This window comes from Lepidochelys kempii, chromosome 6, assembly GCF_965140285.1.
Source record: "Lepidochelys kempii isolate rLepKem1 chromosome 6, rLepKem1.hap1, whole genome shotgun sequence".
Lineage (NCBI taxonomy): Eukaryota > Metazoa > Chordata > Testudines > Cheloniidae > Lepidochelys > Lepidochelys kempii.
Window position 1 is genome coordinate 106,797,142 of NC_136385.1, and position 121,896 is coordinate 106,919,037.

At 43.1% G+C, this 121,896-nt stretch overlaps 1 protein-coding gene across 3 annotated transcripts; it reads left to right on the top strand.

The window, feature by feature from the left end:
* Positions 1-40,127: 40,127 nt before the first annotated feature.
* On the top strand, positions 40,128-121,620 carry C6H14orf132 (chromosome 6 C14orf132 homolog). Of its 3 annotated transcripts, XR_013635985.1 has the most exons (4): positions 40,128-40,458; positions 60,046-60,108; positions 108,234-108,511; positions 110,120-121,620. XR_013635985.1 is itself a non-coding variant. In XM_073349580.2 (3 exons), the coding sequence occupies exons 1-3, from the start codon at positions 40,138-40,140 to the stop codon at positions 108,456-108,458; spliced, it is 609 nt and encodes a 202-aa protein (XP_073205681.1). In that variant the 5' UTR covers positions 40,128-40,137; the 3' UTR covers positions 108,459-109,042. The 3 variants fall into 3 exon arrangements, 2 of the variants coding, with proteins under 2 accessions (XP_073205681.1, XP_073205682.1); XM_073349580.2 differs by lacking the exon at positions 110,120-121,620 and having other exon boundaries at positions 108,234-109,042; XM_073349581.2 differs by lacking the exons at positions 60,046-60,108; positions 110,120-121,620 and having other exon boundaries at positions 108,234-109,042.
* Positions 121,621-121,896: the final 276 nt, after the last annotated feature.

Consider the following 121,896-nt stretch of genomic DNA (forward strand, 5'->3'; position numbering starts at 1 on the left):
CTGATATTCACAGAGTGGAAGGGTAGTGTTATGACTAAAACACAAGACTAGGACTCAGGAGGTCTGGGTTTCATTCTTGTCTCTATCATAGATTTCCAGTCTAACTGTAGGCAAGTCACCTAGGCCTGCATGCACAAAAGGAGTTATGCACCCAAGTCCCAGTTTCAGAACCACTGATGCACAACTCCTTCTGAAACCCTATAAGCACCTAAATTCACTCAGGGCCTACATTTTTGCAGTAAGTTTCCCAAAGAGTCATTTGAGGGAGGGAGGCAGCGAGCGAGAGAATTCCTTTATAGCCTTCTAGTTACAGCACTCCCACAGGATGTGGGAACCCTGGGATCCAGTCTCCCTGCTTACTGAGCTACTGTACAACAGCTTCAATAGGAGAGATTGAGGAATAACCCACATGAAAATATCCCATAACTCAGGTGGAGGAGAAACTTGAACCGGGGGTTCCCACAGCCCATGTGAGTGCCCTACCACTGGCTTAAAGGGTATGAGGAAAGATCCTCCCCACAGTTTCTTGCTAAAATGGTATACGGCCTTGACTCCAAAGAGGGTTCCCAGCTGTGAATCCTAGGCAGAAGTAGGCACCTTCCTGCAGCTGAGATTTAGGTGCACAACTGAGGGGGGTGCTTAGCACAGCCACTTCTGGTTGGCCTCTCCCATTGGCTGGCTTAGGCAGTTGCCCCCCTAACATGCTGGTATTTGTGAATCACATTCTAAGGTGCCTCTCTCTCCACACTCATTGTATAGGAGCTCAGGTGCCTAACTCAGGTGTTGTGTATCAGTGAATTTCCCAGGTGCCTGTGAGTTAGGCATTGTGACACAGGACCTAACTCCTTTTGTGCATTCAGGCCTTAAACCTTGATGGGCTTTAGTTTCCACCTCTGTATAATGTAGTATACTTGCAGCACCCACCTCATGGGGATGCTTTGAGCCTTTATTCATGAATACTTGAAAAGCACTTAAGGTATGGCTGGGTGAAAATTTTGTGTAAACTTCTTTTGTATGGAAAATTGAGTTTCTGGCTAAATTTTTCCCCAGAAAGTATCTGCTTTCCTCAAAAAAAAAACCCTGATTTTTCCCCACTGGAAAACTATTTTGGTATGTTTCAGCCATTTTTGGTAGTTTTCAGCCAAAGATTTTTTGTTTTCATTTTTTTAATATAAAGTTGAAATCTTCCACAGGAATAAAACTACTTTCTAACCAGCTTGATGCTGAAGTCCTCAGACAGCAGAAGAAATAGAAATGTAAATTAAGTGTCAGACAACAACTTTGTTGTTACACCATAATTTTAAAATGCCTCTACTTCATATGTGTATCCATTAAATTGGAAAATTGCTCTCTTATCTCTAGTCTGTATTTTGCAAGGGGTTACCTTGTTTTAGATCCAATGATCTAATGTATGTCTTTCCTATCTCTAAATATAGCATTAGATCTATCTATGAAAAACCACAAACAGCTGATAAAATGCATCCTACAAAACAATTTCATAATTCATTTAAAGAGAAGTTTGCACTAAGTTATCTCCAGATGTGTCAATGGATATTTTCATTAGGAATGAGTTTGGCCCAATGTTTACCAACGGAACAAATATAAATATATATTTATCTAAATATACACAGGTAACCTTGTTTTAAGAGGCTGCCTAGGACAGAATGTATTCTGCCTTTGCAGCTCCCTGCTGAGGCCCCTACAGTCCTACTAACACCCCACCCCAAAAAGCAACCAGCTGAGAGGAAAAGAGCAGCAAAGATGGGTTCTCCAATCTTGTCTAGAAAGGATTCTCTGGGGTGGCCATTTTGGAAACCACAGACTTCATTCTCCAAGGGCTAGAGGGGTCAGCAACAGCCCGTCAGGGCCCTGCATGCCCTGATAAAAGGAGCTGCATGGCCTTGGCATGTCATTTCCTGGCTGGGATGGGCAGCAGCAGCAGCAAAAGAGATGCTTGAGTGATAAACTGAGTTTGGGTATGGCTGCATGTTGCATAGGTGGCTTTGCAGGGAGAGAGAGGACCCAAGAACCTTAACCCTGAGATAAGGGTGAAACCAGAGGGGCCACACTGGATGAGGCCCAGGGAACAAGCAGCAATGAGCTGAATGGAGCAATATGTGGCAGCTGTGCATAGGGTTGTTGAAGCTGAGAGTAGTGAGCACACACTGGTTCCCCTACCAGTCACTGGTAAAATGGCAAAACCTCAGAAGAGGTTCATTTGGACCCTGATACTTGTCCAGAGGGCCAAGCCACTGAAGTCACCCCTAAAGTCAGCTGGCTGCCTGCAGGAGGTAGCAGAGGCGAGAGAAGGACTGCAATACCACACACAGCTGCATGGAGGTGAGTGCCTCTTCATTCTGTCCCAAAACACCCCAAATGTATTACACCCAGTTCAGCCACATCTTTATTAGGAGACCACTTCCATTAAGCATTGATCTTTGCTGATACCTTGAATGAGTCACTTAAAACAGGTTCCACAAAATTCAGCATGTTCTATGGGCTGAAACCAGTCTTATCCTAATTTCCTTCCTCCATCCTACAGAGCTATGATTGTAATCAAATGCATCCTAGGTCCTTCCAAACCAACCCTAAGTTTGGTTTTGGTTCTGCAAGTTTGCCTATGAACCACATGGGACAAAATGAAAATATTTAAGTTAAACTCCTGTCAGAACACCGGCTCTGATACAGAATAGAGCCAAAATCTTAATCAAAAGCAAAGCACAATCTCTTCTGCCCATCTCTAGGAGAGTTTTAAATTACTTCTTTCACAAATGGCTTTAAATCCATTCACTTTTTCAGCTGCTGCATCTGCTAGTTTCTGTAGCATTGGATTGGCCATTTAGAAATGGCCCTTTCAGACAATGAATAGGAGAACATAAGAGTAGAAAAAACATAGAAGTTGGTCTGAAGATGGCAGATCGTGATGGGTTACATTCTAAGATCCACGGAGAATATTTTCTCACTGCATGTATTTGTTATCTAAAGACATTTTGCAAAGGCAGAATGTTTACATTGTGTATATACTTGACAGTATAACATAACCCACCCAGACAGACATTCACACAGAATTATTACCCATATTGCCCAACACCCATATCAATATTTTTGGGGGTGAAGCATGATCATATTTAATATATTTATAGTTTTTAGGCACATCCTTGAAGAAACATTGTTTAGAAATAAACAAATTGGATTTCATTGTTTCAATAGTCACTGCTAACTTCTTATGCATTAGGGACACCTGCTGGTATAACAGTAATTTTGCACATCCTGCTGGATGTGACAGAAAAGGCATGTGAGTTCAGAATCATGTGAGATGAGCAAAAGGGTGTTCTTGGGAGCTCTTGGTAAAACACTGAAGGGAGGGTTGAGCTGGATTCCTATATCTGATGGAGTCATCCGCCTCTATGGAAGCTGCTAAACTTTACCAACTTATCTCTGGAGTTCATAAAATGAGAGACGCTTGAGTTTGGTGGGTGTTTTGAATGGATCAGACTGCCTCAGATAGCAAACTTTTAGAAAAGTGCAGGGTAAAGTCAGGTTGCTTATGAAGTGGTATTTCCCTAAATCTTTTGATGTGGTTATAGCAATGGTTACATGGGAAAGTAAGGGAACAGATTCTGCAATCCTTCAACTTTCCTCTCAGCAGGCATATGTACACCTGAGGTACCTGAAGTTTATCACAGCTTGAGGGAAAAAGTAGGAACGCTTTGTTAGAATATTTGTTTGCATTATCTCGCCATCTAGAGGCAGTCAAGAGTGGTATCTGTAGCAGAGGCTCTGGTATCTGTCACATAGCCCTGGTCTACACTAGGACTTTAGGTCGAATTTAGCAGCGTTAAATCGATGTAAACCTGCACCCGTCCACACAATGAAGCCCTTTATTTCGACTTAAAGGGCTCTTAAAATCGATTTCCTTACTCCACCCCTGACAAGTGGATTAGCGCTTAAATCGACGTTGCCGGCTCAAATTTGGGGTACTGTGGACACAATTCGATGGTATTGGCCTCTGGGAGCTATCCCAGAGTGCTCCATTATGACCGCTCTGGACAGCACTCTCAACTCAGATGCACTGGCCAGGTAGACAGGAAAAGAACCGTGAACTTTTGAATCTCATTTCCTGTTTGGCCAGCGTGGCAAGCTGCAGGTGACCATGCAGAGCTCATCAGCACAGGTGACCATGATGGAGTCCCAGAATTGCAAAAGAGCTCCAGCATGGACCGAACGGGAGGTACGGGATCTGATCGCTGTTTGGGGAGAGGAATCCGTGCTATCAAAACTCCGTTCCAGTTTTCGAAATGCCAAAACCTTTGTGAAAATCTCCCAGGGCATGAAGGACAGAGGCCATAACAGGGACCCGAAGCAGTGCCGCGTGAAACTGAAGGAGCTGAGGCAAGCCTACCAGAAAACCAGAGAGGCGAACAGCCGCTCTGGGTCAGAGCCCCAAACATGCCGCTTCTATGATGAGCTGTATGCCATTTTAGGGGGTTCAGCCACCACTACCCCAGCCGTGTTTGACTCCTTCAATGGAGATGGAGGCAATACGGAAGCAGGTTTTGGGGACGAAGAAGATAGCTCACAGCAAGCAAGCGGAGAAACCGGTTTTCCCGACAGCCAGGAACTGTTTCTCACCCTAGACCTGGAGCCAGTACCCCCCAAACCCACCCAAGGCTGCCTCCTGGACCCAGCAGGCGGAGAAGGGACCTCCGGTGAGTGTACCTTTTAAAATACTATACATGGTTTAAAAGCAAGCATGTGAAAGGATTACTTTGCCCTGGCATTTGCGGTTCTCCTAGATGTAGTCCTAAAGCCTTTGCAAAAGGTTTCTGGGGAGGGCAGCCTTATTGCGTCCTTCATGGTAGGACACTTTACCACTCCAGGCCAGTAACACGTACTCGGGAATCATTGTAGAACAAAGCATTGCAGTGTATGTTTGCTGGCATTCAAACAACATCCGTTCTTTACCTCTCTGTGTTATCCTCAGGAGAGTGAGATATAATTCATGGTCACCTGGTTGAAATAGAGTGCTTTTCTTCAGGGGACACTCAGAGGAGCCCATTCCTGCTGGGCTGTTTGCCTGTGGCTAAACAGAAATGTTCCCCGCTGTTAGCCACAGGGAGGGGGGAAGGTTGAGGGGGTAGTCACGCGGTGGGAGGAGGCAAAATGCGACCTTGTAACGAAAGCACATGTGCTATGTATGTAATGTTAACAGCAAGGTTTACCCTGAAAGAGTGTAGCCACTGTTTTATAAAATGTGTCTTTTTAAATACCGCTGTCCCTTTTTTTTTCTCCACCAGCTGCATGTGTTTCAATGATCACAGGATCTTCTCCTTCCCAGAGGCTAGTGAAGCTTAGAAAGAAAAAAAAACGCACTCGCGATGAAATGTTCTCCGAACTCATGCTGTCCTCCCACACTGACAGAGCACAGACGAATGCGTGGAGGCAAATAATGTCAGAGTGCAGGAAAGCACAAAATGACCGGGAGGAGAGGTGGCGGGCTGAAGAGAGTAAGTGGCGGGCTGAAGAGAGTAAGTGGTGGGCTGAAGACAGGGCTGAAGCTCAAATGTGGCGGCAGCGTGATGAGAGGAGGCAGGATTCAATGCTGAGGCTGCTACAAGACCAAACCAGTATGCTCCAGTGTATGGTTGAGCTGCAGCAAAGGCAGCTGGAGCATAGACTGCCACTGCAGCCCCTCTGTAACCAACCGCCCTCCTCCCCAAGTTCCATAGCCTCCACACCCAGACGCCCAAGAACACGGTGGGGGGGCCTCCGGCCAACCAGCCACTCCACCACAGAGGATTGCCCAAAAAAAAGAAGGCTGTCATTCAATAAATTTTAAAGTTGTAAACTTTTAAAGTGCTGTGCTTAAAGTGCTGTGTGGCATTTTCCTTCCCTCCTCCACCACCCCTCCTGGGCTACCTTGGTAGTCATCCCCCTATTTGTGTGATGAATGAATAAAGAATGCATGAATGTGAAGCAACAATGACTTTATTGCCTCTGCAAGCGGTGATTGAAGGGAGGAGGGGTGGGTGGTTAGCTTACAGGGAAGTAGAGTGAACCAAGGGGCGGGGGGCTTCATCAAGGAGAAACAAACAGAACTTTCACACCGTAGCCTGGCCAGTCATGAAACTGGTTTTCAAAGCTTCTCTGATGCGTACCGCGCCCTCCTGTGCTCTTCTAACCGCCCTGGTGTCTGGCTGCGCGTAACCAGCAGCCAGGCGATTTGCCTCAACCTCCCACCCCGCCATAAACGTCTCCCCCTTACTCTCACAGATATTGTGGAGCACACAGCAAGCAGTAATAACAGTGGGAATATTGGTTTCGCTGAGGTCTAAGCAAGTCAATAAACTGCGCCAGCGCACCTTTAAACATCCAAATGCACATTCTACCACCATTCTGCACTTGCTCAGCCTGTAGTTGAACAGCTCCTGACTACTGTCCAGGCTGCCTGTGTACGGCTTCATGAGCCATGGCATTAAGGGGTAGGCTGGGTCCCCAAGGATACATATAGGCATTTCAACATCCCCAACAGTTATTTTCTGGTCTGGGAATAAAGTCCCTTCCTGCAGCTTTTGAAACAGACCAGAGTTCCTGAAGATGCGAGCATCATGCACCTTTCCCGGCCATCCCACGTTGATGTTGGTGAAACGTCTCTTGTGATCCACCAGAGCTTGCAGCACTATCGAAAAGTACCCCTTGCGGTTTATGTACTCGGTGGCTTGGTGCTCCGGTGCCAAGATAGGGATATGGGTTCCGTCTATAGCCCCACCACAGTTAGGGAATCCCATTGCAGCAAAGCCATCCACTATGACCTGCACATTTCCCAGGGTCACTACCCTTGATATCAGCAGATCTTTGATTGCGTGGGCTACTTGCATCACAGCAGCCCCCACAGTAGATTTGCCCACTCCAAATTGATTCCCAACTGACCGGTAGCTGTCTGGCGTTGCAAGCTTCCACAGGGCTATCGCCACTCGCTTCTCAACTGTGAGGGCTGCTCTCATCTTGGTATTCATGCGCCTCAGGGCAGGGGAAAGCAAGTCACAAAGTTCCGTGAAAGTGCCCTTACGCATGCGAAAGTTTTGCAGCCACTGGGAATCGTCCCAGACCTGCAACACTATGCGGTCCCACCAGTCTGTGCTTGTTTCCCGAGCCCAGAATCGGCGTTCCACAGCATGAACCTGCCCCATTAGCACCATGATGCATGCATTGGCAGGGCCCATGCTTTCAGAGAAATCTGTGTCCATGTCCTGATCACTCACGTGACCGCGCTGACGTCGCCTCCTCGCCCGGTATCGCTTTGCCAGGTTCTGGTGCTGCATATACTGCTGGATAATGCGTGTGGTGTTTAATGTGCTCCTAATTGCCAAAGTGAGCTGAGCGGCCTCCATGCTTGCCTTGGTATGGCGTCCGCACAGAAAAAAGGCGTGGAACGATTGTCTGCCGTTGCTCTGACGGAGGGAGGGGCGACTGACGACACGGCTTACAGGGTTGGCTTCAGGGAGCTAAAATCAACAAAGGGGGTGTCTTTACATCAAGGAGTATTTCAGGCAGGACTTCACGGAGGGTTCCAATAAGAAATGGTGCACCTAAGTTATCGTTCTTATTGGAACAAGGAGGTTAGCCTGGCCTCTGATTGATACATGGCTAGATTTACCTCGCTGCACCTTCTCTGTGAGTGACTGCAGTGTGACCTAGAGGAATGAGTCCCCTAGACAGGGGAGGAGGCAAATGAGTACAAAACAAATCTGGTCTATTTCTTGTTTTGATCCACTCCATCTATCTTTTACATCTTTGGCTGGCAGCAGACGGTGCAGAAGGACTGCATGCCATCCACATCTCATGGCTGCTTGGCAGAAGATGGTACAGTACGACTGCTAGCCATCCTCATCTCTTGCCTGCCTGGCAGAAGATGGTACAATACGACTACTAGCAATCCTCATCTCTTGCCTGCCTGGCAGAAGATGGTACAGTACGACTGCTAGCAGTCCGTATCGCCTGCCCGCTCACCATAAGATGGTTCAATAGGACTGACTGCAGGACTAAAGAGAGTGACCTGGTCAAGTCACTCCAAATTTAGTCCCTCCACCCATGTCTGCCCAGGCGCTCCCAGCCGACGTGGCCAGGAGCACCTCAGACACCAGAAACACCTCGGACACTAGAATTAACTGCCTACATGGCTTTGGCAGTTAACTGACTAACAAGCACCTCACCCTGATTAAAATGCTACTATCTCTTGGTTAAAGGAGGGTGTTCCTAGAGAGAGGATTCCTAGGGAGAGGAGTTCCCAGAGACATAGGCTCCAGAAGAAGAGCTGTGGAGCTCCTGAGTTTAGGAGGAGGCCTTGGGAACCCAGATCCTGACCCAGGGCCAGAAGACCTCCCTAGTAGGCAGATGGACGTGAGCAGCCAACAGGAGAAGAGGCCTGCTTGAATTAGCACCCCGGCTTCCAGGAGAAGGATGGACTTGAGAGCTAAAAAGCTTGTATTGTGTACCAGAGTTAATAAATAATCCCCACCAAAGGATAATCTAGGTCTAAGCACTTTGGGCTGGGAAAAATTATTGCAAGAGGGTGAGACAGAGCCGGGGGCCCGAAGGGTCTCCTGGTTCCTCAATGGGTCATGCTTGAGGGAGGTGCCCCATCAGACTTGAACACATTAGTTAACCTAGGTTAAAAATATACACTACTTCCTAGTGAAGGCAAAGCCAAAGAGAACAAAACCCCTCAATTTCTAAGGGAGATTATGAAGGGAAAAGAGCTCTGGGATCTTCCCTCTGAGGCCTCAGTCAAGAGAGCATAGGCCAACACTGCCCTCTCCTGCAGGTGTGCCTTATTCAGGGCTGTGGTCAGATCACACATAGGGCAATGCCTAAAGAGATGCAGATTTAAGGGGGAGTGCTAGTGACAGAGCTCAACTGTACCAGGCTCTATACCACCATTGGCAGATAGAGGCAGCACATCACTGAGGCCACAGTTCAGCAAAGCACTTAACTTAAGCATGTGCTTAACTTTAAATACGTGCTTTGAATCAGGGCCTGGATCTGCTTCTTACCATTACAGAGTCTTTTGAGCAAAAGAATTCCTGAACACCTTTTTTTTTGTCACTCTAGTTCCTTTGGTCCAAAATATATTTTTTTTAAAAATGGCATCTTGGAATGTTGCTAATTGCTATGTATAGTATTTTCTGTTTCTTGAAGGCACACTTCTACCTTTCAAAATCTTCATTTATGATATGACTATATGGTAGGCTGCGACAACAGGCAGATTGCTAACAAAGTCCCCAAAGGCCAAAATTTTCAATGTAACTTGTGTGTGCTTAACATTACTGAAAAGTAGCTCACTTCTTTTGGTGCCTAGCATGGCTGGGATTTTCAATGGGACTGTTCCCATGCTTAAAGTTAGGCATGTGCTTTAGCACCTGGTGGAATCACAGACTCCTGTATTGGCGGAGCATGCCAGTGCTTCCAGTGTGACCATCACACCTGTACATTTAAAAAGTCAATTCCCATATGATTTTCAAATTTCCATGAAAATCGTCAACAGTAAATCACCTGGTTGCATGCATATTAGGGGGAAGTGAACTAAAAAGAAATCAGGTGCATGGACAAAACAAGGACATTTTAAAAATTCACGTGGATACTTGGAAAACACTATTATCCCAGGTTTAGCAATAAACCACCAATGGAGGAACTATATTTTCCCTTACTACTCCCTTTAAAATTACAATTGCCAATTAATGGTGTCCACGTAGTAGATGATCCGGTTTTATATTTGATGTAAAATAGAGATGAGCTCAAACAATATGGAACTGGACTTCATGGAAGAGGACTAGCTACACTATGAGCCAGGACTAAGACTGAACCCTTCCTTCCATTCCCCTTCCCCAAGATGACCCCACACCTGAACTTGAGGAAAAATCCATGTCTTGATTTGACTTCATGGCTCATGCCTGTGTATGCTATAAAATAGAGATGGACAAATCTTATTGTGCATGTTTGTATGGGGTTCTTTACAAAACTTTATTTCTCAGGTGTTGGTTTTGCAAGACCAAAAGCAGGGGTGAGTCACAGGGCCAGATCATGTCCCCCAAACTGGGCCTAGAGCTTTCGCATGCATGTAGATTTCCCATTTAGGATTAAGCCCCTTTTTCAGTTTAAACTGATATTTACTGAAAAAATCATGGGCTTTACAAAAAGTATTCAGTTTTTTTCTGATTTTCACCCTACTTTTGTATCATTCAAATATAAAAAAATAACTTGTTTTATTAGGAAAATACAATACATGCCATGAGATATATTATTAGTCTGTGTGTCTGGGGTTCGGAGTGTGTGGGGGGGCTCAGAGGGTTGGGGTGGGGAGAGGGTTCCAGCTGGGGGTGCAGGCTTTGGGGGTGGGGCCAGAGATGAGAGGTTTGGGGTGCAGGAGGGTGCTCCAGCAGGGAGAGAGGGCTCCCCCCAGCTCTCTCCCCACAGCAGGACCTGGGCTGTGAGGGAGAGGCGCCTCTCCCCGCAGTAGCAGCTCTGGGGCTGTGGCCATAGGATAGGCCCCCCCAGCAGATCCGGGCCACGGCTGGGTTCAGGGAGGGGCACCCTGGCTGCAACAGGTCCAGGTCAGGACTGGGTTTGGGGAGGGGTGCCATGCAACAGGTGTTGGCTGGGCCGTTCAGGCTGGGCCGTCCAGGCTGCCCCAGCCTGTTCCAGGCTGTGCCACCCAGGTTCAGGCTGGGGTAGGGGCGCCCTGGCAGGTTGGAGGCTGGGCTAGGTTGGGGTCAGGGGAGGGGTAGCCCTCCCCTGGCTGCGTAAGGTCCCCGGGCGGATTCCCGGAGCGCCTGCACAGTGCTAAATAGGCTGCTGCATGGCCATGCAGTTTACAGGGAACTTAGATCTGAATGTATATGAATCTCATGCCCACCATGTTTCACGTACACATTTGAAGCTGATAGCAGATAATGGTTTAAAGATTTGACACACTAAAATGGGAAGAAAATGAAAATCTGTATCAGGTTAAGTTTTAAAAAAAAACCAAACAGGAGAAAAGGCTGAAATTGAGTGTATGCACTGCAAATGGTGTGGCCCAATTATTAAATGTAAATATTTATAGGTTAATAGTTCTAAGTCTACAACAGTAAACTGTTTATTCAAATGAAAAGTTTTTATTTGGGGATTAGAGATAGTTTTCTTAAATGCAGAGGTGGCATTGTGTTGAGTTCTGTAGCAAACCACATTGATGAACAGAATTCAAAGCATTAATCTACTGAATACTTTTCCCCTTGTCTTTCCCTCCACCAAAATAAATGCTGATATTTACCCAGAAAATTATTTAGTTGTTTGCACTGATTTTCAGCAGTTTTTGTTGTTGTGGTAATAAACACCGATAAATTCCTGGGAAAAACTGAAGACAAAATCCTGAAAACAAAGGGCCCTACTTATGATGCAGTAGGGGGCTTAGCTGCCTCTGGGGCACCAATCCTCCGTCTGCATTCTGGGCTCTGTGCTGGGGAACAGGCTGGGGATAGGATGTAATCCCCACTCTAACACTATGGAAATTTTTTTTAAAATGTTATGCAGCCTGGGGCAGCTGTATTGTCCCATCCATGGACTTCTACCACATCAGGATGTCAGAAGCAGTTATAGTTAGAGGTGGGCCTACAGTTTCAATTGAGCTGTTCTGTCAGGAATCTGTCGTGGCAGCCAGAATAGGTACCGTGGTGCAGAATAACCTTGGCCTCCCACACATCCCCAGGATCCACACAGATCCTTTCGGGGCTTTTTCTGTGAGAAGACAAAGTTCACACTGTGGGTACAATGGATGTCCACAGTGCAATCCTCACCAGAACTTATTCTCTCTGAGATTCCATCCTGCTAATTTTACCATAGCAGGGGACAGCTGGTGACACACCGTTTTATCTGGTTTCAGAGTAACAGCCGTGTTAGTCTGTATTCGCAAAAAGAAAAGGAGGACTTGTGGCACCTTAGAGACTAACCAATTTATTAGAGCATAAGCTTTCGTGAGCTACAGCTCACTTCTTCAGATGCATATCGTGGAAACTGCAGCAGGCTTTATCTGTTTACTGTCAGAAAAACCTTAAAAAAGAAAGTCATAATAGTCACAAGGGGGCAGAAGCAGCTCAGGATAAGTAGTGAGTTCGTCACCTAACAGTGGGTATTGTGACAAAGCTCTCTCCTTGTCTCCGTGGGTCCCAGTTTCCTGGCAGATTTCACTAGCCTCAGAGGCTCACTGTGACCCTCCACGTAACCCTTCTCTCTCTAGAGACAAGGGTCACAGTCTACTGAGCCATTTTCATCATAAGCCAGCAAGGGAGGTGAGGAGAAGCTATCCTCCCTTGCACAGTCTCTGTTGTCTCCCAGTCTCAGTGATTAATCAGGGGGAGCAATGAGGGGAGCCCAGGCCCAGGCCCACCCTCTACTCCAGGCTCCAACCCAGGGACCCTAATAGTATCAGCTATGGTAGCTGACCTTTTAGAAACATGACACGTACAATTCCCTGAACTACTTCCCCACAGCAGTCCCCACTTCCTCAGGCTCCACTTCACCCTTACCTCAGGGCCTCCTTCCTTGTGCCTGATATGGTGTGTACTGCTCAGTTTCTCCAACAGCACAACTTCTTTCCACAGCTCCTGACATCCACTCCCAACTGAGTGGCTGGGAGGCTTTTAATTAGTTTCAGCCAGTCCCTGATTGGCTTCAGGTGTCCCAATCAACCTAGCATTCTCCCTGCCTTCTGGAAAGTTCTTAATTGGCCCCAGGTGTCTTAATTGACCTGGAGCAGCTGCCATTTAACTTATTCTGGTACCAGAGATTTGTTTAGCCTGGCGCTAATATATCTATCTCCCACTACTTTTCTACTTGACTCCCTTGACGCCTTTGAGGAGCAGTGGGCGCTGTCCGGGGTTCTCTGCTCGGTGTCCGCGTCAGGTTCCCTTCGTTTGACCCTTTGACCACACTCCTGTCCCTGTTGTTCATTAGTTGTCCCCCGTAATTATTTGGTTTTCCAGGTCCTGTGGACCCCCCACTTAGGCTGGGCGGGGATCCTTTAGCAGTGGGCAGGCTTTGCCCGCCCACTTCCTGGATCCCAATAAGACTACTTTTCTATAGCCATCTGGCTTTGCCTCGTCACAGTATATGTAGTAAGTTCTCTTACAATAGTTTCTGGTTTTAGGTTCTGATAAAATCCCACCAGAGCAAAAATGTGAGTATAGGATTTCATAAAATGATATATCCCAATTGGGCCATCGTTATTGCCATGTTGAAAAATGTTTGCAAAGAGTGTTGATTAGCAGCCCCTAAAAGTTAAGGCCTAAAGATCAGGCTTCCTGGGAGTGTGGGCTATGGAGTGGGCATTTGGTTGGCTGGTTGGTTGAAGTTCTTGAAAACACTTTCTTTTAAACCTCAACAGAAAGCCTGGTTTTACACCTAGAAAAAGTAATTACAAAACTAACCAATTCAATAACAAATATCTGAGGTCTATACACACACTTTGTATGTATGTGACTTTCTCCCTCTATCCATTGTTGTATGCTCGTCCTTTTAGGCCCAGATCTTGCAAAGATTTTTGCACATGCTTAGCTTTGAACACTGACTCCAGTAGAACTATTCACGGTGTGTAAGGATTTGCAGGCTTAGGGCCTTGCACTGCAAAGATTTTTTTTTATGCAGAGATTTTAGCTACCATTATGGACTTGCCTCTGCAAGCTGCCCCAGGCTCTCAGAGCTTTCACACCCATGGAGAGCCCAACTGATTTTGGGAGTGCTTGTGTTAAACATGCTCTTTCATTTTTAATTTTGCAGCCACGTAATGGCATCCAAAGCAGAGCCGGATCCTAACTGCAGCAGGCAGCCCTCTGTTCTGATCAGCATTCAGAATCCTGAATTGACTAGCAGCTTTGAACTCACCAGCCAAACCCAACAATAGTAACTATTGCGTGCAAACACACCTACCTGCATGGAGCAGCTTGCAGGATCTGGTCCTATATTTGTACAGCACCTAGTAGAATGGGGCTGTGGTTCTTAAGTGGGCCTCTGGCTGGAACTGTGACATAAATATTAAAGACTAATCCTTCAACTTAAAATTCTGAATGGTCTGACTGTTTTGCTTATAAATGAATAACTTAGCTATTGAAATGTACATTATGGACAAAGCTGGTGAGAGCTGCACTGCATGATAAAATCAATACAGCTAACAGGGTAATATACCACGGTTAGAAACAAAATTGTCCATCACTTCATGAGAAAGACAGACCACTCAAAGAATTGGATTATTCACCTACCAAATGGAATACATCACACATTGCATCAAGTCTTTTACCCATTTATCAATATGTATCTGGAGAGAATTTAATCTACTTCATGTGATAATAATGCATCTCAAAAATAAACACAAACATTAAAAATGGCAAACATTTCCTGGAACAAATCTTGCAAAATCTTGCAATACAGGTGCCTGATGTAGCAACTCTTGGTGTGGTAAAAACACCTTTTTCCTTCACTTGTCTGAAAAATCCTTGGAATAGCAACCTGAAAAATAAAGGCTGCAAAGTAAAGAAGGCAAAATTTAGGGCAACATTCTCCTTTCCTCTCAGATTGTACTCCTATGTAAATGCATAGACACCAAAGAATTGGAGATAAATACAAAGTGAGTTGCTTCATACTGTACTAATCAAAAAGGCACATAGGTGCAGTTATCTAATTCTGAGTTTTATTCTTGCTTAGAGATTGGCCCAAAACTAAATCCGAATTCTCTGCAGGTGTCAGAATTTGAACCTTGATCCATCTCCTAACCTATTACTGACAATGTTCCACAAGTTGGCCCTTAATGGGTGTGAGGAATTGGTTCCTATTTAAGGTGAATTTGTATTTGTTCAGCCTTTTTGCTATACTTTCCTAGTTAATTTTTTCTTCTCCTCACATTCATTGAAATAAAGCTGCTGTTGGTGGACTGCCCACCTTCTGCATTTGCACTGTTACATTTTTTATATTTATTGATTTCTTTAGACTATCTACCTTACAGTTTTCCACTGCTGCTCACCTCAGTAGTAACTGAGTGCCTTCCACATAAAAACGATAGGAAAGTCCCTAGTGGACTTCATGAAGTCTCTAGCCCTTCTCCATTTTCAGGTTGAAAACTCTGCATGGGGTAGGGGGTTTGTTTTTGACTGTTTAGATTTTATTCATTTACTCTTTTTTACTTACTCTAAGGACTTGTCTTCACTACTGGGGTAAGTCAACCTAAGTTATGCTACTCCAGCTACGTGAATAATGTAGCTGGAGTCAACGTAGCTCAGGTTGACTTACCCTGGTGTCTTCACTGAACTGAGTTGATGGAAGACCCTCTCTGGTTGATTTCCTTTACTCTTCTCGGACTGCTAGAGTATCGGGGATCAACTGGAGATTGCTCTGCCATCGAGGGGATGGTAGAGATCTGGGGAACTAGGTTGTTTGTTTGGCATTAGGAGTTAAAACCTCCTTGATGAGGGAGAAAGGAGGAAATCTGAGTCTCTTTATTAGGCTCATTATTTGGCTGCACTCAACCTGATAGACCATAGTCATGAAAGCTCTTTGCTTGAGCAGGGTCTGAGGCCGGGCCAAAGGAAGAGTTTAAACTTGACAGTGGAAATGTTTGATTATTTTGGAAGGCCAGATACCTCTGTCAGTTGGACTTTGTGACTTTTTGCTTTTGGTCCAGAGCCCAAATGCAGCTCCCCAAGCTCTCTGCCTATGGTACTACAAGACAGTCATGACTTGTTCAGCGGATTGTCTCTAACGCTAACTCATATAAATAGAACCCCACACAATGGAATAGATCCTGTAACAAAACTCAGAGTAGCAATAAATTGGTTAGTCTGTAAGGTGCCACAAGTACTCCTTTTCTTTTTGTAACAAAACTGTGGCCCATTTGTAACTGCACAATAAAATCGGATGGGGAATGTGAATCAGATGGCTTAGAAATCTTGCTATCAATATGCTGATAGGTTATTCAGAGTCTTGTTTCCAAATGAATTAAAAACATCATTTGGCTAGAACAGCCAAAGATTGTGTATTGTCAGGCTATTACTCAAATTGCTCATGAGGAAAACTCTAAACAATCTCCAAACACCATATCAAATCAGGAACGTGTGCTTCGGTGACACTGAACTCCATTGCAGTGTAGACAGTAGCAATGCAGCTGAAAGTCATCTGATTCTATGTTCTCAAGAAATACAACTTGAACTGGTTGAGCATGTAATTCATTTCAATTTTATGCTACATGATCTTGTTAGGCAAATAAGTTCTAAAACAGCTGCACAATTGCACAACACTGCTTAGTACCCTGGAAACTAAGACCCTTCAAGGTCCAATAATTCCACTTATGGTCCAATAATTAAGGCCCAATAATTCCTATTTTAAATTACAACATGAGGCAATGAACAAGATAATTTATCTGACAAAATATACAAATATTTTATTTGAACACATTAAAGATATTTAAGGCTGAGGGCTCTATTATCATGAGAAAATTGTAATTGCACTCAGTTAATGATCAACTTCATAGAGCAAGAGACAGTGAAACAGGCTTTAGCATACAGTGTATATATCCACAAATCCCCAGATATGCTGCAGAAGCACATTATATTTCTACATTGGCTCCCTTAAAGCAATTTTTGACAACTGATGATGGCTGGGTTGCTCAAGCTGACCGCACCTAAATTGGTACATCCAGGATGTTTTCAGTTGGAGAAGCTGCAACTTTGGGGCTTCCTTCCCCAGCAGAACCAGAGTTTCACAGGTTTATAGTCTGACATCCAGGGCATGTTGAAAAGCAAATCTACTGTGGCTAAGACTAAAAAGTATTCGTAATTCTGGGTATCCACTCTGAGACCTTGTAAAGGGGCCTGATTTTCAAAAGGTGAATGCTCAGCACTTTCTGAAAACCAGGCCCTTAAAGGCATTGCCAACAGTCAGCTGGAAGTTAGGGACCCCAAATGACTCATCACTTTTGAAAATCTTGGCTCTTCCTCCAGGACGTGGGCGATTCTTATCTTTTGGAGGCTGTGTGGGGCATTCTTTTAGTATTGTTTTCACTTTGTCAGTGTAGTTGTGTGTGTGTTTTACTGTAAATGTGTGTAGAGGACTGTTAGACACATTATATCAATTAGAATAAATAGCTATGTCCCCTTAATAGTCAACAATCTAACACTTCACTTATTTTAGTAACATTTAGGGCTAGAGTCACAAAGGGCCTTAGACACCTAACTGCCACTTTGGGTGTTTAAATCCCAGAATCAGGCACCACTAGTATACACACAACTCTTGCGCAGCTGTGGCCAAACTCTGCAGAGGCCTAACTCATTTGGCACTTAAATGTTTCCAGTAAAAGTTCTCCTGACTCCTGTGTTTCTGCCTCCGTTCATGTGCATTGCTGATCCCAGGAATTTGAATGCCTAAGTCCCAGTGCGATGCACAAACTGGGGAAGAAAGGTGTTCCTATGCCTACCTCGCCAGTGGGCCCCGATCCAGAGAGCATACTCAGCTCTCACCTACTGGTTGGAGCCCTACAGGTGAGCTCTCACAAAATGGCAGAGGGAGGAGGACCTCCCTCACAACTTTTAGGCCAGAGGTTAGAGTACTCACTTGGGATGTTGGAGACCCCCTGCTAAATACCCTCCTCCACCACCTGGGGAGAAGGGATTTGAATGTCGGTCTGCCATTTCTTAGGTGAGTGCGCTAGTCACTTGCCTATGGGATAGTCTGATGTGGGAGCCCCTCCAGCATTCCTGTTAAAGCTATTCCATCATTGTGGATAACTAGAGTCAGTAGAGCAGGGGAGTGGATCCTGGGCCTCCCACATCTGTGGTGAGTGCACTACCCACAGGCCTAAAGCGTCATTGTCATGCTTGCACTCATGCTCGCTCTCTCTCTCTCTGGCCCAATAACTCCTTAGTTATTTAGCCACAGTGGACTAGCTTCAACAGGAAAGACAGAGTATCCCACACCAATGTCCCAAGCTCAGTAGTTGGGGTACTCACCTGAGCAGTAGCAGATCCATGTTCAAATCCCTCCCCGCCCCCGACTCCCAGTAGAAAAGGGACTTGAACGGGGCAGGGGTCTCCCATATCCCAGCAAAGTTCCCTAGCCATTGGGCTGAAGATTTTGATCTGAGAATCCCCACTAGAGGGAGGCACCTGCCCTGCAGCCAGAATTTACATGCTAAACTCCCTAAGAAGGGTGGGGCTTAGGACACATCCCTCCCCTTGGCATTTCCCATTGGCTAGCATGCTGGCTTTTGTGAATCCCATTCTTAGGTGCCCATCTCCCTCCATTCATTGTACAGGGAGCCTGAATGTATTACACTCCAGACGTTTTGTTAGTTACCATCCTTATCCTTGTACCTGCTAGTTCAAACAAAACATCCATATCCATTATTCTGTCATCGCCTCCTTGTCTTTACGAGGGGTTGGTGTGTTCTTGTACCATTTCTTAGCAATGTGCTTACTTGCTCTTAGCTAATACTTAGTGTATTTTTGTTCTGTCAAGGCTAGGCCTTTTTGGTTCACAACCTTTGGTTCACACTGCTAGTTATACACAGAGCTCCAGCAAGGCCTACAGTCTCAATGGGAGTTAGGTGTCACAATATATTTGAGGATTTGGGCCTAAGTGACTTTCCCAAGGTGACATAGTGAGTAACAGTCAGAGGCAGGACTGGAAAGCTGTAGCTGACCTGGACAAACTTTGCAGTAAACACCTTATTCAACCAATTTAGCCTCTTTCATTTGTCATAAACAATCAGCAGACAGACTTAAATTTTCACAGAATTGTTTGTTCAAAATTATCCAACAGTTTGTGAGCAGTGTTTAAGCAGGTAGCCCAAATCAAAACCTTGGATATGAATAAACATACCCGAAGGCCAAGGGCTTTGTGAAATTAAGATAATTGTCTGAATTTCAAATGGCCCCTAACTTTAGAGTAGGCTGAACTATAAGCCCAGATCCAAAACATCCTGGAATCTTAGGATGATTGAAATCTGCGGCTGTGTTTCTTGGCCCATCTCAGATTGAAAGGGAAGAACAAAATGTCTGTATCAGAACCTTTGACTTATTAACAGTACTCTATGCAAAATGACAATGCCAAACAAACATGCAAATCATATATGTGCAGCCCACAAATGAGCAGCATACAGCAACCAGGCATCATGCTGTGCTCTCATTATGGTGGCATCAGAGATTGCTGCTTCAGCTCCTACATCCTTCTGTTCCTCAGGACTTTGATATCTCTGCTTCCTGTGCTACTGAATCCCACTTGAACATGAGAGCACAAGTAGGCATTGACTGCTGTTGCTATGCAATGAGAAGCTGAGTGATGCAAAGGGAAGGTAAGTTTATCTTTCTGGTGATTGAACTGCTGTTGATACAGAAAGAGTCAGTAAGCACTAAGGACTGAAGCTTTTTTATTTTAATCTGGGGAGAGAGGAGGAAAAGAGAGAGAGATACTGTCATAAAGTAAAAGACTTAGAACAGAATCCAGCAGCCTGTAAATGCCTCAGACAGTTCTAGACCTAAGGGATGAAAATGGAATGAATCTTTATAGGCTGCAGTTTAATCATTTAAAAAAAAATCTTTGAAATCAAGTTTTGGAAAAGCTGGCCTCCCTTTAATAGTTCATGATGAAGGCCATTGGCTGGTGGTATCACAATGCTGGATGCCTCTTGAGAATGGACCTCTTGAAGCAGATGGACTTTGGTCTGTCAACAGGGGTATGAATTCTATCTTCCAGGAGACTATATTGTAGAGCCACAAGAGTTCTCCATTAGCCTATGGCATGGACACAGCAACCCGGTTTGAGGGAATTGGAGCTATGCTGTGGTCTGAAGACTGCTAGGAAAAACAAAGGGAAAGGGAAAGAATGGCTCAGGATAAGCCACTTCTCAGCACTTGAGGATCATTAAGAGACAATACCAGGACAGGAAGCACATGGGAGATCAAAATAACTGTGGCAGGTTGAAAACGGAACATTCTCTGAAGAGGAAAGGAGTTGTTCAGGGGAACAAGGCAGAGACACACGATGCCCTGCTGGAGGTATCTGAAGAATGAAAACTTTGCATCTAATACAAATCCCACTTCTGTTATAGATTTCCGATATGTACTGAGGGGACACACACTGCATTTTCAAATTAGGATGGAGATGCTGCATGGCCCAGCACAACCTAAATTATTACATGATCTAAACATGCTAAATTACAAAGAATTTTTTTTTTGAGTCAAATACAAATACAGCAAATTTTTCAGGACAGCTAGAAGCTTTGCTTAAGATTACAAAGAAAGGCTAAACCTTAGAGAAGCATGTGACAAATATGGCAATTTCTTGCACTATCCCAGACAAACCATATTGAATTAAGTTTATATATCATTGTGGGCCAGGGATTGTGTGTAATTCCATGGGGGAGGGGGACCACAGCCCTCCAGGAGTTAAGAACTGTGGGGATCAGGCAAATGCATTCAGGTTGTAACACCTCTAAAGAGCTACCATCACCTAGAGAGTGGCTTGTATATACTAGTTTAAACTGAATTCTCCAGGGTCCAACAGACAAACGCTTTTGGTTAAATAGCTTGAGTTAAAACTGACTCAGGGCCTTCTTTCTAGTCCTGTAAATGGACAATTCCTTTGGTCCAAATGTGGCTCAGTCCTTACAAAAGCATCCTTACTGAGGCCCCATAAGACTGAGCATGCATGTTCTGAGCTGAACCTATGATAAACTTTTAACCACAAGAAGATCTCCTGTGTGGGGTTTGAAGGACTAATCACCAGCCAGAGCCCTTGGCAGAGTGCGTAGTCATCTGTGGTAGCCTTATTAGCAGGAATGTGGTTGTTTTATTGTTTGTAATGTTTTCTCTGTAATGCTTTTACCTTAAGAATAAATGTGCTTGCTTAATGACGGGTTTCAGAGTAGCAGCCGTGTTAGTCTGTATCCGCAAAAAGAAAAGGAGGACTTGTAGCACCTTAGAGACTCCTTTTCTTTGTGCTTGCTTAGAGTTTTGTGTGGTAGTTAGACTGCAGGCAGTTACACTGTTTACTATCTCTCTGAAGTGAAACAGGCCTGCTTAGGCAGTCTGACTTTGCTAAGGTGTTCACTGCATAGGAAGAGAGCTATGCAGTCTGTTAATACCCCAGTCGGGAGGGGGAGAAATGCAGGTCTCTCACCAAGAGAAGTGATGGATGAGGAGCCTGGAACCTAGGGTGGATGCCATTGCTGGACCTTAGAGCGGGAATATAGGTGTAGTTGCCCTGAACTGTGATGAAGAACACAAGTTAAATCGGAGTTTTAACTCCGTAGTTAGATACCTTACATCCCTTCAGTGTCTGCTTTGATACGTGATTTGTTTAATTATATAGGCAATGTATCTGATTTGATTAGTTCATGGTGGTTTGACTTGGCAGGTGCTATATATTTGTCAGGAAACAATGGATTGTTTTGTCAGATGGTAATGGTCTTTGGCAGCATGATCAGCTTAGGTTTTACTATGAGATGCATTGTGCACATCAAGTTAATGATGTGCAAGACAATACAGGTTACCCTTTTGGTGTATGTTTTAGTAATTAATTACAATATGTAATCTATCCACATTTTTTCCATAGTGAATCTTTATGGCATCACAAACTTTTCTTGTCAAAGGGATTTGCCTGACAGGGATTGGGGAATAAGGTTTGACTCACTGTAGGAGTCTGGTCCTTTACATCCATCTCTGAAAGTAGTGGAGTTGTGTGTAATGACAGTGTCTTTCTTATGTGTTGTATGTGCACTCTGAGCTTTATGCAAGGAAGTATTTTATTTATCTAAAATATAACTAAATAATATGAACCTATTGTTAATGACTATTAATGACTGCTACAAACTTTCCTAAGGTAGCTTCTAGTCAGTGCTGAAATGTTACATACAGTATTTGTAATCTGTTTGGGGCAGGAACTGTCTTTCACTATATGTTAGTTGATAGCATCTAGTTCCAATCCTTTTGCTTACTGAAATACAAATGATAAATCATCATAATCATCTTGGATATTGCCTGATTTTTTATGCAGAAATCACTGAACCGATTTCTGAAAGTAAAGACTAGGTTATTTAAAGGCCTAGAAGCTCCTTAGAATTGGTTTCTTTACCTAACAATAACTGTTTCTGGGGCTCATGGTGCACTACAGCTTTTCAGATACCACAGTGAAGGACATGGCATAAAAACCTAAGTAGAAGCCTGTGTTTCTTTCTTAATAAAAATAAATAACTAACAAACTAAATGTGAATCCAATACAGAGTTTCATATGTTTTATTCCAGCACGTAATCTTGTACTTAAGACATTCTGGAGGAGTCATTAGGATATTGTCTAGCACTTGAGTGAAAACCAATTAATGTTGGCCTTTTATCTGCAAGGTAGGACTTGTTATATTGTGACTTTTATTGAAAGAAAATGGCAGCCATATAAAAATAAGAAAAGCTTCGTCCTCCAGTGTAAGACATAGTGGATATCATCTGTACATGTATTATTTTTAAAGAAAGAAAAGATTTTAAGGACAAAGTTTGTCTCCTCCCCCCTGAAATCCTCTCAAATTATATAACTGACAAGTGAAATACAGTTTCACAGTTACAGTTAAAATACTCAACACCGATTTTCAGAAACATGATAGGAAACTGCTAAGCTGCTTGCCATAGTGATACATCCTAAAGGGTAACACTGTTAGGTTTTGGTTTTCTACTCAGCATTTCAAACAGCAATCTGGGTTTGAGCTGTTTCGTTCTAAACTGCTCCTCTGCTTAGAAAACAGAAGAATACTGGAGAAATCCTGATGCCTGTGAACTCAATCGCAAAACTACCATTAACTTTAATGGGCCAGGATTTCACCCTCTGACTTCAAAACACAGTTTAAAGTGGCAGTGTACAGACCTTTTAAATGAGGTTACAGTCACAGTGACTATGGGCTTCAGCCAACGCTTGTTGAAGTCGATGGGATTCTCTCCATTTACTTTCACAGACACTGGATCACTGTAAAAATGCCATCTCTTTGCTCACCAGATTTGCTTCCTGTGTACATTTCAAGTCCTGTCTGCTTATTTTTCTGACTAACATAATATTAGTGAGAGAAGGTGGATGAGGTTAGATCTTTTATTGGTCCAGTTTCTGTTGGCTCGTCTCTCTCGCCTTTGAGCTTCCACCAATCTCTCCTTCAGGTCTGGAGAGATCTGTGCAAGCTCAAAAGCTTGTCTCACTCAGCAACAGAAGCTGATCCAATAAAAGATCTTACCTTACGCACCTTGTCTCTCTGCTACCCTGAGACCAACATGGCTAGAATCGCACTGCAAACATACTTGACTGTTTTTACTTCTCTTAGAACTAGAGAGCCAACAGAGTCCTGGGAGACTGAGCTGGATTCTGTTCTGACTCTCAAATTGTCATTGGACTTCTTATGCAGAATCTTTATTAGTGATGATAAATGAGCCCATTTTGAGATTGCAGGACTACTACTTAGAAAAAAACCCTCTCTTTTACTTGTTAACTGAGGAAATTACATATGGAAATTGAGACATAGTAAAGATGGAAATCCATGATAATACTCTCTTCAGGGTATAACCACACTGTAAGAAATACTTCATGTTTTGGAAACCTTAATGCTGTCTTTTTTTGTCCTTCACAGCTGAAATTCAACCCTATATTTACTGTTGCAGAGGGTGGCAATGGTGGTGGCCAAGGATCTATGTTATCCTATGACCCTAGCATACTGTGCAAATGCTATGGAGGGCAGTAACTGTGCAAATCCAGGTCTAGGGCTGAGCGATGAGTCTTATGTATCAGCTACTTACAGTCTGATTACATGCTATAATGCTGGTGTAGTCTGAAATGTAATGAGGACTGGACCATACACCTACATGTAATAACAGAAGAGAATAGGGAAACCCAATGTCCATCAGTGCCCAACTTCTGCCCTCCTCCTGCAATCACCAGAAATTGATCACAAGGGATATATCATCATGGATTCTGAAGGAAAGCAAACATTCCCAGCCCACCCTCTGCAAATAGTACAGAGCTCTTGCAAGCTTGTCTCTCTCACCAACCAAAGTGCGTGGCATGGATCAGCATTCACGTCTCACTTGCAGTCAGTACCCAGCCCAGGCTGGGGAAGCTAATGATCCAACCAACGGACCAAATTTGGTGATGAATCCTGGTCATGTGCCACTCGGGGCACGTTGCACATGTGCTAAGACGACGGCCAACAAAAGTTGGTCCAATAAAAGAGATTACCTCACCCATCTTGTCTCTTTAAAAAATTATAGTTTACAGAAACAACAAATGGTCTGCCAAATCTTATCATTATGTCTTTTAATGTGAATTTGAGGATATTACTCCCTCTATTTTAGTCATATAAGTTCTTGGGGTGGCTTACGGGACACCATGATTAAAAAGTGCCCTAGCCACTAGGCTATTAGCTATTCTCGTGGGGGTGGCGGGTCTGTGTGTGTCTCTCTCTGGTTTAATTAGAAATTCCGTCCTGGACCAGAGAAACCTTCGCAGCAAAAGTTTCATCAAAAATTTTGGTTTCAATGAATCACCGTTTTCCAACGAGCAATTCTGTTGAAAAATTCCTGACAAGCTCTAAGAAACTGTCAATTTTTTCTAAAATCTTAGTCCAGTACTACAAATATTTCCAATGGGCACAGTTCATGAGAATTACAGCCATTGTTTACACCTTCAGTCCTTTTGCAAAAAGAGGCTGCTGAATGAGAAATGAAAGGTTCTACACATGCTTCTGCATCTCAAAGGAATTTATGCTTCAGTAAGGACTCACAGGACACCTTGCACTAAATTACAAAATCTAAGTGGTTATATTTCCTGGCATCAGAGAGTCACTATTCTAACGATCTAGTGCACCATAGCAACAATTGTCAAAAATGGCTAGTTATTTCAGGTGACTGAATTTTGGGTGCCCAAAAAGAGATATCTTAGAGGACAGGTGCTGAGCACTTCCTGAAAATCAAGCCCTTTGAAGATGCCTCAGGTTGGGCACCCAAAATCACTAGTCACTTTTTTGAAAATCTTGGCCAAGGTTCCTTGAAGACTAGGTATAATTTTTTCCTCTGGAGAACACACATGTTCTTGGAGGTATTTAGAGTATGCCTTTCAGTGTGTTGTTATCTCTTGTATTCATTCATCAGCACAGGCTAGTATAGGAAGGGGTGGGGTGGGGGAATCACAGTCTACTAATTTTGGCTTGATGATACATCTCCTCTTGTACCACCATCTGATGAATGTGCACTAACTGGTTATTGGCTGGGGGAATGTGGCAGAGTGAGTTGTGGACAATTCTCTAATTGACCATAAAGTAGCAGAGCTGGCTGGGGTGCCAGGCAAAAGGGGAGCAGTTTTCTTTTTCCTTGTGCTTGGGTTGCTCCCTGTCCCTTAAGAAGTTGCACATCAATGTACAGGATCTATACCAGGATTCTTTGACCACTTTTGCTTCCTCTTCAGCCAGAATGAATACAATAGCAATGGAGTGGCAGCAAGGATAAGACAGAGACAGTGTCTGGTAAGCTCTCTAAAATGCCAATCTCACATCCTCTTAGGGTTGAAGCTTCTGTTAAGCCCTGCAAAGTCAACTCAAAAGAAAAGTAAGCAGAAGCCTTTCCCTCTGTAGCAGAGATGGGAAGATCACTAGCAGGGAGCAAAACTGTCTGTCTTCTTCTGAAGCCTGCAACTGGAAATGATGTGAAAGGTGCTCATTAAACCAGAAACTCCTTTCCAGATTCTCTCCTGCCTACTCTCTGTTCTCTGCTTTAATAAGAATTCTGGAGAATGTGCTGTGAAAATACATTCATTTGTTCTCTCACTTTTCAGGATTAATTACCTACTGTCAGAGAGGCTGGAGGGGAGAGAGTTCCCAAACAATCTCCTTTCTTCAGTTCATTTTTTAGTTGCCACACATCCTCAGGGCTGACACTGCCATTCAGGCTGAAGAGGGGTGCTTAGGGATGTAAAATACTAGGGACAGCAAACAAAGTTTAATGCCTGTTCATTGGATGAGTGACTTTGGGTTCCCAGGAGGTAGGCATGTTGCAGCTTGCTTAAAGTGGAACAAATTATAGGGTCAATGTTGTATATCACCTCAGGATGCCCTGCAGTCCTATAATTTCTCTTTGATTGCATTAAAGTGTTTTAATTAAAAAAGTGAATGAATTTGGCCATGCAAAACACTGCTAACTGAGAGGAAGAAAATTGGCTCCTTCGGTAAATGGAGGCCGTTTGATACTTTTTGGACTAAATAGAACTGAAGTTTCTTGATGGCAAAAAACAGTGGGAAATACTGATGTGACTTAACTGGTTCTTCAGTAAACCAAAGTGTTTGTTGCATTTACATTTATGTTTCAGCTAGACTTTTTTTTTTAATTACAAACACTTCCTGTACTTTTTAGTATTCATTAATGGTTTGGAGCAGGATATCCTCTACCCTGTGACAGCACGAACAGAGGCAGTACAAGATTTCCCCATGCTGCTCCTCCATTGTAGCTCATCCATGACTAGGAGGGATCACCTCTAGCACAGAGGGTCTAGCGTTTTGACACCATATAATGATTTTTCTTTGTGTCCTTTAGGCAGTAGCTCTGCACCCGAGAGATGATCCAATCAGATTCAGGAAGAGAGGACAAATCTTACTGTTGATAGGCACAACTTCTAAAAGGAACTGCCAAACAGCTCTTGCAGCACCAGTAGCTGTTAACTCTGTTGATACATCAAATAAAAAGAACATATTGTGTAAGACCGTCTGTAATAACACCATCGGATCACTTCTATAACAACTTTACAGGGGTGAGGAGATGCTATAGTATTCATTCTTTATTTAGAGCTTGGGCTCTCTACTGAGATTGCCAACTGGTGGTGGATTTTGTGACATGAGAGCCTCTTCGGGTGGTGAGGTTGGGTGGATTGAGACCATCAGACTCCTCTCACATAAAGAGGTGCGGCTCTGAATGTTGTCATTTATTTAAGATATGTGTAGCCGCCTACAATTATTTGACAGTTGCAACCATCACTGAGACAGGAATAAAATGGTGTACACAGCGGAGGAATGGGATGAAACGGAGAAAAGGAAAACTTAGGTTCAATGTCAGGAAAAGCTTCTTGAGACGTACTAGCCTGTAGAATGGTTTTCAAGGGAAGTGCTCTGGTATATATAATACCAGCCTGGACAAAGCCCTAGAGAATGTACAACAAGGAACAATCCTATGCTCTCTGTATCTCAGAAGAGCTGAGTTCTACACAAAGGTATAACAAGATCCTGTGACTGGAAGTTGAAGCTGGATTAATTCAGTCTGGAAATAAGGCATACATTTTTAACAGTGAGTAACTACTGGAACAATTTACCAAGGGTTGTGGTGGATTCTTCATCGCAAGCAATTTTTAAATCAAGATCACATGTCTTTCTAAAAGATCTGCTCTAGTAGAAGCAGGAATTATTTCAGGAAAGTTCTATGGCCTGGGTTATGGAGGAGGGCAGACTGAAAGACTACAGTGATCCCTTCTGGCGGTAGAACCTGGGAATTTATATTCTCAGCTCTGGTGCTGGCCTGCCATGTGACCTTCAGCAAATCACTTCAATGCTCCGTGACTCTTGTTTCCCCATCTTTGAAATGGGGATGATGATAGTGGCCTTCATAAAGTGTTCTGCAACTTACACATGGGCAGCGCTACATAGGCACTACAGTAACACAAATAATAATATATGGGCTAGGAACTATCATTATTACACTGGCAATTGGTTTAGATGTAGCCAGTGAAATACAGCAGGGATGAATTTGACTCTGTAGGTATTTTCATAGGCAGTGAGTAATATGGACCCGTGGTGCCCATGCGCCACCAATATTCAGGAATGTGGGCCCAGCTCCACCAGCGTATGGGCTAGTATTTTCAGAGCTGTCCCACTCTGCCTCTTCCCGCCCCTGCCTACATTCCATCCCTTCTCCCACACCCCTGCCCAGCCTCTTTCCGGCTTCCACCTCCTCCCCCGAGTGACGCCGTGAGCCGGCGGGGCAGGGTGGAACAGGGCAGGCTGGGGCTGGGTTGCTTGCTGCTGCTGGCGCCAGGCCCCCCTGGGCCCCATATCCCCCTGAAGTGTGTGCCCCCCCCCAAAGTACGGGGCACGGGGTGGTTGCCCCCGTCCAGCTGAAGTGGCACCACCAAAAATTATATAAACCTGGCGCCTATGCATGTTTTCCCATCTCTCTTTACTTTTGTTTATATCATGTAATCTAAAGATAGAGGAAGCTGTTTCTTTGATATAGCTTTTTTATCTTTCAGTGTTCGATTTCATTTTCTCCTCATTATTTTCCTTCTATTTGTATTTTTTTTATGTAAAAGCCTCAGACTCGCCCAATGTACACTCCTTTGAAGTTTCCATGTCACTTTTCTATCAACAGTATCCAATTATAGATCCCAGACAAGTTGCATATTAAGGAGGCATTCTTTGATTGCAGAATATCATGCTTCTATGATTTTAAAGTTTTTAATGGGCTTTTGCAAAACACAGTAAAGCTTTGTGTCCAATTCTCTTCTCTTTTATTGTGATTCCCTCCTTTACAATATCCATTAGGTGTCTTTTAAGGAAGGAAACTCTATTCCAATAGAGCGCTGACATATGAAACAGGCTGTTCGTTGTATGGAAAGAGGTCTGCATAAGTTTTGTTCATTGGTAAAGAAAATGGAAGGTTTGGTGATAACCAAATTCAGTTAGTGTCTGAACTCCAAAGGCTAGATCATTTCCCATGTTGGAAAATTAACATGCAGGTAACAGGAAACTCTGTGAGGTTCCCTTTGACTTTCACTAGATAGTTCCCTTGAGGGAGAAAGGAGACAGGACTTCCCCATATGGAATCACCATGGAGTTTGCTCCTGCCAAAAAACCTTGTCAAGCTAAACAATTCCATTCCCCACTATTTTTATATGAATGTGTGGCCTACTGGTTTGAGTCCAACACTAAACCAGAAATTCCTGTGTTCTAATCCTGCTGAGCGAGTTCTGCCACAGACTTGTGATAAGGCCTTGGTAAGTTCCATAACCTCTGTTTCAATTTCCTTGGCTATGAAAACTGGGCTAATAACACTGACCTACCTTTAAGGACTGAATCACTAATGCTGGTACAGTGGTTTAATTATATGAATCATTTTATAAACTCTGAGGGGTATGAATTGTAAAGCACTCCAACACGCCGCATGCTCACTTCATGATCCGTGGAACTGGAGTCAAAGGGCTCATGTTCCCTGAAGGGACTATTATTGAGGTGATACTAGGGAATGCCAGGGAGTTAGAGCAGTCTAAAGGGTTTAAAGTTGCATTTGTTCAACTTAACCTACAAGCATCTCTCTTTGCAAATGAAACGGTGTAGCCAGCTGGCATGCACTAAAAGTTGCCTAGGGCACATTGACATAATACTGTTAAAAAAAGTACTTTTGTTAACATGCACTAGGGAAGGTTTCCTGCACACCAGCAGGGTCTGCATGGACCAGTTAGTGCGCAAGATGTTGGTGCACTTTAGAATTCACACCCCTCCAGTTCATGTTCCCACAGCACGTAAACCAGCCCTAAATATTCCTTTAATATCCAGTTAGGGTTATCTGACCAGACACACAGCCTTCTGTGCTCTCCTTCACTGTGTGGTGTGGACGAGAGGAAATAAAAGTGAAAAGGGACAGTATGCTCCCCTGCTTTTCGAGAGTATGTGGAAGTCCCCTAGAGCCTGCCCTGAGGTAGGCACTCGCCATTGTGCAGCACTCCAGACATATGGTTGCCAGGTGTCTGGTTTTTTAAGCAGAAAACTCGGTTGAAAAGGGCCCCTCTCGACTCCAGTCACTGCTGCTGACTGGGCCATTAAAAGTCCAGTTGGCTGTCTGCAGCGGGACAGGCAGGGTGCCTGCTTGGTTCCACGTGGCTCCTGGGAAGCTGCCAGCATCTCCCTCTGGTTCCTAGGCATAGGGATGGCCATCGGAGGTCCACACGCTGCCCCTACCCCAAGTGCTGGCTCCGCAGCTCCCACTGTCCAGGAACTGCGGCCAATGGGAGCTGTGGGGGTGGCGCCTGCAGGCAGGGGCAGCGCGCGGAGCCACCTGGCCGCACCGCCGCCTAGGAGCCAGAAGGAGATGTTGCTGCTTCTGGGAGCTGCCTGAGGTAAGCACCACCTGGAGCCCACACCCCGAACCTCCTCCCATGCCCCAACCCCCTGCCCGAGCCCAGAGCCCCCTCCCGCACCCTAACCCCTTGCCCAGCCTGGAGCCCCACCCACTCCAAACACCTCGGCCCTAATGCCCAGCCTGGAACCCCCTCCTGCACTCCAAACCCCTCATCTCCAGCCCCACCCCAGAGTCCATACCCCCAGCCAGAGCTCTCACCCCCTCCCACCCCTACACCCTGCCCCAGCCCAGTGAAAATAAGTTACTTCAGTGGAGATCTGCAGAGGATCTCGCCTTGTGTTTTCAAGATAATGCCAGGAAAGAGGATAATGCTTCTGGGTGGGTTGTGATGGCAAGATGGAGGAAGACAGCCAACTGAACAAATAAGTCAGCTTCATTATAGTGGATTATTGGCACCACTATATAGGTCTGCCAACCATGCTTGTCCTTTTGGCTCAAATTCTTAAGGGATTTGGAATAAATGCCAGCCTTGCCAGCAGCTTTTTCCACTGCTATTGGCCATAAGGGCCTTGTTTATTTCTTCTGTAGCATATGGAGATGATAGCGGTGGAGTAGCAGGGCTCTGTCAGATGTTTATAACAAGCTCTTTCTACGCCTTCTATCTAACCAGCTTGTCACTTTTGGTCTTAGAATTATGGAGAAGGTGTGAGGCGATAGCCTTGGCCGACGCTTTCAGCTGACTGCATTATACTGAGTCAGCAGCTCCCAGCTTACAGAGGAGTGCCCAGGCTTTGCACTGGAATGAGTGAAGTCAAGATGAGGGCTAGTAAATGTTTGTAAAAACTTTGAGGCCCTCCTCTGAAAGGTGCTATAGTAGTGAAGGCTAAGAGGTGACTTACAGTTTAATAAGTCCCTCCACAGGGAGAAGATTTCTGATAGTAGAGCATTCTTTAATCTAGCAGGCAGAGCCATAACAAGATCTAATAGCTGGGAAGTGAAGCTAGACAAATTCAGAGTGGAAATAAGGCATACATTTTTAACAGTGAGGGTAATTATCCATTAGAACAACTTCCAAGGGATATGGCAGATTTTCTATCACTTGAAGTCTTTAAATCAAGATTGAATGTCTTTCTAAAAGATACATACTCTAGCTCAAGCACAAGTTACTGGCTTGATTCAGGGAGTATTGGGTAAAATTCTATGGCCTGTGTTATGAAGGAGGTCAGTATAGATTATCATAATGGTACCTACTGGCCTTATAATGCATTAATCTATATATGCAAAGTGTTACCAAACAACATTATTCTCCTTACTAATTAAGCATTCAGTTCCCTGAATGGCACCAAAAAGAATGATAAAGGGAAAACATTTCTAAGTGAATTATCCTTTGGTAATTCAGTCCAATCAGGCTCTGTATTAAAAATTCAGAATCCCTCTGCTTAAATTATGATGTATTGTAACAACAGGGGTCTATCAGAGACAATGCATGCCGTCTCCAGGTAGGGTTTCACACATCACTTTGAATTATTCCTCCTGAAGAGAACTAACACTCAGCTGCAGCTGTGAATGAACCAGACTTGGTACAGTGAAGAGAGTAGGTTAAAACTGACGTTCAGAAGAGAATAGCATTTGTTTAATTATTATCACAAGTTCACCAAAACCTCGGATTCACCTTCTCTCCAACATGGAGAAATATTATCTATGTAAACGTAAAATCTGAGATCAAAGGGAGGCAGAATTGGGAATAGGGTGACCAGATGGTCCAATTTTATAGCGACAGTCCCAATTTTTGGGTCTTTTTCTTATATAGGCTCCTATTACCTCCACCCCGTCCTGATTTTTCACATTTGCTGTCTGGTCACCCTAACTGGGAATGCTACAGCACTGCTTTGGTAGTAAAATACAACATACAGTAAATATGACTGTACAGATACAAGCACTCTTAAAATCCTTTTCAGTAGCAAGACTCAACTGTCAAGTTTTGTAAAGTCTGTTTTGTGAAGCAAAAACATAGCTTATGCATGCATTCAGTGCAACAAAGGATTTCCTACTATGCCCCAGGAAATCTAGCAAACCAAACTATTCTCTAATTGACTTATGTTCCACTGAACTGAAAAATGTGGTCTTTTTAATAAACAGCTCTAAAGCAAATTAAGAAGCACGTTAGGCAATTGTAGCTTGTTTTTGGAATGCAATAACGTTACACCACTGAATTTGCATTTTAAGCTAGATGCTTTTATGCTGTATTTGTCAAAGGCACTAATAAATCATAACTCTATTTCAATGCTCTCAATCTACTTCATGAGACCCATGGTTGGCATGCTAGCTACTGGACCCCTATTCACACCTTCCACCATTATTAATAAAAGACAGAAGCAGCCCATAGATTTATTTTACAGTAGAATTTAAAGAATTTGAAAGATACTATAGAGTAGTTTTTGATGCAAAATTTAGTTTTGCGTAAGGAAAAAAAATGAAGTGTTTATAAATTCTTTTCTAATATATTGTTGGAATGAAAGTAGTTCATTTTTCATGGCATAGTGTTTGCAATTCAAATATTTCCGCATTGTGCTGTTGCAGGAGCCAGGAAGAGAAATTGTTAATGAATAGAAGCGAAAATTGACTAGTCTATATTTCCATCTGGCAAGCAGAATGAAATGCAAAAAGTAAACAAACATCATAAATCATATAAAAAAGATTATCTGTCAAATTTGTTTACTTAAATCATCTAAGGCCTTGTTAGTGAGAGGACATTTTGTTTTTAAAATGTGGAGATTATTACTTCCTTTTAGAATAAAACATAAGCAAATATCATACCTATTATAAACAAAAACAGTAAATTTACCTCTTTCAAAAAAGAATGACATCTGAAACAGTAACCTCCTTTGTGGTGAAGAAGGAAGCTGGAAGTTACGAAGTTCTCTTAGGCAGCTTTTCCCAGGCAAAACTGGCAAATTCTGCCCAGGTGTGATTCCCATAAAACAGACTGCCTAAACTGTGTTGGCAGGGAAAGGGCCCCAGTAGATAAAGTTCCAGCTCTGGTCAAGCCACTCAGGAAGTAATTCTCAATGGTAACCATTGGACTTTACTGCTGCATATAGTTAGATCCCATACTGGAGTACATCTTGCACCTGCAATAATCCATTACTTTATTATTCCTCTACCATCTGCCACTTCAGTCAAACTTCTAGAGTGCTTAGCAAATACAAGATATCATTTACCTGCTGTATATCCAATGAATGGATAACAGCTGTGAAGAATAATACTGGCACCACGTTCCAATGGCACCAGATGTAATGAGACCCTCCTCCTTCTCAGATTGTAGAAGAGCATGTAAGAAATCAAATGTAAGCAAAGTTCTGCGTAACCCAAACTATGGAAGTGAAGAAGAAGAAATGAAGCTAAGCATTTGGGGTTCAGAGTAGGAACAGACTGGGGCTGAGTTGCTGTCTTCTGTGCTAAGCACAGCGATGTTAAAAATTGTTTATATGAAATAGTTTTTCTGCTAAATCCAAACTCGGCTCTCACCTACAAGGGTCTAAATCAGAAGTCATTCCACAAGGCGTATGCACCACAGAAGTGAAAATTTTGAAACTTGAAAATCTTCAACCAGCTCTATTCTCCCTGACCTTAGTTACATAGGTCTGGAGCGGAATTCTGGAGTTGGACACATTTCGTGTGAATCAAGACTACAGTGAATAAGAGAATATTAACAGGTTGATGCTAGAGCCAAATCATGAACTTGGCTCTAATATGCTAGTCCTACAGCCCTGGGGCGGGGGACAACAAAAAAACCAACAACCCCTCAGACCTTAATGAGCAGATTGAACGACTGCCCGTTAACCACCTAAGCATCATTTGATTGTCCAGTAAACCTGCAGGAAATTCACTGCACCATTCCAAAAATCAAAACTGGAGGGAAAACTACAGGTTAAGCTATATTCCTTCCTTCCTGCACATTTCTGCCCATCTTTCAGAGGATTAATGCAAACATCGGCTGAGTGTCAGTGCCAGAGCCATGCCCCTGCAAAGCTCTTAATACACAGATCAAATAATATCCTCCTTTAGGCCCCAATTCTGAAGAGACTTAAGCACATGCCTAACCTTATGCACTGTGAGTAGCTCATTGATTTCAGTGAGATTGCTGAAAGTGCATAAAGGTAAGCAAGTGTGTAAGTAATGGCAGAATCAGGGCCTTTGCTACTTTATTTTCCTACTGAAGTGATACTGCTATAGCTTTTATTGTGGAGGCAGCCAAATGACCCTATTACGCTCACAGGGATGGCTATAAATGCATGCAAAGTTCATCTCTAGACAATTAATTATTGCAACTGCTTAGCTTTGAAATTACCTTATGGCTCGTGATGCATGTATCAATGACCTTTTAAACCTTTTAAGACTTTGGAGGACTTCCCAAAGTGAGACAATTCCATTATTCAGAGAATATAATTTAAAATCTTAAAATGAGAGAGCCTCATTTAGATTCTGTTGGGTTTGTTTGTTTTTTTTTTCCTTCAGTTAATGGGACTCTTGACACGTAGGAGAATGTTTGGCAGGGACACAAACAAAGTCATTCAAGTAACTGAGAATTGATTTTTTTGTTAATACATCATCTTCTTTCCATAGTCACCCTCTGCAAAACTGTACATAATTATCTTGAAAAAATTAGTATAAGATGTGTCTACTGTTTGGGAGTGGGGAAAACACAGTTAAAACCCCAGTGCATAGGATCAGAGAAAAGCTGCCATTACTATGCTCTTACATTCTTATTTGTATCATAGTAGCATCTAGAAGCCATGATCAGGGCCCCATTGTGTTAGTCTCTGTACAAACATGAAGTAGTAAAAACCCAATTCCAGCCCCAAAGAGCTTAAAAGCTTGAAGATGTTGCAACATGGATGAAACAAACAGATGTGTGGCAGGGGCAGGATGAGGTAACAGTAATACAAATACGTCTAGCATAGTGAGCAGTAGTTGCAGCTTTCTATCACAGTTGCCAACTTTTACGTGGTAAATAAGCACCCTGACTTTCACAATAAATCAAGCTAATCCCATTTCAAAACAAGGCCAAAACAAGCGAATCCCTAAGAACCACAACATTCTATGTGACTAGATCCCCCTGGAGTACAATCTGGGATCATGGTGGGCCCGCTGTGCACCCATGACTCTCTTCCCCTACCCCTTGTCCCTCCTTGCCCCTGCTTGTCCCTGCTTGCTGGGAGCTGATTAAAAAAAAAGAAAAAGAAAAAAGAAGCAACAAGCTGCAACAAGCTACAAGCCAAAAACTAGCCAACAAGCAACTCACAAGCCAATTAAGCCAAGACCAAGCCCAATTTCTGCATTTTTTCACGGGTTTGACATGTCTGCTTTCTACCCACCTGACAATGGCCAAGGGGCAAGGTTTTTAAAGGATCTCAACAGAGGTGAGATTCCAGGAGGGATCTGAAAGTGGATAGAATAGCAGCTGTACATATCTTTTGTGGGCGATTTTTCCCATGTGTAAGGGACAGCATGAGAAAAGGTGTCAAGATGTTTGAGGATGAAGCTGCCTATTGAGTGGTAAAGGCTGGTAATGCTGGGGGAGTGAGGGCAGCATTAAATGTCATGATGAATTAGAGTGGTTAGGTAAGGTGGGGCTAAGTCGTGGAAGGGCTTAAAGATGTGATGTGGTGGAGCAGAGGAACCAATGCAGTGATGCAAAGGGAGGGTTTTGTGGCCAGAGTGAGGAGCCAGGAAAATGACTGCAGCAGCATTTTGAATAGACTTGAGAGGGTTTACATAGACGTTTACAGCATTCAAGTACTTCTGTGAACTGGGATGGATTGGTACAATGTAATATAAGGCTCTGTGAATGAAATGCAGGCAAACTGGAAACACCTATTCCTCATTCTGTTAATTGGTCAGGCCCTTGTCTTACTGGGAGTTCTACAGAACCCAGCACTCACCCCCACACTCAGCATCATCATACTGTGTACACACAAGGAGGTTGAATTAAGGTAGCGCAGGCAGGTTTAATTTTTGGCACTTACTAACTTTTGAGTGCATGACTTTGTAACCTTAATGTTCTTGTAATAGCTCTGTGTGTGTGCGTGTGTGTGTAAGTCCCTAGGTTTTTAAAAAAGCAAACTGAAAAAACAAATTCCCCCAGGTGACATCATATTGACACCTACATGGGTACCATAGTTTGAATCTTTAAATCCACCCTGCAGACTGTTGCCACTTGAACCGATAGAGGAACTGATAGCAATAGTAGATTGTCATCCTCTATGTACACCAGCACTAGAAGAGGGGATGAGGCTCCCACTTTTCAGGTGGGATTCTCAGATGTCTGCTGACAGCAGAGGAATGATGCGATTCAGGAATCTTGAATTTATCCAAGGCTCTGGAGGGGAGTGGGCTTTAGCGGACACAATCTCCTGCCTGTTTCCCCAACGTTTGACACCTCCTATCCCATTCCCTCCATCCTGTCCCTGTCCCTTCTCTTCCCCGCTCCTGGCTTCTTGTCCCAGTTCCATTCCCTTTGCCTACCCAGTTACAAACTCTACTCCTCGGGTTTCTTGTCCCTGTTTTCTTACCTAGCCAGACCTTACCCATCTGGGCTCACTGTCCAAGCTCCAGTCCTCCCCTGACCTTGCTTCCAAATCACTCCCCCACCACACACCCCAATCTCAGTCTTCGTGCCCAGCCAGTCCCAGTTCCCCACTCCTGGCTTCCATCTGAAATGTCTCTCCCAACCCCACTAGTTCCCACTCATTCTCCCTTCACACTCCTCCTTCTCTCTTTCCCCTACCTCCTGAATTACCCCAGTTTCTTCAATAGCCAGTCCCACTTCTCTCCCTGCATCCTCGCTCCTTGTTAGTTCTGTCTTTCCTTGTCCCCAACTCCTTCTCCAGCCAGTCCCAGTCTCCTTCCTCCTCCCAGCTCCTCCTCCCGATCTGTGTCCACCTTCAATTGGCTGGCACCCAGTCACCCCCAGTTCCGTTGCCGGTTCCCAGTCCCAGTCTCCTTGTCTAATTAGCTCTTGCCTCCCCTCCCACCCAGCTCCAAGTTCCAGTCTCTCCGCCCAACCAGTTCCAGCCTCTCTTCCACAATTGCCAGTCTCCCCAAAGGTGATTTTGTCTGGTATCGGACAGGAGTCTGTGATTTTTTTTATGAGGCCACGCCAGTGGGGGTGGAATAGCATGTTCTTAAAAATGGCACCCTGTTGCAGTGTGACTTCATACACACCAGCATGACCTTGCATGTATGGTGGGGGTTTATGCCATTCCCACAAGTACTGGAATGTCTTATACCACAGCCAGGAATGTGTGAATGGCCTAGTCCTAGTGCCCAGCCCAATCTACCTGGGTGCAGACACTAACAGGGATAGTTCTTCAGAGAGCCTGTATTCCTGGGCTGAAATATGCTTAATCACTCTATGGGGATAAGGCAGGTGCAGTCCAGTCCCATACAGCATGAGCAGTGAGGGTGGAATCTTCTGAGATTTTAGTTGTTAAGCTCTAGGACGTCTCTACCAAGCATGTGCAAATTGTGATCTTTTTTTTTTTTTTCAAAGGCTTATATCTCAGCCGAATTTGGGTGGATTTTCATGGAGATGAAAATCATCCCTGACACTAAAGTATCCACGTGCCCAATTTCAAGTCCCTGCTCCAAAGCAAGCAGGGTATTAGAGCATTTCAGAGGCAAGGTCTCAATTTTTTAATATGGGCACAACATATTTTTTTTCCTAGCCTCCTTCTTAGAAACAGCTGGACCATTTGGGCTGAAATTTTCCACTAATATTTCAGCCCAAGGCAGAACCCAGCATGGACATTTTTAGTCCAAATAAGTGTGTCAAAGTTATAAGCAACTGAAAACAGTGTCTTATGATGGGAAATGTCAGGCAACCTATGGTCTACCAAACCTGCCTCTAATATCATAACTAATTGTATTAGCATCTCAAACACTTTCAGAGGAGAAGGAAGCTTGACTTGACTTTAGCAAAGCTTTTGATATGGTATCCCACAGTATTGTTGCCAGCAAGCTAAAGAAGTATGGGCTGGATGAATGGACTATAAGGTGGACAGAAAGCTGGCTAGATCGTCGTGCTCAACGGGTAGCGATCCATGGCTCTATGTCTAGTTGGCAGCCGGTATCAAACGGAGTGCCCCAAGGGTCGGTCCCGGGGCTGGTTTTGTTCAATATCTTCATTGATGATCTGAGGATGGCGTGGATTGCACCCTCAGCAAGTTTGCAGATGACACTAAACTGGGAGGAGTGGTAGATATGCTGAAGGGTAGAGATAGGATACAGAGGGACCTAGACAAATCAGAGGATTGGGCCAAAAGAAATCTGATGAGGTTCAACAAGGACAAATGCAGAGTCCTGCACTTAGGACAGAAGAATCCCATGCACTGCTACAGACTAGGGACCAAGTGGCTAGGTAGCAGTTCTGCAGAAAAGGACCTAGGGGTTACAGTGGACGAGCAGCTGGATATGAGTCAACAGTGTGCTCTTGTTGCCAAGAAGGCTAACGGCATTTTGGGCTGTATAAGTAGGGGCACTGACAGCAGATCGAGGGACGTGATTGTTCCCCTCTATTCAGCATTGGTGATGCTTCATCTAGAGTAATGTGTCCAGTTTTGGGCCCCACACTACAAGAAAGATGTGGAAAAATTGGGAAGAGTCCAGTGGAGGGCAACAAAAATGATTAGGGGGCTGGAGCACATGATTTATGAGGAGAAGCTGAAGGAACTTGGATTATTTAGTCTGTGGAAGAGAAGAATGAGGGGGGATTTGATAGCTGCTTTTTACTACCTGAAAGGGGGTTCCGAAGAGGATGGATCTAGACTGTTTTCAGTGGTACGAGATGACAGAACAAGGAGTAATGGGCTCAAGTTGCAGGGAGGGAGGTTTAGGTTGGATATTAGGAAAAACTTTTTCACTAGGAGGGTGGTGAAGAACTGGAATAGGTTACCTAGGGAGGTGGTGGAATCTCCTTCCTTTGAGGTTTTAAGTTCAGGCTTGACAAAGCCCTGGCTGGGATGATTTAGTTGGGGATTGGTCCTGCTTTGAGCAGGGGGTTGGACTAGATACCTCCTGAGGTCCCTTCCAGCCCTGATTGCTATTCTAAGCTTGCACCCTCATAGTTATCGTTACTCTACAGTACAACACAGGGGAGTGATGGGTCGTTTTTAATCAGTGTAGCTTTCAGAGGTTTATTGTTCCTGGATAGGGAAAGAGAGGAATGCCACTTCAAGCAAAGTTGAGGTCTTGGTCTCCCGGAAACCAGGGGGCTTGCCCTTCCCTTCAGGCCTAAGGGTGTTAGGCTTTGCATGCACTAGTAGTCTTCCAGGAGTGGAGTCTTTTTTGGAGGGGGGGAATCCCCTTAGAGGGCAGTACATCCCCATGCCCCAGGTTTGAAGGATTGCGTATGCCTGACACAGTGAACCTGCTTCCCGCTGCCCTGGTAGGAGTAAGTGGGGGGAAGCCAGTGGCAATGCGCTGGTGGCCCAGCGGGGCCAGGGAAGGCGCAATGCCTGCCCAAGGGCGGCAGTGGCTTGGAGCGGGGAAGGCTCCAAGTTGCAGTGGGGGAGGTTTAGATTGGATATTAGGAAAAACTTTTTCACTAAGAGGGTGGTGAAACACTGGAATGCGTTACCTAGGGAGGTGGTAGAATCTCCTTCCTTAGAGGTTTTTAAGGTCAGGCTTGACAAAGCCCTGGCTGGGATGATTTAACTGGGAATTGGTCCTGCTTCGAGCGGGGGGTTGGACTAGATGACCTTCTGGGGTCCCTTCCAACCCTGATATTCTATGATTCTATGATTCTAAGGCCCGGAGAGCAGGCGCCGCCCGCAGCTAACCGCTGTGACAGGCTCAGCCAGGCTTGCACGGCCCCCGCTGCGGCAGCAGCAGACCGGGCTCGTCCCCTGGGCAGGCGAGGGAGAGCCCGGGAAGGGCTGCGGGGCTTTGCCCGAGCAGTAGGCGGGGAGCAGGGAGGGGGAATCATATGACAGCACGGGCTGGCTCGGCGGCTGCTGTGCTGGGAGCTGCCGCTGCCCGCGCCGCTGCCCGCGCAGAGCATGAGCGGAGGCTGCGGGGAGCCGGGCTGCTGCCGGGGCGCCGCGACCGCACTGAGCTGGAATTGCTAACGCGCCCGCGGCTGCTGCTGGGGGAGGACCAGCTCCCTCCTCCTCCTCCTCCTCCGCCGCCGCCTCCTCCGCAGCGCCACAGGGACCTGCCGACCCCGGGCAGCAGCGGCAGCCTCTCCAGCAGCAGCACCGCCACCACCCGCAGCAGCACCATGGACCTTTCCTTCATGGCTGCACAGGTAAGTGGCCAGTCCCGCCAGAGGCACCAGGTTTCAGTGCCTGGTTAACCCCCACCCCTCCCTTCCCCACTGGATCTGAGTCCCCTTCCTCCCCAGAAACTCCACCTCCCCCAGGGGCTGCCCGGCCGTAGCCTCCAGTCCGGGGAGCTTGGCAGGTGCGCGGGGGGATTGACACAGGAAGATGCTGCTTTCTCCCCCCTGCCTCTGCCTGAGGCTCGGGGGTGGCCCGCGCCCGGCAGGGGCTGCGAGAGGACGCGGGGCATGTGGATCAGAGCGGACGCATTGTGATAACTGATCTTCTCCCACTCCCTGCCCAGCAGGGAGGGTCCTTTTCCTAGTGACTGTGAAGCTCTGTTTAGAACAGAGCGAAAGACGAGCACTGACCCAAACAGCTGGCCGTAGGGAGAGTGTTTTGTATACAGTCAATTCTGCTGGGTTGTTTTTTTTTTTAAAGGGCACTTAATGATCATTTAAATTGTACATTGTCATTATTTGGCAAAGGGGAGAAGGGATTCTCCTGGTGCTCCCCGGGGAAAGAAAACCAGCAAGGTTTCAATGCCAGCCAGCACCCTTTCACATAAATAAAAAATTGTATTGACTTGATCACATAAACTGTTAATCACCATCACTTTCATAACAATCATTAATAATACCCAGAACAGTTGCTTTATTTTCTCAAAGACCTTCCAGGAAATCAGTAGGCACCATATTAATAAGAGCTCCTATACACAAATCAGCATACAGCACAACAGCTGTTTACACTGAACAGAGCTGCACTTCTGAAAATGGAGCTGCTGTTCTCCACAAGTAGTTTCACAGTTGCCTCTCTGCTGCTAGGTTTATATTCTTACAGGGGCACAACAGCAGCAAAATCTTATTTTTTAGTTGCCTATTAGTACTCAGCTGGCTGCCAGACCATTCGTTTATATTATGTTACGCTTCAAGTTTATGCCAGGTGATTTCATGTTAAATTGGATTATGTTGTATGAACGGAGGAGCAAGCATGAAATTTTTCCAGTGCTAATGTCTGCTGGGTGCCTCCAAGGCTGAAATATGGTTGTATAAAATCATTGGTCATCTCCTTATGCAGCCCTGCTTTCTATTATATTTATTTTGTTTTCAGGTTCGAGCGAGAACAGTATTTTTCCCACCAGGGCCAGAGATTATTTTATCCCCTGAAATATTAATGGGAGTACAGTGCACAATTTGTTTTTCTCTCTTTACGTGTGTGTTTGTGCATGTCTGTGTATTTATATATATTATTTTCTGGTTCTGAGAACTGTTTCTGTATATGTCATGTGTATTCGCAAACATATGATAAGCTACCAAATAAGTTCTGTGGGGTAGTCCTATAAATATACAAGGAAATAAACATTCACTATGGGGAGAGCAACTCAATGGTTCCAGATATCCTCAAGGCCAAGAAATGTCTGTGACCTGGGTGGTGCTATCATGGTTTTTTTTGTTTGTTTGTTTGTTTTTTTTTGTATTGTTTTGTTTTGAAGAGAGAAGCTGTATCTAAGATATGCTATGAAAACACAGGGTTTTATGCCAAAAGGGCATCTTCAATAGACAGTACTTTTAGGATACTTTAAGGTCATTTTTAGTTGGTTTGTTTTTTGTTTGTTTGGTTTCGTTTTTACAGAGAGGTGGGTATGATCTGCAAAATTTGGAACTTTGCCAAAGGATTCAGCCCATCTCTCTTTAGAAATATACTAAGGGCCAAATTCTGGTCTCACTTTACATCAGTGTAATGGCCTGGACACTGTCTACAATTGCATTTTGTGAGTGTAATAAAGAGCAAAATTTGGTCCCAAGTGTGCTGTATTTCATTAATGGGATGGTAGTGTTCTCTTGTATGCAGTCCTCTCCCTCTCCACAGCCACCTACTTCTTGGTGTGGGTATCGAGCTATGTCTTCCTGAAGGAGGACTGACCCCGTTGCCAAAGGATTCAGCCCATCTCTCTTTAGAAATATACTAAGGGCCAAATTCTGGTCTCACTTCACATCAGTGTAATGGCCTGGACACTGTCTACAATTGCATTTTGTGAGTGTAATAAAGAGCAAAATTTAGTCCCAAGTGTGCTGTATTTCATTAATGGAATGGTAGTGTTCTCTTGTATGCAGTCCTCTCCCTCTCCACAGCCGCCTACTTCTTGGTGTGGGTATCGAGCTATGTCTTCCTGAAGGAGGACTGACCCCGTTGCCCAAAAGTGAAGTAGTCTCTTGTATTTAGTGGGAATGTCCATATTAAGAATATTCTATAAGCAGTGCCATACTGGGGAAAAAAATCAGTGGCTTATCTAATCTGCTCTCGTTCCTTCAACAGAGTCCCGTTCTGGATTATTCAAAGGAAACTGTCATACATGCCAAGTGTCCCTGTTTAAGCGGGAATATACTTCTTTAGTTACAGAGTTTTCTATGGTCCCCATTACCATAGTCCATGGGTACCTCAAAATCACTGATGCCTTTATCTGCATGGCACCACTGTGAGGAAGAGAAATATTATCATCCCTATTTTACAGATGGGGAACCAAGGCAGAGGAAAATTAAGTGATTGACTGAAAGCCACAGAGAATGTCTGTGGCATAATCTGAAATAGAACCAACGTCTCCGGAGGCCAAAAGCTGTGCCTTAAGATCATCTGCATTCCTTTCTTAGCACTATACTTGCTGTTTACTGTTCTCATTCTAAAAATCCTGTTTTCCATCTTCAGTATATTCAAAAAGCTGAAGAGCTGGGCCCTTATTTTCTCCACAAAAGTCCCCTATTAATAATTTTAATATGTACTAAATTATGCAATAGGAGTGTGTGGGTGTGTTTCTTCCTGACCCTCCAACTTTTTCCGTGAAATATGAAGATGAATAGTCTCTTTAAGGTCCTACCTGGTGAAGTTTCAGAATCTATTCTTTATACGAATGTCTGAGTGTTTTTAAAGTCAGTTATTTGTGGTGTTAATATCCTGCTGCAGTGAGTGCTAGAGAGAGAATGAGATCATCCCTCCATGGATCTGTGTATATACAGATCTCCCTCTCTTGTGGTAAGGAGAGGTGGAAGGTCTGCTGCCTCCAGAATGCTATTTCCCTACATCTCTGCCTGGTCCCTCTGAGGAGAGTTGCTGGTGTAGGGTCCACTCGGGGATAGGGTGGAGACTGGGCAAACTAGGGGAGGATTGAGTGGACCGAGGCAGGGACAAATGATTGGACTGTAGGAGGAAAAGGTTAAACTACCTGAAGCTGTATTATCTTTTCCACATGGTGCCCTCCCACCCCGTGGTCCCAGGAATTGCCATGGCCACAGGAGTCCCTGGGAGTGCAACTCCAAAGCCATGCTGCCAGGGGCCAGAGCCAGTGTAGAGGCAGAGTGCCCCTATGGACCTTCTGCACTTTTCCCAGGAGCCAAATGAATTCCAAGGGATCTGCCCATTGGGGGAAATGAGGGAACTCCATGAGAGATCCTTGTGCAGATTTCCCCCCATAAAAACCTGTCACATAGGAGGGGATGATTTGAGGTCTTATGTGTATATTATGTAAATCCATGTTAAGGGTTGCTATGTTTAGTAGAGATGCCCAACTAGCCTTCACTAGACCTTTACCACAGCACCTCTTACTCTGTCTTCGTTCTGAACAAAACAATCCTTTCCCAAGTGGAATTTCATACAGACAGACACACGTCTCTTATTTTTGTTGCCCTTCTTTTTCCGGCCTCCTTTTCCTGCTGTTTTTGTAATTCAAAGCCAAGATGTATGGTCCATTTGACATAACGGCATTATCCTAGGGGTTCCAATGCTCAGTGTTGTCGTCATGTCACCTACTGTATTATGCAACTCTTCATCTTTCAAACTACCCCTTGGCTTTCAATCTGCTCGGTGTGGCTGGAGCCATCTGTGCCCATAGTGTCTGTGGTGAGATGGTGCACTGAGTTGTCCCTGCTTGACAAGGCAAGTGAGGAGTTGGTGGTTAAAGGAGAGGATGTGTGAGGACAGGAGATGAGATAGGGGCAGGAGGAGATCCAGTAAGATTGTGTTTGCCATTTTACGGCTTAAATGCCAGATGCATAAATATTATACCTGATTTTTATGACAAGGTAGGCAGTGCTTATGAGTAAAGAGCATAGCTAGCCACAAAGGCAAGGGTTAAATCTTAACTGAATTTCCTTGCTCTTGTGAGTTCATCAGGCCATTAATATTCCTGTGAGAGAGGCTTTGTATATTGATCTTTAAGTAATGCATTCACACAATACATCAGGGATAGGCAACTTTAAAATAGCAGAGGACCACTAAAACCCTTTGTTTTTAGGCTACATATTGCATAACTCAGAAATGTTTGCTACATATAGCCTGTTGACCATAAAAATAACTATGTACTAACAGTGTAAAACTGAAGTGTTTTTAAATGTAAAAGCCCCTTATAGCTCAACCTTTAATTAAATAAAAAAAAGTTTAAACAAATCTTTTATGAACCTTTTTTTTCAGTGTGCAGAAGAGCAGGGGATTAGGGGTTATCCATTAATTATGTAACACATTAAGGGTGGATCCTTAATTTTCATGTTTGTTTCAGTGTTACAAGAGTGAGAGGAAGGTCTTGAAAAAAATCACTCAAAAAGGTGTTATATAATTTATGAAGAGCCCCTTAGTAAATGAAAATAACAAAAAATAACTATGAAAGATGTTTATGTCTTTGTTGCTTTCAGTCTGCCTCCTCTCTGCTTCCGGTATACGAGATATGTTGGCATGCAAGTGTGGAGCTATATTGTAGTATGTATATTTTACCTTTGCGTGCTGTGTGTTCACCTGGGAGCACATTTGTACTGTAAATAATCTTAGAAATAAAATTGGCTTCTCTTTATTTTACATAGAGATTCAGTCTTTCAAAATAACGGCCCAATTCTGTGAGGTGCTGAACACCATCAGTGCCCAGTGGGAGCTGAGTACATGCAGGACTGAGCCCTGAATTCTGACTACATATCAGAAGGCTGTGCTGGTTAACAAACTGACCTAGTTTAGAGGGGAAGTGAAAGCAGCTATACAAATAAAAAACAAATAGAAGAAAGAGGAAATTGATAATAATGAATATAAATCATAAATTAGAAACTGTAGAAAATTGATAAGGGAAGCAAAAAAACACAAGGCGAACTCTATGGCCAGCAGAGTTAAGAATGATAAGGAGTTTTTAAAATATATTAGGAACAAAAACAACCATGACAGTGGTATTGGTCCATTACTGAATGGAAATGGTAAAATGATCAATAATAATGCAGAAAAGGCAGAAGTATTCAATAAATATTTCTGTTCTGTATTTGGGGGGAAACAGATTATATAGTGTCATCATATAGTGTTGATAACACTCTTTCCTAGTCTAGTATCTCTGGAGGATATTAAACAGAAGCTACTGAAGTTAAACATTTTTAAATCAGCAGGTCCAGATAGCTTGCATCTAAACGTTTTTAAAAGAGCTGGCTGAGGAGCTCACAGGACAGATTAATGTTGATTTTTCAAGAAGTTTTGGAGCACTGGGCAAAGTAAAAAAAGACTGAAAGAAGGTGACTGTGCCAATTTGGGGTAAATGAGATTACATGGGTAGGTCTGTCAACCTAAGATATTGAAGTGGCCATTCTGGGACTTGATTAATACAAAATTAAAGAAGGATAACGTTGTTAATGGAAATCAACATGGGTTTATAGAAAATAGATGTAATACAATCCAATGGCTGGAAGCTAAAGCTAGACAAATTCAGACTGCAAAAAAGGTATCAATTTTTGATTGTGAGGGAATTAACCCCAACAGTTGTGATGGATTCTCCATCACTGACAATTTCAAAATCAAAGTTAGATATTTTTTCCAAAAGGTATTTTCTTGGAATTATTTTAGGGAAGTCTCTGGCCTGTGTTGTATAGAAGATCTGACTAGATTACAATGGTCCCTTCTGGCCTTGGAATCTATCAATTATTTTGTCAGTGACCACAACCCAGTACCAGGCAAAGATGTGTTTTTTGGTTTTGTTTTGTTTTTAGTTTTTAAAAGCTCTGTAATTAGACAACAAGTTTAAATGATGTTTAAAAAAAATTGGAAAAAAAAGAATGGTTATATGGTCTTCAGTGTGATACATATCATTGCTATCGTACATGCCAATTGTATAGCTATTTCCAGTTAGTTATTTTTTAGGATTTACATTTGCAATATTCCCCTACCCCCACAATGTTTAAAGGATTTGAAAAGAGAGGAGTAATTTTTGCTCCATAGTGAAAGAGAAAATTGCGGAATCCTCCTTTCCTTTCTTTGTATTTTTATTGCACTATGTGCTATGTAAACCACTACTGTTTTCTGAACCCCATCAATGTCCTTTGCATTGTACCAAAAAAGAGTACCTGGTAAGGAAAAGACTAAGCCTTTTAAGACTCTAGAGAATGTGGTCAAGATTCTAAATGAAAAGGAGTACTTGTGGCACCTTAGAGACTAACAGATTTATTTGAGCATAAGCATCCGATGAAGTGAGCTGTAGCTCACGAAAGTTTATGCTCAAATAAAGTACTCCTTTTCTTTTTGCGAATACAGACTAACACGGCTGCTACTCTGATTCTAAATGAGTTCATCGGCACAAGTGTAACTTACAAAATTAAATTATCTTTGTGTTCTGCCCGGTTCAAACGATTCTTTTTGTACAACTTCTGAGAATCCAAGGTCAACTCTTGGATTAAAGTTAACTCTTAGGCCTGTAATTTGAGTTTGCTCAGATTAAGTACAAATTCTTGACGTTGCTAGAGTGAGTTTTCTAACCTTGAATTTATGCTAGGGCTAGGTATATCTTATATCTCGTCCTCCATAGATATTAAAGTGCACCTCAGCAGTGCACTGTGGAGGTTAAAGAAACACATTTAAAATAATATAGCAGATTCTGTTTTAATTGTTCCCATATTCTGTGTGGGAGTCATTCCATTGACTTTAATAGGCATGGATCAGGCCCTTTTCACAGGAATGTGTTCTTTATCTCCAGTGCAGCTTAGAGAAACCCCAGGGCTCTAAATTGTGCCATCTTGTTAATATACTCCATAGTGTGTTACAGTAGCACAGAACAGCCAGATCATAGCTCCCCAATCGACTCTACCGCATCCTCTACCAGAGGGTCCAGGAGGTGATGCTAGTGTAGAGCTATTATAAAGATTGTATGCTATTTGGAGAACTTCCAACAATGAGGTTATTCTGCAGGGGCCTTTTAAAACCTTTATGGCCCCTTTAGACTACTAGAGCAGCATACAGTGGTCCCAGCATAAGGAAGAATCTTGACAACTGATTCTAGATGCGTGTGTTGAAACCTGGATTCAATATCAGCTTAAAGAGTTAGATCTTGCAGACTTGCTTAGTACCTTGAGTAGATGTGTCTGATATTCAGGAATGCACTGATCACACTTGGGAACTTGTTCTTTGTTTGGCACAAGTTCAGGAAAATGTTCTGATCTTCAAAACAGTATATCATGTGGAAGAAAACAAATTAGAAAAGGAGATTTAAAGATGCATGATTATCACACGTCAGCTTTTTAGACTTAAAAGCCAAATCCTCTTTGATCCTTAGTATCCAACATTAATAATTCTACCTAAGTGGATGCAGACCTCCCCTTATATGAAAATATAATCATTTCAATACAAACTGGCATAAAACTTACAATATAGTAAGGCACCATAAATTCCTCTACCAGCTTTGCTGTTTTCCAAAAGTTAAAGTAATTTTTTTTGGCATCCTTTAATCAATACAGACCTAGAATGTCTTGACCCATAATAAATTGAATCAACCTATTTGGGAAACTAAAAGATCAGAGATGGGCCCAAACTGCAAAATTCAGGTCCAGATCCAGGTTTCAAATTCTCAAAGTTCAGGGCATCTTTTAAGATCAGGGGTTTTGATATGGCCCATTATAGAGATATGGGCCACTTGTGAAACTTAGATACAGATCAAATTCCAGCCCATGCCCCCTCAACACATAAGTCAGTCGTGTTCAGATCCAGGACATTTGTTGGGGCCCATTACTCTACAAAAGGCTATCTGCTGCTAGGGGCTCTGGTGTGCGTAGTCTTTGGTGTGGTCTGTCTGGGATTCGATGCCATATGTGATTGGCAGAATCTTAAAGGAAACATCTCTAGCTGCAGAAACGGTGGAGACCAAGACAGCATCTTCAAATCTCATGTTGCTTCTCAGGTAGCAGAATCATTGTGCCAGAAAAGTTTTTGAACTTCATTCTGCAGAGATTTGGTTTGTTTTGTGAAATTCTTACTCTGCGCATTGGAAGAGGCTGCTTTGTCCTAGCATTATGGGCTTGATCCTGGGCGATGCTGAGAACTCTTGACTCCTTTCCAGCAATGTGTGCTGTCCTTTAAGAACATGAGTGGTCCCACTGACACCAGTGGGGGCATTCATCTGCTTAAAGTGAAGCACATGCTAAAGAACTTTGCTCAGCACTTTAGGGGATCAAGACCAATCAGAGTGGGAGAGTGGGAATACAATTATAGAAGTACTTTATCTCATGCTCCAGAAGTATCCCAAACAAACCTGGTGTTTTGGAAAGAATCATTATAAAGAGATTAATGTCAGCAATTGTCTATTTCTCCCTCCTGTAAAAAAAAATCAGTGATAAATATTCCATTGGAAATCACTATATGCAGTGGAGTTGTAGCCATGTTGGTCCCAGGGTATTAGAGAGACAAGGTGGGTGAGGCTATATCTTTTACTGGACCAACTTCTGTTGGTGAGAGAGACAAGCTTTCAAGCTTACATAGATCTGAAGAAGAGCTCTTTTATTTCTCTCACCAACAGAAGTTGGTCGAAAGACAGATATTACCTTACCCACCTTGTCTCATTGGAAATTACTAAAACTTTTAGGGAAAGAAAGGTAGGTGGGTAGGAGTGTGTGTCTGTGTGTGCACGCACCTTTTTGTGAACACCTGGGTTTCACATTCATTAGTTTGTGTTTTGTGGGGGGTTTTGTACATGTGCATGGATACACAGTTTGCGGAGAACAGTGCCCCTCTTTGCTGTCAGTTTTATATGGCAATCAGCTAATAACTGAATTTTATGAAGCATTACAATTATGATTTTATTTCTGTCTGTTATGAACCACCACATCCCCAGTCACTACATTCTGAATCTTTGACAATTAGTATCTGAGTCTTTTTTAAAATTTCCGGCTAGTGCAAAAATAAAGTGGATAAAAATATTTGGAAACAGACATTGGTATTATCCATTAATACTCCTTTTTGGAGTTTTGGGTTTGTTTGGTTTTTTTAAAGGATTATTTCCCAGCTTTCTTATGGCAGGAGCTCTGCTGGGGCCCATTGTAAAGAGGAAATTGCAAGAGGTGGAAGTGTGGAAAGGAACCAAGATTGAAGAAGCACCACATGCTTGGTTGAATATATTGTTTGTTCTTATGTGTATATTTTGCCCTGCCGTAAGAGCCCAGTACTGCAGTGTTCTGGGCACTCTTAAAAGGGCTGAGCACTGTCAACTCCTTAATGGACATATACTGAATCTCACAATGCAGGAATAAAGTGCAAACAGCAAAGCATGCTAAATTAGACAGACACTTTATAAAGAATGAATAAATTGACCAACTTTACTGGCAAGTAACATTCTTTGTGGGTTAGAAGGTTACCATTAGTTGTTTTAATTATAATAATCATTACCATTGTTACAGGGGGGTTTTATGGACCATGTGGCAGGACCGGCTCGCTCCTGTCCCTGCTCAATTCCACAAACAGCTCAGAGACCTTTATGCTGGTAAAACACCCAGTGCAGTTTATTTACAATGCTGGTTCCCATTACCCTTGTATACTATACAGCCTTACACCTAGGGAGCCCCCAGCTTAATTAGCCTTTTAGTACTCCTCAGCCCATCAATTAGGCCCAGCTCTTCTTAGTGAGGTCTGCTCTGGAGAAAGTACAGCAGTTAGAACTGTAGTGACCAGAGTGCTGGCTTAGCTGCTGTTGCTCAGTACTCTGTCACAGGCTGATACACTTTCTTGAGAATTTTGTATGGCTGCTATAGATATTGGACAAGATTCTGTGGCCAGTGTATGGTCTCTTTGCATCACTTCTCCACCACAGCATTCCTCCTAAGGCCTCTCTGCGAGTGGGAGAAACTGTCTGGCAGAAGCTTTCAGTTGTGTTGGAGATGCGGTTGAGAATTAGGGAGTCAGTTCTGGCTCTTGATGCACCTGTTCCAATTCCTGTGCCAGACAACACTCAGCATAGAAGAGTTTAGACCAATGACACAATTTTATTTTTTTTTAAAGCAAACTATTTCCCCGCCCCACTCAGAAAACCCAAAAACAAACCAAAACTTGGAATGAGACTTAGAGCTACAAAATGAGAATCCATTCTACTGCTTGTTTGAACATTATCAAATCATAGTGTCACTTAAAAACCCAATTTGGATCCTTCAGATGAAAGGCACAGTAATGTAGAAAGTGGAAAATTAGAATGGTAGCAGAAGTAAATTTAGCATTGACCAATTTTGTTAGCATGCTCAGTGTACCTGCAAGGACTTTCATGGCAGAAAATCCCTTCAGTGAATGTTTCTAAGAATCCTCCATCTATCCTTCAGAGCTGGTGTAACCCACACACCTTCTGGGTGTGGTGTTCTGTCCCATCTAGTGGCACCAAGACCACTTAGAGAGAGAGAAAATGAGTCTGCTCTTCAGCCTTAGCTAACAGCTAGTTGGCTTTAAGCTCATACAGTAGACTGGAGGCTCATGCACTAAACTCCAGAGGTCCCTGGTTTGATTCCCACCTGCTAACGACCGGGGTCTGTCAGCGTTACAAGTAGGGGCTCGTCTGGGATTTCAACTGGGAAGTCTCTGGACGTGCTTCCTCAGCTAGGGGAAGTATGTAACCCACTCACCTTCTGGGTGTGGTGTTCTGTCTCCTCTAGTGGCACTGAGACCACTTAGAGAGATTAATGAGTCTTAGCCAGTTGGCTTTTAGCTCATGCAGTAGAGGCACTAAACTCCAGAGGCCCCAGGTTCAATCCTGCCCACTGACAACCGGGGGTCTGTCAACATTACACTGGGACTAGGCATAAGCAGACTAAGCAATTGCTTAGGGCAGTGGTTCTCAACCAGGGGTAACGTACCACTAGGGGTACGCAGAGGCCTTCCAGGGATACATCAACCCATTTAGATAGTTATCTAATTTTACAATAGGCTACATAAAAAGCCCTAGCAAAGTCAGTACAAACTAAAATGGCATATAGACAATGACTCGTTTATACTGATCTATATACTATACACTGAAATGTAAGTACAGTACCTATATTCCAATTGATTTATTTTATAATTATATGGCAAAAATGAGAAATACTGAAAAATTGCTTAGTAATGTGCTATGCCACTTTTGTGTGTTTATGTCTGATTTTTGTAAGCAAGTATGCTTACAAAGTGAGGTGCAAGTTGGGGGTATGCAAGACAAATCAGACTCCTGAAAGGGGTACAGTAGTCTGGAACGGTTGAGAGCCATGGCTTAGTGCCTCAAGCCGCTCAAGGGGCCCCCTAATATATTAATTATGATGTGTTTTGGGGGGCAAAAATATTCCTACTTAGGACTCTGAATGGGCTACTGCCGGCTCTGCTATGATTTCACATAGTCCCTTGCCTAGGTGAGTGTTATAATATAAAAAGAACCCGCTAAATCAGATGTCCCCAAATTGTGGGGCGTGCCCCCTAGGTGGCACAGAGGAACGTTCAGGGAGGGCATGGCTGGGCCAGCCCCCAGGGGGCGCGGGGAGGGAATACCACACAGCTCTGCTCCTGGTCCCAGCCATGGCTGCTGGCTCTGTGCCTCGAGCTCTGCTCCCTGCACACGCCCAGAGCCCCGCTGCCAGCCCCATGCCCAGGGCTCTGCTCCTGGCCCCTCTTCTAGGGTCCTGGCTGTCAGCCCCATGCCTGGAGCCCTGGCTGCTGGCCCGGTGCCCCAGCTGCTGGCCTCGGGCTGAGGCTCTTCCCCTAGCTACGGCCCCAACCTCGACCCCCTTACCCTGGTCCATGTCCCCCTCTCCCAGAGCTGGCCCTGGCTCCTGGGGCGGGGGTGGGGGAACAGATAAGGTAAGGGGTGAACACGAGATAAAGTGTTTGGGGAGCACTGCCCTAAATGGCTTACATGGGCCATCATGTAAAATGGGTGCCCTAAAATAGAAATGGTAAATCAGTGTTGCTCTTAATAAAAAAGTGCTTTCAACAGACGAGCGCTGTCATCTCACTGGAGGTCCACCCAGAGCAGCAGTAAATCGGAAACATTTGTGCCATCCACTAAGGGCCTGATTCTCCTCTCAGGGCTAAATTAGGACTAATTCCATCGGCATCAGTGGAGTAACACCAGTGTGAAACCAGTATAAGTGAAAGGAGAATCTGGCCTGCATATTGTTCATGCCAGAAACACAAATAGCTGTATTATCTGGGGTGTCTGTAATTCCCATTGTAGGGCAAGGGGCCAGATGCACTCAAGTGTGCATTTTGAAAAATTAAGTGATGCACAAACCTTGCACTGCCCTCACCTGCGGAAGAGCAAATTTAACCTACAAATGGTTAATGCCCTTTCCCTCCAACCCCAGCGCATGGCCTGAAGATGTCTAGTGCTGAATGCTTGGTGAATGTCCTCTCCACAGCTCTGGGGGAAAACCGGGAGCGGAGGAAAACACTCCCCATTGTGATACCTCTCTGCCTGCAAATGTTCTGACATGAGTCTCTGGGTGCGTGGCAGCCAGAATTTGGTTTATTACTTGCAGCTACTGTACGCCCACACATACGGGCTCACACCCACGTGCAGCTCCTTTTATGTATGTCTCCCAGCAAAGCAAGTTTGAAACCACAATTATTCCTGTTCCTCGACTGAACCTCTCGTCGCTCCCATTCAGTGTTGAATTCTGCACTCGTATTAGCTGTCAGGCCCCGAACCTGCCAAGAACGAGCTAACTAGAAAAAATTAGTATTCCAGTCACTTCAACTGAGCTGGAAGCCTATTAGGAACAGACGTTGGGAGGCAGAGGCAGACCAAGTGCCAGTTCTTTTGTTATATGACAAGCTGAGTCCTCTCTGTTGAATGATCAAATAGTACATTTTTGATACCAAAATTGGCTTTTTTGCTGCTACTGCTGCTGTTCTGCTTATTTCTGAGAAGTGGTTATAATGTTATAAAAAGGGGAAACATCTCCGAAATGATGTTTAGCTTTTTAAACAATAATACTTGCAACATTATTTATCCTCTGCCAAACCCACCAGTCAAGCATCAGTAAGGCACATGCTCCCCTGCTGGGCATCAGGGTTTGGGCTGCAGGAACCTGGAGCTGGCAGGAGCTGGTCACACTGTAGAAGCAGCATATTCAGTCCCTCGGGAGGAAGAAGAACCTAAGAGAAAACTAAAGCCACCCCTTCTGGAGGACGCTGCAGCATGCGCGTGCTTGGAGCAGAGAGGAGTAATGGGAGAATGAGGCAGATCAAAAAGAGTCTCCCCAAATAAAAGGGTTTCCAAGACAGAGCATCTGATGCTGAAGACTCAGAGGGGCTGATTCTCTGCAGCTGATCTGTGGCTCCAGTTGAGTGAGATACTTAAGCATGTGCCTGACTTTGAGCCTGTGAGCAATCCCATGGACTTCTCTTGTGATTAAAGTGAGGCACGTGCTTAAGTGCCTTGCTGATTTGGGGTCCCTGGCTCACAACTTTGGGGCTACATGTCATTGCTGTTCTTCAAGGGAATGTAGGATATCTGGACACTCGGACCAGAGGGAGAAAGGTCATTTTCCAGAGCCAGGCCTCCATTATCACACCGTTAGCATTTGCGAGGCCTGTCCCATGACCTTCCTTTCTACCCCTGTGTCTTCAGACTTTGTGTGAAAATTTTCTTTGAGAATGGAGTCCCACAGATCTGCCTGGTGCTTCTTGGACTTTCCACTCTCATTTCCTAACTCAGCTTTTGTGCTCTAGTGCAGGGATTCTCAACCTTTTTCTCTCTGAGGCCCCATCCTCCTCCCCCCACCAACATGCTATAAAAGCTCCACGGCCCACCTGTGCCACAATGACTGGTTTTCTACATATGAAGGCCAGGGCTGGTGATAGGGGGTAGCAAGCAGGACAACTTCCTGGGGTCCTATGCCACAGGGGTCCCTGTGAAACTACATTGCTCAGGCTTCAGCTTCAGCCAGGATGCCGGGGCTCAGGGCCCTGGGCTTCAGCCCTGTGTGGTGGGGCTTCGGCTTTCTGCTCTGGGCCCCAGCAAATCTAATGCTGGCCCTGCTTGGCGGCCCCTCTGAAACCTGCTCTAAGGAACCCCAGACTCCTGATTGAGAACCACTGGTCTAGTGCCATGGTTCCCAAACTTGTTCCGCCGCTTGTGCGGGGAAAGCCCCTGGCGGGCTGGGCCGATTTGTTTACTTGCCGTGTCCGCAGGTTCGGCTGATCACGGCTCCCAGTGGCCGCGGTTTGCTGCTCCAGGCCAATGGGAGCTGCTGGAAGTGGCGGCCAGGACGTCCCTCGGCTCGCGCTGCTTCCAGCAGCTCCCATTGGCCTGGAGCCAATTAGGAGATTAGGAGGGCATCATTATTGGCCTATGGCACTCAGAGCCAACAGACATGAATTCTTGTTGTGATAGTGACACTGGTTCATCGTGTGAACTTGGGCAAATAATTTCATCTCCCCGTGCCTCAATTTCCCCATCTGTAAAATAGGGGTAATAAACACTACCTTGCAAAGCACTTTGGATTAAATATGCTATATTTTATTATTTAAGTGGAGGATTTTTATAATATTTTACATAGTTTTCCCATATGAATGTAGTGCTTGTGAAATGTGCTGGATTAGCAGCCCTGCAGACTGAACTCCTGTGTTCCCTGAATACGTAGAAAACAGGCAGCAGCAGCATAAGCTTTCCCATGCTGCTCTGTACCAGTGTGCCTGTGACTTTTACAGGAGAAAAGGTACTTCTGGCTTTATGTTCATTCTTCTCTGCCGAGTCTCACAACCAGAGTGCCACTTAGCGTCAATTGTGATATAGAATCTAATGCACCTGGCATGAAAATAACCACACTAATTTCATAGAAGTCATCAAAATATCGGAGGGTAAAATCTTGTGGTCACTCTCAATCTGGGCTGAGTGACCCAGCAACTCAGATCTGAACGGCTCTGAATCCCATTTTCAGTACATGGCGCCACCCAGTCACTTGGAGAAAAACGTTTAAAACATAAAAATAAAACAGTTGAAGGGAAGGGAGTGAGTTCAGACGCCTCCTTTTTTCCTGTTCACCTGTCCTCAAATTTTTTCCCTTTTCTCCATTGTGGGTGGACGTTATCAACATAAAAATGCTTGTTATTTGTCATGTCCTAACTTTAAAGAGCATCGTTTGGTATTACTGGCAACCCCTTCTGTGCTAGTCTTTGCCAAATGTGCAACCTTTTCACAATTCTAGACCTCACGCCACTTGACCAGGCATGCTGTGAAAATGCACAGATGGCTACGTCAGTGAAATCCTGAACAGATTCATTGACAAAGTGCGACAGTTGGTTTATTCTCCTGGTGTGTTCTTTGGCACTCAACATGTAGATGGGATAGAAAGAGCAGAAAATCAAAGGTTTTTTTCTTCCGGATGCCTTGCGTTCCTGTGTAGCTTTGCAAATCATTATCCATGTAATGTCATGGAGAACGAACAGAACTGGGCCCTCTTTGGAAACTTCTTTTACAACTGTGCTTTATGCTTTCCACGTGGCCCTCATCTTTACCCAAGCATCCCTGACTTAGCGTGCAGAGAGGATTTAGAATATAATGCACTTTGTTTTGATAGTATCTTCCTTACTCAGCATGAAGAGGTATGATGTATTCTTAACAAAATTTGAAATGCAAGTATTTTTCAAATGTTGTGAATACATAATTAGTCCCATTTCCATAACATTTGCCCAGTGATATCTGTTCCCTGGAATATGGATCAGCCATAAAAAGAGAATTTAGTGATCTGCCAGCAAAAGGTAATATGCTAAAGAAGCTGCCATTGCGGGCCCCAATTCAACAAACCATTTCTGTTCAGCAAACCAAAAGGAATGGGGGTGAGGAGAACATGGGAAATGGAAGAAAGGCAGTGGCCAAATTCTGCCATTTGAAAGCTGGACCTTTCATCCGTGTGTGTGTGTGGAGAGAGAGAGATCTGTCCCTTTCTTTCTCTCTATTATGTTATATACTCAGTGTAATAATACGTCAGTGCATCCTCTCTGGAATGATAAGAACTGGATGTGCCTTTCATGATAAAATGGGACTGATTACTGTCTGCCTTATTGGGTATACAATATAGAATGGTTTGAATTGATTTTGAGTACGCTGGCCATTTCTGAATGCCAGCTCATTATTTCCAGCAGTGTTGGATTAGGAAACTGCATCTAGGTTATAAAATTTGAATTCAGTGCTAGAGGAGAGGCTATGGATTTATCGAGGTCTCCTGTGAAATGAAATCAGTCTTGTCATGCTGCTTGACCCGTGTTATTTAAGAAATGTAATAAAATAAAACCAATGCAAAATTATATAAATAAAGTATTGTTAGTATATTAAGAAACTGTATCAGTGAATAAACAGCAATCCTGCTTTGTCAGGCCAGACAAAGTGATTTAATTAAATATTTCTTCCCTCTCTAATTTCCATTTTAATAGTGATACTGTTCTGCATATTGCTCTTGCACAACAAATGTCACATGAAGGAACCACACTTAAAGCCTAAGTAACTATATTTACTAAACATATATAGCATGCGAGGCCTAGCTACATGTATACACTGCTGCTCTCTCAGAGGTCTGGTGGCTTCTAAAACAGAAGATGGTTGGGGCCACTGGGGGGCTCACACACTATTTAAAAGGACATTACCCAATTCCTATATGCTACAGATGCTTGCCATTTTTAGGCCCTGATTTAACTTCAGTTATGTGCTTAAGTCCCATTGACTTATTTGTCATGTCCTAACTTTAAAGAGCATCGTTTGGTATTACTGGCAGCCCCTTCTGTGCTAGTCTTTGCCAAATGTGCAACCTTTTCACAATTCTAGACCTCACACCACTTGACCAGGCATGCTGTGAAAATGCACAGATGGCTACGTGATCTGCCAGCAAAAGGTAATATGCTAAAGAAGCTGCCATTGCGGGCCCCAATTCAACAAACCATTTCTGTTCAGCAAACCAAAAGGAATGGGGGTGAGGAGAACATGGGAAATGGAAGAAAGGCAGTGGCCAAATTCTGCCATTTGAAAGCTGGACCTTTCATCCGTGTGTGTGTGTGGAGAGAGAGAGATCTGTCCCTTTCTTTCTCTCTATTATGTTATATACTCAGTGTAATAATACGTCAGTGCATCCTCTCTGGAATGATAAGAACTGGATGTGCCTTTCATGATAAGAGGAAGGTAGTATCATTTACAGACAGGGTACCTGAGGCACAGAAGGGTGATGTGACTCACTTAAAATGTCAAGGAGTAAATTAGTAACATAATCAGGCCTGCCTGACTCCCAGTTTGGTGCTCTGTCCAGTGGAACACACTACCTCTCCTGTAGGTCAAGTTGAGATTAGTCCTATATGGGGGCAGGAAGGTTTCTCCTACTTCTTGTGTCATGCACAGAGAGCCAGCTGGACTAGCGTGGTGATGTGCACATGTGTCCTATTCCACTGTTCACTCCTCTCCCCATGCATGAGGAATTTATACTACTGCATATGCCCACCCCAGCCCCATCCAGTATAACCAGTATCTCAAAGCCAACTTCTATCTGTCTGATTCTCTTTGAACTTGATGAAGTCTAATCTCCTTCCCCATCTTAAGCAAGTCTTGCCCTTCCACGCTGCACTCACCACAATCAAACTCATACACAGTCAATTATTAGGGCCCCCTTTCATTCGAGGTGACCTCAGTAAGTATCACCGCTGTGCTGTGAAAGCAAAAGCAATCTTTTCAGGCCCAATCTTGCAAGCTCTCTGATGGCAAATCTTTCAGTAAAGCCAGGGCAGTCTGGCAGGATCAGGCTCTACATTTACACATCCCAGGAACTAGGTGAAATCTGAGTGATTGTTGATTTGTTCAGAGGCAACAAATGCAGGGTTGGGGAAGGAGAACCCACTTTCAGTTTATGTAGGGCTACTTATTGAGGGTTATCCCATGTTCAGCTCAGTTATGGTAGCTGCAAGTTCCTGACCTTCTCTCAAAGAAGTAACAAGATGGTGACAAAAGAGAATACTCCAACTGTCTGTCATATTTAGGCCTTGTTCTTCCACATCAGCCAGCATGCACCTATTTTTGGCACAGAAAGTTCTAAAAACACAAGAGTAAATGCATTCAGTATTCACTCAGTAGAATGAAAATATTTTTCTAATTATTTTTAAAGTAGACCATTAAAAAACTAAATCACAAGTAAAAATGTAATATCCCTGCTAGTTGCTAAGACAATATTGACAACATGCCGAATAATTGAATTTCTTCTACTTCCTATACTAATTTAGTAGGAGATCCAAGCATTTAATGCCAGATCCTTAGCTGATTTAAGTTGGCAAAGCTCCATTGATTAAATTTATACCAGCTGAGGATCTGGCTCTTAAAGTAAAGATTTTATTCCTGGATTCAGTGGGTATGTTATCTCAGGCTTACCAAATCTACTAAAATGAAAAAATATTCAGCACAAGGCCAAACAATATTTACTGTAAAAAGGCAGAGAGGATTCATAGTTGTGTGACTATAAAATCAAATTGAAGATTCCCTTTGTTTGTTTTTTGAAAACAGTGGTGGGGGAAAAAACATTTGAAACAATTAATGCTTTCTCCCTTGTAACCTAAAAACAAACACTTAGTCTCACACCTTCCAACTCAGTCTCCCCAAAAACATGGGCACAAGACCAATTTTATAACAGCTCATTTAGTCACTAGATATTTTTAAAATTCAAACAAAATTGTTGATAGTTCACATTCTTTTCTAAATAACGCAGTAAGTCCCAATTCAGCAAAGCTGACACGCTTAAAGTTAAACATGTGTTTATGTACTTTGTTGAATCGATGCCTGGTATGGGGGGTCTCAGTTAAACAAAATAAAAGAATATAGAGGAGTTTGTAAAACTTCACCTCCTCAGGAAGCAACCAAAGGGTCCGATTCTAGGAGGTGGTGAGCACCTGCAACTCCCATTAAAGTCAATGGGACTTGAGTATACCCAGCACCTCAAGATCAGGACCATTTTCTTCAATATTTGTTTTCTACACATTGATAAATTTCATTTAGAATAAGACCTTTCTGAGCTCACCTGAACAAGCTCCTTGCCACAGGATCATCAGCCTAGGAGATTTGTGTTACATGAAAATCCCACCCAGTTTGCAGGACTTTACTCACACCACCTCCAATAGAATGGACAGATTCATGAAATGAATAGATGCCCACTAATTACTCATGCCAAAGATCAGGTTAAAAGGGCCACCCAGTCCATGTCTTTTAGGGTTGTTAAATGCATTCCCCATTATAGATGTTAAAAGCATAATCCTGTGTAGGATTCTATTTGCCTGTTCCTGAGCCTTCCCTTTAATAATATTTTGAATTCTACCTCTACTCTTGCAAATAGGGCACCTCCCAGAAGGCATCAGGAGTGACTAAGTGGAACAAGCCTTCAACTGACAAAATCAAGGTTCTTGAATATTTTTCAATTTAAATTTCTCTTGCAGTTTTCTAAATGACAGTAAAACCAGACTTTTTGTACAAGGCCCATATCACTGTAATCAGCCCTCCTAGCAATACAGTTCCCCATCCTTTCTTAAATTTGGTATTGCCTGGGAACATTTACTTAAAAACCCATCTTAAATTATTCCCTTAGGACCAAATTTTACTCTGTTACAATGCACAAATACAATGTAACTCCATAAAACCTATTAGAATGACTCCAGATTTACACCATGGTAACCTTTTGTTAATTTTCCAAACTCTCCAGACAGCCAGGTTGATGGGCACAACTGCTGTGCAAAGAGATGGGCCAAAGCATTAATAATGGCATATGCGTATTTCTATATCGCAAACCTGTCTACCAGTCCCAATGCGATGCAGTGTGTGTGTTCTTACTATCAGAAAACCTCAGCAATGATAGGATGTCACCTCATATTGTTGCCATTTAGGGGCTAGGCTGTACCAGCCCTAATGCCATTGTGCAGGGGAATAAGTCTCCCCCAAACCTTCCACTGACCGTATAAGCCACCATGTTAGGGATCAAACACAGAAGCTGTTTACCTGATGCTACACTAAAGGTACATCAACACTGCATGCTCCATACAGTAATGTGTAGAGTATAGACACAACACCCTCCTCCCCCCTGCATGGGTATGAATAGCAGTGTAGACAATGAGGCACTGCTTAGGTGCAAAAAGCCATGCCAGACCCTTAGGGTATGTACTCAAGTACATACTCTGTGTGGCTTTCTACACACCAAAGAAGTGCCCGTCTATTCACACTGCTGTTTTTAGCAGTGTAGTATCCTGCAGCTATCTCCCAGCTGCCAGAGTCTTTCCCCTCACAGGGACCTTCAGGAGCGGTGAAGGGCTCCAGCAGCAGGAAAAGGGTCTGGCAGATCCCCACTGCCAGGCCTTTCCCTGCTTCCTCCCCACTGCCAGAGCCTTTCCCTGACAAACAAAGCTACACACTACAATGTGGATTCAGTCTGCTTTTCACTGTGGCAGGTAGCTACACATACCCTGCACATGATCGCCACAAGAGGTCTGCCGTGGAGACATAGGCTTAAGGTATGTACCCTACAGAGTTCTCTACACAGCCAAGCAGTGCCCCCCCCCTCCCCCCACTGGTACAGCTATTTTAGCTGTGTAGTGTCCCACTGCCAGAGCCCTTCCCCACCACAGGGAGCTGCCAGAGCCTTTTCCTGCTCTAGGGATAGACTCCGGCAGTGAGGAAAGATCCGTCAGATCCCTGCAACAGGGACAGGCTCTGATAGGTGGAGGCTCCAGCAGCTGCTGACCTGCCAGAATTTTTCTTGCTGCCTCCCCTCTGCAAAAGCCTTTCATTGCCGCCTCTCGCTACACACTGCAGTGTGGGCGCAGCCTGCTTTTTGCTGCAGCATATAGCTACACGTGCCCTACATGCTGCCACCACTGGTGTGCAGTGCAGACTTACCGTAAGGAGCAAGCAGCCAGTCAGGGATGGATAGCTGGTGGAGCTTTAGCGCTGCCTCCCACCCCACCCCCCACATAGCAGCCAACAAAGCTGCAGTGAAATAAGTGCCCCATCTTTCCAAGAGCAATAGGGGAGCATCAGAGGAATTGTGCCTCACTGATGCACCAGGCCCCTCAGGCTGCCCCTGGACTTTCCCAGCTGCATGCCACTCCTAACTGCAGGCTAAGTGTTTTAAACACAAATTAGCCTTAGGCTTTTAGTGGGAGCAGGAACAGGCTCTCCCTGCACAGAGCTAGTTAGCCATTCCAAAGAAAAAAAGAGTCCGGTGAGACATGATATAATTGTCACATGCATAAAACATACAGCAGGGTTTGTAAAATATGCAGAGGTCATGAGCAAGTATTCTGAACATGCACATTGCTGCTAATCACCAGCTCCGGTCACACACACTTTGCCTTCAGCACTCAATTATTTTATTTTCTTTGGGATTACTGTTTTTCAGCTGAATGTAGTGTCCCCTCACAGCTCTGCACCTGAATAATCAGTAAATGTGATGAATTATTTGTTCACAGACATTTTAAAAATAGAAGCTTAATAAAGCAAGTAATCAGCACTCAGCTGGTAGCATACCCAGTCATGAATGCTGGATGTTATATGATGAATTGGAAAATGGAAATTATTAAACAAAGGAACTAACGATCATCCTTTTTATTTTTTCCTCATGGATGTAATAGACCCAAATGTCAGACTGCAACACACCAAACTTTGAATTCTGAACAGTTCATGCAAACATCTGTTTGCAATGACACATGACACCTTCTGGGGACAGCCACCTGTGTGTGCCTTTTTGCAGGCATGAAAAGAAAGGCCACAGCGCTACATATTTCCCCTTAAAAATTCTCTCCTCATTAAATGATGGACCATTTTAGAAACTGCTATTAGAACTTGTTGGGAATTTTCCATCTGAATGATTTTTCAATGGAAAAAACAATTTTGACAATAGTGAAATTTTTTGTGGAATTTTTTTTGGTTTTTGTCAATTTTCTGTTGGGAAAACTAAATGAAATATTTCAATTTGGGTCGGTTTGATCTGAATCAAATATTTCAGTTTGTGGAACTGATCTGAAATGCTTCTTTTCCCGTCATTTCAACAGTAAACTACATCTCCCTATAATGCTAATTGCCTTATGGATGTTGTTAATGCAGATACCCCCTTTTTCTCCTATGAGCCAGACCTCTTGTCTGGACTACAATTCCTATGATGCAATATGGTCTCCCTTCTGACTGAACCACTTAGTGCATCATGGGAGGTGTAGTCCTGCCAGGGAGCCCAGCCCTCAGGGGAGGATGGGGGCATCAGGCACCTGCATAACTGCCATGAGGCACTGTGGCACCATAGGGAGATGCAGTTTAATGTTGAACAGACTTGAAATGAAATGTTTTAATTCAGGAATATCAAAATATTTCATTTCATTTTGATAGAAAATGTCAAAACAAAATGTTTTGCCATTTCAGATTTGAAATTTTCCAGAACTTTTTGTTCTGCTAAAAACATTAATATTTCAGCTTTTTGTCCTGATTCGAGATGAAAATAAATATTGAAATATTAGAATTTCCCTTGGATGGAAATAGGATTGCCAGGTGTCTGGTTTTAGCCTGGAACGTCTGGTCGAAAAGGGAACCTAGCAGCTTCTGGTCAGCTGACCAGACGTTAAAAGTCCAGGTGGCTGCAGTAACCGGCCTCCACAACCTGGGGGGGCAGGAAGAGCAGGAGCTGCGGCTGGAGCCACATGGAGGAGCTGCTCTCTGCTCAGCTGCTGACACCTGACAGAGAGCAGTGGCTGGCTTTTGGACCAGGCTCCAAGAGGTAGGTGCTGCTGCTAAGGTTGCCAACCCTCCTGGTTTCATCGGGAGTCTCCCAGAATCGGGCTTTATCTCCCGGAGGCTACTGAAGCCAAAATGGGAGATTTTAGGCCGCTAAAAGTCTGGCGGCACAGTGGGGCTAAAGCAGGCTCCCTGCCTGCCCTGGCTCCACACTGCTCCCAAAAGTCACCAGCACATCCCTGCAGCCCCTGGGGATGGGGGCAGGGGGTTTCCGCGTGCTGCCCCTGCCCCAAGTGCCGACTCCACAGCTCCCATTGGCGGGGAACTGTGGGACGGGCCCCTCCCCCCCCACTTCTGCCTCGCCATGCCCTGGTCCCTTGCTACAGGGACCAACCCCTCCCCACCCCAGCCCCTTGCTCCGAGGACCGACCCCTGCTGTACCATGATTGCCCCGGCCCTGGCCCCTCGCTCTGGGGACTGACCCCCTCTCCGCCCAGCTGTGCCCCAATTGCCCCTGGTTCTCCTACACAACACTCAGCAAAGGTTTAACAACAGATACCATGTTGTAAGAGTCAATGTAGTACAGAAAAATGAATATTATCCTGAGAAACACCTTGCAATTACAACTTCTCCATCACTTGAAGATACAGAACTGTGTATTCTAAGGAATGACTGGTAACTGATACGTAAATATAACCATTTTCTGTGATGGGGATGTGGTGTTGGATTATGAACTAAATTCTCTACCTACTCTCTTCTGGGTGGGCTTTTTTATTGTCTTAAAGGTTAAACCAAATTCAGAATATATTCTCTTAACACAGTTGACTTAATATATCAACATGTGAGTGCCTTGTTTTGTTAATCTTGAGAATAGCTGGTATCCAATGTAAATTATATTGTTATCTTATAGTTTTCGCATCATTTTGTCATGGCTTAATAATACTCTACCAAACATGAAAAATGGTGAAACTGTAAGCATGCAAGTTTGATGTACTAGTTACAGCAGTTAGTGCTGTTCCCAGGGTGGTGCTAATTGAACTGTTGCAAATATACAGAAATGTCCTTGTCGAATTAGATGTTACACAAGCTGGTCAAAATACCTATGTTAACTATGGCTCCGCTGAAGACAGAAAAATAGCTCATGACAAATTATAGAGGATAATATGCAAAAAGAAAAGGAGGACTTGTGGCACCTTAGAGACTAACCCATTTATTTATTAGTCTCTAAGGTGCCACAAGTACTCCTTTTCTTTTTGCAAATACAGACTAACACGGCTGTTACTCTGAAACCTGTCAGAGGATAATATATAATATAACATAACATAATATAATTAATTAATTAATATAATTAATTCAAAAAGTCCAGATTTAAGGGGACCTGTGCAGTCAGAACTATGTTCTATGTTACCAGGCTCTAATTTAATTATAAGTCAGCAAGAAGATTAATTGAAATCAGTGAAAGCTCAATACAGTTGTACATTGAAAGAGAAAGAATGGGAAAGGGGAGTGTTAAAAGGTCTGTGAGTGTGCTAACCATGCTCCTTTTCTGAGCCAGAGCCCGACCACTGTGCCCAGATTGGCTCTGCAGGCAAGAGTCAGCTCCTCCCAGCTTGGCTCTGCAGGCAGCAGGTGAGTCCCGGGAGAGAGGGGAGTGAGCCGGGGTGGGGTGGAGAGTAAGCGACGGAGAGAGGAGGGGAGAGGAGTTATTGGGAGGAAGCTTGGGGGTAAGAGTCAGGTCAGGGGCGGGGCATCTGGGGAAGAAGCAGGGCAGAGGATGGGGAAAGGGTGTTCAGTTTTCAGCAATGAGAAAGTTGGCAACCCTAGATGGAAATTCTGACTTTCACACAGCGATACAGCGTATGTAGTCTCAAGATTAGGGATCTGTTTCTCTTGCATTTGCTATTACTCTTTTGAACTTTGGCCTCACTTTTACTAGGATTGTATTTTTCATTATCAGTAATCTTTCAATTTCTTTTTGTTCCTCTTTCCACTTAATAGAGTCTAACTCCTTGCATCCCAAATTTCTTTTGATTCTATTTGTCCAGACAATGCTGTGTCTGTAAGACCACAATAGTGAGCATTTTAGAGCTTACATGCCAAAATATTAAAAGTTTTAAAGGCAGACATCTATTAATTTTTTCCAAAGTGAGACTTTGCAAAATGAGACTATATAGCAAATTTCTCTGAAAATGACATTTGAAAAGGATGCATGCAAAGCTCATATAAGTCAGTTTGAAACTATGGAGGATTAAAGTATAATCCATAGATATGTAGTGCTCGAGAGGTCATCTAGTCCAGCTCCCCATGCTGAGGCAGGACCAAATATAGGTAGACCATCCCTGACAGGTATTTATCTAACCTGTCCTTAAAAACCTCCATAGATGGGGATTCCACAACCTCCCTTGGAAGCCTATTGCAATACTTAACTGTCCCTATAGTTACAAACTTTTTTCTGTTATCTGACCTAAATCTCCCTTGCTGTAGATTAAGCTGATTACTTCCTGTCCTACCTTCAGTGGACATGGAGAACAGTTGATCGCTATTCTCTTTATAAAAAGAAAAGGAGTGCTTGTGGCACCTTAGAGACTAACCAATTTATTTGAGCATAAGCTTTCGTGAGCTACAGCTCACTTCATCGGATGCATACTGTGGAAACTGCAGAAGACATTATATACACAGAGACCGTGAAACAATATCTCCTCCCACCCCACTCTCCTGCTGGTAATCACTTATCTAAAGTGATCACTCTCCTTACAATGTGTATGATAATCAAGGTGGGCCATTTCCAGCACAAATCCAGGTTTTCTCACTCCCCCCCGCCCCCCAAAAAAAACCAGCAGCACTGCTATGGGTACCCGCATGGCCCCACAGTATACCAACATTTTTATGGCTGATTTAGAACACCGCTTCCTCAGCTCTCGTCCCCTAACGCCCCTACTCTACTTGTGCTATATTGATGACATCTTCATCATCTGGACCCATGGAAAAGAAGCCCTTGAAGAATTCCACCATGATTTCAACAATTTTCATCTCACCATCAATCTCAGCCTGGTCCAGTCCACACAAGAGATCCACTTCCTGGACACTACAGTGCTAATAAACAATGGTCACATAAACATCACCCTATACCGGAAACCTACTGACCGCTATTCCTACCTACATGCCTCCAGCTTTCACCCTGACCACACCACACGATCCATTGTCTACAGCCAAGCTCTGCAATACAACCACATTTGCTCCAACCCCTCAGACAGAGACAAACACCTACAAGATCTCTATCAAGCATTCTTACAACTACAATACCCAGCTGCAGAAGTGAAGAAACAGATTGATAGAGCCAGAAGAGTTCCCAGAAGTCACCTACTACAGGACAGGCCTAACAAAGAAAATAACAGAACGCCACTAGCCGTCACCTTCAGCCCCCAACTAAAACCCCTCCAACGCATTATTAAGGATCTACAACCTATCCTGAAGGATGACCCAACACTCTCACAAATCTTGGGAGACAGGCCAGTCCTTGCCTACAGGCAGCCCCCCAACCTGAAGCAAATACTCACCAACAACCGCATACCACACAACAGAACCACTAACCCAGGAACCTATCCTTGCAACAAAGCCTGTTGCCAACTGTGCCCACATATCTATTCAGGGGACACCATCACAGGGCCTAATAACATCAGCCACAATATCAGAGGCTCGTTCATCTACACATCCACCAATGTGATATATGCCATCATGTGCCAGCAATGCCCCTCTGCCATGTACATTGGTCAAACTGGACAGTCTCTACGTAAAAGAATAAAATGGACACAAATCAGATGTCAAGAATTATAACATTCATAAACCAGTCGGAGAACACTTCAATCTCTCTGGTCACGCAATCACAGACATGAAGGTCGCTATCTTACAACAAAAAAACTTCAAATCCAGACTCCAGCGAGAAACTGCTGAATTGGAATTCATTTGCAAATTGGATACTATTAATTTAGGCTTAAATAGAGATTGGGAGTGGCTAAATCATTATGCAAGGTAGCCTATTTCCCCTTGTTTTTTCCTACCCTCCCCCCAGACGTTCTGGTTAAACTTGGATTTATGCTGGAAATGGCCCACCTTGATTATCATACACATTGTAAGGAGAGTGGTCAGTTTGGATGAGCTATTACCAGCAGGAGAGTGAGTTTGTGTGGGGGGGGGGAGGGTGAGAAAACCTGGATATGTGTTGGAAATGGCCCACCTTGATTATCATGCACATTGTAGGGAGAGTGGTCACTTTGGATAAGCTATTACCAGCAGGAGAGTGAGTTTGTGTGTGTGTGTCTGGGGGGGGCGGGTGTGAGAAAACCTGGATTTGTGCTGGAAATGGCCCACCTTGATTTTCATACACATTGTAAGGAGAGTGGTCACTTTGGATAAGCTATTACCAGCAGGAGAATGAGTTTGTGTGTGTGGTTTTTTGAGGGGGGGGTGAGAAAACCTGGATTTGTGCTGGAAATGGCCCAACTTGATTATCATACACATTGTAAAGAGAGTGGTCACTTTGGATGGGCTATTACCAGCAGGAGAGTGAGTTTGTGTGTAGGGGGGCGGAGGGTGAGAAAACCTGGATTTGTGCTGGAAATGGCCCACCTTGATTATCATACACATTGTAAGGAGAGTGATCACTTAGATAAGCTATTACCAGCAGGAGAGTGGGGTGGGAGGAGGTATTGTTTCATGGTCTCTGTGTATATAATGTCTTCTGCAGTTTCCACAGTATGCATCCGATGAAGTGAGCTGTAGCTCACGAAAGCTTATGCTCAAATAAATTGGTTAGTCTCTAAGGTGCCACAAGTACTCCTTTTCTTTTTGCGAATACAGACTAACACGGCTGTTACTCTGAAACCTATTCTCTTTATAGCAGCCAATGTAAAGGCCGGTCAAGGCCCAGTGCTCTGAATGGGCATCCACATTTCTAAGTATGAATTAATATCACATTTCCACGCAAACACACCCTACTCCATACATATGTATTTCTAGACACCTTGTCCCTCCCCCATAAGCCCTATTTCATGATTCCGTAACCAAGGCCCCAAATTTTACAGATGATCAAGGCCACCGTTCATTTGAATCCATCTCTGACTTAGATTGTTTAATTTTCTGAATTTTATCTCAGCGAGAACTGTGGTTTGCAATAGTATTTGATATGCAATTGAGAAACTAGCCTTGAATGAAATAAATTCTGCTGTCTGCAAAACTAATCATGGTTCTGCATTTTCCAAAAATGGAAGAGTGATTGCAGCTCTATTATTTTGATGATTTCTGATGATAAAAACAAAAAGTGGTTTATTTGGAGGCAAAAATCTTGCCCTTTGAACACAAAGATTTGCAGAGGTGGGAGCATTTCTGATTTAACTCATGGTGAAACTTCATGTTTTCGGGGGGGGGGGGGAGCATTTGCTGATATATATGGCTAAATCTCACTTTTTATCAAATCTAGAGGTTAAGATCAAGAGTAAGAAGATCTGGGTATTTCTATTCCCATACTCCTGTTTCTGCTGCTGTCTTGCTATGTGACCTTGGACAAGTCATTCAGTTTTATTTAATTTCTGTGAACCAAGTTAACCTCTTGTTAATTGTTAAACTCCATTGATTTCTTTGGGTTTACGTGTAGGCTGAATGTGATCCCTAGGAGCTGAGTTTCTTTTTGCAGCTGTAAAATGAGGATAATATTTCCCTACCTTATTCAAATGGAGTTTGTGAGGTTTAATTACAGTGTATGCAAAGCACTGTAATTACAGAATACAGTTACAAAGGACTCCAGAACACTGTAACCATCAGGCAAAGAATTTCACACTTTAAAAAAGTTTCAGAGTAGCAGCCCTGTTAATCTGTATTCACAAAAAGAAAAGGAGTACTTGTGGCACTTTAGAACTAACAAATTTATTTGACCATAAGCTTTCGTGAGCTACAGCTCACTTCATCGGATGCATTCAGTGGAAAATACAGTGGGGAAATTTATATACATAGAGACAGGTTTCAGAGTAACAGCCATGTTAGTCTGTATTCGCAAAAAGAAAAGGAGTACTTGTGGCACCTTAGAGACTAACCAATTTATTTGAGCATGAGCTTTCGTGAGCTACAGCTCACTTCATCGTGAGTTGAAGTGAGCTGTAGCTCACGAAAGCTCATGCTCAAATAAATTGGTTAGTCTCTAAGGTGCCACAAGTACTCCTTTTCTAAATACATAGAGAACATGAAACAGTGGGTGTTACCATACACACTGTAACCAGAGTGATCACTTAAGATAAGCTATTACCAGCAGGAGAGTGGGGGGACGGGGACCTTTTGTAGTGATAATCAAGGTGGGCCATTTCCAGCAGTTGACAAGAACGTCTGAGGAACAGTGGGAGGTGGGGGGAGAAATAAACATGGGGAAATAATTTTACTTTGTGTAATGACCCATCCACTCCCAGTCTCTAGTCAAGCCTAAGTTAATTGTATCCAGTTTGCAAATTAATTCCAATTCAGCAGTCTCTTGTGGAGATCCACACAAACTTCCTCATGGCTGGACTTTACAAAAACTAGACAAGCAACACACACTTTGCTTCTCTACAAAAGAAAAAGGACACTAAACTATCTAAACTACTACATGCCACAAGGGGCCACAACAGTGGTTCCCTTAACCCACCCATCAATATTGTTAATCTATCCAACTATACTCTTAGCCCAGCAGAAGAATCTGTCCTATCTCAGGCCTCTCCTTCTGCCCCTCCACCCCAACGAACATGATACAGTTCTGTGGTGACCTAGAATCCTATTTTCGACGTCTCTGACTCAAGGAATATTTCCAACACACCTCTGAACAACACACTAACCCACAGAGACCTTCCTACCAAGACTACAAAAAGAAGGATTCTGGGTGGACTCCTCCTGAAGGTCAAAACAACAGACTGGACTTCTACATAGAGTGCTTCTGCCGACGTACACGGGCTGAAATTGTGGGAAAGCAGCATCACTTGCCCCATAACCTCAGCCGTGCAGAACACAATGCCATCCACAGCCTCAGAAACAGCTCTGACATCATAATCAAAAAGGCTGACAAAGGAGGTGCTGTCGTCATCATGAATAGGTCGGAATATGAACAAGAGGCTGCTAGGCAGCTCTCCAACACCACTTTCTACAAGCTTTCTACAAGAAATCCCACTGAGGGTTACCAAAAGAAACTACACCATTTGCTCAAGAAACTCCCTGAAAAAGCACAAGAACAAATCCACAAATCCGCACAGACACACCCCTGGAGCCCCGACCTGGGGTATTCTATCTGCTACCCAAGATCCATAAACCTGGAAATCCTGGATGCCCCATCATCTCAGGCACTGGCACCCTGACAGCAGGATTGTCTGACTATGTAGATTCCCTCCTCAGGCCCTACGCTACCAGCACTCCCAGCTACCTTTGAGACACCACTGACTTCCTGAGGAAACTACAATCCATCGGTGATCTTCCTGAAAACACCATCCTGGCCACTATGGATGTAGAAGCCCTCTACACCAACATTCCACACAAAGATGGACTACAAGCCATCAGGAACAGTATCCCTGATAATGTCACAGCAAACCTGGTGGCAGAACTTTATGCCTTTGTCCTCACCCATAACTATTTCACATTTAGGGACAATGTATACCTTCAAATCAGCAGCACTGCTATGGGTACCCGCATGGCCCCACAGTATGCCAACATTTTTATGGCTGACTTAGAACAATGCTTCCTCAGCTCTCGTCCCCTCATGCCCCTACTCTACTTGCGCTACATTGATGACATCTTCATCATCTGGACCCATGGAGAAGAAGCCCTTGAGGAATTCCACCATGATTTCAACAATTTCCATCCCACCATCAACCTTAGCCTGGACCAATCCACACAAGAGATCCACTTCCTGGACACTACGGTGCTAATAAGCGATGGTCACATAACCCCACCCTATACCGGAAACCTACTGACTGCTATTCCTACCTACATGCCTCCAGCTTTCACCCAGACCACACCACACGATCCATTGTCTACAGCCAAGCTATACGATACAACCGCATTTGCTCCAACCTCTCAGACAGAGACAAACACCTACAAGATCTCTATCAAGCATTCTTACAACTACAATACCCACCTGCTGAAGTGAAGAAACAGATTGACAGAGTCAGGAGAGTACCCAGAAGTCACCTACTACAGGACAGGCCCAACAAAGAAAATAACAGAACGCCACTAGCCATCACCTTCAGCCCCCAACTAAAACCTCTCCAACGCATCATCAAGGATCTATAACCTATCCTGAAGGACGACCCATGACTCTCACAGATCTTGGGAGACAGGCCAGTCCTTGCTTACAGACAGTCCCCCAACCTGAGACAAATACTCACCAGCAACCACACACCATACAACAGAACCACTAACCCAGGAACCTGTCCTTGCAACAAAGCCCGTTGTCAACTGTGTCCACATATCTATTCAGGGGACACCATCATAGGGCCTAATCACATCAGCCACACTATCAGAGGCTCGTTCACCAGCACATCTACTAATGTGATATATGCCATCATGTGCCAGCAATGCCCCTCTGCCACGTACATTGGTCAGACTGGACAGTCTCTAAATAAAAGAATAAATGGACACAAATCAGACATCAAGAATTATAACATTCAAAAACCAGTCGGAGAACACTTCAATCTCTCTGGTCACTCAATTACAGACCTAAAAGTTGCAATTCTTCAACAAAAAAACTTCAAAAACAGACTCCAAGGAGAGACTGCTGAATTGGAATTAATTTGCAAACTGGATACAATTAACTTAGGCTTGAATAGAGAATGGGAGTGGATGGGTCATTACACAAAGTAAAACTATTTCCCCATGTTTATTTCCCCCCCCCCCACCTCCCACTGTTCCTCAGACATTCTTGTCAACTGCTGGAAATGGCCCACCTTGATTATCACTACAAAAGGTTCCCCCGCCCGCCGCTCTCCTGCTGGTAATAGCTCACCTTAAGTGATCACTCTGGTTACAGTGTGTATGGTAACACCCATTGTTTCATGTTCTCAATGTATATAAACCTCCCCACTGTATTTTCCACTGAATGCATCCAATGAAGTGAGCTGTAGCTCATGAAAGCTTATGCTCAAATAAATTTGTTAGTCTCTAAGGTGCCACAAGTACACTTTAAAAAGTTAATTATTTGTGCTTACAGTCTGTGTGCCTTCCAATTAATTATTCTCTGTCTCCTCACACTACATTGATAAAAAATGTAATTCTGAAAGGGCACAGTCCTTTAACGTATTCTGCTTTTAAACCCATCTGCACAGATTTGATCACCTGGGCACACAAGCAATTTTGAGCAGAAAAACAGTGCATGGGAGGGGGTGCAAATTTGCTTATATATAAGTTGAATCCACCTAGTAAAAATCAGATCAATATTTTTATTATTTTTGCACTTTTTGGTGATGCCAGCATTGATTTGCAGAGGTCAATAAATAATATATGTGGATAAGTGTTTGCTGTAGACAAGGAAAGGAAACAGATATTATTAGGGTCCTGCACAGATACAAAAGTTGTATCTGCATCCAATCCACAGACATGGTCCGCAGATATCCAGAGATTTGCAGGGCTTTATATATTATGCTGTTGGTAGCTATTTTGGTTGTTTCTTTTTAATATAGTGTGAATATATTAGAAACCAGGGAACATGCGTGATGAAAATAATGACAGGTTTCAGAGTAGCGGCCGTGTTAGTCTGTATCTGTAAAAAGAAAAGGAGGACTTGTGGCACCTTAGAGACTAACAAATTTATTTGAGCATAAGCTTTCGTGAGCTACAGCTCACTTCATCGGATGCATGCAGTGGAAAATACAGTGGGGAGGTTTATATACATTGAGAACATGAAACAATGGGTATTACCATACACACTGTAACCAGAGTGATCACTTAAGGTGAGCTATTACCAGCAGGAGAGCGTGGGGGGAGGACCTTTTGTAGTGATAATCAAGGTGGGCCATTTCCAGCAGTTGACAAGAACAGTAGTAGGGGAAATAAACATGGGGAAATAGTTTTACTTTGTGTAATGACCCATCCACTCCCAGTCTTTATTGAAGCCTAAGTTAATTGTATCCAGTTATGAAAATAATGTTAGGGATGATCAGTTCTTTAGCCCACTCTATTTCTGCACAGCACTTTCTTGAAGTTCAGTAATTTTTGCCGCTAAGGTCTTGACTTCACTGGCTTGTAAGCTCAGGGTGTAATTGAAATGCGGCCCATAACCCAGTTCCTAGCCATACAAAACAATCTCTAGCTCTAAAAACTCTAGCTGGTCAGGGGCTGTGGGTTGAAGCTTAAGTGGGTCTGATGCTCCAGCTAGTAATGCAGTGGGGATGCTGCCAGCAAAAACACTCTGTGCTGTTCCAGTATTATTTTGCAGTGTGGCTACTGATACTCAAGCTAGGCTAACACAAGAAGAGAGATCTTGAACTACTCTGCAGTGAAGACATACCCTAAGACTTACCTTGGCTTCTATAACTGTCGTCTTCTGGTTCTCCTCCTACTTCTCTAATTGCTCCATCAGTGTGTCCTTTGGAGAATCCTCATCATCCCCCACCCCCAACTTTCTGTGTGGGTTCCACAGGGCTTTTTCCCTCTATACCTCATTGTTGGTTAATCTCATCTGCAAACACAAATTCAACTACCATCTCTATATGCTGACAACTCACAGATCTACCTCTCTACTCCAGACTGGATCCTGTCCAAACTAAAATCTCGGTCTATCATTCTAACATCTTCTCCTGGATGTCTAGCCATCAGCTCAAGCTCAACATAGCTAAAATAGAGTTCTTAATCTTTCCTCCCAAATGTTCCCTTCCACCTCCTTTCTCAGTCACTGTGGACAACATCATCATCCTACCTGTTGCTCGGGCCCCTAACCTGGGCATCATTTTCTACTTGAATCTCTCTCTAGGTCCTCACATCCAGGCTATGTGTAAATCATGAAGATTTTGTCTGCGTAACCTTTTCTCTGGCCTTGCCAATTGCAATCTTGCCCTGCTCATATCCACTCTGAATGCTGCTGCAGAAATCATTTTCCTAGCTCATCACTTGGATCATATCACGCCCCCCCTTCACATCCCTCCAGTGGCCTCCCCCTTTCTATCACAACAAACATAAACTGCTTTTCTTCACTTTCAAAGCCCTTCACAGCTTATTTCCATCCTACCTATCCTCTCTCATTCTGTAGGGACATGGTGACTTCCTCCTCTGATTGTCCAGTAATGCCAGCCTCCATTGTCCACTGTTAAATCTTCAAACAAACACCTTTGTGTTTTCTCCCATGCTGCGTCTCATGCTTGGGAAGAGCTCCCTGTAAACATTCACAAAGCTACCTCATTTTCCTCCTTCAAATCGCTCTTTAAAACTCACCACTGTCATGAGGCCTACAAAAAACTTGACAGTTGGCTGTTGGTGTACCGTGACCACTGCCTGTCATGTTGACCGATATTGTCTCATTGTTTCCACCCTTGTCGTTCTCTCTCCATCTGTTGTCTCTTGCCTTGTACTTAGATTGTAAACTCTTTGAGGGCAAGAACTACCTTTTTGTTCTGCATGCGTATAGCACCTAGCACAAGGGGTTCCTGGTCCTTGACTGACTCCTAAGTGCTATCGTCATACAAATAATAGTGAATAATAAAAAAAAATCAATTTGTAGCCCTTCTAACTGCAAAGGGTTCAGCTTGTTAAATATAATCTTCATGAAATGTTATCCCTTTAGCAGAAATGCTGAAAGCTAGTGACTAGTATGTTCCCATGCAATTGTATCCAGTTCCCATGCTTCTGAAAGCTGTTGACCTCCTGTGGATCCTCTCAAAATGACCTCAAAATGTCCAGTGCTCCATAGCTGCTTATCATAGTCCTGCTACATGTTGTATGAATTGACCATATTTTACTAGACAAGTTGGATCACATAGTGTTTTTTCATATATATCACAAGCACATTTGTTTTGATGATACACTCTCACTTCTTGCTCAAGAAAGGAAATGGTTTCTTCAAACTATTAGCTGTTGGGGCAAAGCTAAAGAGACAAACAACATGCAATAGAAAAAGATCAGTTATACTAATTGAGCTCTGTCTCTTCTTGTCATTCCAGTTTCCTCATGCTCATCCCTTTTCTCCTACTGTAGGTTAGCTAAGTAACAACCCTCCAAGCAGTTAACCAGACTGGCAAATCCAGTTACCTCTTTAGTTTTAATCACCTTGTCTCAACAACAATGCCAGGGAATTATCCAGTCAATAAAGTTGCATTTAGAAGAGCAATTCTTTCGTAGATTTATTTATTTGTGTGAGATTTCTTTCCCCTGAAACAGACTGAGTTTCAGTAATTCTTCATCCAACTTGCTGGCAGCACAGAGAACAATCACTGCCAGACTCTTATGATTGCTCACATCATTGCATCCTTCATGGAGCAGTGAGAAAATGCTAGCTTTTCACTTATCAGTCCTGAATTATCCACTGGCACCACATGCATATATCACTATATCAACCAAGCACACATCAACTACTGCATTACTGCCTGCCTTTTTTCAGTTTTGTCTAGCTATCCATGCTGCAAAAATACAATAAATTTGTAATGATTGTGTTTTGAAGGTAAAGATGGCGTCATGCCAAACGATCTGAATCTGCTTTCAGATCGGATTTCAAACACCACCAAAATACAGGGTGTTCTGATCTGGGTTTCTGGATTGGCTCATGACAAAGATGGGACTAGGGTTGCCAGGTGTTTAGTTTTTGACCAGAAAGTCTGGTTGAAAAGGGGACCTGACAGCATCTGGTCAGCAGTGCTGACCACACACTAAAAGTCCAGTTACCAGAGTAACCACAATCAGGGTCCCTGCTGAGAGACAGGAAGAGCAGCAGCTGCTGCTGGAGCCTGGAGGAGCTGCTCTCCGCTTAGCTGCTGAGGGAGAGAAGTGGCAGGCTGGCTCCTGGACCCAGCTCCAGCCTCTCCAGCAGAGAGGTAGGTACCAGAGTTGCCACCACCTGGGAGGGGGGATCCTGTCTGTCCTCGCCCCGCTGTGCTCCCACTCCGGCCTCTCGCTCAGGGGACCGACCCCCACCCCCAACCTTGCTGTGCTCCTGCCCCGAACCCTCCAGGGACCAACCCCCTCCTCAGCCCCACTGTGCCCTGATTGGGCAGGCAGGCAGGCTCCAGGTCAGCCCAGCTCTTCAGGAGGCAAGTGAGTCCCGGGACAGGGGCAGTGAGCGATGCGGGGAGGTGGGGAGAGGAGTGAGTAGGGGCAGGGCCTGGGGGAAGGGGTGGGGCAGAGGTGTCTGGTTTTCAGCAATTAGAAAGCTGGCAACCTTCTGTAACCCTTCTGCCCGTCAGAGTTGGCAGCAACAAGGGCCGGGTTCAATATCTAGGGGTTCCATTCCAATAACACAATGCAAACCAGCTCGAGCCCCCACCCAGTGACCTGGGACAAATATATACCACCCCCGCTGGGCGCCTCCAAGAGGCAACACTTCCCCTCTCGCAAGCACATAGTCTGAGTGTAGCAAAAGTCTTTTAATAACAGAGAGAAACAATGTGGCATTATGTTGGGGAAACACCACCAACAGGATTCATAACACAACCCATGAGCAAAAACAACCCCACCCCAGGCAAATTGGGGCATGCCCTTTTCCCTTTGGTTCTTGAGTCCAGCAACCCCAAATCACCCGAAGTCCCAAAAGTCCAATGCCCCAAAAGTCTCTGTCCCTGGTCAGGGCAGCCCCAGAGTTCGAAAGTTTATTGGCGGAGCTTTACCTCCCAACCTGGGTGGAAATGGGACGGGGGTAAGAGGCACCTTACGTGATCTGAAGCTGACCGCCCCATAGCTCCATAGCGGCGCTCCACTCCGCCAGCCGCCCCACGAACTCCTTCGCTCAGCTGCGCTCCACTCCACCAGCCGCCCCACGAACTCCTTCGCTCAGCTCCACGGCCCACAAGCAGCTCCTGCCATCCACACACTGCTCCGCGTCGAACTGCTTCACCAGCCGTCCCGCAAACTGCTCCACAATAGATCTTCAGGCTCCCCCACTACTTAACACAACACTCAGTGATTTCAGCTCTTAGGTGAATTCAGCTTATAGTAGGGGAGCCCCAGTGCTGGTGCACTGTCAGCCCAAAGTGAGCTCAGCAGCCTATAACTAGACTTCTAATGAAATCAAAATTAGCTCTGATATTCCACGGTGGAGAGAGGAGGAAGTGCAATCAGCATGTAAGGCCCTCACCAAGGGGCCCATGCCACTAAGTATTACTACTTGTCCCCAGCCTCTCTCCATTTACACAGTTTTGGAACCCATGACCCTTGCCTAGCGAGTGCTACTTAGTTGATGGTGAATCCCTCCATCATAACAAAAGGCCAAGCACAGTTCCCATAATCAGGGTAATAACAATTTATTCTTCCTGCCCCAATAACAGAGACACTGGGGATCCCACAGCAGCCACAGTGACCATTTGGGCAGCTATGGTCTCATTCTAGGCGTGGTGGGTGTGCCTATGCAAATGAGATCGGCCCCTGAAGTTCTTTTCCACAACTTGCCACACCTCACCACCAGATGTCAGGGTGGAGCTCATCCTGACACTGCTTACACTTCGATGTGGCACATTTGCAAAGTTCAGATTCAGAGTATTACTACTAGTTATATAGCACCCAAAAATGTACCAGGGTCTGTATATTAGGACAGGTCACTGTCCTCAAGAGCTTGCAATCTAAAACATAAAGGACAGACTGGGGACTGGGGGGCAAGGAACATTGAAGCTTCAGGATGTATTTCAAACAGCCTTGGAATTTGAGGGATGTTTGAAACTCAGTGTTTTGATTTACTCCAGTTTGAAATGATCTCATGAAGGATATTAAGGAAGTTCTCCATTTTGGCTATGTGCACACACTTGTTAGCAAGAGCTATCTCTGGAATAATGAGTTCTTTTTATCATCTCTCTGCTGTAGTTTGTTTTTGCATAACAGAGACATCTCAACAGTCATTTAATAGCGAGTGCTAAAAGATCCACTCTTTCATCTCACAGGCTAACTAGAGGTTGTCACATTTTTTCAGACAAAACATATTTCCATTGGAAAATGCTGTATTGTCTAAAGGAGCATGTCAATTACAACAAAATTTTATTTTAAAAAATGGGGGAAAGGATTTTGATAAGGTCAAATGTTCTGATTTTCCATTTTATAATATTTTCCACTTTAAAAAAATTCATTATCAGAAAAAAATTTAATTTTTTTTCATAATGTCTTTTTGACCTGAATTTTGCTTATTTTTAAGTAAAATATTGAAATCAGAATGAAACATTTAGATTTGATCAAAACAGAATGCTCTGATCAACCCCAAATGATTTTTTTTAGATAATTATGTTTTACAGAAAATTGAAAATTTTTTGCAGAAAGGAAATTCTGGTTCCTGCACAGCTCTGTTGCTAACATTGTACATTTTCAAAAGTTTTAAAGCTGTTGGATACATTTTAATTATGTTGAGCTCAATAACTTAAATGCATCCATTTTCTAACAGGCACAAAAGATGTGGAACCTAGAGCACTGTTGGAAATCAGGCTTTCTAATGTTCATCTATTCTTCTGATCTATCAAAGAATAAAACATCTTTGTAAGTAAGCATTGCCATGGTATTTCAAGGAGCACCAAAAAGTTAGAGATCAGGCATGATCCTTCCTACTGGGAAACATATTCTTGATATCTTGGTGTCTGACTAGATTTTTCAGGATGCTCAACTTCTCCATGGGATAGTCATAGATTCTGTTCTACCTAGGCATTGGGAGGATATGTTGAGGGGATGGAGCACGTGCACAGCTGACCAACAGCTGGGTGGAACCATGAATGGAATATACACACTTAATATGGCACTCCTAGCTGACAGATCCAGACCAGAGCTGTATCAAGGATAGGAGTTGTGACTCAAGGTACCATTTGGTTTGGTTTGATTTTATGGCTCTATCCTGGACCCTACAGCTGCAAGTGCGGGAGAGAGGAAGCAGGATAAACAAAGGTGAGTTCAGGGTGTGGAGCAAGGAGTTCATTTTCACAGTCCTCTGCCAGCAGTTCCATTCGCCTTGAATATAGGCTATGTGTTCAGAGCCCTTCTGCCCCCCTTCTTTTCTGAACTGAGCCAGCTGCCCTCTGGATCAGTTAGCAAGGCCACATTAACCAATAGGCTCATGACGCCCAGGACTAGGGTACAGCAATTATAGGACCACCATTCTGGAGAAGTGGGCAGATATGTAAACAGGGGAGTGGTAACAATGAAGGGAACTAGACAGCTAAGTGGAATCTGAGGCAGTCTGGCATGACTTCAGCCGTTATAGCTGTGCCAGTCTAGGGGAGGAGCTGTAGGTGCATGCTGGCCATGCACCTGGAGGAGAACCATGCCAGCGACAGGATGGGATATGAACAAGAGAATCTGTTAGAAGACGAGGAAATGGACAGCTGCCATCAGCTGTCTGAACTGGCATCTCAGAATGAATATAGATTGTGTTTATGCAAACATAGATATGTATTGGGTTAATCTGTCTCTGTTGGCCAGGCCCATACAGATCCAGTATATGTAGCAATAATGGATTTCCAATCTCCTTACTGGTGCAGTCCAGGATTTTAATATTAATAATAATAATTAATAATAATACATTAATATTGTAACAACTAGGGATCAATGGAGTTCGGGATCCTATTGGCTAGGCATTGTTCAGACACAGAGTAAGAGACTGTACCTGTCCCAAAGAGCTTACAATCTAAATAGACAAAACAGATAAAGGGTAAGGGAAGGGATATAATACACAAATAGAGGAAGTAGAGTCAGTCTGCAAACACCATGTGAGTATTACAATTTAAAAAAATTATATGGCTGGCATTTAGTTAAGAGGGGATTAGCTAGACAGACAAGGGAAGGGAGAGCAGGTAGGGGGACAGGGCAGGGGAGAAATAGTAGGGTGAGAAAGGAGAAGGGTGTGCAGGGTTGGTGGAGTGAGGCTTGGGTGCAGAGAATGTGGGGGAGGGAGTTGGAGCAAACAGTCAGTGAGCACTGGGGAGAGAGTGTCCAGCCAAACCAGTATAAAGGATTCTGATTACATCATCAGTGTCCACCGGTCCCTCTGTGTCTGCTTCTGCTGGTATCCATTCCTCTGGTCCCTGGGGCTGGCAGCTCCTCCCTGGAATTTCTTCCCCTAATTTATCCCTGTGAAATTATATTGCTACATTGCTTAATAGCTGATCTTAAACCCATCCTTTCCATATGACGATATACAACACTAATATACAGCAGAGCGTCAGGTATGCTTCTCCCCAAGCAATTGGACCCAACCTTCATTCATTAATCTACACAGAAGAACTACATTTATTTATTTATTATTTTGATTGAATTTGTGGAACTATTGGCTATGTTTTTAGCTTTCTTAATGTTATGAAGGAACTGCCTCACCGAGAAGGTGCTCTATAAACTCATGAGAATAACGATAACAATAAAAATAGTTACAGCAAGACAGCATCTTTTATTAGAGTTGGACTGAATAACAGCAACCTACTACCTGGAGGATTGTCTGAGATCCGCGGTTCAAGATAGTCAAAAGTGACTAGTGATAGCGGGTACCTCTTTTGGGGATGCCCGGTTTGAGACACGCTAAAGCGGCTTCACTTTCAGAGGGTGGTTGCTCAGCTCTTTCTGAAAATCAAGCAGCACTCAGGGGTTTCAAATCAGCTACCCACAAACCTGAGGCTCCTAACATCACTAGTTAACTTTTAACAATTTTGCCGCTATGTATCTATATGGTATAATCCCATCATAGCACTGATGGCCCTGATTGGACAGCCATTTCTGGAATTATCCCATACCAGGAAGAGAAATGATATAAAAACATGGTTTCCCTTACTGCTGTCAGCACTTGATTTGCCAGTGGGCAAATTATGGCGGGTAAATGAGGAATATGTGAATGGAAGACCTTGGCTAGTGGGTTATTTTGTTCCTGAGTAACAGCCGTGTTAGTCTGTATTCGCAAAAAGAAAAGGAGGACTTGTGGCACTTGGTTAGTCTCTAAGGTGCCACAAGTCCTCCTTTTCATTTTGTTCCTGGTGCATCAGTCGTATTTATATATTTCTACCCTGGTAGTGCCTGGGGCCCAATCATGAATGGGGTTCCATTATACTGGGCAGTGCACAAACATGGAGTAATAAACTGTCCCTATATTGCAGGGCTCACAATCTATATCAGTGGTTTTCAGCCTTTTCATTTGCAGGATCCCTAAACATGTTCAAATGGAGATGCAGAGCTCTTTGGAAATCTCAGACATAGTCTATGGACCCCCATGGGTCCACAGACGACAGGTTAAAAAACACTGTTCTACGGTAATGGTAACCTTTCATGGACCACTTAGACATAATGTGCGGAAACCTCGGGATCTGCAGACCACAGGTTAAAAACCACTAATCTAAATAGAAAAGACTGGCCCAGATAGAAGTAAGGGATATAACAGAGAAGCAAAGTTTGCTTATTTTCACAGTGTTCCTCCTGCAGGTGTGAAACAAATCAAGACGTGACAATTTGTTTGCTCTTGGGTCTTGTTTTTTCTGTGTTTTGTAAGTAGCGTCATACTCAAAATCCATCTCATTTGATCCTATGTTGTAAAGGTTCCAATAAATACCTAGATTAGATTTTTTTTGGCATTGTTTCTCTTTTGAAACATGTCAGTTCAGTTCTAAGATAGATAGGCTACAGACACACTCCCTTGGTAATGAATCATCCTCTTACGTGCTTTCTAGAAATTTGCTGTCTTGGGGGCAGAGGAGTTTTCACATTGGCAAAAATTTTCAACATGCACAATTCGGTTTTTTTATTTCAAAATGACTTTTAGTTAGTTTATAGTAAAACAAAGTTTTAAAGAATGTAAGAAGTCACAACTGAAATATGTTGCAAAATTATTAAAGCAAAACATTTTGAGTGACTGAGCCAATTTTTTTTTTTTTGGCCTTTTTGATTTGTGAAAATATTCAAGATTTCAGTTTTTTACAGGAAATGTTTTTAAAATCTCAAGAATTTTCATGGGACAGGAAAACCATTTCCCACTCTGATCCACTTGTGACAGCAGTGCTCTGTAATTACAGATCTTGTTAGCATTTCCAGCATGCACCCCTATTTTCATGTGTTCATAACTAAGCTGGTAAACCATACACATGTATGGTATTTCCTGGGTATGGGAATAAACATGTATTTCCTGCCTCAAGCCTTCCAGTCACATTGCAGGAAGTTGGTGTTATGCCAAAGTCCAGGGTTTGTTGTAGGGTTTGTACAGTCCTCTGGGCCTGATCCAAAGTCCACTGGAGTCAATGAGTCTTTCCACTGACTTCAGTGGATTTTGGATCAGGCCCAACATGAAGTATGCAGGGCCCCAACGGATCATTCCTAACCTTCATATACACAGGATGTCCCTCTTCCTCTGTAGCTGCCTCCTGCCTGTCTGTGACACTCTAAGCTGTGGCAATTTTCCTTTTTCCTCAGCTAGTTTGTGAAGTTCAGGCAACACTCCTTGCTGACCCAAGAAGTCTAGAGGAGGACCTACAGCACAACTTTTCAGGGATCATAGTAGGAGAGTGTTCTACAGAGAAGCTAATGCAGACACTGCAAACGCTGGTGATTACACTGTCCTCCTCTTTGAATTATTGTAACTGCATCACAGTCTAGTTCTCTTACCTCCACAATAGTAGCCCAACTATCTCTGTTGGACTCACCAGGGTGTTGGCTTAAGTACATTTGTTTGCTGTGACTTATCAGCATTTGCTTACCAGCAGGTAAACCCAGTAACCCTTTGAAACCAGAGACATAATTGTGTACGACAGTCATTAGTGGATAAAACAGAAATCTGTCTGAGAACATCTGTTTTAAGAGATTCCAACATTATTAAAGTTTAACCATACTATGTTTGGAAGTTAAATTACCATGCTAATTAGACAGTACAACTACTTCACAAGTCATAGGTCCTTTTTCTTTAGGGTCACATGCACATTTCATGTGAACTTCCTGAGTAGTTGAGAGTTTGGCCTACTTTTTCATGCAATCATGCATGAAATGTATAATTTGCAAGCAGTCTGCAAGCACATTTCATATCATGTGTGGGTCAAACAGGGAATAAATAACCCAGGATACTTAGAGCTCACATGTTGTTGCTATTGCAGAATAAGTGGACTTCACTTGCTTGGATCTCTTCTTTCTCAGAGCTGCCATACCAGTTAAACAACCACAGATTACATCATAGCTTCAGCTTGTTCTGAATGGCTGCCATTCCTAGAAACATTTCCAGATGATGTACTTCCTGAAATAATAGCATGAGTGGGGGAAAAGTGAGGGGGACTGAGTCTCCTCTCACTTACACATCTGTAAATCAGCTGTCAAGCCATTGAAGTCAATGTCATTATACCAGTGAAAAATCAGTGTGAGAGGAGAATTGAATGTTCTGTATCTAATTACTTGAAATCTCATCGGTAGATTAGGTATCTGGAGTGGATACCTGCCAGAAACTGGTGTCTCCCACTCATCTATGCCGCACATCAATATAGGTGTTTGGTATAAAGCAACACTGATAACTGTGACATGCAGTGGATTATCATCTTAGGTAAAGTAATTTCTTTATTTCTTTTAATATGGGTAACAATTAAAAAATGGGCTGTTGTCTTGTGATGCCGCAGAAAGTTTCTGAGTGTAACTCATCACCATTTAAAACAGAAATGAAAACACAAGGGATGGATCAGGGTTCTGAAATATTCTGATAGTCATCTGATTGAAATGTCCACCATTAATAGAACCAGAAGTGATTCTTTAAGCCACTTCAGAGCAGAGATCATGTCTTCATATATGTTGGTTCAATGCCCAGAACAATAAAGACCCAATCTTGATTGAGGTTTCTGAGAACTACAGTAATGCAAACAATTGTGTTATTATTTATATTACACAAGTGACTAGACTCCCCAGTCAAGATAGGGGCCTCATTGTGTTAGGCACTGTATAAAAAACATAATAAGAAACAGTCCCTGCCATGAAGAGCTAAAATATAAATAAAAAATTGAAATAAAAGTGGAGAGTAAAGAGAAGCAAAGGAACGTGAAGTGACTCATTCAAGTCATAGAGCAGGTCAGTGGCAGAGCCAGAAGTAGAAGCCAGGTTTTATGAGTAACCACGCCAATGCCCTATCCACTGGACCATAGTGCCTCTCATCCCCTCAGCCCAACCAGAACTGACCACCTCCAGGAGAGAAAGAATAGGTCAGTCTTCATGTCTTTCCAGTCCTTGATGTCTCTGCTGAGAATGTAAATAAAATCTTGATCCAAAATCCATTTAATTTAATAGGAGCCTTTCCATTTACTTCAGTGTGGTTTGGATCAGGGCTAAGTGATGTGGGCTTTTGAATTGGACTGAGATCACCAAATTCATTTGTCATAGGCCACAAAACAGCCTTCAAATGATCAGAGTTTTCATTTTCTACTGACTTGGCTCAGATTCATATCAGCAAACGGTAAGTGAGATGTTGTACAGAGTATTACCAATCTCCTGAGCTACCCAGTCTGCAAAAGATGGTACTTTTCTCCCAAGCAGCCTATTATAAACTCCGCATCTTTGTATGCCCCATATTCTCAATAAACTAAAGTTTCACTACTTCTGTCATCTCTGGTAATTTGAAAGTGAAGCCATTATGCTAGACAGTATCTTTCCACTGATGAGATTCATAAGATCCACAGGTGTTAAGCGATTTAAAAATTCATTGTCATTAATCGTGCAATTTAAAAAATCGCAATTAGTCTCACGATTAATCATGCATTTAAACAATAACAGAATACCATTTATTTAAATATTTTTGGATATTTTCTACATTTTCAAATATATTGATTTCAATTACAATACAGAATACAAAGTGTACAGTGCTCACTTTATATTTATTTTTATTACAAATGCAGTGTAAAAAATAAAATAAATTTTTCAGTTCACTTAATAGAAGTACTGTAGTGCAATCTCCTTATCATGAAAGTTGAACTTACAAATGTAGAATTATGTACCAAAAACATCTGCATTCAAAAATAAAGCAATGTAAAACTTTAGAGCCTACAAATCCACTCAGTCCTACTTCTTGTTCAGCCAATCTGTCAGAAAATAAGTGTGTTTACAATTGCAGGAGATAATGCTGCCCGCTTCTTGTTTACAATGTCACCTGAAAGTGAGAACAGGCATTTGCATGGCCCTGTTGTAGCTGGCGTCACAAGATATTTGTATGCTAGATGCGCAAAAGGTTCATATGTCCCTTCATGCTTCAACCACTATTCCAGAGGACATGTGTCCATGCTGATGATGGGTTCTGCTTGAGAATGATCCAAAGCAGCGTGGATCAACGCATGTTCATTTTCATCATCTGAGTCAGATGCCACCAGCAGAAGGTTGATTTTCTTCATTGCTGATTCGGGTTCTGAAGTGTCCACATCGGAGTGTTGCTCTTTTAAGACTTCTGAATGCATGCTCCAAATCTCATCCCTCTCAGATTTTGGAAGGCACTTCAGATTCTTAAACCTTGGGTAAAGTGCTGTAGCTATCTTTAGAAATCTCACACTGGTACCTTCTTTGCATTTTGTCAAATCTGTAGTGAAAGTGTTCTGAAATGACCAACATGTGCTGGGTCATCATCTGAGACTGGTATAACATGAAATATATGGCAACATGTGGGTAAAACAGAACAGGAGACATACAGTTCTCCCCCAAGGAGTTCAGTCACACATTTAATTAATGCCATCTTTTTTCAACATGTCATCAGCATGGAAGCATGTCCTCTGGAATTGTGGCCGAAGCATGAAGGGTCATACAAATGTTTAGCATATCTGGCATGTAAACACCTTGCAATGCTGGCTGCAAAAGTGCCATGCGAATGCCTGTTTTCACTTTCAGGTGACATTGTAAGTAAGAAGTAGGCAGCATTATCTCCATTAAATGTAAACAAACTCGTTTGTCTGAGAGATTGGCTGAACAGGACTGAGTGGACTTGTACACTCTAAAGTTTTATATTGTTTTGGTTTTGAGCAGTTATGTAACAAAAAAAAATCTACATTTGTAAGTTGCACTTTCATGATAAAAACATTGCACTACAGTACTTGTATGAGGTGAATTGAAAAGTACTGTTTCTTTTGTTTATCATTTTTACAGTGCAAATTTTTGTAATAAAAATAATATAAAGTGAGCACTGTGCACTTAGTATTGTGTTGTAATTGAAATCAATATAGTTGAAAATGTAGAAAAACATCCAAATTATTTAATAAATTTCAATTGGTATTCTATTGTTTAACAGTGCGATTAAAAGAATGATTAAATATATTTCTATGTTGTATTTATATGTTATATATTATAATTCTATGTTGACAGTTTGGTGGATAGTATTTCATTTTTGTTTTAATTCCATGATTCCTTTACATAATAGACACTAAATAAACAATTTTCTTTACTTAACTGAGATATACTTCAAGCAGCAGCGAAGCACAGTTGAAATAAATTACCTTCTCTTTTGAAGGATGTAATGCAGAATTCAATTTTCTACAATATCTCTGGTCACTGAGTATATTATGAAATTGTTACATCATGGTTCCCAATTTCATTTCAAGGGTAAATTTACTCAAATGATGAATGTCATGTAGAGAACCATTCAGAGCAGCATCAGTGCTTTCTGAGACTGAAAAGATATCTAGATGTCAAAGAAACCTCCATGAAATGCTTGCTCTTGCGTTCTCTTCTATTATGGGCTAGAAACTATTGATGTGCAAAATGTTTGCAAGGATTTCTGAAGACATGAAACACGTTACCTTGTTTTGGGACCCTCTATGAGTGTATGAAACTTTTCATAGAACCATAGGACTGGAAGGCACCTTTAGAGGTCACCAAGACCAGCCCACTGCGCTGAGGAGGACTAAGTAAATCTAGACCCATCCCTGACACGTTTGTCCAACATGTTCTTAAAAACCTTCCATTGATGGGGATTCCACAGTCTCCCTTGGAACCTATTTCAGAATTTAGCTACCCTTATGGATATTCCTAATATCTAACTTAAATCTCCCTTGCTGCAGACTAAGCCCATTACTTCTTGTTCCTACCTTCAGTGGACATGGAGAACAATTGATCACCATCCTCTTTATAACAGCCCTTAATATGTCTGAAGATTATCAGGTCCCCCTGTCTTCTTTCCTCAAGACAAACATGCCCAGTTTTTTAAACCTGTCCTAATAGGTCAGGTTTTCTAAACCTTTTATCACTTTTGTTGCACTCCTCTTCACTCTCTCCAGTTTATCCACATCTTTCCTGAAGTGTGGCACCAAGAATTGGACAGAATACTCCAGCTGAGTCCACACCAATGCCAAGTAGAGCCGGACAATTACCTCCCAGGTCTTACAACACTACTGCTATTTCACTCCAGAATGATATTATCCTTTTTCACAATGGCATCACATTGTTGACTCATATTCAAAGTTTGATCCACTGTAATCCCCTGACCCTTTTCTACGGTATTACTACCTAACCAGTTATTCCCTATTTTGTAGTTGTACGTCTGATTTTTTTTCTTCCTAAGCGTAGTTCTTTGCATTTGTCTTTACTGAATTTCTTACTGATTTCAGACCAATTCTCAAATGTGTCAAGATCAATTTGAATTATAATCCTCTCCTCTAAAGTGCTTGCAATGTCTTCATCTTGGTGTCGTCCTCAGATTATATAAGCATACGCTCTACTCCATTATCCAAGACAGTAATGAAAATATTCACTTCCAGACCTGGGACTGATCTCTGGTGGATCCCACTAGATTTGACAGTGAACCATTGATAACTATTCTTTGAGTACAGTCTTTCAACCAGTTGTGCACCCATTTTATAGTCATTTCATCTGTTTATGAGAATGTCATGTGGAACTGTCAAAAGTCTTACTAAAATAAAAATATATAATGCCTAGTGCTCCCCCCCACCTCCCAAACTGGGCCAATAACCCTGTCAAATAAGGAATTAGTTTGGTTTAGCATGGTTTGTTCTTGACAAATCCATGCTGACTATTCCTTATAACCCTATTTATCCTCTAGGTGCTTACAAATTGTTTAATAATTTCTTCCACTATCTTTTCAGGTATTGAAATTAAACCTATTGGCCTATAATTTCCTGGGTCATTTTTGTTCCCCTTTAAAAGATAGGTACTGTGTTTGCCGTTCTCCAGTCCTCTAGGACCTCACTTATCCTTCATGAATTCTTGAAGGCCCTCACTTCAACAGTTCAGAGACTGCTTCAGCTAGTTCCTTAAGTACCCTAGAATGAATTTCATCAGGCCCTGCTGACTTGAATACATGTAACCTATCTAAATAGTCTTTAACCTGTTCTTTTCCCTATTTTGACTTGCGTTCCTTCCCTGTATTAATATTGTGTTGCGTATCCTGTAACCATTTACCTTTTTAGTCAAGACTGAAGCAAAATAGGCTTTAAACACCTCAGCCTTCTTGATATCATCCACTATTAGCTCTCCTTCCCTGCTAAGTAGAGGGTACACTTTTGACTGAACCTGAGCCCAGTGTTAGCCAATCTGGGCTCAGTTCCTCTTAGTCTTTTTATGTCTCATTAAAATATCCATTTCAGCATATGAAGAGAATGTTATCATTTAGATTTCAGCAGAGCCCACAATATGCTCGGTTCTTTCCAAATATCTGAGAAAAATGTACAGTTGCTTAAAAGAAATAATAATTTGACTAATTGTTATTTACGTAACAATTCCTTCCTAGCCTCTTTATCTTCCTGTGTACAATAGTGGTCTTTGAATTATATTTGAGATAGGTACAGGCAGATCCGAATTTTTAGATATATTTCTCTCTGGTTAGACTTATAGTAAAAAAAAGTATCTTAAAAATGGATGCGCACAGAGAATAATCTTCCAGAAACACTTTGCCAGTTTAAGTGTTTCTGTTGAACTGTTCTGAAAAAGCTGCATTTTTGTTGTGAGAAATGGCTATGCGTGCCTCCCAGAGGATCTGTCCTGATCCTGGCCTCTGTAGCTTGACTGCCTTTATTCTAAATGCTTCATTGTTATCTTATGTATGTGCTTATGAGATTGCCTGGAGAGCAAGTGGAAAGTAAACCCAAACCAGCTGCATTGTGGGCCGTGTTATGCCCTCAGAATACTCCTTAAATGGAGACCTTAGTGTAACATTTTCAAACCTTGATGGCTAAAAAGAAATATCACTGAACTGACTTACATAAATTGCTGAACACCTGCAGCACAGAACCTCTGAATATGCAGCCACTTATTTCGATGCCTAACTATGGCCTTTGATGTGTAACTTGGGGCACGCAGACTTGAAAATGGCTTTAGTTTTTATGTTGGACTTGAATTTCCTCTGACTTACGCTGGTTTGACACAGTGTAAGTCCAGTGATCTCAGAGGAGAATCAGGCCTTTTGCCTTGTATTATTAATGGGGTGTGAAAATGCGCCTTCTTCCATAGAAAGCCAGAGCCTTAAATTGAAAGTATATAAGAATGTAAGAACAGCCATACTGGGTCAGACCCATGGTCCATCTAGCTCAGTATCTTTGTCTTCCGACAGTGGCCAGTGCCAGATGCTTCAGAGGGAATGAACAGAACAGGGTGATTATCAAATGATCCATACCCTGTCATCCACTCCCAGTTTCTGCAGTCAGAGGCTTAGGGACATCTCGAGTATGGGGTTGCATCCCTGACCAGCTTGGCTAACAGCCATTGAGGGACCTATCCTCAACATCACCACCGTGCCTAGGAAATATTAGAGACCGCTCATCAACCAACCTCTTTTGGTCTTCACATTTCTCCAAGGTGCCTCCTTAATTCCTCCTTAATGGGGAATTGTCATTGAGTAGGTCTGTTTCTAGTAGGGTCTCACAGGTATTGGTTCTTGGCCCTACACTATTTAATATTTTTATCAATGACCTAGAAGAAAACATAAAATCATCACTGATACAGTTTGTGGATGACACAAAAATTGGGGGCGTGTAAAAAAATGAAGAGTACAGGTCACTGATTCAGAGCAATCTGGATTGCTTTGTAAATGGGGCTCAAGCAAACGTGTTTTAATATGGCTTAATGTAAATGTATACATTTAGGAACCAAGAATGTAGGCTATATTTGCATGAGGGGGACTGCATCCTGGGAAGCAGTGACTCTTAAAAAGATTTGGGGGGGTCATAGTGCATTATCAGCTGAGCATGAGCTTCCAGTGTGATGTGGCCGAAAGAGCGAACGCAATTCTGGGATGCATAAAGAGTGGAATCCCGAGTTGTTTTACTTCTGTATTTGGCACTGGTGTTACTGTTGCTGGAACACTATGTCAAATTCTGGTGTCCACAATTCAAGAAGGATGTTGAGAAATTTGAGAGGTTTCAGAGAAGAGCCAAAGGTGTGATTAAAGCATTAGAAACTATTCCTTACAATGATAGACTCAAGGAGCTCAATCTATTTAGCTTAGCAAAGAGAAGGCTAAGGGGTGACTTGATTACATCTATTAGTACCTACATGAGGAACAAATATTTGATAATGGGGCTCTTCAATCTAGCAGAGAAAAGTATTACACGATCCAACGCTGGAAATTTAAGCTAGACAAATTCAGACTGGAAATAAAGCATACATTTTTAACAGTAAAAAGAAAAGGAGTACTTGTGGCACCTTAGAGACTAACCAATTTATTTGAGCATAAGCTTTCATAAGCTCACTTCATCCGATGAGGTGAGCTGTAGCTCACGAAAGCTTATGCTCAAATAAATTGGTTAGTCTCTAAGGTGCCACAAGTACTCCTTTTCTTTTTGCGAATACAGACTAACACGGCTGTTACTCTGAAACCTGCCATTTTTAACAGTGAGAGTATTTAACCATTTGAACAATTTACCAAGTGTGGCGGTGGATTCTCCATTACTGACCATTTTTAAATCAAGATGGGATGTTTTTCTAAATGATTTGCTCTAGGAATTATGTTGGGGAAGTTATACAGGTCAGACTAGATGATCATAATGATCTCTTCTGGCTTTACAGTCTATGACTCTCTAATTAGATAAATGTATATGGCATCCCATCAGAGGCAGGACTCAGTGATGGCTGTGGGATTTGGCACATAGACTTTCTGTAGTGATACCTGACAGGCATTTAGGTGTTAGGTTTTCCTGAACTGCACATCGGCTTGAACTAAAGACCGGTCCATCAGAGTTTGATCATCTTACTTTTTTATTCCAGTCACCAGCCATTTGCCCCTTTTGTCTCACATTCACTTTAAAACCATCACAAAGAGCCAGATCGTGACAACTTTACTCAAGTTGAGTTGATTTCAGTGGGACTGTTCATGAATACTCAACATGAGTAAAGTAGTATAATCTAGCCCAAAGAAAGCATTTATTCTTTTTCTGAACATGCAAGCCAAGCCCTAGATAAGTGAATTCAGCAATGCATCTGTCTGGCTCTGAAAGTGGGAAACCCAGAGGCACCTTTCACACCCTGCTCTGTCTTGTGGCACAGTGAGCCAGACTTCTGTCAGCCAACTTTGATTGGGATTTTACTAAGACCCCTGAAGGGCAGATTCTGATACAGCAGAACTAATTAATATTGTAACCTAGCTTTCAAATATCCAATAACAGTATTTAAACTTTAGCATTAGGATCACTTAAGAGATGCTTTCCCACAGATTATTGTGATGCACAGGTTGTTTGGAATGTAAGATTGGTCATGTAAGGCCATATTTCCAAAGGAGCTACAACCACAGAAATAGGGTACCTGCCAACACATGCATTTTTTAAAACAAAACAGCAGTTCCATGTGCAATATGGGTAATTGTATGTGCAAGTAATTTACACCCCCCTTTATTTGAGAAGCTTGTCAGCATGGCACACTGATCTGGTTTTATGTGTCTTCTGTAATTGATCTGTTGTAAGTGCCTAATTCAGTGCAACTATAGGGTGAGTCCTTGGGCCAGATTGTATCATCCCAAACTGTCCTACTTAAATCAAGGAGTAAGGGGCTACTCAGTATGTGTAAAGGCCCTGTTGGCTTGCTATGACAGTTGCTTCCATCTGCATGAAAGCTAGGAGGGGAAGCAAATGATCAGGCTTCCTGTGCTATTGGCATCTTAGCATTCCTTATAGCAAAGGACTTTGGAGCAGTTCAGAAGCCATCATGTTGTTCACTTTTAGAATTCATTTCATGTCATATTCATAGAAGCTCTTTCCTTGGGGGCCCATGGAATTGCACCTTTCCATATACTGAAAAAGATAGCTGGAGAGAAAGAAACAAAGTACAATTATTTGAAAGTGAAGCCTATTTTGATATTTATAAGAGGAATTTTTTTCTGCCTTATAGATCAAATTCAGCCCTGCTGTAAGCAAGTATAACCATTGGGTTCAGTTAAGTTATGCCCACTTATACCTGCATTGATTCATAGAGTCATAGATACTAAGGTCAGAAGAGACCATTATGATCATCTAGTCTGACCTCCTACACAACGCAGGCCACAGAATTTCACCCACCCACTCCTGCGAAAAACCTCTCACCTACGTCTGAGCTATTGAAGTCCTCAAATCGTGGTTTAAAGACTTGATATGACTGCATTACATTTTCTATCTTTCTTATTTGTGAAATGTAAATCTCTTAATTTTCCTCTTTTGCTCTTCATGTGTAATCTTTAAAAGCACTATAAGGGAGTTAGGAGCCCAAGTCTAATTGATTTTCAGTTGGACTTAGGGTAAATTTTTCAAAATCACCAGTGTGACCCTGAAGCCTGCATCCCATCAAAAATCAATGGCGCATGGCTCCTAACTTACTTAGACACTTCCGAAAATGTTGCCCCTAATTGCCGTAGGGGTTTTTGAAAATCTCACCCTTATCCTTTTCCATTTAGCAAACACTGATTTCATTTTCTGTGTTAAGAGTGCGGTTGAAATCAACATTTTTTTTTTCCAGACAGTCTTTTGTGTCCCTGATTCCTTCATAGACTTTAAGGCCAGACGGGACTATCAGATCATGAGAAAAAGGATTTCCTCTTCCTTATTTCTCCCTCTTTTAAACCTTTCCCTCTCATAAGGCCAGTAATGATCCTGCTGTTTGATTTCCCCCTCAGAAAATGAGTAAATAAAATTAAAATAAAATAAATTTTCCATCATCCCAATTCCAGGCACCATCTTCTAGGCACTCTCCTTCTTTCCCCTATCCTCCCCTCACTTTTTTCCATGACACTATCCAATTGGCTACTGCAGAATAGGCACCTCACTGTCACAACCAGACCAACTACTATACAGTCTGTGGTACCTGCTTGCCAGTCACAAACCGTAGCTGGTGAGGATCTTATCCTGGCCCAAGCACATCAGTACACATTAGCTCCTGTCATAAATATAAAGGGAAGGGTAAACACCTTTAAATCCCTCCTGGCCAGAGGAAAAAACCCTTTCACCTGTAAAGGGTTAAAAAGCTAAGACAACCTCACTGGTACCTGACCAAAATGACCAATGAGGAGACAAGATACTTTCAAGCTGGAGGGGGGGGAACAAAGGGGTTCTCTCTCTCTTCCCTCCACCCATTTTGTTCCAGCTTGCCCTGCCTCTCTGGCAGTCTGGGACTGCTTGTATCGATCAGCATAAGAAGAAAGACTTTCTGCTGAGTCCATTTCCTTATCCCATAAACACTGTTTTATTTCCTCCTTAGACATAGTCAGGAATTGCTCCTGAGCTATCAAATCACACATTCCGTCAAAGCTAGTGACACCCCTTCCTTGGACCCACTTATCTAACAGATCCTTCATCTGGTTTAGATAATCCACATTACTTAGTCCAGGCCCTCTCTTAAGGGTTTGAAATTTTACTCTGTACGTTTCAGATGTAATTTGAAATTGCTTTAAAACCAAATCCTTGAACTTATTATAGTCAGAAGCCTCATCAATAAGCATCTTATTGAATATATCCAGAGCTCTTCCAGTCAATTTTGCGACCAATGTGGTCATCTTGTGAGCGTCAGGAATTTTATGGAGAGTGCACAGACTCTCAAAGGTGAGAAAATATTCAGCAATATCACTGGATTCATCATACTCTGACATAGTCGCTCCCATTTGTGGATTGTTGGGGAAGGATTATTAGGGTTATCCAGTAGATCCTCTCAGCCCTTACCTTCTCCATCTCCAGTGCATACTTCCTCTCTTTTTCCTTCTCCTCCAGTTCTTTTTCCCTTGCCTCCATAGCTCTCCTGTGGGTAGCCTCTAGGGCTTTTTCTGCCTCTTTTTCTGCCTCCATTTCTTTGTCCTTTGCCTCCATTTCTCTGTCCTTTGCCTCCATAGATCTCCTGTGGGCAGCCTCTTGGGCTTTTTCTGCCTCTTTTTCTGCCTCCAGTCTGGTTAACTCCAATTCGTGTTGTGCCTTGGTTTCTGTCATGTTAGCCTCTCTGTTTTTAACTAACTTTACACCCGAGAGTTAGAAAGAAAACAACAAAACTAAACAAACAAACAAACAAAAAACTTGGCTTGTCCAAAAAAAAATAGATAGATAGATAGATAGATAGATAGATAGATAGATAGATAGATAGATAGATAGATAGATAGATAGATAGATAGATAGATAGATAGTGCTGTAACCGGACACCTATGTTCTCTGATAGTGATTGTCAGCCTACAGAAAAATCCTATAAAAACCCAAAACTAACACCTTTGTCTCCAGGCAATTAGACAGAAAACCCCTCTCGTTGCTCTTAGCTAAAAAACAACTTCAGGTCTGTGAAGACTTGTGAATTTCCCTGCAAGAGGTTAACTACCCTGCCTTTAGGTACAGAAAACTCCAGCTCACAAAAGACAAATCCCTTTTGTCTCTGCTCTGGCCCCCAAGCAGAGACAAAAAACCTCTAACTGCTTTCAGCTTAAAACCTGCTTTCCAGCAGCCCAAAGGAAAAAAAATATTTCCTTTTAAAATCTGTGCTTCTGGTTCAAAAAAATCTTGAAATGATTTCAAGTTAATCCCACTGCTCTGCCACCATGTCAAGGTTCCTTCCCCACTCTGAACTCTAGGGTACAGATGTGGGGACCTGCATGAAAAACCCCCTAAGCTTATTTTTACCAACTTAGGTTAAAACTTTCCCAAGGTACAAACTATTTACCTTTTGTCCCTGGACTTTATTGCTGCCACCACCAAGCGTCTAACAAAATATATCCAGGAAAGAGCCCACTTGGAAACGTCTTTCCCTCCAAAATCCCCCCAAGCCCTACACCCCCTTTCCTGAGGAAGGCTTGATAAAAATCCTCACCAATTTGCATAGGTGAACACAGACCCAAACCCTTGGATCTTAAGAACAAGGAAAAAGCAATCAGGTTCTTAAAAGAAGAATTTTAATTGAAGAAAAAGTAAAATAATCACCTCTGTAAAATCAGGATGGTAAATACCTTACAGGGGAATCAGATTCAAAACATAGAGAATCCCTCTAGGCAAAACCTTAAGTTACAAAAAGACACAAAAATCGGAACATACATTCCATTCATCACAACTTATTTTATCAGCCATTTAAACAAAACAGAATCTAACGCATATCTAACTAGATTGCTTATTAACCCTTTTCAGAAGTCTGACCTGCATTCCTGCTCTGGTCCCGGCAAAAGCAACACACAGACAGAGGGAGAGAACCCTTTGTTCCCCCACCCTCCAACTTTGAAAGTATCTTGTCTCCTCATTGGTCATTTTGGTCAGGTGCCAGCAAGGTTGTCTTAGCTTCTTAACCCTTTACAGGTGAAAGGGTTTTTTCCTCTGGCCAGGAGGGATTTTAAGGTGTTTACCCTTCCCTTTATATTTATGACAGCTCCCAACAGCAATGGCCAGCCCTGACAGTGCCATTAGAGTACTGGAATTACCATCCCAGTTGTTCAGTGACACCAATACAGAACGCAAAAGGTGCACTCAAGCTCCTTCAACCATTGCACTTTCCAGGTACTCATTCTGTGTACGTATCAAAGCCCTATTCCCACTACCCATACCCTTCATTTGAAAGAACCATGCCTGCTTATAAAGGAATGTCATGGTGCACAAGGAATAACCAATCTTGGTTAGTCAAGTGTCAGAGTTTAAATCACTCCCAACTATTAGGGGATTAGGAAGAGCCGGGGGAGGTTATCCCACATCTGCCAAGTACAGGGTTTCTTATTTTTGCACCATCCCATGATGTTTCTGGTATCAGCCACCATCAGATATAGAATTTTAGATTAGATGGACCTTGGGTTGGATCCGGGAGGGCAATTCCTCTTTTTCTATATTACAATGTTATATTTTTTCTGAAAAAAAGCAACACAGCCCAGTGCACAATGCCTTGTGGGAGGGCATTTCATTTCAGACACATGGGAATGTACTAAATGCAATTAGTAATATCTACATTGTATTAGTGGCATGTTTCAATAGATGCTGTGCAAAAACTAAGAAGAGGTTTATCTGTCACATGAAAAAAGTCCACATGCACGCAGCTCATAATGCCACACCTTACATTTAAAAAAAATCCTTATCTTAAGAATAAATCAGGTAAGGATGCCAAATGGAATTCTCTACCAAGTAAAAGCCCCAATGTTTCATAGCCACCTCTCTTGGCTTTGGATGTGGTACTGATGTAAAACACTGGTGGAGAGGGGGTCAACTGTCTCATTCTCTTGATTATAATTAGATAGTATAAAACTAGCAATTACAGGCTGTTTTTCATGAACAGATCTCAAAGTATTTGACAAGGGGAGATAAGTATCATTAGCCTTTTTTTAGGGAATGGGAAACTGAGTCATAGACATATCATGTTAATTGTCCAAAGTCACATAGCAAATTACTGGCAGAGCCAGGAATAGAACATAGCTCTTTCTGATGCTACATCAACTGCCTCCTCAAATCACTGAAGATGATTTTTTCAATTAGCTAGTGAATTTGTCAACTACGTGCCTTTGGGGCCTGATCCAATGCTTGTTGACGTTAATGGGATTCTTACCATTGACGTCAACGGGCCTTGGATCAAAGCTTTGTATTTTTTCTCCCCTATATATTGTTATCCGCCTAACAGGATGTTTAGCCTATTGCTGTATCTCTGGATAGGGTATGAGGGTGTTTGGCTATCGTTAGCAGAGATGGAAGTGGATGTGCATATCTCAACACAGGTTGAGTTCAAAACTAATTATTATTAAATGACTAGAACTCATTACTGATTGGCTTAGTGATTTCATAAAAAATAAAAATCTGTCCACTCCAAATGGCTCAATACGATGCCGATTTAGGTGGTTTTGGTGCTTCTGACAAAGGCTGGAAGAATTTCAGAGGGCAAGTGTTGGAGGGGCTGAATCTAGAGGGACCCATTATGCGAGGGTAAATCTTAACGGGTCTAAAACATGAAGAATTTTTTTAAAATCCACCATGTAGCCTATGTTGACCATTGTATGAACCAGCTTGTACTAGGAATAATAATATCTTGTAGGCTCGTTCAAACTCAGTTGCACTGCCCATAAAACATTAACCAGCTGAGCCTCAGCTGTGCCACACTAACAAGCTAACACAGCTTAGCTCTAGTTCATCAAAGAAACATATAGCTATTCCATGCAGATTGAAGATCCATCAAACTATCTGCCTGATGCATTTTATATCGTGTTGGTTGTAGTCCAAAGGCAGGCTGGGATACATTTGCCTACTGAGGGGAGTAATTGCTGTCACAGCAGCACTACTGTAAGTAATGATACAAAATAACTGCCTCATTGTCAACAACTCTGAGACAGCCATAAGGGTTCTGTCCTCAGATATACCCAGCGAGAGAGCCAGGGCAGTGCCCTCATCATGGTGTAACCCTACCGATAACATCATTATATTAAATCATTCTAAATATTAGTTCCCTCATGGGAAAACACATGCAGGAGTGGAAGAAAATATCTGGCTTTCAAAGAGAATGCTTCAAAGGGAAATTATGTAGTATTACAGCCTCAGCTTTTTCCTTAATGGATATTTTCCTTAAAACCACATGTTTTCAGACCTGCTGCAAGAACTGAGGAGTAAGAATACTGCTAATGGTGTATTGGTTTTCATAAGAATTATAACATTTTTGTTCAGCATTTTCTTTCCCTATTTATTTTCTTCCTTTCCCTTCATGTTTATGTTGCATTAGATATTTCAGAATCAAAGAGGGACATGATGTAGGAGATGAGGATATGTGATGTGTATTCTATAGTCTTTTACTTAAGCTCTTTTTTTATATGAGCACATTCTCTCTCTTTCCCAGTACCCAGATCAAGATCTAGAAATATATTTGGCCCAGTCACTTTTGTAAACATAAAAATACATCTGGGGGGAATCTAAAGATAAAAGTCATCTGAAACAAAGTAGCATTACTCCTCTCAATACACACCCTTTATTCATGAAGTTTGGCAGATCACAATAGATATGGCTAGCAGCAGGACACCTTTACCAAATAAAGGAGATGTCATTTACAGCAGCTTTCAGGAAAACCAAAGGATGTCAGCATGAGTACAGACCTGGTGAGGGAAGGCTACCCAAGTCTCTCAACGCAACCCACTTTGGGGTCCCAATCCATGGACTGCAAAAGGAGTCAGAGCAGGCACAGCGAGGATGCCAGTCTGCCATGGTAGGATGACATGGGCAAGATCCTCAGCTGCTGTAAATCAACGCATCTTCAGTTATTTCAATGGAGCCACACTAAATTACAACAGCTGAGCATCTTGTCCGTATTGCCTGCTTTCCATCCTTAAGACCTACTAGGTGAATCTGTCTATCTTAGGTAGTTATAGGGCCCCATCACTGTAGTATTTGAGCACCTCACAGTCTTTGAGTTCTCCCCATAAGACCCCTGTGAGATAGGGCAGTGCTGTTATCCTTATTTTACAAATGGGGAACTGAGGCACAGAAAGACTAAATGACTTGCCCAAAGGTGCACAGGAAGCCTATGGCAGAATTGGGACTTGAATGCAGCTCTTCCAAATCCTAGTCTAGAGCCCTCACACTGGACTGTCTTTCCTCTTTCACTGTTGTATGGCAAGGAGATACTAGACTCAGAGGAAGGCAATTTTAGCAAAGTGTTTTGTGCTAAGGGAGATGTGATTTTATTCAGAAGGCAACTACTAGAGACTAAATGCCTTCCAATCTGTGATGAAGAGTGAACCTATAAATAGAGAGAGACTCAATATTATAGAATATGTCCGTACCAGCTGCTGAAAGTCCACACTTCATAATGGGTCACTGCAAGTCCTTCAAAAAGTCAGCTGAGCTTTTTCGCCAGGTGCTACTCTCAGATGTTGAAAACAATTCATTTGCATTGTGCGTGGTATTGCAGGGTTCTGACTTGACATTACTTGCAATGCTGTGCAAGTCCACACTGTCCATGTACTCTGAATGGTACTTACACAGAAGGGGCAGCACCATGTGTCCTAAAGTTCTTATAGCTTCTTGGATTCAAATAATGAATAATCTAAGTCTAGTAAAATGATTTGTTGAAGAGGCGTGCCCTTCAAATGAAGTGTTCTACTGATAGCATTACAAATGCACACTCACAGAACATCTCTCTCTTTACACTATGTAGTACAGGGGTTCTCAAAATTCATTGCACCATGTCCCCCTTCTGACAATAAAAATTACAACATGACTCCAGGAGGGGGGACCGAAGCCTAAGCCTGCTCAAGCCCCACTGCCCTGGGCCAGAGGGGGACCAAAGTCGAAGCCCAAGGGCTTCAGCCCCAGGTGGGGTGGGGGCTGTATCCTGAGCCCAGTGCTGAAGCCCAAGCCTGAGCCCTGTTGCCCAGGGCTCAGGCTTTGGCCCCGGGCCCCAGCAAGTCTAACGCCAGCCCTGGCGACCCCATTAAAAGGGGGTTGCAACCCACTTTGGGGTCCAGACCTGTGTTCCCTGTAAGCTGTGCACTTGGGCAGCCACCCAGGAGAGATTCAAGTGTCACACAGTTGAATAGCAGAGCCACACACATGCAGATGGCAGCATATGTTCTGCCCCTCCTCCCCCGCCCTGCTGCTTTGCAGCCACCTTGCTCCTGCAGCTATTCCTGGGACCCTCCTGCTTGCTGTGCAGAGCAGGATGGGGGAGGGGGAAAGGATGGTGCTGATTTCAGGGAGTCTCACTTCCTCTCCCCCAGCCCCTGTACCCCATCTCCACAGAGCAGGGTAGAGGGGACAGGGCTCAGGACTTGCAGCAGCTCTGAGGTCTGAACAAGCCTTCAGGTGAGTGAGTGCCTTAAAGAGACAGTGCACGGTTTCTTACACACACACACACTCTCTCTCTGTCTCTTCCTTTCTCCCCTGTCCATCTACCCCATCTCCGCAGAGCAGGGGAGGGGGGACATGGTTCAGGAGGAGGAGAGCTTTCAGTGAGTGCCTTAAAGAGACAGCAGACGGGAGTCTCTCAGAAACTTCCCTAGCAGCCATCACACACACTCTGTGTCACACACACACACTGTGTGTCTCACACTCACACACAGTCTGTGTGTGTGTCTCTTTCTCTCTTTCACACACACACACACACACAGTCTGTCAGACACCTCCCAACATTGTTGTTGTTACTTCTTGGTACTTCCTGCAATGCACATATATTCTCTGTAATTTTCTTCTTTCAGAGTGTGTTATTTTAATTTTTTTGACTAGTCTATGCATTTCATAATTTTTATTTCTCTCTTACACTTACATTTAATTCTTTTGAGTAGTGTGTTCTAAAATGCCTAATTTGTCCAGGTTGGAAAAATTATCCCTATTAGTCACTTTTTAAAAATATATATTATATACAGGGTTTTTTGTTTCTACTGGTGCACATTACCTTGGTGCACATAACAAAATTTATTCCGCACATGGGTGAAAAAAATTAGAGGGAACATTGGTCCCAACCCACATTTTGAGATGTAGTATAAATGTTACACTGGTTATTTTCCGTTAAAAATGAAATATGCTTCACATTCCACTTGAAGCCTTTAGAGCAGGCCACACTGAAAGAGGGTCTGCCTTTTACAGCTTTGAGTGCTATTGATAACAGTTTACCCATATCAAACACATTTCATCCCAGAAGGTCCCCCACATGCTTTACAAATGATGGTCCAAATTCTGCAAAGCAGAGGTGAGTAGAGGTCCTGTCATGGGGAAAAGTGGCTATGCTCTGTTATCCTCCACACTAAGCTGCTTCTCTGGAGCTCAGCTATACAGGACTAAGAGGAGTGTGGGTAGAGGGGACAGGGCTAGGGCTAGTGGGTAGGTGTGCTGGTGAGGACTCAAATCCACATAAATAGGAGGTGAGGGGGAAGAGTAACCTTGTTCCCCTTGCAGTTAAGTGGGACTTGATATTTGAGGCAATGCAAGTTAATGCTGCTAGAAGCAATAACCCTCTGTGGCATAGTAGTGGGAGTATGTGCTTAGTGAAGGGCAAGGGCACCATATGACAATGCTGCAAAGCAGAAATAGGGGCCAGGAGACTCCCAGAGACAGATCCCTGCCACATGGAAGGCCAGAGATCCACCAGATCTCCCCTGCATCTCAGCTTCTTCACCTCTTGATGGTCACTCCCTATGTCAAGACAACTCTACTGCAAGCCTCACCTCCCACAAGCGATGATATGGTTGAATGGCAACAGGACATGTAAGCCTGCCCTGCCCTTCTACGTCTTTTATGGTGTGGTGAAGGAGAAAATCTGATCCTCAGTCTATAAACTGTTGGTACCGTATATAGCAGAGGTGGGCAAACTACGGCCCCTGGGACTGTCCTGCCCAGCCCTTGAGCTCCTGGCCGGGGAAGCTAGCCCCCGGCCCCTCCCCTGCAGCCTCAGCTCGTCGTGCCACCAGCGTTATGGGCGGCGGGGCTGCGAGCTCCTGCCGGGCAGCGCAGGTGCAAGAGCCGCCAGGTGTAGTGTATTAAATTGTTCCCCATAGGAATGTGCTACTTACAGAGCACCAGGACTGGCAGCTGTAAGTCGCACATTCCTATGGGGAGCAATTTAATACACTACACACAGGTAGGGATGACTGTGCCTCCCCAAACACCTGGGCCTCTGCCCCCTATCTGCCCCTTCCCACTTCCTATCCCCTGACTGCCCCCCTCAGAATCCCTGACCCATCCAACCCCCCCTACTCCTTGTCCCCTGACTGCCCCCTCCCAGGACCCCCCACCCCTAACCGCCCCTCCGGGACCGCACCCCCTATCCAACCCCCTGCTCCCTTTCCCAACTGCCCCGACCCCTATCCACATCCCCCTCCCCCTGACTGGCCCCCCAGGACTCCCACGCCTATCCAACTGCTCCCTGTCCCCTGACTGCCCCTCGGGACCCCCTGCCCCTTATCCAACGCCATCGCTCCCTACCCCCTTACCATGCCGCTCAGAGCACCAGGACTGGCAGCTTTAAGAAGTACACCATAAGTAGCACATTCCTACAGGGAGCAATTTAATACACTACACCAGCCTTCCATGCACTTTCAGAACCCCAATGTGGCCCTCAGGCCAAAAAGTTTGCCCACCCCTGGTATATAGGAATCGCTAGCCCACTACTCAAGTACAATGCACCCACCTTCCAAGTGAAACATGGCAACCGATTAATACTATCCGGCTCCAGAAGCATCTGGGGCCATGACTTCACTCCTCCCACTCTTCACTGGCCCACAATGCTGTTCAGCCACCCAGAAGAGAGCCCGTTAAACCACACATGCCCCTGTATTCCTTGGAGCAAAGGAAACCAAATAATTTTTAGAAGAGAATTGATTTTAAAGATGGTTTTCCCACAAAAACTGTGGGATCCTTTGAGAATTTGCTAACCTTTTCTTTCCCTGGGATGTGCAGAGCTTAGAGCTGTGTTTGCTCCAACTTCTTAGCGCAGGCTCCAATGCTCAGGTCCTTTCTCATTAAAAAACACTAAGGTTTTGTTTTCTGAAAGATTGACTCTCAAGTGCCTTGAATGAAATAGGTTTTTAAAATATAATCCCAACCTGAGACTGCAAATGTGGTTGTTCAGCTGGTCACTCTCCCCATTTCAAGGCCCATTTGATACTTATAGCATCATTTACGAATGCTCCCCGGGGGTATTTGCTTGGGAAATGTTTAGGAAAGCAAACAATGATCATACCCCCACATTCTTGAAAGAAAATCAGACTGTGGAAGGTTAATATAATAAGGCCTTTTGTAAATGTCTGCTTCTTAATTTGGAATTTTGTGAATCATTTATTTTAGGATCAGAGGATGCCTGGTGATCGGTTTTAGGTACTGTTTTCGTAATAAAAAATATTTTTCTGTCCCTGGAATACTCAGTTCATTACAGATTTTTTTGCAAAGTGTCTTTTACTAAGTTTCCTTGCTGTAGTCCATTCTCCCTAGGTGAAAGAGTTGTATTTTGTGTGGCCAGTCTTACAACGTGCTGAGCACCCTTGACTCCTAATGGCTCCATTGGGAGCTGCGGGTAGTGGGAAAGGCTCAGCACCTTGCAGGATCAGACTGTTTGATGCTAATGGTAATCATCCTTAAAGGAGTAGGATCATAGAATCATATCATAGAATATCAGGGTTGGAAGGGACCTAAGAAGATCATCTAGTCCAGCCCCTTGCTCAAAGCAGGACCAATCCCCAATTTTTGGCCCAGATCCCTAAATGGCCCCCTCAAGGAGTGAATTCACAACCCTGGGTTTAGCAGGCCAATGCTCAAACCACTGAGCTATCCCTCCCCTGCAATCCCTCCTTGCGGAAGCTAAGGGACCTGGCCAACCTCAGTGCGGTACAGACCATGGGGAGAGGTTGCCAGGAGAGGTTCCTGTGGGAGAAGGGGTTCCTGTACCGAGAATGGGCTCCCTCAGGGGACATGGAGCCCTGGGAGATCTGTAGGTCTTGGAAAAATTTTTGAAGGAGAAAGTAGTTAAGGACATTTAAGTCAATGGTAATTGGGACAAAATACAACATGGTTTTACAAAAGGTAGATCATGCCAAACCAACCTGATCTCCTTCTTTGAGAAAGTAACAGATTTTTTAGACAAAGGAAACACAGTGGATCTAATTTACCTAGATTTCAGTAAGGTCATTTGATATGGTGCCACATGGGGAATTATTAGTTAAATTGGAAAAGATAGGGATCAATATGAAAATTGAAAGGTGGATAAGGAACTGGTTAAAGGGGAGACTACAGCGGGTCCTACTGAAAGGTGAACTGTCAGGCTGGAGGGAGGTTACCAGTGGAGTTCCTGAGGAATCAGTTTTGGGACCAATCTTATTTAATCTTTTTATTACTGACCTCAGCACAAAAAGTGGGAGTGTGCTAATAAAGTTTGTGGATGACACAAAGCTGGGAGGTATTGCCAATTCAGAGAAGGATCAGGATATCATACAGGAAGATCTGGATGACCTTGTAAACTGGAGTAATAGTAATCGGATGAAATTTAATAGTGAAAAGTGCAAGGTCATGCATTTAGTGATTAATAACAAGAATTTTAGTTATAAGCTGGGGACACATCAGTTGGAAGTAACGGAGGAGGAGAAGGACCTTGGAGTATTGGTTGACCACAGGATGACTATGAGCTGCCAATGTGATATGGCTGTGAAAAAAGCTAATGCGGTCTTGGGATGCATCAGGCGAGGTATTTCTAGGAGAGATAAGGAGGTGTTAGTACCATTATACAAGGCACTGGTGAGACCTCATCTGGAATACTGTGTGCAGTTCTGGTCTCCCATGTTTAAGAAGGATGAATTCAAACTGGAACAGGTACAGAGAAGGGCTACGAGGATGCTCCGAGGAATGGAAACCCTGCCTTATGAAAGGAGAGTCAAAGAGCTTGGCTTGTTTAGCCTAACCAAAAGAAGGCTGAGGGGAGATATGATTGATCTCTATAAATATATCAGAGGGATAAATACCAGGGAGGGAGAGGAATTATTTAAGCTCAGAACCAATGTGGACACAAGAACAAATGGATATAAACTGGCCATCAGGAAGTTTAGACTTGAAATTAGATGAAGGTTTCTAACCATCAGAGGAGTGAAGTTCTGGAACAGCCTTCCAAGGGAAGCAGTGGGGGCAAAAGAATAATGACAAGAATTATGACAAGAAAAAGGCACTGAATAATTGCCTTTTTACTGAGTGCTTTTGTTTAGTTCCATGTACAATGTTGGTACCTCCATTACGTGTAGCAAGGGAATCTGAAAAAACAACAAGGAGTCCGGTGGCACCTTAAAGACTAACAGGTTTATTTGAGCATAAGCTTTCGTGGGTAAAAACCTCTCTTCTTCAGATGCATGGAATGTGAGTCTTCTGCACCGGGGATGTCTATATGGTGGGGAGGAGGAAAGGTGGAGCATGAAATCCCCAACCTTGTATTTTCAGCAGACAGCGCTGTAGTCCTGTTTGGTTTCTGAACATATTGGGCCAGAATGTCAAAATAACTCCATTATTTACTCAGATTCACACCACCTGATGGCTCTGGCTGTTTATCATCAATTAAGTCTTCTGCAGCTTGTTCAGTGAATTTTTAGCATATATGTTGGGGTTTATGAATCCTCCATCTCCACAAGGGTATGTTCCAATTCCAGGAGGCATATCTGAATAAGCTTTTGTAGGTTTCTTTCACAGGAGGACAAAATATTGAACTTCAGTCAATAGCTATCCTGGCAAAGGAAGATGAATTGTGAATGTGTAGGGCCTTTTGTGTTCTCATTTTTTATGTGTGATTTTTCTGGTCACTGTCTGATTATACATCATGTGGGGGAAGAACACCATATATCATTTTCTTGTGCATTATTTTTGCATTCTACCTGTTTAATTCCTCTAAGCAGCACAATTTTGCTAGGTTTCTTGGTGTTGATAGTTTTTACTCTAGTCATGAGGTGACAGCCATTCTGTAAGCCACTGCCTACATTTTGACATCTGGGTGGCTGAAGGGTATATACAGCCCTACTAGAAAGGTCATTTGCCTTCCTTTAAAAGTCCATATAACTTTAATTTTAGCTTTTTGGTAAAGTTTGTTCAGCTGTGAGAGGTCTTTAAAATAGTTGATCGTCAAGATCATGTGGGTTTCATGCACCCAATTTGCCTCGACTGAGATTTTTTTGTGTTATGAATTGTCCAAAGAGTTGAATACACTGTTACCTACATGTTATATCAATGATGCTAGTGAACACATTTGTGTATAATCTCTATCTCTATAGGAAGGGAATGTTATCTTTTATTTAGAACATGGGAGTGGGTGCCAGATCTCTTCAGTTATGTTCCTAGTGCTGCCTCACTGGACCAGATTCTCTGGCCTTCTCCACTCCTTTTGCATTGCCCTTAGCTCCTATGCTGGGGATACCCTAGCAAGGCCTTCCACTGCACAACCCCACTGCAGGGGTGTGCGAATGAGCCGGCTACCTCCTGAGTGCCAGCTCACGGCCTAAGGTTGCTCTGCAGGCAGCCTGCCTGTGTTTCCCCCTTCCAAGTGCTTCTTAAATAAATTCCACACCGGCATTTTTTTGTCCAACAGTGCCCGCTCTTCCAAGGTCTAATGTATTGACATAAGACACAATACAAAACTCACTACTAGGGCTTCTCTTCTCCCTGAGTCTGCTCTCCACAGCTTTTCCCTGCCTTGGCAGGCCTCTCTCAGCCCTGTCTGGCTGGAGTCTTTTTCTACTCCCATGGAGTTTGTTCTCCCTGGCCCCCAAACTCTTCAGACCTCTGGCTTCCAGGACCAAACCCTTCTCCCGGTCTAGGGTATTTGGCAAAAGCCTCCTGCTCACTGCAGCTCTTCTGACAGCAGCCTCTGCCACAGCTTCTTCTCATTGTCTCTCCTTGAGTGTCCCCCCTCTCTCTACAACAGGGGTTCTCAAACTGGGGGTTGGGCCCCCTTTGGGGGTCACGAGGTTATTACATGGGGGGTCGCGAGTTGCTTGAGGCAACCCCCGCTTTGCCTCTAGCATTAATAATGGTGTTAAATATATAAAAAAGTGTTTTTAATTTATAAGGGGGATCACATTCAGAGGCTTGCTATGTGAAAGAGGTCACCAGTACAGACGTTTGAGAACCACTGCTCTACAGCTTCCTGCTGGTCTTAGAGTGGAATCACCCGATCCCAGCTCAGAAGTACCTACTTAGTAACAAGGGCTGGCTGGCCCCAGCCCCCTAGCCCTTAAAGGCGGCTTGTTTGTGCAGGGAAGAGTGGTTCTTCAGCTGCTCCCCTCTTCCAGTCCTCCCATTGTGGATGATTCACCAAAGAGAGGAGCAAAGTTAAGTAGCAAAGAAAGGAGCTGAGCAGCTACTTTACAACATAGGATTATCCTGCTTGAGAGAAGTAAAAATACAGGCTTAGTTTTAAAAGTGCCTGATTCCCCAATCACAGACTGAATTTAAACTCCAGCCACCTCCACTCAGAAATTATCTTGATGGGAGTCATATAAGTACCCAGGTGTACAGAAAGAAAACTGTCTTTCTCAGACCCACGTTTAATATCACAGGTCCCCTGAAATGAACTTAATAGTGCTGATGGAAACGTTATGATGTGCACATTTAAAATCTGCCTAAACTATCAAAAAGTGCAAAGATCCCATTAAGATGATGCAAGGCATGTACAGATCCATTGTCTAATGTTTAAGGCAAGGAATGTGCCTGGCAAAGGACATTCTTCCATATATGATCATTGCATCCCAACATCGTGCATGTGAGAGCTTTGCAGTTTTGCCAGAATGAGTGGTAGTTATTGCTTTGTATGAAAAGATAAATAACATGTTAAGACCAAAAAAAAAAGTTGACCCTGGACTTTAATCTAATGTTGTCAAATCCTTCTTCGCAGATTCCTGTTATGGGAGGAGCCTTCATGGACTCACCCAATGAGGACTTTGGTACAGAATACTCCTTGTTTAATTCATCGGCCAATGTCCATGCAGCTGCTTCAATGCAGAACCAGCCAGAAGAGACATCCCGCTCCTCAAACGATGCCATATTGTTATGGATTGCAATCATAGCAACAATTGGAAACATTGTGGTTGTGGGAGTGGTGTATGCCTTCACATTCTAAGAAGACCGGAGACTGGAATACTGCAGGAGTGGATGGCTACAAGTGTGTTTGTTGTGCGTGTTTGTGTATATATACATGTATAGCTATATAAATATATATAGATAGACACATTTTGTTAATTATAAGCTGTGACAGTACTAGAAATGAAGTGCAAGTTATTAAACTTGAACTTCAGTAGCAAAGTTTGGATGCATTGGCAAATTTTGTGGTGGTGAAAGCTTTAATCAAGAACAGCCAATACATGTCATATATAAATTTGATGTGAAAGGCCAATGTTGATATGCGAAACACAAAATGAAAGCGGGTTTTATGTAAAAAATGCTTATTTCCTATTGGTTGGATTTTCTAGTAGCTCTTCTGTTTTTGTTTGTTCCTTTTGTTGAGTTTTTAATCTGCTTTTGGGATTGGTATTTCTATCACAACATTATATGAAAAATGCTCTGTATCTTATTCTCCATGGAAATCTAGTTATCTAGATGTCCAGATGCACTGGATGGTGGGCATTGGCTCAATTGTAATTAACGGATTTTCAGGATTCTTGTGTGTTGAACTAAAATACACATGATCAGTTGGCTATGTTTAAAGTGTAGATATTATTAATCTTAAAGCAGTGGGCATGCAGGTGGATGCATGGCTGCTTTAACTAGGGCTCTCATTCTAAAGACAGTGAGCAGAGATGATATTCTGAGTGTTAATACTGAATCTGCTTGATATTTCTAGAACCTGTACTCCAGAGGATGAAGTGCTGGCAAGTGAGTTTTAAATGGGAGGGACAGAAGCTCCAATTTCCATCAGACTATTGACAGCCAGAAATGATAATGATTATAGTTCATTGGATTGACCCCTTCTAGAAAATAAAGACTGTGGATCTTTTGGGTTCATTATGCTGAAATCCAAATTTCCCATAAAAGCCATGTGGTCAAATAAGCTTTATTTATGAATGAAAGAAATTACTTAAAGTGCAGTAATTCTGCAGCCTAATTCACTGCCAATGATTCATCTATGGGGATAAATGAATCACAAGGTTTACCAGATAGCCCTACAGTGCACATACATAACCTCCCATGGTGAATTGGGTACATGAGTTACATACAGTGGTGGGTTTCAGAGTAACAGCCGTGTTAGTAACAGCCGTGTTAGTCTGTATTTGCAAAAAGAAAAGGAGTACTAGTGGCACTTTAGAGACTATGAAGTGAGCTGTAGCTCACGAAAGCTTATGCTCAAATAAATTGGTTAGTCTCTAAGGTGCCACAAATACTCCTTTTCTTTATACAGTGGTGGGATATACGGAGCACTGGAGGGCAGTAGCTTAAGGGAAGTTGCTGATAGACCTTGACAAATGTTTACATTTAGGCACTAATATGTTTCTATGGTCGGATAATGAGGGGGGAAATGTAAAATCAATTGTGCTAGCAATTTTATACAGATATTTGTATTCAGTGTTCTATTAATGGGTAATGTCTTTGTTGTATTAATCTTGTGAGCAATGATTTTTAAGGGCTGTATCCATCTAAAATAATCTGCAGCCTTCCTTGCCAAAGGAAGGGTGTGTGTATATATATAGGTGATGGATGTGAGCATAGAGAAATGGCAGCAGATAAATACTTTACACAAAACCTCTGTGTATTGGACAGTTCTCCCTCTACTCTTGTCCCCTACAGCTGTTACCCTGATTCCAGAAGGCCCTGTCTGCAGGCATGGTGGATATTTTTGACACTTCTCTGTCACTCCGCTCAAGGCTGGAGTAAGAGCTGGTAAACGTATGGACAGGTTTTGCTTTTATTTTTCTCTCTAAACCATTTTTCCTGCAGGGTTGGTGGATAGTCACTCAATCCAGAGCAATATGTCCTAAATGAGCATTTCAGCTTTTGCATTTATTTATTGTTAGTCAAAGTATTGGCCTGTAAAGCTGCCCTAGTTCTTTTGCAGCTGGCTCACTGTCAATCAACTGCAAAGATCCTTGATCCATGAAATCACAGGAGAGGATTCCCAAGGCCCTTTTCTAGGGGCCATACCGTACTCTATATGGCTACCACTTCAGGAGGAAGATGCAGTACCACTCCACACCACTGAACCTCTGGAACCTGACTCCTGGTTAGACTATATGGATGATCAGTCACGGAGTATCTGTGACAGACACCTGTGAAGCTGGTATTTTAGATGATTGGCATCCTACAATGTCTACTCTCTCCTTTATAGACAGAGGATTTAGCAGGGGGAACATCTATTAATGCTCATGTGAATTACATACATAAATTCCCTACATTCTCGTAAGAGAATAAGCCATTAAGTGCCAAATCCTGTAGCCCAAGAAAGGCCCTGAATGCAGTGAAAATTAGTGTGGCAGGGTGCAGAAGGGCCTCTAAAGTAGACTCAAAGAGGAGACATTTGGGGGTAGGATGAGTTATGTCAGCCGTGCATTTGTAGTCCCCTCCCCGCCCCCATGTACATGTGTATGTAGTGGAAGAGCACAGCCCTCCATGGAGCAGCCTGGTGAAGGAGACTTCAACCTCCCACCCCACCACCAATAGCAACTGTCAAATGAAGTCCTTAGTGCAAGGCCGATCTAATCAGGCTGTGGGCAGGGGAAAAGATTTGGTCCTAAGTGTGTGTGTGGGCCTCCTGGGCTTTCCGTTTTAACACACTAATATATGGTAGAACAGTTTAATTCCATGCCCTCAGCTATATCAGGTGTGTCACTAGCATCATAATTGCATCATTAGTAATTAATAGGATTTTTTGGTGCCTCAATAAGGCTCTGCAGTGATGCTACCTCATGCAGTAAAACTATTCTTGCATGGTTGATAGTAAAGCATTTTCACCCTGATTAAAACCAGTTAGACAATATTGTATTTACCCAATGGGAATCTTTTGCTGCTCAGTGAATTTGCCAGTAGAATGCTTTGCCTAAACTTTTAATTTTAATCTAAATGCAATTAGCAAAGTTTATCTTTAATCTCCCAAAGTATTGGACCAAATTGAAAAGGTACAGTCAACCATGAAAAAAAAATACTTGAGAATGAGTTGTTTTAAAATGAGAGACACTGTCATGTTGTCTTATGCAAAGAGGTGCCCTACTTTCATATGAAGTCAACAGGAATTGCAGAAAAGATTCGAACGAACCAGTTCTCCCCCTGTCCTCTTCATATATATTTTTCATCATCAGAGTTGACTTGCCAGGAAGGGCCTGATGTAACTTAATGTAACTGATTTAAGAGGGTGACATATAAAGTAGGGTATCTAAGGAAAATATTTGCTCTTGCCGCATCTCAGACTTGAAAGATTGTAAATGTGTAGTTAGCACTGTGAATTCAGGAGATTTCCACAAAATAAAGGCAGGTGCTATGGGAACTTTATGATTAAAAAATAGCCTTCTCTAGGGATATATTTGGACTGTTGAATGAAAAGTCTGGGCAGTGTGTTGTCAAGCATATTAGGGATGGGCTTGTACTGAGGCTGAATCCCATCAAACTATGCAGATATGCAGCTCCAGAACCAGACGTTAGCTATCTAGGTATTTATAACAGGATCTCAATGTGGTAGCTGAGCCTAAGATCCAGATACGGACTGGAACTTCACCGCTTGGCCCTCTCTTGGTATTGGGCCAAACCAGAACGTGGAATCCAAATACCTCCACATATTGGGGAATTTCAGATTTGGATCCAATTCTGCATCTAAACGTTGTAAAATGGACCCAACTCCCAATCCTGACTGGTGAAAGAAGCAGTTCTGGGAGAATAAGTAGGGCCAAAGTAGATGCTTTTGCATCAGGAACTCTGTTAGACAGGATCCACATTATATACCTTTAACTGCATTTTAGTGCTCTTCTTAAGCAGGTGTATGCAATGCCCTGACCTGTTCCAGCTAGCACTTACTGCTGACTGCACCATAGTTACTAGTCACCTGTGGACTGTGTAACAGACCTCACCCTCTTTGGGATGTAGTATGAGCTTCAGCATGTCAATCAGGAATTTCTACTTGTGCATTTGTGTGGGCTGGGGAACCATTCTACGTGGCTATTTGGCAGGGGAGGAGAAGCCCCTCCGCAATTCTCCCTGGGCCCCCTTGCACACCAAGGCAGGAGTCAGCTCAAGGATTAGTTCTAATCAGTATTAAAATAGAGGCACGTAACACAAACAAATGACAATGAGATACTCAGTGACACGCAGAGAGTCTTCATAGTTGTATTAGGCCTTTGTAGTGGAGAAGGCAGAACACCTTATAAATCTAGCATACGACCTCTAGCTGTATAAATGCCACACCTTGCACATGCATGTAGTAACAATATCTGTCTTGTTCAAGGTTGTAAATGTACCTCAGCTTGGGAGGAGCAAGGAAATGGACTGGACGATCTTCCGTAACTTCTACTGGCTCTCAACCTTTCCAGACTACTGTACCCTTTTTAGAAGTCTGATTTGTCTTGAGTACCCACAAGTTGCACCTCACTTAAAAACTACTTGCTTACAAAATCAGAGATAAAAATACAGAAGTGTCACAGCACACAGTTACTGAAAAAATGGCTTACTTTCTTATTTTTACCATATAATTATAAAATAAATCAATTGAAATATAAATATTGTAGTTACATTTCAGTGTATAATGTATAGAGCAGTATAAACAAGTCATTGTATGAAATTGTAGTTTGTAGTGACTTCGCTAGTGCTTTTTTGTACCTGTTATAAAACTAGGCAAATATCTAGATGAGGTGATATACACTGTATTAGACCTCTACGTACCCCTGGTTGAGAATCACTGTTTGAGGGCTCTATGCTCATGTATCTCACTATTTTAAGAATGATTTGACCATGAGCAGCCACCATCCCAACTGAGCTGCCCTGTTGGCATTTTAGCAAAGAGACAAAGGATTGAACAGGTATGGAGACTGCTGGTTCCTCCAGGTCAGGAAGAAGGCATGTTAGAAGGGAGAGGTGAGGGGGGAAGCTTTCAGAGCTGCCCCTGCTGTCCTTGTTCTCTTTGGCCTCCATCGCTATTAATCCAGTACATGTCCCCAGCACTAACATTCCTTTACAACAAAATGAGAGAGGTGGAAAACATGCCTGTTTCCCTGCAAATGTGGTTTGAAATCCATCATTTCCCTTTGTTAACAAACTGACAACAAGCAAAATGGGGGAAAGAGATGGCTCGTGTGTTGCAAGCAATTTAGATCACCATTTAACAGGGCTCAGTCCTGCAAGCTGCAGCACGCTGTTGTCAGGCGCTGAGCCCCCTCAACTCTCCCCAACTTCAGTGAGAGCTAGGGACACTCAGCATCTTTCAGGAGTGCTCAGCACCATTCAAGAATGAGATGAGAGAGGAGACAAGCTAGACAAATATCTGCTTCAGATACGCCCATATCAAGCCAACTGGAAACTTTTCTACTGTGGGTGAGTCCAATCCAAATACAGCCACAGTCTTTGTTCAGTGAGCCACTATATCTTTTCTCTATTATTAACAGCCTCCTGTTTAATATCCTGCCATTATTCAATTCTTAATATCCTCTTTGCATTGTCCTGCAGGAAGCTAGTAACTATTAATTTAACACAGCTCCACTTTTTACACCATGTCCCAGCAAGTATAATTTTACTGAGTTTCCTGTGGCTAATCACAGAAGTAGATCTGGAAAATGACATTTTGTTAAAAAAATATAATTTTTGTTAATAAAAAGAATTGGCCAAAATCAAACCCCCAGGTAGAAACACTTCTGAGCTTTGGGGTTTTGATATCTGGAACTGAATTTCATCTCACTAATGCTAGGGAAGATAAAGGGCATCCCGTGTTTCCCCTAGTTGTATAAAGTCCCATGCAGAATTCAGAGCTCTGTTAACTAGCATTCTGTTCCTGTGCTCCCAATTCATTTACTCTGATCTCTGTTCACACAAGAGCTGGACATCCCAGGGGGACATCGTGTACAGCTGCTCCTCCCTATTTCTGTTGTTGAGACTCCTGAGGGAAGCACTTATATTTACCCTGTTGCTGGCACTAGCAACTGTGGCCAGGGATCAAGACCTAGCTATGTGTACCTTACTTAATCACCACAGGAAAAGCATAGGAGAATTTATGCTGGGCATGGAAGATGAGGGGTTGTCCCTCCTTAGGCCCAGCCTTAGGCACATCCTACACAGGTTGGAGCATCCTGGTGCCTGCTTTAAACCATGCCAGCTTTCATGGTCCCCTAGCTGGGCATTGCTGGAGTACACTGAGCTCCTCATGCCCACCTCTCTCATCCCTCCCTACCTCCTACATAGCCTCTGCACCAAAGGCTGTGGAGTGAGATAGTGTAAGAAGCAACCATTCTGTGTTGACTGAGGACTCCCACACACATCAGGAATCCCCAGCAGCTGTGCTCTCTTTGTGCTGCCTGAAAGTCACAAAGCGGGTAGAGTGAGGCCAAGAATCTACCTTTCCATATCAAAAGTGATACGCGCCTTCGCAGAATGAAGTGAGTGACATTTTTATATGGTCCCAGTCTATTCCAGAGTATTTAGGCTTGGCCTGTGACAACAGGTAGGTTATTTTGAGGGTGTCAATTATCCTAGTCAATTTTGTGACAGGTTGTGTGTGTCTGTCATGTCTGCATTGGCTGAAAGAAGCCAAAACAAACCTGACGGGCTTACACAATAGACCAGCGATTTGACAAGCACGATTGACCTCTGTCAGAACTAACCCACAAGCTATGGTATTTGAGGCCTATCTATTACATCAGAGCTGCTTGCTGCTGAATATTCAGTGGAAGGGGAGAAAACATTTATTTCTGAATGGCTTGGCATTTAGGCCCCTTTAAGCTGATGTTTTTTCCTCTTTTGTTAATTCTTTTTCTCCTGATCTTGTTATTGCAGTCACTCATTTTGGGAACTATCATAACACTTAGCCAGGAAGACTCCCCTAAATTATAAAATCTGCTTGTAACAGAAAAGCCTTTGAGCACACTAAGTCTCCGTAGCATATTGCAGGGTCCAGCCCCAAAGACAGGTTCACCTTGAAGTTCATGGACATGTTCAAGATGTTGTTGCCAAGGCAACTAGCCCTTTAACATGAGCACAACCTTGTTTGCTCATCATCTGGAAGGCTTAGCAAAGTCAGAAAATCCCAAAAGGCCTTCTTTGTTAGATCTGTCCTGTACTTCCTATGCAAGGTGGTGTGGCTGGCGTGGTGCGGGGGTGGAAGTCTTCAGGTACAGAAACGGCAAAAAAGGCCTCCAATTTTGGCAAAATGTTTGAGGAAAGATTTATTATGTAAAGCCCTATGATGTCTATAAAGGGATATGAACAACAATAGAAAATTATATAACAGACAGATCTCATCCATAAATAGTTAATGAAGAAGCATTATTTGCATAATGCTAACACCACCAGCTGTTATATAGAACTTGACAGTGGTAGCTCTCAAAATGCTTTATAAGGGAGGTCAGAATCCTTTTTCTCATTTTACAGAGGAAGTATAACTAAGTCTCTGAGAGCTGAAACATTTTGCCCAACATCATCCAGCAGACCAGGGGAAGAGCCAGGGCTAGAACTGAGGTCTCACAATTCCCTGTCAAGGGCACAGTCCTTTAGGCCATACTGTCTCCCTTGACTGTTTTATTTCAAATGCACCTTCCTCTAAAGTATCTGGCTATAGCAAATCAAACACAACATGACACAATTCCTTTATTTTGTTATCTTCCCCCATTGGCATTTTTTGAAAATCTCCCTTTGGGGCACATGAGTTAATTCCCAATCAGCCCATCCAGTTGATTGGGAACCAGAAATAGTCTTCATCCCTTCTCTCAATTTTGCAGACCTTCCAAATACTGCTCGAGAAAGTCCAGGGAAGCAAGAGCATCTTCCCTTCCCATAGGTAAGTGTTTGTTACCAAGGGCCATACAAAACAACCCAATATTTCCACAAGCCAGACAATACATTGGGGGCCTCTGAGTCATGGCACCACTATGCTGCGACTCCCTTTGAGACCTCTTTCCACTCAGCTTCCCAAGAACTTAGTTCAACTCCAAACTTTGTCACTCAGGTATCTGTATTTGGCACAGCAACACTATGCTGAGTTGATCAGACTCAAACGTCAGGGGTGGATGCAGGGTACATCACTGATCTAAAGTTACACAGAAAACCCTTTCCCTTTTTATACATTTACACTTCTCACTGCATTTACTATACATTGCATCGTGCATATTTATATTGGCTTGGTTACAGTGTAGGAACCATCCCTGGACAGCATGCGCTGTTCATGCCTTGTCCATGCTCAGCCTACTCTTTACCGCATCTTCACATTCCTGACTTATCTTGTCCATTGTTATCTTGTTCATGGTAAATGATTCCATGGGCGTTCCCCCTGTTATCTGAGCTAGCTCAGACATTCTCTTTTAGCCTACTGACCCATTTATTTATCATCGTTACCACAAATATTTCATCTTCAGTCTGCTAATCAATTTCCCTCTCTAATCTTGTCTTCCAAGAAATGAGGTTTCCCCCATATTTAATTACTTATGTCAAGCCAGGCTTACATTCCTACCTCTTCCCATTTATAGCATCTACGCTCATCAATATTTGTGCAGCTTAAACATGCCTGCTGCCTGAGTCAATAGAAGCTCAGCCTTTACCAGCAGGCTGGCACCCACAAGTGCAAGCTCCTACCTAGCCAGCTTTTTAGTAACCAGCCTCCTTTGAACCTGGCTCTGTGGATGAGGGGAAAGCAGTGGACGTGTTATTCCTTGACTTTAGCAAAGCTTTTGATACGGTCTCCCACAGTATTCTTGCCAGCAAGTTAAAGAAATATGGGCTGGATTAATGGACTATAAAGTGGATAGAAAGCTGGTTAGATCGTCGGGCTCAACGGATAGTGATCAATGGCTCCATGTCTAGTTAGCAACTGGTATCAAGCAGAGTGCTCCAAGGGTTGGTCCTGGGGCCGGTTTTGTTCAATATGTTTATTAATGATTTGGAGGATGGCATGGACTGCACCCTCAGCAAGTTTGCAGATGACACTAAACTGGGAGGAATGGTAGATACGCTGCAGGGTAGGTGTAGGATACAGGGGGCCCTAGACAAATTAGAGGATTGGGCCAAAAGAAATCTAATGAGGTTGTCCTGCACTTAGTATGGAAGAATCCCATGCACCGCTACAGACTAGGGACCGAATGATTAGGCAGCAGTTCTGCAGAAAAGAACTTAGGGGTTACAGTGGACGAGAAGCTGGATATGAGTCAACAATGTGCCCTTGTTGCCAAGAAGGCTAATGGCATTTTGGGCTGTATAAGTAGGGGCATTGCCCGCAGATCGAGGGACATGATCGTTCCCCTCTATTCGACATTGGTGAGGCCTCATCTGGAGTACTGTGTCCAGTTTTGGGCCCCACTCTACAAGAAGGATGTTGAAAAATTGGAAAGAGTCCAGCAGAGGGCAACAAAAATGATTAGGGGACTGGAACACATGACTTATGCGGAGAAGGTGAGGGAACTGGGATTGTTTAGTCCGCGGAAGAGAAGAATGAGGGGGGATTTGATAGCTGCTTTCAACTACCTGAAAGGGGGTTCCAAAGAGGATGGATCTAGACTGTTCTCAGTGGTAGCAAATGATAGAACAAGGAGTAGTGGTCTCAAGTTGCAGTGGAGGACGTCTAGATTGGATATGAGGAAAGACTATTTCACTAGGAGGGTGGAGAAGCACTGGAATGGGTTACCTAGGGAGGTGGTGGAATCTCCTTCCTTTGAGGTTTTTAAGGTCAGGCTTGACAAAGCCCTGGCTGGGATGATTTAATTGGGGATTGGTTCTGCTTTGAGCAAGGGGTTGGACTAGATGACTTCCTGAGGTCCCTTCCAACCCTGATATTCTACGATTCTATGAAACCCAGTCCTCATGTAATTCTGCAACTGGAACTAGGGTATTATGATTAGTAATAGAAAATGCGGGGGGGAGGGAGAGAAGGATGCTGATGGTGTAGCACTAAGGGCAGCATCCCAGAAAGTGGAAAAATCTTATGCATACCCACATTGTTGTTGTTATTATTTGTTTGTTTCTGGTAGCATTAACAATGTGCTAGGCACTGTACATACACAAAATCTTATGCATACCCACATTGTTGTTGTTATTATTTGCTTGTTGCTGGTAGCATTAACAATGTGCTAGGCACTGTACATACACAAAAGAAGACAGCCACTGATTCAAAGAGCTTCCCATCAAGCAATTCAGTTTAAAGGGTTCTGAGGATAAAATTCCTGATGAAGGAAGAGTTTGTCTAAGAATAATGCGAATAATGATGTCAATGTCTAAACTCCCATTGGCATCAGTGGGGCCAGAATTTTACCCAATGTGAAATCATACTCCTCAGTGTATCTGTGGTCAGAGCAGGTGTTTGGAGCTCACATGTCAGGGTATTTGTGGCCCATCTTATCTCCAATAAGTACCAGAACTCTAGCAGCCAGAACTAAATGTTTTTGGATGTTGAATACTGATCAATATAATACTGTTGAATATTGACCAATATCATATTGCATTTAAATATTCTAGCAAGCCCTGGAAATGCAAATTTTCACAGCTAATGTAATGTTGGACTTATACAGTAATTTGCTTATATTAAATTGTGTATCGCAATTTTTTCTTTACATGGAGAGAACCCTTTCTGTTAAGGGTTGAGGTAATATTCTGTATCCAACAAACAATCCAATCTGGCTCCAATGGAGCAGGAGAATCCAGAGCCCCAGGAATACGGAGACTTTCTTCCAAAGCCTAATACACTGTCATCTTGACTTTTTTTTCCAGGTGTCTGGCAAAGTGATATTTTAAAAAATATTATAGGAAAGCTATTGAATAGACTGTTCATACTTTATCATGTTTCATTGTGCTGTAATCAGCGTGGGTAGCACAAATAGATCAGACAGATTCTATGGGACCCTTTTCCATAATAGAGCCAGAGATGGAGTACTGACCTTACACCAGTATACGGCATTATGATAAAACCATCATCGTGGATTTAAACTGCACCAGGCACTCAAATCCAATGAAACAATCATGTCAGTCTCTTTGGGTGACTTTTCAATACACAATCTTTTTGTGATGTAGTGAAATAAGACATGTCATCATTTGGTATGTGGACCTGTCCCTAAATATTTTCCTATGGTTCCATTTTACAGTGTGTTTAATTTTGCCTCTTCCAAAAATAATGATGGGCCAGTTTTGATACAGATATTGCTATCTATTAACTCTTTTCCTCTTGGCTGTTCTTCAGGTTGACATGGGGGCAGGATTGAGACCAGCAAAGGCTAACGTATCATTCAGTTAAAGAAAAATAACCTGAATTGAAATACTTCTGGAGTCCTGTTATTATAATTTATTTTTTGTATTCGTGTTGTGCCTCAGAGTCCTAGTCATAAAACAGGCCCTCGTGCTAGAAGTTCTGCAAACACAGAACAAAAAGATCATTCCTGACCTTAGCGGCTCCTAAGCCACAGATATTTAAAACTCTGGGATCTCTTTTGCCCTCAGGTATTCATTGAAGCAAATGTATGAACATTCCTAAAGGCCATCCACCTGCTTCAACACGTGGGGGAACATCATGGGTCCAGAAGCGAAGTGGGACAGCCCCAGCAGCAAGGGAGGGAGACACTCACAAAGGGATAGCTAGTAGCTCCTCCAGCACCTCGGAGTCTCTGGTGCCCTTTGGGGGAGTAGGGCATTGATTGGGCCATTCAGAGATGTAACCTGGAGCCTGGTCCATGTGGACCCTTTTTCAATTCCATTCCAGCAAATGATATGTGATCATTCCTAAATCAACTTCTGACCAAACACCATGGATGTGGGAACTTGCTTGGAACTTTTCTGACAGAACTGAAAAAAAGTTTAATAGCGAGGCAGTGAAAGAACCCTTCAAGGCACCTTCAAACACAAACTGATCCTGCTGCCACTGGAATCAGTGGAAGCAGACAGCTAAACTATGTGCGTAATTTTACTCACACAAGTAGTCTCTTTGATGTCAATGGGATTATTCATATGAGTAAAATTAAACTGTTTGCAGGATCAAAGCCTAAAATTCATACTGGGTTATTAGGTTCCTCCCTTCACAAGAATGCCTACAGCCCCAATGCTGCAAGCTGGTCCATGCAGACAGAACCTTTCCCTCTTGTGAGCCCCCATTGGCTTGACTAAAGTTCCTTGCTGATAAAATGGGTCTGCCTGTACAGAATAGCTTGCAGGACTGGAGCCTTAAATCTCTTTTATATCTCTAAAATCTTTGTTATTTAAAAAGAAATCAGATCAATGTATTTTTAAATGAATGGGTAATAGAAAATCTGAGAATTTTGATAGGTGGGGCAGAGGGGTGTATAATATAGCAAATTTGTAACTTGCGTTCTCCTTCCATTTCTGCTTGCTTGTGGAGTGTCTGAACTTAATCACGTGAAGCCTTGCTTCCATTCTGAAGTTGACAAGCCCTTAACTGGGTGCAAAATCTCAATAGAGTTTGTAGGTGATGTAAATTGGTCAAAGAGATAGCTTTGTTACCTAGCTTGCAGTGTATTTCTTTTTTTCAATTTTGGTTAGCTTTTCATTTCAATTACCACTTGCAGAATTTTTGCAAAAATTCAGACTAATTCCACTGATGTTGTCCAAGCTTCACCCAAACTCTTGTTGTTTTAGAAAGCTAAACCTTCCTTTTAATCCTATTTAAGGCACAGGCTTTCTCAAGAGTCCTTTGGTATTGGTACCATTTTTATTAAGTATCTTTCACAATATAATGTTCATGTTCTTTCTCTCTGCTACTTCTTTCTCTGCTTAGTTTGCTTTGAAGGGGCTTCACTGTTCTGTTTTATATTGTATGGGTTGGTTTACAGAAACTTTATTCTTGTAATGAATTGTTCTTGAAATGTGGATTTATCTGTACAGATACAAAATTTGAAAAGTGTTCTGTGTCTAATTGGATTTTTCATAATTTATTGTGATCCTTACTGGTATAGTAAACAGAAAAATGTTCTTTTAAACTTCTGCTACATTCACTTCCTAGTTACTTAACTGGCTTCACTATGTATTTACTTATTACTACTTGTTTACTCTTTTTACTATAATGAGAATAACAACATTTGTTAATCTAAGATTAAATTTGTGCTTTTTCTTGATAAAGTTCTTGAAATTGACCACAACAGGATGATTTTTATTTCATTCTCTCAGTTAACTTGAAAGGAATTGGATTATAATTAAAGTTGAGTATATCAGTATATTAATAATCACCTATAATTTACAGATCTCCATTATTTGTTAACCTCTGAGAATTTATTAAAAATAAAATAACATAATTTAAAATAAACGCGCCACTCATCTGTTACACCAGATACCAAGAACAAAGGCTGTAGATCGATACAGATAACAGATTAGAGTGACCAGACGTCCTGATATATCAGGGCCATCCTGATATTAGGGGCTTTGTCTTATATAGGCAACTATATCCCCCTCCCCGA

Bases quoted from the DNA above. Each gene is read 5' to 3' on its own strand.
- C6H14orf132 (XM_073349580.2), top strand. From the start codon at position 40,138: ATGACAGCACGGGCTGGCTCGGCGGCTGCTGTGCTGGGAGCTGCCGCT. The intron at 40,459-60,045 runs GTAAGTGGCCAG...TCTTGCAAATAG, and splicing joins TTTCCTTCATGGCTGCACAG to GGCACCTCCCAGAAGGCATC. The intron at 60,109-108,233 runs GTTCTTGAATAT...CCTTCTTCGCAG, and splicing joins CTTCAACTGACAAAATCAAG to ATTCCTGTTATGGGAGGAGC.